General features: G+C 34.4%; 3 protein-coding genes across 3 annotated transcripts; 2 read left to right on the top strand and 1 right to left on the bottom strand.

The window, feature by feature from the left end:
- The first annotated feature begins 48,417 nt into the window (after positions 1-48,417).
- On the top strand, positions 48,418-51,139 carry LOC145603942 (uncharacterized). Its single transcript, XM_081659908.1, has 11 exons — positions 48,418-48,564; positions 49,099-49,366; positions 49,438-49,491; positions 49,573-49,666; positions 49,759-49,886; positions 49,962-50,040; positions 50,119-50,230; positions 50,344-50,522; positions 50,615-50,735; positions 50,855-50,861; positions 50,976-51,139. Exons 1-11 carry the CDS (start codon positions 48,418-48,420, stop codon positions 51,137-51,139), a joined length of 1,353 nt encoding a protein of 450 aa, XP_081516034.1.
- A 15,276-nt stretch (positions 51,140-66,415) lies between these two features.
- On the top strand, positions 66,416-71,663 carry LOC145605465 (uncharacterized). The gene is made up of 7 exons (XM_081661521.1): positions 66,416-66,763; positions 68,182-68,359; positions 69,321-69,418; positions 69,520-69,616; positions 70,106-70,191; positions 70,275-70,356; positions 71,331-71,663. Exons 1-6 carry the CDS (start codon positions 66,539-66,541, stop codon positions 70,326-70,328), a joined length of 738 nt encoding a protein of 245 aa, XP_081517647.1. The 5' UTR covers positions 66,416-66,538; the 3' UTR covers positions 70,329-70,356; positions 71,331-71,663.
- Positions 71,664-73,459: 1,796 nt separating this feature from the next.
- LOC145603551 (uncharacterized) lies at positions 73,460-105,882 on the bottom strand. Its single transcript, XM_081659475.1, has 32 exons — positions 105,765-105,882; positions 105,026-105,113; positions 102,563-102,671; positions 101,710-101,808; positions 98,952-98,994; positions 97,244-97,315; positions 97,030-97,125; positions 94,783-95,022; positions 94,064-94,247; positions 91,375-91,486; positions 91,110-91,196; positions 90,868-91,006; positions 89,451-89,547; positions 89,280-89,342; positions 89,048-89,157; positions 88,019-88,123; positions 86,323-86,396; positions 84,411-84,486; positions 82,669-82,890; positions 81,756-81,827; positions 80,671-80,742; positions 80,522-80,586; positions 80,226-80,328; positions 80,022-80,153; positions 78,903-79,046; positions 76,446-76,553; positions 76,312-76,362; positions 76,077-76,154; positions 75,879-75,992; positions 75,064-75,263; positions 74,864-74,933; positions 73,460-73,967 (listed from the first exon to the last, which is right to left on the bottom strand). The coding sequence occupies exons 1-32, from the start codon at positions 105,843-105,845 to the stop codon at positions 73,779-73,781; spliced, it is 3,495 nt and encodes a 1,164-aa protein (XP_081515601.1). The 5' UTR covers positions 105,846-105,882; the 3' UTR covers positions 73,460-73,778.
- Positions 105,883-114,952: the final 9,070 nt, after the last annotated feature.

Here is a 114,952-nt window from a genome sequence, read left to right as displayed (position 1 = left end):
ATTTCCAATACCATAATCCAAATCATGCTAAATTAACATTAACCCATAATCCATTACCATCAAGGCATTAGCAAATGAGCCACTAAGTACAATGTTCAAAGATAAACAATACTCCATAGTTCCTAAGACAATACGATCATAAACCATTACTAATTATAACAGTAATTAGAACCAATAGTTCAATAATCCAAACCCTAAATTAACTATACTGACAATTAAATTAAATTAACGATAAACCAACAATAGATTGTCAAAATTGATTACAAAATGTAACAGCTTACCTCAGAAGCTGCTTCAATGGAGGATAGAAATATTAGTTTTCGCCTCAATAGAGAAAGTTAAATAAGCTACAATGGGAAACTGAGAAATAGAGAAGGTGGTCTACGTTCATCCCATTTTTTTATTTTTTATTGGGCAAATTCATGAATACATGATGTGTTAATCTCGGGGGTAATTTAGGACTTCTGCCTACTTATCAATTTTTTTTGACCCACTGTCTACTTATCAAGTACTAAGGTAAAATCTAATTTCATTCTCTTATAAAATATTCATTTCAGTGTAGTTCAGTTCAGTTCAGTTCATTTCAGTTCAGTTCAGCTGAGTTCAGTCAATGATAACAGGCCCTTAGACTTTTTTTTTTTTTTAATCAATCAATCGCCAATCATCAATCATCAATCTAATCTAATCTAATCTAATATCTAATATATATAATAAAGTAGGCATTTTTCGAGAGTATTCGGCGCGCCACTTAAGAAAAGGTATTATTTTGACCAATAAAAAAATAGATTAACAATTTACTTTAGAATTAAAAAATTCACTCGCCACCTAAGAAAAAGTAACGAATAAGATTTAAGAATTTTGCTACATATGTAAAAACAGCGAACGGTGAATAATTAAAATTTGAATTATTTAAAAAACTAATAATTATCTCTTTTTACATATATGGATACAAATACCTTAATCCTTCCCTAATAATATTATAAAAAGTAGATTGAAATTTAGAAGATTTCCCCTAATTTTTAATAGTTAAAAAATTACATTAAAAAAAAAAAACACACATATGCAAAGGACTTATTTTAACCAATAAAAAATATTGTCATTTATTTTGAATTAAAATTTTAAATTTTCACCTAAGAAAATTAATGAATATGGTCTGGGATTGTAAATTCAAGCACCACATAAAATAAATAAAACAACGAACGATAACTATAGTGTAACATTTAAAAAATTATCTTATAATATTAAGAATTTTATTCAAACATCTGATGAATGATCTTATTAAATATACAAAATCTTATATTAAATAAAATGATATTCTAGAACCGTGCATCGCACAAGCATACATCTAATATATATATATATATAAAGGGGAGTTTTTTCCCGAGTTTTAAGAGAGCCACGTAGAAATATGATTTTGCGCTTGTAACACCCCAATAATTTTCTCTTTAAACTTGTGAAAAACCTGAACAATATCTAAAAGAAAAACTGGCGTGCTACCGCAACTTGTTCAAACGTTAAGGCTATTTTAGAAATTAGCAGCGGAGAAATTAAAACAGTTATAAATAAATTTCAAAACCAACGAATAAAACCAAATTAAGTTTTACAAGTTGGAACCATTATGACCCTTATTCAAAACCCAACAAAGTAGTTAGTAAATAAACCAGAGTTTAAATAAATTCAAACTTATGAAAAGAAATAAATTGCGAACAATAACCAACTCTCCACTCAAAATCCCACAACCTTGATGTGAATGCTGCATATTTAAGAACCTGTGGTTAATCTGCTCCCCAATATTACAAGAGTCAAAATTGGATCGTTACAAGGTCATTGAAAGGTGAAGGCCATAACCAAAGAAAGACACACACAAAACCACACAATCAGCAAAGCTGAGTACATACAAGCTGCGAAATATGATAAGAAATCCCTAGCATGCTACTAATAATCAATCATCACACATCATCAAATTATAAACTCAACACACGGCTCAACTACCAATTTTATTAGGACTTCACTAGTTGATAGTAGCTAACTCATTTATTTATTTCATTGGATTAAGCAATAGACAAGGTTGTCCAACCCATGCTCCATTTGGAACATCAATAAAAGAAAAACCCCATACCTCCTTTCGGAAACATCAATAAACATCCAACGACCACAGGCGTGACTCCGTGATCGTAGTTAGTATGAGATCTCACCTAACTCCTAGTTTTGAAAAATATTTGAAATAAGAGACTCGTAGATCAGACGGCCTCGAGAAAAGTGCACGGCTAATACCCCGTGCACCCCAACTCCTGATTATCATTACTCTAGATGTGCACCAATCCAGAGTTTTATTGCTTATCCATCTTGCACTTTACGTGATTTACAAGTTTAAACTTGGTGATGATTCATATGCAAACAACACAATCAATCCAATATCAATTCAATCAAGTAAACAAGTTTCCAATTTCATTTCTTGATTTATTAGTGACAAACAACATTTATTATTTATTCCTTTAACTACCTCGGTGTATAAACACCTTAAGTGCATAAGGCACCCCAAAATCTTAACCTCGTCTTATAAGACTTGAATTCTCCCTTTACTCATTCTATTTCAATAATCATGAACGAGTAATAAATAAATCATTCCACATAATCACATACCTCTGCCTCTAAGCGCATCTTGCAAGGTTAATGAATAAATAATATTTGCAAAGTAAAATAGTGCACAACATACGGAAATCACAATGCATAACAACCATACAATTATTCCCAGTCTTCTCTATACATGATACTAAGTTCTCGTTTCATTCCTAATCATGCTTCTAAGCTAAAGGTAAGGTTTCGTAACTCGTACGTACCTTGAGTAAACAAATTGGTTGGCCACTTAACCAACTAGAAATCACCTTCTATAAAGACCTCTCCTAAACCAAACAATAAGATTTCTATCAATACTCAAACTACCAAATTTACAGCAATACTAATTTACTTTAAAACCTTCAAAATCCAATTAAACAACACTTTAAAACCTTCTCTTTAATTGAAATCAAAAGTTTATTTATAGTTCTTTAAGTTTCCTTCATAAAAACCTTAAAATACACCCTTATATATGAAATTACAGCAAGTTTAGACCTTTATAAAAATCTGAAAATTAACTTTATGCATAAAATCTTGGAATTATAGTAATCTTTGAAACTATCAACATTATAGATTAAGTTAGTAAGCTTTAAACCCAAAAATACACCATTTCAATGCATTTAGAGGCTTCAAAAACAATCACCTAAAATCTGAAAATTAGATTTAATCACCAAAAAAATAATTTTAACATATTATAAACACTATATACTTAAGAAACTTGACTAACACGTTTTAAGTCCTAAAATCATAAAAAAAATCAAGTTTAAACCCTTAATTTTTAATTAAACCAAATCTGAAATTTTATTCAATATATTTAACTTAGTGATTCTCTAGTTCTAATAAGGCTAAAATTGTAGTATTCGGCTTAAAATGGGCAGTTATGCTTTTATAAATTTGCTATTGAAAAATAGGCCTTCAAATAGTAGGTTGATCGGAAGTTTTAAAAGCATTGATCAAAATATGAGTAAGAAAACAATATTGCTATTGAAATATATAAATCATTACTTTTATTTTTATAAATCATTCCAAAATGTTGTAAAAAAAATAAAGAAAAAATAAATATAATATAAATATAATTTACACGAAAGTTTGGGGGATTACAGCGCTATGTAGGTTTGATATATCTTAGGGAAAGTTTTGATTTTTATGATTTTTGGGGAAAGTTTTGATTTTTATGATGTTTTTTGGGGGAAGTTTTGGTTTTTATGATGATTTTTGGAGTAAGTTTCATGATTTAAGGAGAAAATTTTGATTTAAGGCGAAAAAACAGAGGAGAAAAGTGAGAAAGAGGAACCCCGAACCTCAACGGCAACACCCCACCCAACATCACGAACAACCGTCCACGGCAACACAAGAACCCCTCACTGAACCGAACCTTGCATACGCGAGGAAACCCTAACCCTAACTTCACCTTTACCGTCGGGAATTAATTAACGAAATTCCTTGACAACGGCGTTAAAGCTAGCCTTTGGTTCTTGATGTATAGAAGCAAGCCGCAAAACTCGACGAAGAACCACTTAAACGCAACCACGACCAACCGAAGAGGACCCCTAATTCTACACCAAACGACCCAAGAAACGAAAACTAAAGGCAAAAACTTTAAATTAAAAGCAGAAACTAAAAAGATGGAAGGTCTAGGCTCGCTGGCGACGGCTAGGCGAGGCACCCCAGTCGTCGGCGAGCAAGAGCTAAGAAAAAGGAGGGCGGTGGAGGTGGTGGAAGATAAGCTTGGGGGTTAGAGAGAGAAAGGGTTGAGAGCGTTTGCACTTCCCCACTCTCTAACCCTACTTTTGTTTCTTTCAAGTCCAACTCAAATGTGTTTTTTTTAACCAACATATTCTTGGCTACAACTTGTTATCTTCCTCAGATCAACAGCCTTGCTGAAATATTCATTCACCATATCAAATCTAAGAATGAAGAAATTTGAATCCGCGTTATTATGATGATCACCTGCCACTCCAAATCTTCATCTCCAATGATAGATCATTCACATAGTATTTTGCCATCTTCGTTAGCACTTACTTTGAGGTTTGGAGAACAACACCGCCATATTAATCATATTTTAAGAGACATGAAAGATGCACTTCAGTATGACTTCTTTGCGCTATACCTTTTGGTGCTCCTCTAGGATGAGTAAGACGTCCATCAAGGAAGCCTTTTCTCCCCCACGTGCGTGCACCTCAATTAGATCTCTCAATGTAGAGTATAATCGAGTTCACCTCAGCACCATGTTTGGTGCCGACTACCGAGAGACAGCCTCAATAGTAACACACACACCATCATCTGTTGCTTGGGAGGTATAAGTTGAACTCTGTCGCTATCACCGATCCTTGGGTAACATCATTTTCATTTCACAATTCTCCTCCTTGCATGAATTCAAGTGTTGAACAATACTCTGCGACCAATGCCATAAATAATGATTATGTTGATGTCTCAAGAAAAACGGACTTAGCTTATCAATTATGTAGAACAACAATGTCATGATTTGAATGTCCTTACATAGAATAAAGTCATAATTAAGCTATTAGTCGGTTGGTGGCTTCAACAATAGCAGTTTGTATCTTCATTTTCTATCAAATGAAAGAGAATGTTAATCCCCTTATCAATTATGTAGGACAATAGTGTCACGCTTTGAATGTGAACAAAGTAAATTATGAATCAGTTGGTGGCTTCAACAATAGCAATATGCTCCTCTTCCATCTAAGAAAAGAGAATGTTAATCCTCTTAATTAATAAGAACATCTAACTTTAATGTTAATTCTCACTTATACCACATTAAAGTTTCTCCAAACCAGTGATCAAAGTGAAAATAGGGAGGAATTAGTTGGCATAAGGTGCCGACGCTCGCCTCATGTCAAAGAGCAAAACTCGGAGCAAAACTCTCAACACCACTCGAGCTGAAATCTCCCCACTTGACTTGTAGTGTCAAAGGTGCACCAAGTTTAGTATCATTCAAATTTGATAACAAATTTTAGGCATCAACTTCGACAACATTCAATTCAAAACGCTAATCATTCTCCTATACATCATATAAGCACAATGCACATGTAGTACTTTTTTTACCTTCAATGGCGTAATAAGAATTTCTCTGAATAGATCCTCTCAACTATAAAGTTGAAACGCAAGAATTTTAAGATTAATCCATTACAAATTTGCAATTTTAGTAAAAAAAAAAGCAGCCTCGTTCCCAACCAGTTGGTGTAAATCTCATTTAACTCAACTATTCATAAATATTCAAGGATATAATTCAGGTGCGGGTCAATTGACCCCGCTTATTCTGTAAAAAAAAAAAATTTCTTGTTACAAATAATAAGTTATTAATTATAAGTAATATAATAAAAATCTAATTTCATGTAATTTGTTAATTTATTTAATTTTGATTTTATTTGAACTCACTTATAAGAGATGTCGTCCAATGTATTCCTAAGCCCTAAAACCAACTTATACAAAGAATTAGGTTTTAAGTCTAACTCAACCCCAATGTAAATGACTTCTTTGTCATGTTGTATATTGAACATTACCATAAGATCACTTATCTGTTAATAATTCACATTGCTTCATCTCAAATTCATATGCAAAATTTGGGTAATGATATGTCAATACAACCTCCATCTTCTTAGCTTCATCTTTAACTCCATCGATCATATTAATGTTATTAATGCTAAGTATGAATTTTATCTTATTAAATGTTAATGTCGTATGTGCTGCAGCAGCCTTTACAACATAATTATGCAATTCATAGGCAGTTTTATGCCTTGTCAAATTATAAATTGAGATGGGACATCGTGAATGGTGTGAGAGTCATACAACCACCAATAACACAAACACATAATAAATGTGCGTTGGCGGCTCTCTCCAAATTTGACTATTAACTAAGAGTTTTGTATGCAAAGTATAGCAATGAGGTTTTTTTAAAGCAACGCTTATGTTTATTTGATCACATTAAATGGGACGAAACTTCTAGATTGAAAAGTTCCAAGCATCAATCAAGATGGAAGCCTCATGAATTACTTTCGGAAGCTTATATTCATGATACTCCTTTATGGAATGGTGGTTTGCATGTCCTTTAGTTTATTAGATCTCTCTATTACAATTCTACTCCAAGGAAGGAGTTCTTCAATGAGTTGAAACACTTCTTGGAGTGGTTTCCAATTGTAGGAGTCATACATGTGCACACAAATTTTAGTGATGATGGGAGTGATGTTTACACAAGGATTAATGATGAGGTACGATATGAGCAGCTTATAAGGTTTTTTTATTCCTTATTCTTTGTAAGAATATTTATTTCTTAGTGCCCATGGGTGTTCATCAGCTACCCACCATCCAATTTTCTTACTCTTTCTTTTCTTTGCTACCCGTGGGCTTCATGCAATTTGGATTAATGTCTCATTTCTTTTCTGAGGGATTGTTTTTGGTTTTACCAAGCTAAGATTTCACCTTTTCCTTTTACTCCTTATTCTCTAAGTTCTTACTTCAACTCCTACTGTTCTTTATTCCTCGTTTTAACTCAATTCTCTATTAAATTCTATCATTTTCTATCTCTTTAATATGGCAAACTTCAATCATTGGGCGGTGTATCAAATGGGGGTTTATTTGAATGAACCTTTGGAGAATTATATTACTAATATCGATTGAACCAAAGCGGTTATTGGGCGATTCTTTAGGCCCAATCCTCTTAGCCGTTGTAAGGAGGGTGTTCCCATCGTAGGGGATCCTTCTCCTTAAATGCCCATGGCCCTAAAGCCTAGGACTTTACACTTATTAGGGTGTATTAGGATTTGAATTCATGACTGTTTGGGAGACCTTGAATTAGAGATGATTCTATCATACACGCTTTTTTGTAAGGAACAAGTAGGATTCGCCAATGAGTTTTAGGAAGACCCATAAATCTCGTTCATGCCTTTCTCCCAAGTAGAGTTCTAGGGATATTTAGCATGAATCATAAGTTTACCCATGCCCAAATTGGTCTAAAAACCAGAAATGAGTTCGGGAGCAAGGGTAATAAGATAACGTTCCCTTTAGAGGGGAATCGCGATCCTAGCCCTAGTGCGAACTCTACTAGCTCTTCCTTTGCACAATTTGATTACCAAACAATATATGCAGCGTGATACGTAAAACTATGTTAGTTGATTTTATTTATACACATCAATTCACATAGGAATTACATCGTGAAGTCGTTATTTTTATTTAATCAAATTCGTGAAAAGAACAAGAAAATAAACCATATTCGCCTTGACTTAAGTGATCAACCAACAATTATTTTATTCAATTCTAATCTTTATTTAACAAAAGATACTATGTGGAATTGATTAATTAATTATTTTAAAGGTGCTCAAACAACACTAATTGATTAATTAAAGTTCTTTTAAACAAGAAGATAAAGGTGATTTAACTAAGTGCTCGGGAATTTACCACTTCTTTTTGCTAGATCTCCATTTGGAACACTTATAGATTCCTTCTTGTTGGGGAGCCTCCACCGTAGTAACAAAGTATCGAAAAGGGCGAGTGTTTAGGACAAGAGGGTTAGGGAGCACAAGTTCACAAGTATTCTGCCAGAATTTTAGGTTATTTTCTGTGTGTTTAAGCCTCGGATTAGGGTCTTATTTATAGGGAATGATTAGGTTTAAGGTTTAGAGCATTCTGTCGCAGCAGATGTCGCGGGCAACTGAATGAGCTGTCGCGCGGCTGTCGCACGCGGTATACGCGCGAACTATTTGTCTTGCGCGCAGCTCTATAGTAAGATTCGATTTCCAATATTTTTGATATTCTGAATCTTTCGTGAGCGCATCTCCAGAAGTTGTGCGTGGTGCTGCGCGCAAATACATAAGTCGCGCGCGACTGCTGAGCGCAACTTTGTGAGATGCGTGCGACATTTTCCGCGGCAGCATAAATTTTAACCTAGACGCTCCTAATTTCGTCATTATTGGGTTTTAAGCTCGGGCTTAAGCCTAATTATGATCGAGTTTAGTTAATTGGACCTTGCATTGGCCTTGTTCTTTTATTCGGGCTAGTCTTTTGTATTTTGTGGCTTAACTAGTTATCCATAAGTATTCTTCACTTCAATCCAACATGAAGATGGCTTTATTTATCGTCATTGCACTTCTTGTCGGGACAGGAGGCCAAAAGTAGATGTCTACAGCCATACGATGGTTCAACAAATGATCGAGACTTAATGGCTCTCACAAGGTAATATTGTCGTTCATCGTACTGGTAATTACTTAATTTTTGCATGCTCGCATTTGTAATGTTAGAATTTAGGCTTTACTTGAGCAACACACCTTCGTTTTGGATGGTAGAATTTGTAATGTTCGTAGGTGTAACAGGTTCACTATGCCTGTCTCTGTTAATTTTGATATGACTAGATTGTGGGTTCGAGTTTATGGCCTTCCTCTTAGGTATCTTGATCCCAATTGGGCTATTAAAACCTTAGAACTTATAAGGCTTATTGAGACTGGTTGAATATGATCGAGATTGTAACACCCGAATAATTCTCTCTTAAAAACCTGTGAGAAACCTGTAAATAACCTGAACAAATCCAAGAGAATTACTGGTGTGCTACCGCCACGTGTTCAAACGTTAAGGCTATCTCAGAAGTTAGCAGCGGAAAACCAAAACAGTTTTAAATAAACCTCAAAGCAAAGTATTTAAATCAAAATAAGTATTACAAGGGCAGAATCATCTTATTTAAGCTAAACAAAGTCAAGACATGCCAAATATGACCTTCGATTAATGGAGGATCCACGAAGTTTCAAATGGGGTTTGAATTTAAAATCAAAACATTATTACTTGCATAAATAAATTTCTAATACCATACTCCAAATCATGCTAAATTAACATTAACCCATGATCCATTACCATCAAGGCATTAGCAAATGAGCCAATAAGTATAATGTTCAAAGATAAACAATACTCCATAGTTCCTAAGACAATACGATCATAAACCATTACTATTTAATGACAACTCTTTCCGGGTATCTTAAAATAGTATAAACTACTATTATTCCTTGACAAACAAGATCATTTGTTGGCCCGTCCCCGAGGCAGGGCAGGCAGAGTGGCCGCCTTGGTCCCCGGGATAAAAAAAAAGGTCCAATTTCATAGTTTAATCTTAACATTAAAGGGTTCTGAAACACATTAGCAACCAATTTTGATTCAATTATCAGATTAAGCTCCAAAAATCACAAATAATTTTGGAGAAAAAGCACATTTGATTAATTAACAAATTAAGCTCATAATTTTCTTCCCTAGCAATAAAATTAGTCATTATGATCTTTTATAACAGTAATTAGAACCAATAGTTCAATAATCCGAACCCTAAATTAGCTATACTGACAATTAAATCAACGATAAACCATAGATTGTGAAATTGATTACAAAATGAAACAACTTACCTAAGAAGCTGCTTCAATGGAGGATAGAAATTTTAGTTTTGGCCTCAATAGAGAAAGTTGTGTAATGAGAGACATAGAGGAGGTGGTGATCTGCGTTTATCCTATTTTTTTTCATTTATTTATTTATTTATTTTTATTATTACTACAATAAAAATATATTAAGCTCAATCAATATACTATGGAGTATATACTAATGTTTCAAAAAAAAAATATACTATGTTATACTAAAAGACACACCAACAACGACACATGTCATCTCCTGGTGAGTCCTTAACTATTTTTTGAATTAAAAAATTTTATTAGTTTAGGGAACAAATCATTTACAAAAATATAATATTATTTTTTACTATACATGTTCCATATTAATGTAGTAATTGTTATATCTAAAATAAAAGGATTTCACAACTCTTTCTAAAAAAAATTTTAGGACCTATAAACAAAAATTATATTCTTAAAACAATTTGTGACCTATTTTGCAATAAAAGATTGTTTTTTTTTTAATTTTTTATTTATTTATTTATTTTTTACTTTTTTAAGTTGTATATTAGATGTTTTAATTAAAAATGCAAATATCAAATCAACCTAGCACATACTTTGTTATTCATCGGCTAATTTGTAATAATACTTATCAATCAATAATCTAACCTAGTTCTACTCTGTTTTTAAACTTGCTCTATTTCTTCATGCGTTTAGTTTTATGAGAAATCGAAGAAAGTAATAAATTTAAAAAAAAAAAAGGAAAATTTGATTTTTACCACCTTCAAATCACGACTTTATTGAATTTACCACCTCAAAAAAAAAATACTTTACCACCTCATAATCAGTTTTACTACCTAATCCTAACTCCGGTGACTAAAAATGCCTGTGGGGCCCACCATAACGGCTAGTTTTTGAAATTATCCCCAAATTCTCTCGATTTCCCTTCTATTTAAACCAATCTTCTTCATTTCTACATCTAATTCTTGAAGATTTTTTTTGCGATTTTCTTCACAAATCCTTAATTTGGGTAATCCTTATCAATCCTACATCCTCAAATTATCAAATTATTCAAGATTGTACTCGGCCCTAAATCAATTGAACTATTCGACAACAAACAGCATAAAGGTAAGCAATTTTCATAAATTCTGTTGTAATTTTTTGCAATTCTTTGCGTGATTATGTTGCAATTGCTAAGTGTAATTGAAATTGCAAGTTTTGTGTTATTAATTCAACCCCAATTTCATTATAAATAATTAAGGTTCATGTAAGTGTAAATTAATTTGGGGGGTTTTTGATATTTCAATTGGCAGTAAAATTAGGGTTAGATTATGGTAATTGTGTTCAAATATAATTAATTTCAATGCTTTTGTTAATGAATTTCAGAAGGGAATATCTTCTTTTAGCATGTTACCTTCGAAGGAGAAAAAATGCCAATGTGGAGTTCCAATGGCAAGGCTTACTGCTTTGACTAGGGAGAATCCTGGACGCAAGTTTAGGTCTTGCGAATCCTATGATCCTGTGACAGAGACAAGGGGGTGTAAAGCTTTTGAGTGGGTGGATCAACCAGATGGAACACCTTGGCAAACAGAGGCGATTAACAACTTGCTGCTGGACAAGAAATTGATGAAGGGTGAGCTTAATGGCATGAAGAGGGAACTTGATGATGTTAGTGGACAGAGGAGGTGCTTGCTCAATGAGATTGACAGCTTGAAGATGAAATGCAAAGCTCTTAGTTCAGACAGGATGAAGATGAGCAAGGAGGTGCATGGAAGCAATGCAACAACAAAGAAAATGCTGACATTACATGCTTTTGTTGTGTTTTGTTGTTTTGGTTTGGTTTTGGCTATGTATTTTAGATCTTAGGTTTAGTTGGGAATGGTAAGAAACAAAAATCTCAACTTATGTTGTCTTTAATTTGTTAAGCTATTATGTGTGATTGTTGGGATGGCATTTCTTGTACATTTAATCAATCAAAAATGGAACTTTTGTTAGAAACTTAACATATTTCAAATTATTGCTTGCAACACAATGCATTTAACTATTTAACCTTGGTTATGACAAAAGTTATGGCACCATAGTACAAAAGGATTGTTCAACTACCAAATAAACTACCAACTATAAACATCATTAGTCAAAAAATTAGGCTGTCAAGTACAAAATACTACTCTACATCAGATCACAGTGCATTGAGATCTTTGAGCTTCTTGCTCCTCATTACATGAAGCTTGGACCTGGTCTGTATTACTTTGAAAGGGGTAGCTGCTGGCACTGGTGTGGGATGACTGAGGCTCTTCTTGCTTCTGGTGACAGGCTGACTTGGAAATGACTCTGCTCTTATAGGTTGACTTGACACAACTGCTTTTGTTGCAGCCTGACTTGACCCAGCCTGACTTGACCCATCTGCATTTGTTGCAGCCTGACTCTAGATTGCTGTAGTTGTTGTAGGTTGATATTGTGGCAACTTCAGTGCAGCCTGCAATCTCCGTATGATCAGAATTAAAATCAAAGCAACTAAATACAGATAAGTGCATGTGAAAATACCAATGAGCAAAAATATACCTATCCTGCTGCTCTCTCTTCACTTTTCTTCCTCTATTCCTTGAGCTAAGGAGTCTGCAGTTGTGGCCTACCACCCTTTGGGTTTTGTTGCAGGTGGGTTGGGCTATTCTGGTGCTGCTTGTTGCTTGCATGTTTTGGCAAAGTGGCCAAAACCACCACAGTTCTTGCACTGCTTCTTCACCTTTGGTTTCTTTCCCTCAGGTGGTGCAGAAGTCCCCTCCCCTGGTTTAAGCTTTCTTTTTTTGGCCTTAGGTCGTTGTAGACACCCATTTGTGTCTCCCCAAAACCAAACCCAGTGATGAATGCCTTTCACGTCGAACCATAATCGAATGAGGTGAAAGTGTGGAAAAGTCAAGTGTTGCGGTTTAGTTTTATTTAAAATTCTCTTCTCTATATTTTTGAAAATAACTCTATTTATTAAAAATAGTCAAACTAGTTTAGTTTGGTCCGTAATAAGAGTCCAATAAAAGTGTAGTTGGATGGGGTTCGAAGAGACCTTTCCAACGATATATTATAAGCCCAATTCCGATTAATATTGAGGAAGTTATGGCCAAAATACTAAACTAGGCCCGGTTAATTAATTAATTTACATACGGCCCAATGATCTAGAGGAGGGCCCAATGTTGATTATTATTCCTAAAATTATTAGGATTAATTATAACTTTCTAGAAATTTCTAGAAGGTTCTTTTAAATTCTAATATTATTAGATTTAATAATTATTTTAAGATGGACTTTTATTTGGAATTAAATATTATAATTTTATTATTACATTATTATTTTTAAAGATACGTTTTATCTTTTGTGCGGGTTCCGCAGATCAATTTGGTTAAAGATCGGATTCCGCGTGGAAAAGCGCGTGCAACTCCGACTGTCGCCAAACGACAAGTCTATCGCTTGGCGACAGACCTTGTCGCCTCACGACAGCGTGTATTTCTGGCGACATCATGTAGTTTTATTCCTAATCAAATTCTATACTTTTCCGGACTATTTTTCTTATAAATAGGGTCCTAAACCTCCGTTTTCATTCATTCACAATCACCCAATTCTTTCTATTCTCTCTTGAACAATATATGCTTTTTTTCTCTTTCTCTTTCTAAACTAGCTTTTTACAAACAATATTCCACATTCACAAGATCTAGAATCATCTAGCCAAGTTCGAAGTTGCCTTCGCCCTTGACGTGCAAGGTTTAATATTTTCTGAGGGTTTGGTCCAAATCTAGTCAAAACTTTATTTAATTTGATTTTGATTTAATTTCTTTAATTCTTTATTATTTTCATTGAAGTTTACTAACTTGTGTATTTTGTTATTAGAAAGAGGTACGACGCTTCAAAGTAAGTAGATTAACTTACTCCCTATTTTCTTTCACAATGTAGAAAGCACATTTATTATTTTTAATGCTTCCTAGTATCATGTTAGGATATTTTTAATGCTTTCTAGTATCATGTTTAGGGTGCCTTTTATTATTTCTAATATCATGTTAGTGTCATGTTAGGTTTAAAGCTTTGATCTTTATTGTTTAGTGATATGCTAGGATTTGTTATTAGTCTTGTTAGTATCATGCCTAGGATCTTGCTATTATCAAGCTTTATTATGCCTTATCATGATTTTGATTATTATCATGGTCTTTATTATTATTATGTTGCTTGATTTATTTTGTTGTTATTGCTTGATCACGCCTTTTATGCATGTTTAAAGGGAATTTGTACTTGAAATCACACTTAATAAGATAATTAATAATTTGGTTTAGGCTAATATGGTTTTAATTCAAGTGATCGCCAATAATAGTTTTATTTGTGCATTAATATTCAACCAACATAGATTAAACAGGTTTAGGGCTAAATCTAATGTTTGCATGTTTGTCAGAAAGCGCACATGAATACGAGTAGAACAAAGTAGAGGCCTATTTTATAGGGCGGGTCCTTTCTTTTGTAGATTGGATTTGTACCTTCATTCCCGAACCCTATTTGGTTCCTGACCTTATGGAGTTGATGATCTCCTGGATCGTTTTGGGTTTACAAGTTCCTAAAACTTGTTGGCGACTCTTTTGCTTAGAGCTGGCAATTTCACCCTGACTCGATGTATATCCGATCCACCCGACCCGAAAAAATGGATGAAAATCCGACAACTCACGGATTTCAATCGGGTGACGGGTGGATCGGGTGATGAATCGGGTCGGATTCGGGTTGGTGTACATCCAACCCACCACCCGACCCACCACCCGACCCACCCATCCACCCGAATAATTATAATAATATATATGTATATTTTAATATATCAAGTCTATTAATTTATTTTTTTTTTTAGAAAAAGCACAGCTAGTGTTTTATTTTTATCCCTATTCTAATCTGACTTCACTCTTTAGCCTCCACAAGACTTTCTCTCTCCTTCACTAAGACACTCCAACCCTTGCTGCAATTCCGGCGACGCTCTGAGCCTCCAACCGCCTCATCTCTGACCAGCTAGTGCAAAACTCTTACAGATCGGTGTCCTTGAAGGACTTACCACCATTTAATTATTCGACTCATTCATAATCTTGTAAGTATATGTTTCTTTTCTTTCATCTTCAACATTTATTTGGAAATGTGGAATGAAATTATATTTCTATCTAGTTTATCATCTAATTCTGATTTTTGTGATTGTACTACTTGTAAATATGCAAACTTTTTCAATTTTGATATGAGTATTGTATAATTTTGATATGCATGTAAATTTGTTCTGTTTTTTTCTTTGATTTTGTTAGTATCATAATTAGAGAATTTATATAATGTGAATATTTAACTTGCTTTTGTGATTAATTTTTTTTGTGAAATCTGAACCTTGTACTTTGTTCTTAGACGAAAATGTTGAATATTATTGATATTTACTACTACATATAAATTAAGCTAATTATGAATGTATAGTTCTTCAATTGATGCCGCCTCAACTATTATACATCTAATTTATTATTTTGTTGATGTATAACAGTCATGGACACAGGAGACAGTAGTGCAGGCTCTAAGTCTTTCTCCTTTTCCCCATCTCCGTCTCCTGATGAATTGCCACTTCCAAAGGCAATGTCTTCCAATCCTGAACAACAAAACCACAATATTGAGGACGAGGAGGGAAAAATGAATCAGCCACTACCTCCACATCCACCTAAGCGACTAAAATCAGAAGTGTGGAATCACTTTGAGAAGACTACTATCAATGGCGAAGCTAAGGCTAGATGTTTACATTGTAATCAACTATTTTCCGGCAATAGCAAGAATGGGACCTCTCATTTGAAAGACCATATTGAACTGAGATGCACTAAAAAACACATGAAGGTTGACATTCGTCAAAAAATCTTGTCTATTAATCGTAGACAAGATTCAAGTGTAAGGCTAGAAACCATGTGTTTAGTCAAGAAGAATCAAGAAGGGAGTTGTGTAATATGGTTATTCTTCACGAATACCCATTGTCAATTGTGGAGCATATTGGGTTTCGGAGATTTGTTCATAGCCTTAATCCAAATTTCAAAATAATAAGTCGTAACACTTTGAAAAGTGACATTATGAAGATGTTTTTTACTGAGAAAGAAAATCTCAAAAAGTTGTTTGATGGTCATGAGGGCAGAGTAGCCATTACAACTGATATGTGGACTGCTTCACACCAAAAGAAAGGATATATGGCTGTCACGTCTCATTTCATTGATGATCAATGGGTTTTAAGGAACAAAACCTTGAGGTATTAACATTTTAAGCTATTTTTATTAAAAATTTGATAATTAGTTTATTTTTATGCTTTTTTTTACAAGTTTTGATTGAATTTTTAATATGCATCTCTGTTATTGCAAAATAGGTTTGTTTATGTTCCTTGTCCACACACTGCCAACATGCTTGCTCAAGTTCTTGTGGATACCTTGAATGTGTACAACATAGCTGAGAAAATATCCTCTGTGGTTCTTGATAATTGTACAACTAATGATGCTCTAATTGATGTTTTGCAAGAAAAGTTTGACTATGATAGTTTACTTTGTTGTGGGGAATTTTTACATGTGCGTTGTAGTGCACATATACTTAATTTAATTGTTCAGGATGGTTTGGAGTTAATAGGGTTTGGAATTGAGAGGATTCGTAATTGTGTAGTTTTTTGGAGTTCAACTTAAAATAGACTTCAAAAGTTTGAGGATAAGGCTAGGTCTTCGAAAGTTGATTGTTCTAAAAAATTGTCTCTAGATTGTAAGACTAGGTGGAACTCGACATATTTAATGCTTCAAAGTGCCTTACCATATAAGAGTGTTTTTGCAAACTTGAAAACTCAAAATCCAAAGTTTAAATTTGTGGTTCCTTCTCAACGGGATTGGGAGTTGGCTGAAATTATATGTGATAAATTGAAAAGGTTTCATAGGGTGACTGAGTTCTGGTAGAAAATATCCTACTGCCAACTTGTTCTTTCGTCAAGTATGTGAGATTAAATTAGCTTTGCGTTCTTGGTCAACTAGTAATGAGCAAGTAATTAGGGATATGACAGAAAAAATGGTTGAAAAGTTTGACAAATATTGGTCGAATATCAATGGAATTTTGTCGGTTGCTGCAATTTTAGACCCTAGAAATAAGTTGGAATGTGTGGAGTTTTATTTTAATGAAATATATGGTGATGAAGATCATATTGAGGTGGATAAAATTAGAAGTTTGTTGTATGATTTACTGCAAGAGTACCATGGGAAATCTGAAACAGAGGATTTTGTGTCTCCTACTTCTAGTCGTACTGGAAAACGGCCTGCTGATTTTGTTACTTGTGATGGTGGTGATGATTTTGATAAATGGACTTTAATTAAGAAGAATAAGAAAAGAAAAGCCAATGTTTGATGTGAGTTAGACCACTACCTTGAAGATGATGCATTACCAAAGAGTAGTAACTTTGATGTCCTTAATTTTTGGAAAACTGATTTAAAGTATCCTACTTTGAGAAAAATTGCTAAGGATATTTTAGCAATACCCGCATCAACGATGGCTTCCGAGAGTGCTTTTAGCATGGGAGGTAGGGTAGTGAGTCCACAACGTTCGAAACTTCATGCTAATACTGTTGAAGCACTTATGTGCATGCAAAATTGGCTTCTTGGAGAGTATTCAGGTAATTAATTATGATTTTGTTTAATATCCCCTTTAAACTTTGCTCTTTAAATTGAAATGATCATTAGTAGAAAAAACTAAATGGGAAGCCCTTATTGGCAAGTGGTTTTTCAAATCCGCTTCGAAAGACCTAATTTTTTTTTAACAAAAAACACTTTTTTAGAATGGCAAGCGGTTTTGGCGCGAACCGCTTCCTATTTGTTATAATGGTAAGCGGTTCAACCCCGAACCGCTTGCCAATTCAAAAAAAAAATGCGGGAGATCGGGCTCCTGTACAACACTTATTCGAAATTTTCGGTGAAAATTTCAATCCCCCCCAATTGAAACATACAGTAGCTGCTCAACTCCTCTCTTTCACTCCCCTCTCTTTCTCAGCCATACTCCTCCACCACCACGCCGCCGCCACCACCACTCCTTTCACTCCCTTATCTTTTTTTTTTATTTTTTTATTTTCGTGGTTTTGTATGTAAGTAGCTGCGAATGGACTGTGGGAGTTGAGGGTTGCTGCGTTTGTGTGGGTTGTTGCGCTCATGGGGAGGTGTTGCTGGTGGTTGGTGGTGTTTTCGTGGGTGTGGGTGTCATCAATTCGTGGGTGGCTGGTGCCTGGTGGTGTGCGTTCTGATTTTTCACCCCACCACCACACCTCTCTCTCTCCCTGCCCTAATTGAAGCTACTACCTCTTTCAAAGGCACAACAATTAACTCTCACTCTCAAATTAGGGTGAGCTCTTGCTAAACTTTACTTCAATATGTATTAGTTGTTTGTTTATTCCAAACTTTAAAGTTAGGGTTTCAAATTTAGTGAACACATTTATCTTAATTGTTTTATTAATTGTGATTTTTTTTCCATAATGTATGTTAATTATTACTTTAATTGTTTAAATTATATATATATATATATAAGAATAATCCCACCTTTGAGCCATCCGCCCAAAATAATCCCACCTTTTGATTATTTTTAAATAATCCGACCTTTATAGTCAATCCGCCTGAAATAGTCCCAACCGGTCATGTAACTTGTTATAACAGGTTACCTAACACGTGGCGGCTTGTGATTGGTCCAAAAAATTTAATATAAACTAAAAATTTAAACAAAAAGTTAATTTTTTTTGTAAAGAAAAAATAAAAAAAAACAATTAATTATGTTAAAGCCACCCCACCAGCTGCCAAGCCACCCCACCACCACCTGAATCCCTGCCCCGACCACCCTAAGTCGGCGATGATGCTGACTCCGATCCGGCGCCGATTCCGACGCCGCGCCACGCCACCAGCAACCTGAATCCCAGTCCCGACCACCCAGCCTCACGCTCCTCCCCTAGAAGGCTAGAACCACCAGTTCCCACGCCAACCAGCCACAAAAACCACCAACCCCTGCCAGCGAGACCGAATCCCAACTCCAACTAGCGCCGGATCCCACGCCCAGCCCAGCCGTACCAGTGAGATCCCACGCCCAGCCCCCAACCCCTTACCCCACGAAACCCTAACCGACGACCGCATTATAGCCCTTAACCCTCGAAAATCCATTTCCCGGCCAATCCCAGCCCCTTCCCCGTCCACCGTCCCTTAACCAATTGCTCCGACCTCCCCAACCCCAATCCCGATCCCAGATTTCTCGATCTGCTGTGGGTGGGTTTTCGATTTTTCGAAAGGGGTTTTGGGGTGGGTTGGCTGGGGTGGGATGGGCTTCCGGTGAATGCGTCAGTGGAGGTGGTTTCGAGTTGGTGCTTCAGTGGTGGTGGTGGGGATGGCGGTGCTGATTTGTGATGGTTTTCATTTTTTAATTTTACTTTCATGTTTTTTTAAAATTGTTTTTGTTAATTTTAGACAAATCAAGTAGTGACACGTGTTAAATAAACTTAATTAAAAAAAAATTACCTCTTCAACCGGTTGCTGGTCACCCGGGACCATTTATATATATATATATATATATATATATATATATATATATATATATATATATATATATATATATATATATATATATATATATATATATATATATATATATATATATATATATATATATATATATATATATATATATATATATATGTTGTTTGAATATGAGTAGCTTTAAAGTTAATTTTTTGAAGAGAATAGTTACTAGTTAACATGTTAATTAGTTTGTTAAATTTGGTTAATAAATTATAATGTTTGAATGGATTGCTATGAATGAATGAATGGATTATTAAATAACCTTAGTTTGATTTTAGGTAATTTAATTAGCAATATATGAAATTATGAATGAATGAACTTGTGTGTTTTTGAATGTCATATAAATGCAAATTATTGAATGCTTGCATCATCATTTGCCTAGATACCCGTTCGAGTCTTTCTCATTAGGAGAAAGTCTTGAATAGTCCCCGGTTGGGACTGTTCTTGGGCGTTGAATATTCCCAACACGTTAGCATACTAACTCGTAAAACACCCATTACACTTGATTGGGCCGAGGTACCACCCGGGTTGCTTCAAACGGCTTGGGACGATACAATGGTAAGTCTTTTGAATTTGCTGTTTTATTTTGGCTTACAAGTCATGTAGTACAAGAAAGCGGCAAAACCCGCATTTCCCCTCGGAAATTTCCATGGCCTGCTGCTTCTGCCTACAAGCTGCCTTGGCTTCTGCAGCTACCTGGGCCTGCTGCAGCTGCCTGGGCCTGCTACAACTGCTTAGGCCTGCCAGGGCTGCTGCTGCTGCCTGGGCAGTTGCCTGGGCTTGCTGCAGCTGCTTGGGCCTGCAAGGGCTGCTGCTGCTGCCTGGGCAGTTGCCTGGGCCTGCTGCAGCTGCCTGGGCCTGCCAGGGCTGCTGCTGTTGCCTGGGCCTGCTGCAGCTGCCTGGGCATGCCAGGGCTGCTGCTGCTGCCTGGGCAGTTGCCTGGGCCTGCTACAGCTGCCTTGGCCTGCCAGGGCTGTTGCTGCCTGGGCTGCTGCTGCTGCTGCCTGGGCTGCGGCAGTTGCCTGGGCTGCTGGGCCTGCTTCTCCTTTTTTTTTTTTTTTTTTTTTATAAAAAACTATTAACGTTGACAGTTGTCATTCTTACAGAGTGTGTTTAACATTCCTGATGAGCCAGCCAAGAGAAAATCGTTTGAAGCTTTTGTACAAGAGAGATTCAAAAATTTCAAAAGTTGTTGCGTAATTGATAGTGAATTTGGTAATGAAGTCATACATGTCATATTTGGGCCATTTTGGGTAAATTGCATCCTAAAACTTAGTAAATTGTTATTTTGATGTGATTTCGAACCTTATACACCTAAGACTATGTAATAGTGACATGTTATGAGAAAGAAATAGTCCATTTGATAAAAAAATGTAGAAATTGGGCAAAGTAGTAGTCAAATAGGCCTTATTTGGGCCATTTTGGATGAAATCCGTCCTAAAACTTAGTAAAATGCATTTTGATGTGATTCCAAGCCTTAAACACCTAAGACTAGGTAATATTGACATGTTATGAGAAAGAATTAATTCATTTAATAAGAAATGTAGAAAATGGGCAAAGTAGAAAATAGGCCTTATTTGGTGCATCCTTGGATAAAATAGACCCTAAAACTTAGTAAAATGTTTTTTTGATGTGATTTCAAGTCTTAGACACCAAGTACTAGATAATATTGACATGTTATGATAAATAATTAGTGCATTTGATACAAAATGTAGAAAATGGGCAAAGTGGAAGTCATATAGGCCTTATTTGGGCCATCCTTGTATAAAATACATCCTAAAACTTAGTAAAATGTTCTTTTGATGTAATTTCAAGTCTTAGACACCAAATACTAGGTAATATTGACATGTTATGATAAAGAATTAGTGCATTTGATAAAAAAATGTAGAAAATGGGCATAGTAGAAGGCAATAAGTCATATAGGCCTTATTTAGGGCATCTTGTATAAAATGCATCCTAAAACTTAGTAAAATGTTCTTTTGATGTGATTTCAAGCCTTAGACACCTAAGACTAGGTAATATTGACATGTTATGAGAAAGAATTAGTGCATTTGACTAGAATAGTAGAAAATAGGCAAAGTAGAAGTCCAATAAGCCTTATTTGGGGCATCCTTAGATATAATAGGCCCTAAAACTTAGTAAAATGTTTTTTTAATGTGATTTCAAGTCTTAGACACCAAGTACTAGGTAATATTGACATGTTATGAAAAAGAATTAGTGCATTTGATAAAAAAATGTAGAAAATGGGCAAATTAGAACTCATATAAGCCTTATTTGGAGCATCTTGTATAAAATGCGTCCTAAAACTTAGTAAAATGTTCTTTTGATGTGATTTCAAGTCTTAGACACCAAATACTAGGTAATATTGACATGTTATGATAAATAATTAGTGCATTTGATAAAAAATGTAGAAAATGGGCAAAGTAGAAGTCATATAGGCCTTATTTGGGGCATCTTGTATAAAATGCGTCCTAAAACTTAGTAAAATGTTCTTTTGATGTGATTTCAAGCCTTAGACACCTAAGACTAGGTAATATTGACTTGTTTTGATAGAGAATTAGTGCATATGATATGAAATGTAGAAAATGGGAAAAGTACAAGTCATATAGGACTTATGTGGGGCATCAATGGGTAAAATGCGTAATTTTCTTTTGATGTGATTTGTAAATGGAATAATGCTCTGTTGATGTGATTTGTAAATGGCATAAATTAGTCCTAACTAGCTAATTATTTGAATTTTTTTTATAATAGTCAAGTGTTATATATATAATGTTTGTTTTTTTTTCCTAAAGGTTTGCGCGATTCAAAAGGAAGGCCCGTTAACAAGCAAAGAAATCGATGAAATTCGCGACATGTGGGCTTATTTCGTGACATTTGATGGCATCTATTAGTATTGTCAGAGTGGGTAGCTATGGATTAGTACGTAGCTATTGATGGTGTTATATATCTTTACACATTTTGGTGTACTTACATATTATTGTTAATTCAATATTACAATGATGTTACTTTTGATATGATATATATATGTAATTTTTATTTCATGTATGTTATTATTGTATTATTATTAATAATATTAATATTATTGTGACAGGTCCCTATTATAATTAAGACATGACTATTTATATTAAAACAGGTCACTAATTATATTATTACAAATTAATAATAATTTTGGCAAAAAAAAAAAAAAAGGAATGGCAAGCGATTTAGGTTCAGAACCGCTTCCCATTTGAAGAGAATGGCAAGCGGTTTGGCGCAAAAACCGCTTGCCATTACAATTGACATAAGAGTATGTCAAGTGCAATGGCAAGCGGTTTTGGCGCCAAACCGCTTGCCATTCTCATCAAAAGGCAAGCGGTTCTGAACCGCTTGCCATTTGAATGGCCATTGGCAAGCCCCCCATTAGGGAGCAGTTCAAAACCGCTTGCCATTGGGGGGTTTGAACCGCTTGCCAATTTGTTTTTTCTACTAGTGGATAAAGCTGAATTTCTGGTGAAATTATTAATATAGGTTCTTCCTTTGATAATGCACACACATATGCAACTATCTTGGACGATGTCGATGAGGGAGGCGAAGGAAGCTCTACAAGTGAAGTCATTGACCTGAACTCGGTAATTTTATCATTATGTTTTATTATTAAATTTATATTGTTTGTTCATATTTTATTGTAATTATATTTTTTATGGTTATAATTTTATTTTTTAGTGTTAATTTTTTTTCCTTCTTTATTATAGGATGGAGAGGACATGGATATGTGAAAGTGACTTGAAGAATTGATGAAGAGCTAGACTATAATTTCATGATGTGAATTGAAGACTAGATGGATGTTTTATCTTATTGTAGTTTTATATATTTTGTTGTTAGTAATTGCTGCTGCCAACATGGCCCAACAATTAATTTATGTATTATGTGTATGTTACTTGTTAACTTTATTCTGAACTCTAACTATTATTCTCTATTTCCCTTTAATGTGTGTCTAATTGATGCATGAAATATAATGGTGATGTTTAATTTGTACAGTTAATGTTAAAATATAAATTAGTTATAACCCGATTAGCACCCGATCCACCCGATTCAACCGCGGATGACGGATGGAGCGGATGTGGATGAAGAAAAAGTCGGGTGATGGATGGGTCGGGTGGCGGATGGGTAGTTAACGGATGGAGGCGGATTGAGCTCCACCCGATCCAGATCCGATCCATTGCCACCCCTACACATCACTGAACCTTTGACCCACTACAAACTTGACAGCCCTATCAAAGTTTGTCTCATGATTAAACCAAGTAACACTACCCCGATCATAATTATTTGAATCACCATCCAAACTCCTTCGCTCATCAGAATCACAATCTACCTCCTCTTCAACCCTCACTTCAATTGCTTTTAAATTTTTTTCTATTTCAAACCTTGTATCTTGATCCTCATCATCACTATGCTCCCCCTCCCTCACCAACCCCCCCTCAAACTACCCTTAACTTCACTATTGATATGCTCTAAGTTTTTCTTCAACCACTCCTCATCATCATCTGAGTATAAGTTCTCTTCTGCCTCATCGAATTCTAACTCAAAGTCACTCAACTCAGAATCAGAAGACTGTAATTCATCCTCAAACTCATCAGTACCATTCCTTAAGCTCCTCGCTCCTTCCTTCTTCTTACCTTCTACAACACCAGTTACAACAAATCTAACCTCCTCACTTACTTTTGCCTTACCCTTGTCTGCAACCTTTTTGTGTAGTAGCACTCAAATTCTCAACCCTAGGACTCCTCTCCTCTGTATCTTTGTCATGTATAACAATGTCCTTTAACTTAGGGCTTCTCCTAAATGACTATCCTTCAGTGGGATTACTCACTAATGGGCCGGTGTCAATAAGTTTAGGCCCACCCAACTCCTTTTTCAGTTTCTCCCTATGTGTAGGGATCAGATCATTCCCATCTATACATTTGAAGGGTGTTTTTTCAATCCCTTCAATTGATTCATGACTGGTGGCAAACATCTCAAGTGCCCCCTCTTTGCTCACAGACTCCAAGAAACCATTCACCTCACCATCAACTAGCTCCCTTTTACCATTCACCCAAGACTTCCCCTTTTGTTTATACCAACAACTAAACCCTTAGGAACCTTCACATTATCATACACAAAGCCATGTATATCTTAGACACTTCCACATCTTTCATCCAATAAACCCACCCAACATCCTAAGTTAACAGCCTCCTATTTTTACCAGCTATAGGTATAAAGGCACCCCCTAATGTAATTTTTAAGTTCACCCTATCCATTCTGTAACAACTCCAACATAAACATACACACCAATAAACAATTTTCAGTAATAATATTCCAAATCACCAATTTCAGCAACAAAGAGCAATTAACAATGATTGTGCACTAAATTAACAGTTATTAAGTACAACTAACCCTAATTAACTAATTATTTAACAAAAACACACTATAATAGTAAAAGATTTGCATAATTAAGGTTTACAATACTTTAATTCACAATATTCCCCTAAAAAAGCATGATTTACCCCAATTAACAACCCCAAATCCAACGACATGTACAAAAAAAAGGTTTAAAGTACCTCTTGTAGTCAGGAATCTCGATTTTGTCAGCAAATTACCAAGCTTTTGGTCCCCTCCCCTGTTGAAGATGACAACTGAAGCTGAGGTGTTGCGATTTTGTGGTTCTAGCTCGACTTCAACCACCCAAATTGATTTAGTGTTTCAGTTTTTTCAGAGAAAGAGGAAAAATCAAAGGAGAGAGAAGAAATTATAGATGAGAGAGAAGAAATTGATGAGGAGGAAGGTGAGAAATTAAATAGGGAAGGTGAGAAAAGGAGGAGGGAGAGAGAAATCGTGATTAAAGCAATTAAATTGGAGGCAAGTGACAGTTTGTGGGCCCCACTGGCGGTTTCCGTCACCGGAGTTAGCATTAGGCGGTAAAACTGATGTTTTATTTTTTATGAGGTGGTAAAGTAAATTTTTTTTTAGAGGTAGTATATTCAATAAAGTCATTATTTAAAAGTGGTAAAAATCAAAATTTCCTAAAAAAAAAAAGTGTAATTTGTGTAGGCAGATGCACGATCCGCTCCAAAACTAAAAAAAGTCGGAATGTACATGCAAGTATATTCTAATGTACATGGGCATATAAAAGAACATAGTATTCATTTATAATGTACATGGACATATATAATAGAGTGTTCATTTATAATGTACATGAGATTTTTGTGCAAAAATTTTGTATAATTTTTGTGAAAGAAATTTTGTATATAAAGAAATAGATAAATAGTACTGTAATTATTTATCTACCATACATTAATTACAAATCATTTCATTTTTATTATTTTTTTTAAGGAAAATTTGTCAAGAATAAGCCAACCTTTGTGCAGTTAGCTTAAAATAAGCCAACCTTTTAATTAACTCAGAATAAGTCGACTTTTCTTAGATATTTTCTCAAATGAGTTTAAACCTGCTAAATTAGAATGTAATCGGTTGTTAAGGTAAAGTATGACACGTGTCATTATATGGTTGGTCCTTTTTAAAAAAAAAAAAAATAATTAACATTTATTTTTTGATTTATTATTTTAAAAAAATCAATTTATAATTAAATAGTTATATCAAAATTAATGAAAAAAATTACGTATAAAAAAAGGAAAAATCCAAGCCACCAGCCCTCCACCCTATGCCGGCCCCCTCCTCCTTTTAGCGGCCGGCAACCACACCTCCCTCCTTCATGGTCGGTTGTGTTCCCTGGCGACCCCATCCCCTCCTTTCCCCATTCCCGCCTCTAAATCCAGCCCCAAACTCTAAACCCAATTCCCAATTCACAACGAGGAGAAGAGTGTTGGCGAGGTAGAGAAAGGGACGGCGGCGGCGGCGTTGGAGTGATTTGCGGCAAGAGACTGGACGAGGGTATTGGGGATGCAGAGGAGTAGTGAAACAGAGGAGTATGAGAAGGCTCGAATTAGGGGATTGGGTCTGGGTTAGAGCAGCGAAGCTTCTATTGCGGTTGACGGCGATATCGTCATGTTCAGGGGTAGCAGGAAGTGGGTGGATTGTTATGCCGAGAGCTGGGGTTGAGGTGGTGAGGGTGAAGGAAGTGATGGTGGTTAGGTAGAAGAGGAGAGAGAATTCGTGGGTTGAGAAGGTGAGTGGGGTGCCGACGTCGGGGTAGGGAGGCGATCGCTGACGCCGACAGCTTGCAAGGGCAGTGGGTAAGGGGTTGGCTGCGTTTTTCATTTTTAATTTTTATATTTTGTTTATTTTATATAACTATACTTAATTAAATTTAATATTATTAAAAAAAAATTAAATTTAATAAATTATTTTAAATTAAAAAAAATGACTTGTTTAGTAGGTTATAGGTCATTTAGCTTATTAAAAGAAAATACCCTTTAAAAGTCAGCTTATTTTGAGTTAATCGAAAAATTGACTTATTTTGAGATATCAACACAAAAGTTGGCTTATTTTTTTAATTAAAAGTTCACTTTCTCTCTCCAAACAAAACTTCAAACCCATTTAAATTTCTCAAACCTCAAGCAAAATTTCAAGAAATTCGAAATTTAGAGTCCAAAATTGTTCAAGATGATAGATAAAAACGAAAGGTAAGACCAGATTCAACATTCATACTTGTTTATTTTAAGTTCCAGTGTTTGTTTTTTATAAATTTGGTTGAAAATTGTAATTTTTGTTTTTATTTGGAATTAATTTATTTGCAATTTATGTGGTTTTGTTGTTGCAATGAGAAATAAAATGAAGTTCTTGAAGAAGATCGACCAATTAATACATTTTGGAAGAAGAAAGCAAGCAAATAGACAAATTTAGAATAAGTTGTAGATCCAAATAATACAATGTACATTAAAATACAATAAAATTAAATGTTTTTTTTTCATATACTTGCATGATCCAAATAATACAATGTACATTAAACCTCTAAGCAACATTATTATAACATATGTGTTCATTAGAATATAATACAATGTGCATTATAATACAGTGAAATGTTCTTTTTCATGTACTTACATGATCCTTTATACCAAATGTACATTTACTATATGAATAATGTTCATTAATATTATCATGTTTTTTTTTATAAATGTAATAGATGTTATTTAGATTTACCAAAAAAAAAAAAAAATCCTATCTATGTTACTTATTAAAGGGAACACCCTTTTTTGGTTGGGAATTTTCCCATTCCAAAAAATATCCTTCTAATCTAAAAAATATGAAACCATTTAAATAAAAAAAAGAAAAGAAAAAGAAAAAACTGCCATATTAAAAAAAAACTTTTTTTTTAATTACTTAACAGTTTTTCCCTAATTTTACTCCCTCTACCATCTTAAACTGATTATTTTTTTAAAAAAAAAAACCAACCTTAACAAAAAAATTAAAACCTGCGTCTTTTTTTTTTTTTTTTTTTGTAACTAATTTTTTTTTCCTAATTTTTCTCCCTCTACAATCCTAAACTGATTATTTGAAAGAAAAAAAAAACCCCAACCCTCCAACCTATAAAACAAAAAAAAAAGTAAAAATTGACTAAACATTACTATAAATCACCTTATATTTACTGTTATCCAATTGAAAAGGAGTAGTCAATTCCCTTGATTGTATATATATCGATAAGTTCCTATAATTTTTCTCAATAATTTATGTAGAAGAAAAATTATTCATCATGGGCTATGACTGCATCTAATATACCGTATCAAATTCGAAATCAGGTAAATGTTCATTATTTTATAATATTGAAAACAAATTAGCAATTAAAATTCCAACTTTTTTTTCCAACCTGGTGGAAGTTCGTAAAAATGATAATCCTTCGTATTATTGTGATATAATATGGCATTATGATAGCGGATTTGGGTGGGTGTGGGGCGGGTTTGAGGTGGGTATGGATATCCAAATGGATGGTGGGCAGGGATGAATATTAGCTTGCACCGGGTGGGGCGGGTATGGATGTAGGTATTATACCCGTCATGGGTGGTGGGGCGGGATGGGTATAAGATTTTTAGGTTGGGATGGGTATGGAGGTACCATCCTCCGCATCCAACCCGTCTCATTACCATCCCTACTTGGTGCAAACGCTAAACGCTACTGTCAAATTAGGCCATGTTTCGTAATTTTTTTATTGGTTTTGGCTTTTTCTTTTGGTCAAACAGTAAAAAAAAAAAAAAACATGTTTGGTAAACGGCTTTTCAGCTATAATACGTAATCCTATTTCCCAAAATACCCCTCTCATTTTTTTTCTAATTTTATTTTTAAAAAATAATCCTTTATAAAAAAGGAAAAATTAAAAAGAATAATTCCACCTTTGTCATTTCTGCTCAAAATAATCCCACCTTTGAATAATCTGAAAATAATCTCACCTTTGCCCCCTATCTGCTTAAAATAGTCCCTTAACCTGTTTGTTAATTTGCTAACCTGTTAAAGCATGTGTCACTATTTTATTGATTCAATTTTAATATTTTGTATAATAATAATAAAAAAACATTAAATAAAAAAAAGCAGACCCCCCCTTCTTGTTCCCCTTCCCTCTTCCCGATCCCCACCCAACGGAGCCAGCCCATCCATGACTACCCTTACCGGAGCAGCCTCACCCCCCTTCACCGACGCGCGTACAGCTAGGAGCATCATCCTTTCATTCTCAAGGTTTTTTTTTCCATTGTCAATCTTCAATTTTTCCAATTCTCTTTCCTTTTTGTTGCTGAATTTTATCCTTTTGAATATCTGTTATCTAATTTTAATGCTAGAATGTGAAGTTTTAATAGTTGTTCTTCCAATTTAACCAAATGGGTTTTCATTCATTGCTTACTCATCATTTCTCCATATGATTGTTGCAATATGCCTGTGAGGTGTTATGGGGAGAAGTTTCGGGGTTTTGATGAGAATGATTTGATGTTGTTGGTGGTGTAGTGGGGCGATAATAAGGGTGTTGGTGCGTGAGTAAAGAGGTTTCGGGGCTGGGATTGAGTGGGGAGGGAAGTGTGCCGGTCCGGCTAGAGTGGGGTCAGGTGGTGGTGTGGTGGTTATGGTTTGGTGGTGGATATCAAGAGGTGGTGGTCATGGTAGGCTGCCATGGAATAAGCCAATAAGGTGGGGAGGTGGGAGGAGAGAGATGGGAGGAAAAAAAACAATTACCTGATAAACAAGTTGTAGGTAAACATGATTGTTCCCTTAAAAAAAAAAGGTAAACATGATTGTTTTGAGCAGATGGGGGGAGGGGCAAAGGTGGGATTATTTCTAGATTATTCAAAGGTGGGATTATTTTGAGTAGAAGTGACAAAGGTGGAATTATTTGAGTAGAAGTGACAACTACTGTCTTGTTTTTTTCTTTTATTTTTTTATTTTTTATTATTATTATTATTATTATTATTATTATTATTATTATTATTACTTTTTATAACTGCCATATTTCCTTTTAATTTTTTTTGAGGAAAGTCAAATTTATTATTTAGCTTACATGACCTCATCAATATTTTTTTAATTATATTTTATCAACAATTCTTAAACCCACATATATTACCCACTAATATTTTTTAGTAATTAGAATTAGGCAGATAACATTGAGAAAAAACAGAGAATCGAGCTTACGCAAACTATTGGGTGCGGGCACATGTACCCAAGTGTTTGTGCGTCCAATCTTCGAAGACGACTATGACGATGAAGACGACGATCACGACAATGGCAATGGTGGATGACGATGAAGAAGATGATGACAATAATGACGGCGATTTAAACCATATATTTGATTTGAAGGTGCGATTTGGTGGAGGTTGCAGGCGGCCTTACCAGCGAATTTTCAGGGGACTTTTTCAGTCGGTGGATGTGTAATTTAGGCGGTTTTAGGTGCGTGGTGAGTGAGCGGGTTCGGTAGTAAGGGGGTTTGTTGATGGGTGAATGTGTTCGATGGTGAGGGGGGAGATGAGAAGGAGATGGCAGGGGAATTTGAATTGAGAAGGAGAAACCTTTAAAGGAAGCAGGAAGGTTTGGAGGAGAGAGAGATAGAGGAAAATGAGGAGAATGATGAATGAGAAGCAAGAGGAAAAATCTTTAATATTTTTGGCTGATATGATTTTGCCATTTTGTGATGCGGAGTAGTAGTTGGCTAATATATTTAAAATCTTGGCTGAAATGATTTCGCCATTTTGTGATGCGGAGTAGTAGTTGGCTAATATCTTTAAAATCTTGGTTGATATGATTTTTCCCATGACTTTAATTATATTTTATATTTAAATTATATAAGCCAATTAATGACATATATCAACCATTAAAATGAGCATATCAGCCAATTGATGTATGATATCAGTCAAAATTAGGGACATATCAAACATTAATAAAAATGTATCAGCCAACAAAAGGAATATATCAGCTAACAAAACGAATATGTCAGCCAACAAAAAGAACTTATCATCCAACAGAAGGAACTAGGGTTGTACACCGGTCCAAAACCGGACCGGACCTGTTGAGACCGGGACCTGAATCAGGATTTTTTTAGGACCGGAGACCGGACCTGATTTGACAGGTCCGGTTCCGGGTCAGACCTGAACAATCAGGTCAGGTCAGGTCAAATAACTTGGCTGCCCAAGTGATCAGGGATAAGTACTGTAGAAGAGAGCTTCCAACTCCTTTCAAATACGGATTACACATTTGGCAGTCCATGGGAAAGGGTTGGGGCCTATATTCCACTTTTACTTAGTGACTGATAAGTGAAGGGGACTCTTGCCTACTTTGGTTTGATAATTGGACAGGTAAGGGACCCTTAAAGGACATCATAGCTGGTCCTATTCCTAAATATGAATTGAATATGAAGCTGAGTGCAATTTTGGATAATAATGGATGAAATTTCTAGAATATTGATATCCTTCAATGGATTCATGTTATCCCTCTGTTTGCTGATAGGGAGTCCATTCTGCTCTATTGGTAAAGGCTCTTTTTTTTATTCACAAAAAACTTATGATTATGATTATCTATGGATGCAATGTTATCTCAATCCACCTCACTCTGATATGTGGAGCAAAATCTGGAACACCAATGTTTCTCCTGCAAATAAACTTTTACTATGGCAAGTTGCTTGGCATAGAATTCCCACAGCCAGTCTCCTCCACTCAAGACATGTTCCTATATCCCCATTTTGTTGTTTATGCCCCTCCCAACCTGAATCCCTCCTGCATGTCCTTAGGGACTGCCCAAGGGCTTCAAATATTTGGAACTCTCTTCCAGTTCCTACCCTTTTCTTCACTCATTCATCTATCCAATCTTAGCTAGCAGAAAACCTGGATGTGTCTGATGTCCTCGATCCTTTTCCTTGCTCTTGGAGCACCTGCTTTGCCATTTTTTATCTGGAAGATCTGGTATAGGAAAAATAGATGGATTTTTTTTGAAAAACCAATATTTCCTCTGAGTCCTGCATCAAACACTCTACCTAGCTTGCAAATGAAATGACCTTTCTGAGCCACATGAACACTACCTGCCCGGTAACAACTATCCTACCTATTCCAAGTCACTATTCTATTACCATCTCTGTAGATGCATCCTTTAGAGATAACTCTATGTCTGTTGGCATTGCTTGCATTTGTAAGCAACCTAATGGTGCATGGATAAAAGGAATTGCTACCCACAGTGCAGCCTATAGCCCTTTAATAGCCAAGTCCTTAGCTACCCTTACTGCTCTATATCTAACTAAGAGTAGAGGTTGGCTTGATGTTTGTATCTGGTCTGATTATGCAAGAGTTGTTTTGGGTATTAATGACCCCAAAACTCCTACTGATGAGGCTAGTCATTTGTATATGACATGCAGGGAGCTTCTGCAAGATCTTAATGGATGCAAATTGATCAAGGTTCCAAGGATGAGGTTGAAGGTAGTGGATGCTCAAGCCAAGGAAGCAACAAAGTGCCTGCCTAAGTTAGCTACTACAAAGCACCCTGATATGAATTGAATTGGCTGGGAAAATTTGTTGTATTATATTAGCAGCCTAATCTTTTGTCAAACTCTGAAACAGATGGTGCTAATTATGTACATTTTGGCCCTGCGTGGCATAACTCCTAGGTTGTAATGGCTTACATGCTAACTACTGATGTTGTTATGCTCTATACTAAACTTTGGTATGTTTTAATCTAATCTAGCTGCTTAGTTTAACCCAAAAAGTTGTTATGTCCATACTAAACTTTGGTATGTTTTAATCTAATCTAGCTGCTTAGTTTAACCCAAAAAAAAAAAATTCAAAGTACAAGATTTTCAAGAAGGCAATTTGATTCAGCTATTCATGGTTAAAAATTTGCCTATGTCTAATTGTCTAAGCATGACATATTGGATCTTCAAACCTTATCGGTGCTTGATTGGTGTGGACACACGTGTGGTAGACTAGTAGTGTAGCTTCCCCAAGACCAGATGACATGTAGTATACTAACAGGGCCGTTCAATTATATGTATCTCTAATTATTTATATAATAATTTTAGTACTTTTAGGTTGCTCTAAATTTGAAATTCTCAAATTCTATTTACTACCTCCGTTAGACCGTTACATATTAGTTGCAACTTTCACCTTGACACGGATTCTAAGACAAAATTTCATAACAATGGATTAGTGAACAAAAAAATAGTTAGTTAGGCAAGGTAGGAGAGAGAAAGTGAAGGTAATTAATAAATTACCCACCACCATCAACAACACCCACTCCACCACTGTCGGCTAGCAGGCAGCAGCATTCACCCCACCACCGTCGGCCAGCAGCAGCCACCCCAGTACCACCGTCGGCCAGCAGCAGCCACAAGCATCCCCGAACAACCCTTAAACCACCACCGCAGCCTGAACAACCTCATAACCAACCCAAAATCACCCACAATCAACCCAAACGACGACATCGAAACCACCATCGCAGCCCAAACAACCCCAAATACCACCCCCGCAGCCCAAACAGCCCTAAGATCACCACCTCTCAACCCAAACGACACCAAAACCAACTCCTTTCAGCCGCACCACCCTAAAACCACCCTTACCCACCTTGAACCACACCGAAACCACCCCTAACTAGCCCATTCACCCCTCAAACTAATAGATCTAAACAATTAAAAAAAAAGAAGAGAGAGAAAGGAACGATAAGGGGCGACTTTGAATATGGTGATGAGCAGCGTGACATTGATGGTGGCGGTAGATGCAGCGGCGACGTTGACGGTGGTGGTTAGATGCGGCGGCGATAACGACGTTGAGAATGGGGTGTTGGGTGTTCTGACAATTTTGTGGGAGTTACCCGATTGAAATCTTGAATGAATCTTTGGAATTGAATTGTTTTAATTTAGGTTATAAGTTAGATTAGGAGTTTAATGAAATCTGATTTAGTTAGTTAATAGAGTTTATGAATTTTTTAGTAAGGGTATTTTTGCACTTTCATTTGAAAAAACTTACTAAAATAGGAAAAAAATGGAAAGTTGCAACTAATGTGTAGCACCCCATTTTGGCAAAAGTTGCAACTAATATGTAACGGAGGTAATAATTTTTTTCTTAAAAAAGTAACCACTTCAACAACTATCCATTCCCAGTAACTTTCATATATAAGGAAAATAAGAAATTTAGAAAATCACTTATAAGCTGCCACGGGGTTTGCATATCTTGGGGTATGCATATAAGAAAAATAAGAAAATCACTTCAATAACCACTTACTTTTGTTGGGGTTGTTGTAAACAATGGTAAAAACAAAACAATAACTTTTGTATACATCCGGTGTACAGTAATTTACTGTATATCGGGGGTCACTTTTTATCACATTTAGGGTCACTTTTACAATTTTTTGGGTAACTTTTATCAATAAAGTATAAATACTTTGTAACATTTATTTATGTTAGGGTAACATTTATCCATATTAGGGTAACTTTTGCTTATTTTAGGAGTAACTTTATAACGGATGTACAATATTTATTGTACATCCGATTTATTTAAAAGTTTGTGAAAACAAAATAGGGGTCAATCTCTAAGAAATATTTCGTCAACCATAATCTATACCTCTTCGTTAAATATGAGGAATGTGCTACTGTAGCTTATGAACAGTGTTTTGGCTACTGTTGAAAATGAATAGTGTATTGCCAATACAGCCCTTCGTCTGTTGTGTTTATGTTTGTTTGTTCTTTGTCCACGTGTTTGTTTTTGTCCTTCTTTTGCGCCGTCTTTTTTTTTTTCTCTTTCTTTTACTCGGTTAAATTAAATTCAGTTAAATTAATGATATAAACTTTGTTTTCTGAGTACTCTTTTAATGTTGATAATGCCACTAATTAATTTGGGGAGTGGGCTAATGATTGTTTTTATTTGTCTTCTGACTAATTAATTTTAGTGGCTAATTAATTTTGGGTATTATTGTTTTTGTTAATTTTAGGGGCTAATTAATTTTGGGTATTAATGAATTTTAGGGGCTAATTAATTTAAAATTGTATTTATGTACGGCCCTTTTTGTTTTTTGTCCTTTTAATTTTGGGTATTATTGTTTTTGTTTTATTGTTTTTGTTTTAGGGGCTAATGAAATTTACTAATGCTGAAATTATTTTGTTTGAGGGTGGTGTGGATAGTTTCTAAGGTTTAGTATTAGATTTATTCCTTAGAGTTGTCATATCTCTGAAAAGTTACTTTTATGTTGCTTGTGGTTTTGGTTTTGGTTAAAGTACATGCATGGTTGGTTCTTGTCATATATAATCTTTTCAAATCAATGTAAGAGATTGTGTTTTTCTCATTTCTGAATATTCTGAAAATTTCTGAAGAGGTAGTCTTTCGTATTTTTAAAATTTGTTCTGTATTTCGTGTGCATTTTTCATAGTTCTTGTAATTGATCTTGATTGTTTCATTGATTTCCTTATCTTTGCTTTCTTGTGTTTGTAGGTTCGTTTACTTATTTAATGTTACTGTGATACTTTTTGAAGTTGAAGAAATTATTCTGGTTAGTTTTAGTTCTTTTATTGAGCATTGATATATTTTTTTTTTTTTGCTGTTTTCTGTTAAATTTCTGGTTTTAGCGAGTAGTGTAGTGGATGCCTTGTATTTAAATTCTAATAATAATGTTAAGAATCAATGATTATTGGTTATGAAGATTAGGAGGTAAAGTTTTTGTTTCAAGTAGTTTGATGTAAGCCAGTTATTTTTCTGAATCAATTGATGTTTCAGATTGATATAAGTATGTTTTTATAGCATGATGGCTTATTTCAATTTGTAGGAAAAAATAACTGCATGTGAATTTTAAAACTTGAATATTTTAAAACTTGAATTGGCCTTAGAGTCTCTAGATTCTATGGTTTATTATGTGGATTTCTAATGTTGACTTTTGCTACTCCATTATTCAGACTATTTGAACTCCTTTTGTTTTTTCAGTCTTACCAGTGTATCTATTTGATTATCCCTAATGATCAGTTATTGTCAAGCTAACAGTGACAAACTCTTTTGCCAGTTCACTCTAAGCTTTATACCGTTCTTTTGAATCAGAATTACTCCAGGGATTAGTAATCGGTTGTTTCAGACCTCATCCTTGGAATAGTTCTGGTTTGATAGAACTGTGTAAAGTTTTGAGTAAAGGAGCAAAAGAGGTTGTCATTGTTGTCTAGAGGATAAGTGCTCTGTAGGGAAAATTATTTAGGTGACTTGGTGTGAGTGGAAATAAGAGGGGTTTGAATAACTTGGGTTTTGGATTAGGAATTGATTTGCATTTAAGCAGGAAGAAATCCTAATATCAATCTGAATGAGTTCATGTTCTAGGTTGATATTAGAATGTGATATAGAACATGATGGTTTCTTTCAGGTTTGTAGAAATCCTGTGATAAAACAGCCGATGTATTAAAGTGAATAGGGGAGTGATTTTAGACAAACATTATTGGGAAAATAAGTTGGATGAAATCCTAATATCAGTCTGAATGTCTAATAAAAGGGGATTTGAATAAGTTTATATTCTTTTTATGATGTGATTTTTGTTTTTTGTTATGTAAACTTTCAAATAAGCTGGTATATTATTATTTTTGTTTGTGTTCCTATTATGAGGATTGTTTATATTTAAAAGATTAGTGTCTTTAATTATAGAATTGTGGCGCTTTCAGGTTATGGCCTCTTCGTCTTCATCGCGTGAAAAAATCTGTATTCCTTTTCAGCCACTATTGGTTCAGATCACTGATTGCCTTGACTTTCCTAAGCCTACTTATTCCGTGGATGATCCAGTTAAGTGTAGTTCGTGTGTATATATAAGAACTGAGGGTGAGCGGGGCATTTTTTGGTTTAATGGAGAAGCCATTACTATTGAGGAGTCTAAAGAAAATGCAGCTCACAGAGCCGTGAATTTTTTAATTAAGAAATATGGTGTGTGTGTTGGTGACTTCACAATGGATAGAATGCGAATGTATGATTTGTGTGGGAAGTTGTATAGGCTAAAACGCAAATCTTTAGAATCCCATGATGGAGCAAATACCTGTAAAAAGAAGATTGTTGGTGATGTTTTACATGTTGCGCTTGATTATGTAGCCTTTCTACCTAAAGTTATTAAGCAGACTGGTGTTATTGTAACTGGTTTGGAGACAGTGCATTCAGAAGGGCAGGGTTATGTATCTTGGCTTATAGTCACTTCTGATTATGCTAAGAGTGGGATGGAGTGTATATTCAGTGAATTGTGTGTGAATAGCAATGAGTCTGTTCAGATGGTTGCAAAGAAAACTATTTATTATATTATGCAGCTATATAATGTGGAAATTGTAGATGCAAACTATGGAGCTGCAAGTTTTAGAGGAGTTCTATGTTCTCTAGAGAGGGAGAGTTGTTTGGCAGTTGAGGAGCGAAAGAAGGGACATAAGGATACTTCGCAATTATTACCTTTCTTAGTTGGTGAGAGTCTCTCTGATTCATCTAGAGATAATTCTGATGCTGCTGTGATTGTTCCTGCTCCAAGCACTCCTGCTGTTTTAGCTTCAAAAAGATTATTGGGCACTCCGTATATATCCAGTTGTGAAGCTAGCACTTCCTCTGTAGTTGCAAAGAGATTAAGATTTGTATAAGTCTAGAATATTAGTTAGGGAAAGATATATTATATCTTTTGTGGTTGTTTGTAGCTGTCATGTATGTGGCTTTTTGGATTAAAGCTTTGTAATCTGTAGTCTAGATCGGTTAAATATGTATCAATTTTACTGATGTATCATAAATTATGTTTACACCTATTTGGTTATATAAAATATTTTGAATTGAATGTGTATTTCTAATCTTTGCGAATGAATTGCAAGTTTGTTATTATATTAGATGTACTTTAAAAGTATGTGGTTATTGTCAACATTTTTGAATACTGTTGTTGTTATTAATAGCTTCATATGTGATATCTTTAATAGGTTTTTGTGTGAGCATCATGTCAAAGTCTGTACCAAGCACAAGCATACGTCGGCGTGCAATAGCAGCCATGTCGCAGTCAAATATTGTGAGGTGGTTACTTATATGGTTTGTTTAATGGTTACATATTGTGATTAGTTAGTTGTTCAATGTGTAAATTTCTATGTTTGTATTTGTTTCAGCACACAAGTCAATAGGACTGGCAGAATACGTAGACCAAAGACTGCTGAAGACGTAGCAAATAACATTGGTAGTATAATAGTGTTGAAGAGTTTTGAATGTTTGAATTATTTCTACATGCTTTTATTTTTAATACAGATTGAAATACTAAATATATAGATATGAATGCAGCTGCAGCAATACTTGATTCTGGAATAGAGTTGTTAAATTCAGAGAATACTACTTTGAGGTGTATACGAAGTTTTCAACGGTCGTGGTTTATATTATAGATAGGCCTATAGTATAATATATACTCTTTTAACTTTCTTTCACTTGATGAGATAGGCATAATAAACGGAGGTGTTTAAATCTTTCACAACCGAATATATATTCTTTTAACTTTCTTTTACTTGATGAAATAGGCATAATAAACGGAGATGTTTAAATCTTTCACAACCGAATGCCTCAGGTAGTTTAAAGTTGCGAATTCATTAATAAAAAATGTGTTGAGATGGATATTGATTATTAATTTATTGATTTGTGTGATATAGGTGAACTCAATATGTCGGTAGAATCAGGATCTTCTATTGACAATGTTAGATTGACTAGGCTTACAACACGAATAAGCAAGTGTAGCAGAACAATTCAAATGGGGTCCCAAACACAACTTGTGAGGTATTTATGATATAATGTAGCAACAGGTAATTGTTGAAGTTATTCTTTTGTAGAGTAATCAAGTAATATTTATCTTTTTAAAATTCTGTTTTTAGGTCTAGAACAGTGAAGCAGACACAAAGTCGACATCCTGTTCAAAGTATTGGTAAGAATTGTCTGTGTTATATTAAATGTTTATAAAGTACATACAAAGTTTTATTGCATATTGCTGAATTTGTTTAGAATATGAATACACTATATGTTTTTGCAGAAATTCCATCAGCAACAATTGGATTGCTGCTGCCTACTGGTCCTGCAAAATTATCTCTGCCACATTATTGTTCTAAATGTGGTGCTAAAAAATTTGCGCATGAGACGTTGCATTTTTGTTGTGCTAATGGTGAAGTGCAAATTGCTAACAATGAGTACCCTTTAGAGCTAAAGAGGCTTTTTACAAGTGATGATGAAGATGCTCTTCATTTCAAGAGATATGCTCGTTTGTACAACAATTTATTTGCTTTCAGCTCATTAGGTGGTAGTTATAATGCTGATATTAAAAAAGGAATTTATGTGTTTAAGGGGCATGGTCAAATGTATCACTTTGTTCCAGATTTACTTCCTACTGATGGGAAAGCTAAGTATTTACAGCTTTATTTCTATGATGGTCAACATGAAAGCACTCATCGTACAAAGAGTTTCCCAGAAGTAAGGGAAGACATAGTATCTATATTGATGAATGTCACGAGGGATAATCCATATGCCAGATTTTTCAAATCTTTGCAAGAGATACCTATTGATGAGTCTACAACTATTGTTTTGAATAAAGACACAGTTTTAGATCAAAGAGTGTATAATGCTCCATCGATTGATGAAGTTGCTGGTATATGGCCAGATAATTCTGGTTCTAGCCATAGTAGTGGTCTTCATATTGTTGTTCAAGGTAGATCGTCAGAACCTCATCGCATTCAGCATTACTATGGGTGCTATGATCCATTGCAGTATCCAATTTTATTCCCGAGAGGTGAATGTGGATGGACTCAAGGGCTGAAGAAAACAACATGGGGAGGAAGGCAACAATCTGCTAAGCAAGTAGATCCCATTATGTCTTGTGCTGTTCATACTACAGATGAGCTACTCGCAGAAGAAGAATCACGTATGTTTGTTGCCTATTGATATATTCTGTATTTGAATAAAATATATTCTTAGTAGATATGTTGTATAATAATGTGTTCTTATTGAAATATAGGTTCTTCAAGACGGAATACAAAAGCAGACAAGCATGTGTCTGCCAGAGAATATTATGCTTACAAGCTGCAAATAAGACCTAATAATTTGTTACTTCGGGCAGGAAGATGTTTACAACAATATATAGTTGATATGTATGTGAAAATGGAAAACACTAGGCTGGATTACTTTCGTAAAAATCAAGATACGATTAGAGCAGATTTATATCAAGGTGTTCTTGATTCTTTGGATTGTGGTGAATCTATTGCAGCAAATGTTGGGCGTAGAGTTATACTACCGGCAACTTATATAGGAGGGCCCCGAGATATGAAAAGGAGATATTATAATGCAATGGCTTTGGTGCAAAGATTTGGGAAACCTGATCTTTTTGTAACAATGACTTGTAATGCAAACTGGCCTGAAATCAAAAATGAATTGGGTCCTAATGAACAGGCACAAGATCGCCCCGATTTAGTAGCACGAATTTTTCATGCTAAATTATTTTCGTTGAAAAAAGAAATCAAAGAAAATAAGTGCTTTGGTGAGGTTGCTGCTATGATATATGTGGTTGAGTTTCAGAAACGAGGGCTTCCACATGCTCACTTTCTAATTATTTTAAAACCAGAGTGGAGGCTAAAGTCTGTTGAAGATTATGATAAATTCGTATGTGTAGAAATACCATCTACCACATCTCCTGCACTTCGGAAAATAGTTCTACGACATATGATGCATGGTCCATGTGGAGCTTTGAATCCTAAGTGTTCGTGTATGCGCAAATTGAGAAATTCAGAATGTTGCAAGTCTGGTTACCCCAAGCTGTTCTCTGATGACACCATTGTAAACAAAGAAGGCTATCCTTTATACAGACGCAAAAATACAGGAGAACAGGTTAAAATAAGAGGTGCTCAGTTAGACAATCAGTGGGTCATACCATATAATCCATATTTGTCAATGCGATTCGATTGTCATATAAATGTTGAGGTTTGCTCGACTATTAGAGCTGTCAAATATTTGTATAAATATGTGTATAAAGGTCATGATAGAATTCAATATAACATTGTACCTGACAAAGATAATGTGATTGATGAGATTAAACAGTATCAATCTGGGAGATGGGTGTCATCATGTGAAGCTATATGGAGAATATTTGGTTTTGATCTATTTGAAATGTCTCCTTCAGTCTTTCCATTACCAGTTCATTTACCAAACATGCAGAATATTTTGCTCAGGCCACATGAACGATTACAGTCTGTTGTTGCTGATGGTATGCGACGTAGAACTCCTCTAACTGAGTTCTTTAAATTCAATTCTGCTATACCAGGTATTCCTACATTAGTGTTTATTTTGTATTGTTCTTATTTACAATATTAGATTAGATTAGATAATTTTATGAAATGTTGTTTTATTTTACTATACCAGGTGTTCCTACATTACTGTTTATTATGCAGAATATTAGTTTAGATAATTTCCTGATATTTTTGCTGTTACTGATAATTTTGTCCTGTCACTTATAAACTTAATCGGTTATCTGTTCATCTAAATTGTCTAATGCCAAGTTTTATGTAGCTAATCAATTCGATATAAGCAATTGAGCAATTACATGAATTGAATATGTTAAAAATAAGTTCATTTACAAATTTCTCTAACTATTTGTGTATAATGTTTAAACTCATCTCAAGGTGGTACGGGTTATCTATATGGAGAATTTTGTGAGCATTATCGATGGGATGCTTCTTGCAAAGAGTGGAAGCAGAGGAAGAATAACATAATAGCTGTTGGCAGGTTGGCATTTGTTTATCCAGCTGAAGGAGAGCGTTTCTTTCTAAGATTACTTCTATTAAATGTTAGAAGTCCAACATCTTTTGAAGACGTCAGAACTGTAGATGGACATTTATATTCTACATTTCAAGAAGCTGCTTTGAAATTAGGATTACTTCAGGAAGATGATATAGGAGATCTTTGTATGTCAGAAGCAGAGAAAACTGATTTACCTATGGCTTTACGTCGTTTATTTGCAACAATTCTGATATTCTGTCAACCAAAAGACCCTTATGGTTTATGGTGTAAATATTTTACCTCTTTATCTGAAGATTTCCAACATCTATATCAAGATAATGTGGTTAAGGTTAAACAGCTGACCATTAGGTCACTTGAGCAATATCTTGAAGCAATGGGCAAATCATTAAAAAGTGTAGGATTGTGTGAATTATGTTCTGGTGAAGAAGATGAGTTTCAGCGAACGAAGGATATAATTGATGCTTTAGAAGCTCCTATTCCTCAGTCATGTATTGATTGTATTGATCAACTTAATAGAGAGCAATCAGTTGTTTTTTCACAAATAATGCAACATGTAAAGCTAGGGAAATCTGGAGCATTCTTTATAGATGGACCTGGTGGTTCTGGTAAAACTTTTTTGTATAATGCTTTATATGCAAAAATAAGGTTGATGAATAAAATAGTGCTTCCAACAGCTACTTCTGGGTTTGCGGCGGCCAACATTCCTTCTGGCAGAACTGCTCATTCAAGGTTCAAAATTCCAATTGATATTGAAGCTTCGTTGGTATGTGATGTACCTAAACAAGGTAGTTTAGCAGCACTTTTGAAAGAAACAACATTAATTATTTGGGATGAAGCTTCTATGGCCAATAAAAGCAACATAGAATCGCTAGATTTATTGCTGCAAGATATATGTAGTAATGATGAGCTCTTTGGTGGGAAATTGGTTGTTTTTGGAGGGGATTTCCGTCAAGTATTACCTGTTGTTCCACTTAAGAATCAAAGGGAAGTTGTCCAATGCAGCATTGTTTCTTCGTATATTTGGCCTCGGCTCATCAAATTTAAACTGACAGGGAATCAGAGAGCCAAACAAGATCCAGAATTCTCTGCTTACTTGCTTGCTTTAGGAAATGGTGAATTACAGCAGTCTGAAAATACTTATGTGCAGTTGCCTGCAGGTATTATGAAACCTTTTGCAGATATTGTAGATCCTGTATCAGAAGTTATCTCTTCGGTCTTCCCAGAGATTTATGATGGAGATTTTGATGAAACTTGGTTCACAGAGAGAGCTATCTTAACTCCTTTAAATGATACTGTTGATTCTATTAACAACTCACTTATTCAGAAATTTCCAGGAAGTGCTGTTGTTTACAAAAGTTTTGACTCAATTCTAAGTGATACATGTGATGTGTATCCTATGGAATTTTTGAATAAACTATGTCCTGGTGGTTTGAGTCCTCATGAACTTGTTCTAAAACAAAATTGTCCTGTAATATTGCTTCGAAATCTACTTCCATCTGCTGGATTGTGTAATGGGACACGTCTCATTTGCAGAAAATTCTATGCTAATACTATTCTGTGTGTCATTGCGATTGGCCAATACAAAGGTACTGAAGTTTTTATTCCCCGAATCAATCTCCGACCTTCTGCTTCAGCTAGGTATCCTTTTCAATTTGAGAGAAAGCAGTTCCCTTTAAAATTGAGCTTTGCTATGACAATAAATAAATCACAAGGACAAACTCTAAACCGAGTTTCTGTTTATCTACCTCGTCCTTGTTTCTCTCATGGACAGTTATATGTTGCTCTCTCACGAGGAAAGAAAAAAGTTGATGTAACTGTCTTTTCTGCTATGCCTCCAAAAGAATTCCCTTCAAATTCTACTAAAAATGTTGTTTGTTATGAAGTCTTAAAATTAGCTAGCATTTGTTAGGAAATATCATTAGAATCAGCTCTCTTTTTGTATTTTGTCTTATGATATACAGTATGCACATCCTTTGTATGCACATCCTTTGTATGCAATATGTATTTAATTGTAAAAAATTCATTATTTTTGGTGTTAGTTATATATATAATGATATTTAGCTTTTACTTATTATTTTGTCTATATATATATATATATATATATATATATATATATATATATATATATATATATATATATATTGTGAAATTTAACATTCTATTGAAATATAATACTTGTCAAGATTTAGTATCTTTTATGAAAATAAGATAATGCAAGTTTAAAATATAAAAAAAAAACGGATATTTAGCTTTTACTTATTATTTTGTCTATATATATATATATATTGTGAAATTTAACATTCTATTGAAATATAATACTTGTCAAGATTTATTATCTTTTATGAAAATAAGATAATGCAAGTTTAAAATATAAAAAAAACCTAAAAAAAAAGGCAAATTGTAACTGAATAAAGCTTGTCAATAAAAGTACAAAGTTACTTGAAAATGTACATAAGATCTACTGAATCTTATAGTATATCATATATACCTTAAGTCTTAAGAAATATGACATAAGACAAAACTTTCAACTGAATATATACATGCAAACTACTGTTCACAACACATGTGTATTTTCTTGTCTTCATATGCTTTTATACAGCTTATATATATAAGAAGAGTCATTATCCATACTTAACACTTATTCTCTAAGCTACAATACTCTGTAACAGTCAACTACTACTCCATATTTAAGGTATTTCTCTTCCTTCTTTTTTATTTGATTTCATCTAGATTTGATATATTGTTTATTTTTATGCTTTGTTACTGTTGTTGTTCTTGTTTTTATAGTCTAACTATATGTATATATAGTTTCAAAAAGTATATGAAATTCAATCAATTATAATTATATGCACTAATTTAGTTCCTTCAATCAATTATACTTATATGCATTAATTTAGTTTAAATCAAAATCTAAGACTATTGTTAATTATGAATGCAATAGATTTCATTATGCCTTCTTGTTAATATTTTGTAGGCAAAAAAACATGGAACAAGGGTATGTATATCTAAATGAGTTAAACAGCAATAGCAAGAATTATAGTGTTAAAGTCAAGGTTGTAGAAAAATCTAGGGCAAGAACTTCTAAAAAAGGACTTCTGTTTCAGAATTTGGTTCTCAGTGATGAAAAGGTATGTTTCTGTATTCAGTTGACTATATGTTTTATTTACTAATATAAATATATATTAGACTTTAGATGATCAATTGTAATCAAATTTGCATGTGGAAATATTAGTAAGAGTTGCTCAACTGTAAATTGCAGGGAAATAATATGAAGGCTATATTGTTTGGGGAACAGGTAGATAGTTTCAATGAAGCAATAGTATATAATAGCCAATATATTATTTCAAATGCTCCTATCAAGATTATTGAAGAGCGATGGAGAAGCAATTCAGATGGACTTCCATTTCAGATGACTTTTGGAGGACAAACTGTGGTGCAAAAAGTTAATGATTCAGGGACAGTAGATGGACCATTGTTCCAGTCTTTACAATCGATTCCTCACGTTGTAATAGCAGGCACCAAATATGGTAACCAGTATCTAATCATTCGCTTTATATTCTATATATATACCCAAAAAAAAAAAACAACAGGAATAAGAGAAATGTTCATTGATTGGTCATTATTAGCATTGCATAATTTATAATACTATTTTTGTAGATGTTTTAGGAGTTGTTCTTTATGTAGAAGATAAAGTGCGAATTGTCAATGGTATTCACGGCCAAGAATATCATGTTAGAGAGATTGTTATAACTGATCAGACGTAAGTTTATACATAATCAGAGCTCTGTACAAAATCATCACAGAAAATTCTATTATATTATATTAAACATTGTGCTTAAATTTTCAGGATAGATCAGCCTGTTATCATAAGTGCATGGAATGATTTAGCTGATAAGGATTGTGATGCTATTAGTCTATATGCTAAAACCTTTGATGTAATTGGTTTCACTGCTCTAAGAGCATCTCTGCATAAAGGTATGCATGAATACAATAATGAATTTCAATTTATGCATTCATGAACAATAGTAGATATATATTTGTGATGACATATTTTAAAATGTTCTTTACAAGGATTTTCTTTGTCTACTGGTATGTCTACTGAGATCATATATGATCCTAAAGGAGAAAAAGCCAAAATTCTCACAGAATGGTATGTATGCAGTACCTTTAAATCATTTGATATGTAATAATCTATACATTATAGATAGTAATGAACTTCCTATGTAGGGCACGGTTTCACACTCAGCAGCTTTTAGATCTTCAGACAAAGGTGCTGCAAGTGCGCTCTGCATCTATGAAAACAGCAACTATAAATATTCACAGCCTCAAAACCAAAAAGGTTTGAAATATGTCGTCTTAAGGATTAAATATTAATTTAACTCCTTACAAATGAAACTAATAATTTGCTACATAACTATATCTATTTATGCTGCAGCCATGTGATGTACTTCAGGAAGAACGACATTGGTTACGAGTGACAATACCTGATGCTAATTTAAAGAATGTCGTTGCTTATATTGGATGTTCAGCCTGTGGGAAACACATAGATATTCCTGTTGGCACAGAATTCAGCTGTACATTCTGCAAAAAAAAAGATAGCATTTCTGCATATCGGTAAAAAATATGAACTTCAAACTTTTCAATGCAACAACATAACTATATATATTACTTATATGGTCAATTTATCTTGTGAATATTATAGAGCTACATTCAAATTTGAAGCCATAGATGACTCAGGTTCAATGATTTTCTCAACATTTACAAGTGACACAGAAAAATTGTTTGGAATATCTGCACATGAAATTCATTTGATAAAAGAATCTGTAAGTACTTTCTTCAGACTTAAATTAACTACTATGCCTTCATAATTTAACAAGGTTTAAATTGTTCCTATCAGATAATATAATTATTATGTTCATATTGTTAAAACAGGATAATGTTCAGATGTTTGATTCAATTCAGCAGCAACTTTGTGACTTCGATATTCTCGTACAAGTAGGTCCTACAACAGCTCTTTCAAGAAACAATGTCCTTCAATGGTGTTTGAAAGGCATAAAGGTGGAAGCGAATAATACAGCAGAAGACAGTAGGAACTTCAAGTCAGTGTCTACAACACTTGCAGACAATCACAATGCTAAAAAGACAGATGAAGAGAACTTGTCTTCTGGTCAGGATGAACTGAAACAACTGCCTAAATCACACATAGCAAATCCTGAAAATGTGAAAGAAACAATTGCAGAGGCAACTGATAATATGGATATAGCTAGGTCATTGTTGGAGTTATCACAACCTGCACCTAAGAAAAGATATACTGAAGCACATATGACCAAAATCAAGGGTGTTGGAAGAGATGATGATCTTGCTATGCTTGGTGATTTAGGTGCATCAAATCCTATTTTGCAAAAACAAGTACCTTCTGGATCTGTTCACACGATTAATGTATCTTCTGTGAACTCTGAAAGCATTCCCAAGAAATCAATAGCGAAAAAACGGTCTATGACTTCTCTGTATCCAATAGCTAAAACTATGGATATTGTACAGAAAAATGATTCTGAGATCAATATCCAGCTTCAGACTGGAGAGACAAAGAGTTCCTGCACAGCTGAAAATCAGATTGCTCGGACATTCTCTACTACAACATCAGAAGAGTAACATATGGAAATGTAATTAGTACTTTTGCAACATGGTGATTGCATCTTTTGTGCAGAAATGTATTTTGTCTTATGCATGATTTTATAGAAAAAACACTATAGGAATAGTGTCTATTCATGCATGTTACTAACTTAGCTAATTAAGTTAGATTTCATGTACTGAAAATTTTGGATAGATGAATATGTTGCTTTTGAATACTTATAAATATATATATATAAGTATGCTATATATGTTATTTATGAATCTAAATCTGATTACAATAGGTCATTTATATTTATGATATTATAATGCAAAACAAAAATTCATGAGTTTATACTAAACTAAATATCTAGAATAAACTGTCAACAAAAAACAATGATCTAAATTAATGACACAATTACATACCTAAGCAAACTCAACATTTCTTAAAAAATACAACAAAAACTTCATGAGTTTATACTGAACTAAATATCTAGAATAACCTGTCAACAAAAAACAATGATCTAAATTAATGACACAATTACATAGCTAAGCAAACTCAACATTTCTTTTTTAACTACAATATAACATGCAAACTCAAACAGTACAAAATATGAGTTATGAAAGTTTTATGCACATTTCAAAAGTTAACTAAAAAAAAGAACAAAATCTTTGCTGAAAATACTCTACCTTCAGAATATATTATAATTACCAATATAAAAAAAGAACATGCAATTAAGATCTACCATTGATTTCCTTCCACCAAATCTCAACCATCTATTCACATGCATTCTCTACTATAAATAACTTTTTTTTACAAAATCAGAACTCTACCTTAGCATTAGAGAAGAACATTAATAAAAACTCTTTGATTCAAGACAATTACTATACTCAAAATAACAGAAATCAGTGATCGGTTAACACATTCTTCAAGCCAAGGTAATGTGCTATTCTTCACGATCTAATACCATTATAAAAATTTATCATGTTTAGTTTACTTATGTTTACATTTCTTAACTATATTGCATGCATAAAAAAACACTAACTATAAACATTTTTCATCATTGAATACAGAGCTGAAAATGAAGCCAGAATTGCTATATATTGAAGAGCTGAATCCTGAAACTAAAGAATACAGGATTCATGTCAAATTAGTAGCTATTGGAAATCGACATCAATCTTTTACTGATGGAACTCTTTATGAAACATTCCTATTTGCTGATGAAAAGGTAGTTTTTTAGACCCCTTTTATCAAACAATCTTTAAAATTGATGAAAAAGGTAAATTTTGTAGTCTAATAGGATATGCATAGCTTCTGTTGTCCTTATTATAAACTAGATAGAATTGACTAAAACAATTGCAACATAAAATGATTAACATAATTTCTTTGAATATCAACAAAAACATCAGCATGCATAATTATATAGTTTTATCGATATAGGAATATAAAACAGATTCTGACAATAGAAGATATAGTTCAAGAAACAAAAGGAAATAAACATAGAATTCATAATTATGGCATTAAAAACTACAATTTCAAGTTACAATTAATCTATTCATTATGTTCTAAATGATTGCTATATAATCAAAAGTTTAATATGATATGATTTTATCATGCACAATCTAAAAACTTTTTCTATTTCAGCACTACTACTTTAACCCAAAAAAAAAGACAACAAACATAACAACATCACTAGATACTATTGATTTGATATAGAATGCATATTTTTATAACTTATTCACTTATATTATTTGTCAAATAGGGAACTTTGATACATGGTCGTTTGATAGAAGATGAAATACACACCATTGGACCTAAATTTTCAAGCAACCAGCATTATGAAATTATTAATGCTCCTGTGAAACTGATGCCAACACATTTTAAGATAGCTCCTACGATAATTCCATATGAATTATCTTTTGGAGCACCTGCAGTAATTCATCAATTATGTTCAACAACTGGTCATGCAAAACCTGATTTTGCAGAAATTTCTACAATTGCTACAGTTCATTTTCTTGATGAAATATGTGGTATGATAGACTACTTATTCAATTCACAACTGATTATACTTTATGAGTGATTTAACATGAGTTAATTGCAGAATTGAAACCAGCAACAAATTTTGTAGAAGACATCTGTGATGATTCCACATATGGTATAGTATAGCAAATAAATACAAAAGTTAAACCTGATAAAATATTCACTAACATTGACATCTTTTTTCTAGATGTATTAGGTGTTGTCCTATTTCTAGAAGAAAAGACTAGGCTTGTTGACTCGTACTATGGGCGACAGGACTATGTTAGAGAAGTTGTTATAACAGATCAAATGTAAGACTATCTTGAATCTCTATTATTTTAACATCATTAAACAACTCAATACTCTAAATATAAGAAATGTAACACATATCATATTGAAATAGGAATGCACAACCTGTGATTGTCAATTTGAGGAATCATCTAGCGGGAAATGCATGTGAGGCTTTGAATGTGTGGGCTGAAAAGTTCATAGTAGTTGGTTTCACATCTATTAAACCAAGTAGGTTACAAGGTCAGTATTAAGTTGTAAACAATACTTCTAATTTCTAGCAACAATAATACCATAATCATGAATTTTTTCTTATAGGGTTTTCACTGTCCACTGGAATGTCTACTAAGATTATCTATAATCCAGAAGGAGATAGAGCTAATGTTCTACGTGAATGGTACACTGATATTTATAAATTATGAAATACATATTTCATTGTAAATCACTTTTTTACACAAAAAAATGAATACTATAGGGTAAGGCTTTACACTCAACAACTGCTAGATCGACAAGACAGGATTTTACAAGTGCGTAATCCTCAGACAGAACAAGACATTGTCACAATACAATATCTGAAAGAAAAGAAGGTTTGTTGCTATAATCATACATTCTTAGACAGTGTGAAACTCTATAATCCATCTAATAGTATATGTCAAGTTTCCTATTAGTCATATCAAATTAACTATGATAAAATATACAGCCACAGAATGCATTACAAAATGAAAAGCATTGGGTATTTGCAACGATACAGTTTGCTACATTGGACCAACTTATACTATACTTAGGCTGTTTGCAATGTGGAAAGCCAACAAATTATCCAGAAGGAAGACATTTTGCATGTAGAAAATGCTACACAAGAGAGACAGTGTCATGTTTCAGGTATAAGATAAAATCAACTATAGCTACTTACACAAAAGTTTTATAATAATACATACTCTTCTTTAACTATGTGTTCAATTAATTTCATGCAGGGTTGGTTTCACTTTTTATGCTGCTGATACTACTGACAGCATATTCTTAACAGCACTGAACAATGAAACAGAGGAGATCTTTGGAATGAAAGCAAAACAGTTGCAGGTCATGAAAGAAAATGTAAGAAATATAACCTCATTGCAAATTAAGTATATCAAATGTGAAATACATTTCTTAAATAAGAAATAGATTACATATTTTATTGCAAATAATACTCACTACAACTGAAATCATTGCAGCAAGACAGTATGTCTTTCACCATTGAAGAACTGAAAATCAAGTCAAAGCTGTTCAATTTTAAAGTTTGACCAACAGCAGCACTAACTGCGAGCAATATACTGAAATGGTCGCTCGAATCAGTTACCCTGGCTCCATCAAATAGCAAAATGCCATTCTCTAGCTGGTCATTGCAAAAACAAATACGAACATCAATGAAAAATAAGCAGTCATTTCCTCAACAACAAACCAGCACAGCAGCTGCTGAAGTTTCGAGACAAGGAGACCATCGTGATGAAGACATGTGAAATACCAATACCATATCATCAGGTCTGGAAAGCAGCTGCTCTGAGATTGATAAGAATCTCCTTTTGCTAGAATATATATACAGCTACTAAACAACAACATATTTGTGTTGCATTTTGCTCACTTTGCAGCATCATAAGTGAAATAGCTACTATAAGTAATATATGTTGTAATTATGTTGTTAGTTTTGTATCCTACTAATCAATTTTATTATTAATACTTGGTTGGTATATTTTAGTAGGAAATGTGAAAGGCCTTACTAAGGCAAAATATCTCACACATCAACTTGATTGGCTTAGTTAGTGAAGCAATTAATCCCTTTAGAAGCGAGGGGAAAGGGTAAAGCACAGACTGAATTATAAAAGTGAGGTTTAGAATTTGGGATAAAAACATACTTTTTCAATTTCGCCTCACTATTACTCATAAAGACCTTTTGTTTTAGAAATAGATGATATATGATAGGATAAAATGAAATGGAGTTAACAAAAAACTCCTGCCTCTAAAGCTAAACAACAAAATAAATAATTATAACCGAGCAAATTCTTTAGAATGCATGAGGCCTTACATATGAGTTTATCACTTTGTGATTGTAGCTTACTTTGTCTTGTCTCTTCATTCTTAAAGACATAAGAAAAAGAGAAATCAGATCATATCATACAAGATCAAACTAGATATAATTTCATGCATTAATTTTGTGAGGCATTTATATTTGACAAGATCATTTAGTAATAATCGTACATGCAAAATGATCTATTATACGATATTTGTCTGTAGGCTTGAAGCTCTTTAGTTGACTTCCAATATATCTTAAGAATTTCTCGTAGTAGGTTGACTGGCATAACAACAAAGTACAGGAAATGTAGATTCAAGGAGTCGAACCAAACAACCACTTGACTTAGGTGGTCAAGACTCACTAATTGTAACAAAAATGAACTGTAGAAAATGTGATAGTCTTAAAAATACTACTATTGCTCAGGAAAACAAAATTGTTTCAATTGATTTGTTAAAATCTAAGATTTAAATAATATATTAAAAAACAACTATTATATTATACTAATGTATAAGATCAAATGACATGCATATAATAAAAAATAACAATTTAACAAACAATACTGTCAAATACATATAATCATAGTTATTTAACATATATAATCGGAACACAAATTCTAAACATAATTCAGAACATAATAATGTCAATTGATAAAAATTATTTAATATATTTGTTACAAAAACCCTAAATACCTAACAAATCTTAGAAAAATTGCTAGCAGTTCGTCGATATGCATCTGAATCAGTCGAGGCCTCTGATCCGGAATTATTCTCAGATGTCATACCATCTTCCTCTTCATCATTTTCAGAAAATTCAATATCTTGATTTACTCCTTCCATCGCTACATCATCACCAACAGCCTCTCCTTCACCATCATCATTTCCACCTACACCACTAGCACGGTCCTCTTCGATCACAGCCGTTTCCACATATCCAACAGCCCTTCCAATTCCTCCACGCGTAGCATACAACCGTTGGCGACTTTCACTTAATCTCGAAAAAAACCCAGACATTCTTTGTGCACGAATTGTTTGTACCTGATTATACGGAACCCTAGCTTCTTCAACTTTACTCTTATACGCTGCTCTAATAGCCGCTAATTCTTCTCTCTTAAGCCTCTCTTGCTCAGCAATTGCAGCCATTTCTGCATACAGTGTAGAGAGCTTTGCTTCAGCATCTCTCAATCCCGCATTATCTGCCATTTTCAACACACGCAAGTTTTCAAAACAACAAAAAAAAAACAGAGAGATTTCAGGATAAATTGTAAGAAAATGATGAAATACTTCGTATATATATATCTAAGACGCTTATTTTGCTTAGTCCCAAAAAAAAAAAAAAAAAAGAAGCCAATTTTTTCTGATTTTAAAAAAAAAAAAATAAAATAAATAATAATGAAAAGAAGTATTGCTCTATTCCAAAAAAAAAAAAAAAAAAAAAAGAAGTATTGCTATTCTTTATTTTAGACCAGTTAATAAAAAAGCCCAATCCACAAAATAATCTAATCAATAATCAACAACCCTTATGACATAATTGTTTTTTTAAATACATAATTCTACAATAATATTTAAATATATATATAAGAATAAGATTCACTAGCAATTTGTCATCGTGTACATGTTCTTACCTTTACATTACTAACAATATGTGAAAGTTGTTAGATATATTTCATAGATCGATAATCTTGTTCATTTGCATTATCATTAGTCCATCTATCCGGCCTTTCTTAATAACTATTTTTGCAAAATTATCATTGTCCTTCTCCCTAATAGGAATAATCTCATCAATTTAGCCTCACATAAACTCTTTCATTTTGACATTACTAGCAATATCCCAAACATATTCATTCTCATTAAGATTTGTTAGTAATTTGTCATCATTTACATTTTGTTACATTACATTCATTTAAGTGTTCAATAATCCTGTTCATTTGCATTATCATTAGTACATCAACAATCTCATCCATTTGCATTATCATTTTTTCATCAACAATCTTGTTCATTTGCATTATCATTAGTCTATCTACCTAAACTTCCGTGACAAATCTCCTTTCAAGAATTGTCACTAACTTAGCCTCACATAAACTTTTTAACGACTTCAACATTACTAACAATATCCCAAATTATTTAGAGAAAACTCTTGTATATAGTGGTCGCACCATGTGAACAATTATCATAAAAAATTACTTCGTTAGTGTTGTAAACTTGTAGAGGTTACTTCATTAGTGTTATAGGGGTTATTTGGTCAGTGTTTAGGGGCTACTTAGTTAGTTTTATAAGAGTTAATTACTCGGTTAGTATTAAGGGATTTACTTTGTCTCTATTATAAGATTACTTTATACTTTTATATGTGGTTACATGGTGTGACTAGCCGTACACAACACAACCTATCCAATTATAATACATACTAGCCAACCAATTATAATACATACTATGTAGTCCATAATACTCATATCTATTTTATCCTCATTTTTTTCTATCTAATTTATTTTCCTCTTATTCATTCTTTTATGCTTTCGATTGTTACAATTAATAAGAAGATAAAAAGGGAGTTGGGTAGGGGGTGGAATTGAGTATTTAACTTGTAAAAGACAATATTTTCCCAGTGGACTTTACTACGTTTAATTTAATTGATACATTTATAAAAATAATAAATTCTCTTTCAAACTAACTCATCTGTGTTAAATAGACCAGTTTCTCTTTTTAATTTTTTTTTTTTTTTTTGGAGTGTTAAATAGATCAAATTACTTGATATATTTCTGATGAACTTTGAATGAAACAATTAAACTGCACTATTTTATTGCTAAAAAAAATACAATATACAAGCAAATACATATATATATATATATATATATATATATATATATATATATATATATATATATATCCATTGAGAAGCTAATAATCGAATGGAAAAATATTTAATTTATTAAAGTTGATCGAGTGCCATGACCTCCATGAACGGACTATTTCTCATAAAGTTATAATTGTGAGCTTATGATGCAAAAACCCAAACGTTTTTTTAAAAAAGTTAATTATATTAGAGCCTAAGACCACTTTACATATCCTAAATAACATATAATAACTTCTTTATTGTAATGAAAAAGAGAAACCTTGGAGAAAATTGACTAAAAACAAATCAAATCCCAGAATAATAAGGCAAAGGCAATGGTAAAAGGCTATTCTCCACCAATTGAAATGAAAAATGATGTTTTAAATGTGGCGAGGGAAATTAAATTGCAGCATTGAATGTTGAGATTAATCTAATAAAGGCTGATTACTCAAAGAACCACCTAAATTGCAGTCACTGACCCAAAAATGTTATGTTATATTCTCCAATTCTGATTTAAGATGCTACTAAAGTCTTGAGGAGTTATGTACTTATGTTGTTCCTAATTTAACCTTATAGTAAAAACTAAAGAGTAATTCAAATATCATAAGCTAAAAAACTCAGTCAAAACGGTACAAAAATAATGTATTTATTGATCACATATCATGAAATAAGAAACAAAACAAACACATGTTTATAACTACTAGCAAAAACTAAAATGAAAGTTATACAATAAAACTATCAATTTGATATTTCATTATTTCAAATTAAAAATCTTAAAAATCAGTACTCGGTTGCAAATACACATATAAAGCAAGACGTTTGCTTCGACTAAGCTTCAAGACAGCGCCTTCACCTATTTGCACATCAATCTCATTGATCAATTTATCCACTCCTTTTCTAATAAAACACTTAACAATTCTATTTTCAGATTTGTGTATCTTCAATTCGCCTTCATATTTATGATCATAAATACGCAACAAAATATTGGTTGATTCTCCAAGATCTTGAAAATGCTCACGAGCAAAATCAACGGGAACATTCTACAACCAAAAAGACAAACAAAAAAATTAAGTCATTCGTCAACATCATGAGCTAATACCATTCGAGGACTCAGGAATAACATTCTACAACGGTTCGCAACTAGTATCCTAGATACACAAGAATATCTCTAATAGTCATTCGTCACCAACATGAGCTAATACCATTCGTCAACATCATTCGTCACCAACATGAGCTAATACCATTCGAGGACTCAGGAATATCGGCTACAGTAGAATATCTCTAATAGTACTGATGTTGACGAATAACGAAAAGGAAGCCCACCATGCTCACCGACATGTCGGCTAGATGGAGACTCATATTCATTATTGGAACCTCGTGTTTGCGAAGTCGTTGTAATACGACCAAGCTGCCTTTGAAATAGACCCACGCCCCTTGTCATCAAAACCATACGCACGCGCGCGTCTTCCGAAGTTTCACAATTCAACTAAAAATTAAGTGACGGCACTGACACTGGAGCACGGATATGCCAGAACCGACCTACTAGACACTGAGCAAGTGACAGTGAGAACTCCCTATCATCCCATATTCGTCCTATGACACAACAATCCCAGTTTATAGGAGCTTCATCTTGAAGTTGAGGAAGGGGTTCAAAGTTCTTGCCTATGTAGAGGATACACAAACGTAGAAGGGTGAATGTAACGAGACATACTTGAACTTGTACAGAAACTTAGAAACTTTGGGAATTTGAGAACTTTCTCTCACTAGAGTTTTTTTACCCACCTAGCTTTCATAATTATTTTCGTGTTTTTTCTATATTTTACTCCGTACAAAACTATAAAGAATTTGTTTTTTCTTTTGTTTCTTTAAGCCTCCAAGGTGTACTTTCCAATCAAACAAAATTCTATTTAGATCATTTTTATAACTTTGTGTACGTCGTGTTGTGTATATAAATACTATGAAATGATGAAAACATCTCCAAGCCTTATTTACCTTAATTAGATACGGAGTAAAAGGTACATACCCCTCCCATCAGGAGGCAAAATACAAAAATATATACTTTATGTGGCCGCAAGAACAAAAGGAACAAAATATTAAAGAGCGTATGTATCGTATTATACATTTACAGGCCGGAGTTATAAGACTAAACAAACTTTGAGTACCTCGTTCCAAAAAAAAAAAAAAAGAAACTTTGACAATTACCACCTTCTGTTATGGTCATTTTAGCAATTACCACCTTCTATTTTTTTTTTTGAAAATTACCACCTTCTATTTTCAAAAACATCAAAAGTTACCACCTTCTTGCCCCCCAACTATCACGTGACGTCGTTTTGGGCCCATTCTTTCCCTTTCCTCCCTATTTCCTTCACATTTCTCATTCCTATTTGGATTCTCATCTCCGCTTTCACTTTTTCTCCCCCAAACCACCAATAAGTGTTCGTCAATTTTGATTTGGAGGAGTGAATTGAAGTGTTTTTGATTGTTTGGGGGAAAAGAAGTGAAAGGGGGGGATGAAAATCGAGTTAGGAATGAGAAATATGAGGGAAATAGGGAGGAAAGGGAAAGAATGAACCCAAAATGACGTCACGTGGTAGTTGAGGGGCAAGAAGGTGGTAACTTTTGATATTTTTGAAAATAGAAGGTGGTAATTTTCAAAAAAAAAAATACAAGGTGGTAATTGCTAAAATAGACATAACAGAAGGTGGTAATTGTCAAATTTTCCAAAAAAAAAAAAAAAAAAAAAAAATTTAGGAAGTAAAGGATAGAGTTCATCAATGTAAAACCTTATTAATTAAGAGTCTTCAACACTACTAACAGCGGAAGAAAGATTGATTGCGGCAGTATCGTTGAGGAGAGTCGGCGCCACTGATGATGAAGTAGTACAAGTAGAATAGCAATTGTGACAACGGAGGTGTACGGTGATGGTGATGCTGATGCTAATAGAGGAAAGCACAACCAAAACTATCCAAGATATCCATTTCTTCAACAACATTTGAATACCACTAGTTTCACCATTTTGAAAGCCTGGAATAACGGACTTAGTAGGCGAGGGTGCTTTTATTCCATCTTTGTAGAATTCCGAAATCTGGGATCCGGCTGCTGCAGCTTTCAGCGTAACTTCAAGGTCATTGACTACAATCAATAACAAACCATGCAAACATAGTTAAATTACTAATATGAAGAAGAGATCATTATATTATTACATCTTAATTTGATAGGTTGACTAGCCAAATAAATATTAGATCAGTACAAGAAACAATGATGATCAACACTTAAGAGTATGAGATAACCTGAAGCAATACTGGAATTTGGAGCCGAGGCAGCCGATGTCAAGCTATCTTCTGGTGCTTTACGCCCGGATGCTACATGTGTAATGAACAACACGAGCATGCATGATTTTAATGACTTTTTAGCATCCATGGCTTCGTGAATTTGAAAAAAAAAAAATTATAAATAAAATTTGGAAACTTAATACAAGAAGAAGCTAGAAAGACCGATTTAGTGATTTAAAAATTCCCAAATGGAACGATTGTTTTAAAGGTCGGATACGCAAGGGAATTAGGGAAGGAAGACCTCAAACTAGAGATGGTAATGGTAATTGAAGTTATACTATTTAAAGGGGCTAAGTTTATTTAATTTACTTCTTGGAGAAGATAAGGTGAGCCGTTTTTGTTGACTTTTCCCTTATAAAATTTGGTTAAATATTGGCGCTTTCTGTTTGCAATGAATTTTTTTATCTTATAATTTTATTTTAGAGTTCGGAAAGTCTAAAAACCCTATTTTATAATCTTTATGTATTCTTATATAAGCAATTATGTGCCGCCGTGGGTGAAGAACTATGACGCAAGCCTCAATCATCAAATTCAACCTCTCAATTTCTTATATGTACAACACCTTTGCTAGAACTTATCTAACGTTCGTCAAATTGTGAGAAGAGCTCTGACACATTTAAACTCCTACCATATAATGATCCTCTTACTTTGCAACAATCAACCTTTTCTTGTGCGACTAGACTATATGTGTTAATTAATGTGCGATCTCGATTTTTCGGAAGGTAATCACACAGATTTATTTTAGAATTGTTTGTATAATTATTGCTTTATATTATTATTGTATAATTGGATATTCATATGCTTGAGTGTATATATATTTGATTGACGTATATAATTTTATGATATGATCTGTTTTAATTGTCTTGTTATTATTGGTATATTGATTGATTTGTGTTATATTTCTAGGGTTTTAATGTAGTTGCTATAGGGAGTATTGTTTTATTGAGGTTTTAGGGTTATTAATGCAGAGTATTATTTTGGGTTGAAAATTAATTAATTTTGGGTACTAGTATTAGCCATATAAGAGTTGAGATATTTTATGAATTGGGAACTTGTGCCAATATTGAGATATTATTTATTATCATGTGAAAGATTATTTGATCAAGTATGAGATCAAAAGGTTGAGAAATTATTATTTGTTCTTGGTTTGAGGCTCGGCGTTATAGACCTAGTCCTTGGCATGTTGGTAATGAGATAATGATCATGAGTTAAGAATGAGGTACAATCTTTATATTATTTATATTTTTCTATGGTCCCCTACAGTGGGAATTGGCCCGTATGTGGTCTGGTTCAAGGTGTTTTCTAATTATTGGGAGTATTCAAGTTTTTATACTTGTTGGTTTTATTCGAATTACCCATGTCCAAGGCTAGGTATAGAACAAAGAGCATGGCACACTTATTGGGTATGATCAGTTAATTGAGTAAAAGGGTTTGTATTATTATTCAAGGTTATTTTCAGAGTACAATGTGTAATGTAGTTTGAACTACATTGTTTAATTGAGCTAGTAATGTTGATTATTTTGCTATTCTTTGTATTCTGATATGTGGTGATTACTCAGCTTTTTGCTGACGTGTATGTTATTTTGTTGTGCTACTTGTGTTTGCGGCCATGTCTTTTTCTTATGGTGGCCCTGCGACGATCTATTTTGGAATTTGTCCTTAATGGTGAGCAGACAAGATTATTTAGCAGGTTGATCAAGTGATCGTAGCTAAAGGAGCTCAAGTGTTTCGATTAGTTTGTTATAACAAGTTTGTAAAGTTGTACAAATAGCTCACCTAGATTATTGGGTTGTAACTATTGGGATTTTGTAAGCCTTAGCACTTGACAGATTGTCGAGTGTGGCGGTAATACCTCCGATTTAGGTGTATGCTTCCGCAATTTTATTTAAAGGTTGTTTATTTTCCTTTATTTATTGTTTATTATTAGCTAGTAAATCGGGGGTGTTACAAGTTCAGTTCCAATCAGTTCAGTTCAGCTCTTAATTTCCCTCTCACATAAAATATTCATTTCAGCTCAATTCAGTTCAGTTCAGTAAATATGAACAGGCCCTTACACATTACAAAACTACTTTTTTTTTTAAAGACTTACTTACAACACTTAAAAACCATTGTACTTTTTATCAAGCCACATTTGGCGTACTTTTTATTTTATTTTATTTAAAAAAAAAGTTTTGTAGGAAAACCACGGACACCAGCAAAGGGCTGTAGCATGCAGAAGATTACGGACACCAGCAAAGGGCCGTGACAGAAGACTACGGACACCAGCAAAGGGCCATGGAAAAAAATTACGGACACCAGCAAAGGGCCGTAGTAGAAGACTACGGACACCAGGGTCGTGCCAACAAAAAACTTTATGTCAAATCTTTTAAATTATATATTAGATAACAAAAACATCTTGAAAACATGCTTCTTTCTAATCATACAAATTCTCATTCAATTCACTTGTGGGAGCGAGAAAATATAGTATTATTTTTTATTTTTTTGACAACGTATTTTCAAATCTTGTTGGTTTCTATGATTTTCCGCAACGTCAACATCTACCATTGTCAATGTCATTTGTCTCTCCACCACCGATTTTTTCCACGGTTATTTACCAGCGTAGTTTGATTTGTTTGAGGTTGACTTTGTGGATCTCTAATTTGTTTTTTTTTCCTAGTTAATTGAAGCAAACGGGTATATTTTGCTAGATTGATGTAGTCGACACCAGGGTTAATTGAATTTGAGAATCTTATTTAATTGAAGCTATATCAATATCATGTGATTGCATTCATGCATGTTTAAAAATTTATGCAAATTAGAATGGTTGATTGTTGATATAACTTTTTAATTTTAATTTATTTTATTATGCATATCAGCCAACAAAATACAAATACACCCAACTGATGTATGATATCATCCAACATTAGGAACATATCAAACATTAATAAAAACATAAAATATACATATCACTCAACAGATGGAACATATCAGCCAAAAAATGAAGCAAATAACAATAATAATTAGGAAAATTTGACTTTTGCTACCTCACAAACACATCAATTTCACTTTTGCTACCTCGGAAAAATTTTATTTTATTTTGCTACCTGACAGTTACTCTTTTTTTAAGTTTTGCTACCACTTAACGGAATCCGTTAAGGAATCCGTTAAGTGAATCCATAATAACACGTGTCGCGTTATTATTGGCCCAAAAAAATAAAAAAAAAAATAAAAAAAATAAAAAAAAAAATTTAAAAAAAAAGTTAAAAAAAATAAAAATAATAAAAAATAAAAAAAAAAACCTAAACTACCCAGCCACCACCCCCGCACCACCCCCGCTCCACCACCCCCTTCCCCCCACCTCACCTCACCCCTCCCCGAAACCACCAGCCACGTTGCACCACCACCCCCTACCCACCGGAACCCTTCCCCTCCCTTTCCCGCAGCCGCCTCGCCCCAAAAACCACCAAACCCAAAAACCCTAGATCCCGAAATGGCTCGAATTTGGCCACGAATTTGGCCACAAATGGCCGAAATTGGCCGATTTTGGGGCTCAGTGGCCTTGATCGGCCGATTTCGGCCTTTTAAGGCCAAATTCGTGGTCGTTTTTGGGTAGGGGTGGTGGTGCGTTTTTGGGTTTGGTGGTTTTTGGGGGCGAGGCGGTTGCGGGAAAGGGAGGGGAAGGGTTCCGGTGGATAGGGGGTGGTGGTGCGACGCGGCTGGTGGCTTCGGGGAGGGTTGCGGTGAGGTGGGGGGAAGGGGGTGGTGGCGCGGGGGTGGTGGCTGGGTAGTTTAGGTTTTTCCTTTTTTTTTTAATTTTTTTTTAATTTTTTTTTAATTTTTTTAATTTTTTTTAATTTTTTTTTAATTTTTTGGGCTAATAATAACACGACACGTGTCGTTATGGACCCACTTAACGGACTCCTTAACGGATTCCGTTCAGTGGTAGCAAAACTTAAAAAAAGTGTAACTGTCAGGTAGCAAAATAAAATAAAATTTTTCCGAGGTAGCAAAAGTGAAATTGATGTGTTTGTGAGGTAGCAAAAGTCAAATTTTCCTAATAATTACACAAATTTTTGTATGCGGCTGGCCACATGGTGCGGCAGGGGTTACTTGTATGGTGTTACTATAGGTGTTACTTGTTTCTGGGGGTTACTTGTATGGGTGTTACTGGTTTTGTCAGGGATTACTTGTAGGTGTTACCTGTATTCCGGGATTACTTGTATGGGTGTTACTGGTTTTGGTCAGAGGTTACTTGTAGGTATTACTTGTATTATGGGGTTACTTGTATTGGTGTTACTAGTTTTGGTTAGGGGTTACTTGTAGGGTGTTATTGGTTTGGTACGAGATTTTGGTCTGGGGCGGTTACTCAACCCATTCAAGTGTTCCATACAAGTAACCCCAGAATACAAGTAATATTCTACAAGTAACACCTACAAATAACTCTAGAAACAAGTAACCCAGAATACAATTTTTTTTTTCAAGAGTTACTTGTACGATGTTACTGGTTTTGGTCAGGGGTTACTTGTAGGGTGTTACTAATTTTGGTCGGGGTTACTTGTAGGGTGTTACTGGTTTGGTATAGGGCATACGTACAAGCAACCCTTGAACAAATAACTCATACAAGTAACCTTGAATAAGTAACTCATACAAGTAACCCATGCATACAAGTAACACTTATATAAGCTAGTAACGTAACTCATATAAGCAACCCTTGAATAATTAATCATACAAATAACCCCTGAATAAGTAATCCATACAAGTAACCCCTTTAACAAAAACAAGTAACCCCTAAAAAATACAAGTAATCAGTAACTCTTGAAAAAAATAAAACAAGTAACCCCTGAATGATACAAGTAACCCCTGAATAAGTAATTCATACAAGTAACTCTTGAAAAAAAAATATAAGTAACCCCTAAATAAATAATCATACAAGTAACTCCTAAAAAAAAAAACAAGTAACACCTGAAAAATACAAGTAACCCTGACAATACCAGTAACTCCCATAATTTTTGCTGACTTGGCAGCAGGCCACACCATGTGGCCTGCTGCACCAAAAAGGCACTGTAATAATTATAAAACTAAATTACTATCCTAATTTACTAGCAACTAATAATTAAGGTAAAACTATTTACTTACTCCCACATCACTTTATTAATTGGACAGAATATTAGACAGAATGAACGTCAATATTGGGTGTTTGTTTTGGTTATGGCCGTATTTGGTAAACAACTTATTCGAGCAAAATTAGCTTATTTGACTAATATTAGTTTATTGACTATTAAATAAGCTAATTCAAGGTGTTTGGTGGGAAGCTTATTCCAATAATACGCTATTTTTGAAAAAGCTCCTAAAAAGGAAATTTTCAATTAGCTTATTCATTAATTTATGGTGAAATGATACTTACACCCCCATTTAATTTAAAAACCTACCTAAAGTACCTACCCCACAATTAGCTTATTGGTCATTTCGCATACTCAATCAACTTTAAACTATCAGCTATTTACCAAATAGTTTTATACAATCAGCTACTCCCTCCGTGTATTTTAAATGATATATTTTCCATTTCCGGTCGTGTTTTTTTAAGTGATACATTTCCTTTTTTGGCAAAACAATACATTAAAGGAAAAATTGGCCGTAACAACACCCACTATGACAAAGGTGCGTGTAGCAGCACAACTTTTCGAGGGTGCACTCAACATCACAAACTATGCTCTTGGGTGCACATAACAACATAAATAACATTTGCAATATTTAGATTTGTTGTGAAAGTGAAATCTTAAATATTTTTAATGCTTTTTTTTTTAAAATATATTTTTGATTAATTCCATTCTACTTTATTTTCTATCTCATGTAATTAAGTACTAACTATTAAACTGAATTATTTTAAAAAGTTTTCGCCATTATTTTCAATCGTTTGTTTCTTCAATTACTTTTTTTTACATCTCATGTGATGATTGACTTAGTTTTCTTCCATTATAATTCACTTTTTCCCTTTAAGTTATTTTCTCACAACCTCCACAGTTTAAGTGTTGTACATCAAAAAACAAAAAAAATCAATTTGGCATATCCTAAAATCCAATTCTAAAATTATTTGTTGATTTAAGTACTTAAAATCATTTTGTGTGCCGGGGTTAGGTATTAGAAAGTTACCTTTGTATCCTAAAATCTTATAGAATAAAAACATTCAAATGATTTTTTTTATTTATCAATTTAGTATTTAACTAAGTGGAAAGGGAAAGGAAACTAAGTCAATATGTGAGATTGATATTAGAAATAGTCAAAAAGTAATTGGAGAAGCGAACAAAGAAAAATAATAGCACATATTTTTTTTTTTTTTTGAAGGAATCCGCTTAATAATATGGTGGAGGTTAAGAAATGCTTAAATGAAAAAAATAAATAGAAGGTAAGGCTAATTTAGTCACGCGTGATGGAAAATTATATAAGTTTAAATAATGTTTAAACAATTATATACAATAATAAAGATTTCACTTTTTTCCATGGAATTTTAGTTCATTAGTGTCATTTTATGCTAATATGTGCACCCAATTACATAGTTTGTGCCGTAAACTGCACCTTTAAAAGGTTGTGCTGCTACACGCACCTTTATCATAGTTGGTGTTGTTGCGGCCAATTTTTCCTACATTAAAATATTATATCTCTCTCCTCTCATGATCCCCACCCAAACTTATTGACTACATTTTTATTATATCTTTCCTCTCACATAAATTACTTTTCAATAAACTATTAACCCTACTATCTTTCTTTAACAATTTTTTAATACTCCACTACCCCACTTACCTCTTATTTTATTTAAGTCAAATAAATTGCCTAAAACTATGTACCAGTCAATATGGATCACTTAAAAAAACACGAAGGGAATAATAAAAATAAGTTAGTCAAATCAGTTAATACAATCAGCTAACATAATCAGCTTTCATCTTTAAGTTATTCACCAAACACGACCTATATGTAGTACTTGGTAGTGGCGCACAAGACATTGGTTGCTCACGATACGCTATCGTAGGATATGGGACGTTTATAATCTACCATTATCAATAAATTTTGATTGAATTTGGTTCTTTTAAAGAGAGAAAGTTAATATGGATTAAATTTGCTAATTTTACCTATCTCATGCAAAAGCAAGTACATGTAGACATTTTGATCCGATCCCAAGTTTTGAGTATCATGCTTCAATTAACTAAGTTCTAGTATAATCTGATTTGAACGTCTAATTTGACTAAACTTTGACCTTAATCGTACAATAATCTAAAAAGAAATAAAAAATATCAAATGGGAACTTTTTTTTTGGAAATAATATTGATTCATAAATAAGTCATATGATATCTACAAAGATATTTAGATCATGATAATTGAATCAAATAAAAACATTCCGTAAGCAAAACTACGACCGTTGTTGCAAATCATACATTCTTCATACCCTCTTCCATATCGCTGTAATTTACAGCCTTCTTCGGCGAGGGGGTCTATCGATCTGTTGTAGCCGTGCAGAAAATTACTCCCTAGATTGTTGTCGAGATATTAACCTCTTTTTCAATCCCGCACAAAAATTTACCCATGAATCAACTCTATAGCAATCCATGGAAAAAAAAAAAGCAAATCCTCCTTCAAAAGAGAGAAGAAAAACCCGGTCTTTCGAAGAAGCCAAATCCCCCTAAACAAGAAGAAAAAGCCTGTCTTTCGAGGGAGAAATATTCCTCTTAGAAGAGGAAGAGTTATTATAAACCTAAAACAAGAGAAAAAAAAAACAACGATTGGGATCTATTTAAACTTATTTTTTCTGAAATAAGTTTAAATAAATTGAATTAAACAAGACCTAAATGTAAATTTTCTCAAAAAAAAAAAAAAACCCTAAATGTAAATTGACGTCAGAATCAAGGTTAGTCAACTCAGTTTTCACGGTTCCACCTAGGGGTGAGCAAAAATTCAGGGTACCCTGATATGGAACCGAAACCTGTTCGGAACCGCAGGTTCGGAACCTGTTGATCAGGTTCCGGTTCCGGGTAATAAAATTAGGAACCTGTTGCAACAGGTTCCGGATCCGGGTAATAAAATTTTGGACCTAGAACCTGTAGGGTACCCTGTTAATACAGGTTCCCTATAGGGTACATGAAACCGGAACCTATATGGTATTAAATATTCTAGACAATTAGTGTTGGTTTGTTATATTTGAAGTACTATACTAAGTCGTAAGCTTTTATTGTGATCATCTATTTTTAAAAAAAAATAAATTTGTCACAATTTATCAAGTAACTATCAAGCTTACTTTGACAGACAGGGTACCCTATTTAGGAACCGAAACCTGCATTTTTAGGAGCATGTTGCAACAGGTTCCAGTTCCTTTTTTAAGGAACCTGTTGCAACAGGTTCCGGTTCCAGGTCCTGATACAGATTCCGGTTCCGAGTCCTAATATTTTTACAGGATACCCTGCTACGCTCACCCCTAGTTCCACCTATCAAAGTCAAAACGTTTTTAAACAACAACTTCTTGGAGTACGTAGTATATGGTTAACTTTTCCCGGAGAAATCTAGAATAATCCCCAATTTTCCCATCTTCCTCCTTACACTACCAATCATTCTCTCCCCCCTTCAAATTATCCCTAATTTCACAAACCCTAATTTCACAAACCCTAAATCAATCCCACACTTATTCTTAATCAAATTTAATAGTTCCTGCAATTCAAATTCAGGCGATGTCGACGGTACCTTCATCGTCATCTGCGTCAATTTCTTCGCAGTTTACATACTCAAACGGATCGTATTTTCCGACGCCGTTTCATCTCCAACAAACTCAATACGCTGCGCCGCCGCAACCGCCGCTTCCTGCCGCCATCCCCGTCATTCCTACCGCCGCCCCCATCGCCCCTTCAGCGTATCCTACCTTACCAGGGGTTTATACTCTCCCCCAATTTCAGCAGGTTGTTAAAGATTTTGATTTCAATAATCTTTTCTTGTGAATTTTTGATGATTTTGCGTTGGTTTTGTTGTTAGTTTTAAATGTTATGCTAAATTGATAGGTTTTTAAGCTCTATTGTTGTTTAAAAATTGAAATTTGATGAATTGTTCGGTGTTGAATGTTGTGGGTAGTTGATATTTTATGGAACTGGAATTGATTAGGGTTAGGATTCAATGTTAGGTTGTTTCGGGTGGTGGTTTTATTGTGAACTGCGTAATTGATGGATTACTAAGTTTTTTTCCAAGTAACTGTTGATTTCTTAGTTGAGGCGGATGGAAGAATGAATAGATGCTAGAAAAGATTGAATATTTGAGGAAAGAAAAGGAGTTACACTTCGGTCACACCATCTTTTCCAAGGACTACATTTACATTAGGAAGTGATCCTGTATGGATTTGCTGTAATTAACTATGAGGGCGTGCTTGAAGTGATTTGTGTTATGGAAAGTCTTTAATTGTTATCAGGTTACGTTTGTCTCCGGTCAACAGACGTGGGTTTTGTAGATTCCAAATATATAAGGCTATTTCTGATTCTTGCTTTTTTTAACCAAATGCCGCAACAACTATTTCCTAATCCATTGTCAAACCATTGCTGAAACCAATTTATTGAGTAATTTAGTTTACACTCCTTGGGTTAGGCAGCTTTGCTGCATCCAAATTATCCAACCTTCCCACTGACACAACAAAGATACATAGGTTTTAGGGGCCGAGGGGGGTGGATTGCTGTATTGTTTCCCATCATTATGTTTGGCTTTAACAATGGATGTAAGCTAACATCTTATTATGAGGTTATAATCAGTCTGGTCACAATAGAGTTGTTTGGCTGTTATATGAACTCATAAATTTGGGTTAATTAATATTAAAGAAATGTAGGGATTATGATTTTTTTTTTTTTTTTTTTAATAATAATTATGGTGGAATGAAGAGCTGAACCTTATTGGAAATGAGTTACCTTTTTAGAGAGAGAGAGAGAGAGGGAGAGAGAGAGAGAGAGAGAGAGAGAGAGAGAGAGAGAGAGAGAGAGAGAGAGAGAGAGAGAGAGGGAGGGAGGTTATGAAATGGTGGATTGGAAAGCCAACCTTTCCTTTTTTAACGGTAAGATAAGATAGATTAAAAAGTTTTGTATGTGTGGGTGGTTCAATCACTCCATTTGGCAAATTTGTTAGCCATGTGTTACGATCCTTTCTGCCTGGTACATTATTTTTGTGGAGCGTTGTGAAAGGAAATCAATACCTCATTCTGGTTTTATTATTTTAAACTTAAAGCAAACAAACCATGGTTGTCTTTAGCTGCACTGGTGGAGAATCATTGGGATATTATGTTTATAGTATCATTACTTTTGTCACTGTACTTTATTGATAATGTTATTGTTTTCTATTGCAGGCACAACAACTATTTCAAAAGGATGCACAAACTATCACTCCTGAAGCTCTAGAGAGTGTCAAAGCAGCTCTTGCAAGCAGTGACATTGAACATAAAGCGGAAACAAAGAAGAAAGCAGTACCTCGTAGAGCTGCTGGTCAGGCATGGGAGGATCCAACACTTGCCGAGTGGCCAGAAAGTATGTTTATTCTTTTCCTTTTCTGATATATACCCTGTATTGGTATAGTTGTATGTTTCTTGGAATCTTGTTTTGGCGCTACCAAACTATGAATACTTTAATCTCTTTTGATTTTAATAACATAGAATTATTGTTACTATGTCATAAAGAAGTATTTTCTCCAACTTTGCATCAGTGCCTCACCCTCAGACTATTAACCCTCTGATTTTTGGCAGTCCTTGCATTCTGATCTGGACCTGTACACTAATGAATCTTATGCTTATTTGGTTTCTGACGTGTGCATATTTTGGATGTGTTGTCCACAAAATATTACAACTAAAGAGTATTGTCAGCTCGGGAACAGCCAAATCTTTTGAATAAATGTTCAGACCATCTTGTATGCTGAATTGTTGTCACAATTGTAATTGCATGTAGCTAGTATGTAATTTTTACTCACATTGTTTTCACCAACTTGCCTACATCTCTTTCTTTTGATGTTTTTCTGTATCCTTAATGGTAAGGATTCATTGTACTTTAGTACCTTTTCTTGCTTAGATTATCATCTATTAGAATCTTTTAAGAGCTGTATATTGGTGTGTTAACCAGGCAACAGCTGGGAATTAAACATGGTAGTCTGAAGCTGAGTGATGGTGAGTAAATTCCTGTAAATGCTACAGAGTTCTTGATGTAGCCAGTTCGATTGATGTCCAAAAAATTGGTTCTTTTTATTTCTTCTTCCACAGGAAATTTAGGTTCAGTCATTGGTGTCACAAGACTATCTTTTGCAGTTTTGCTTGATTGGGTAAATGTGATATTTCAGACTTCTTTGGTAATAGAGTAATCGTGCAAGGTCTGTGTATTCCAAGAAATCCAGAATTTTGAGTTCTTGTATTGCTAATTTGTCTTTGTGCCTCATGTATGCATTTATGTTCCTCATGCTGCTGTATTTGAGTTTTGGTGCTGACTGATTTGTATTTTCCAGATGACTATCGCCTATTTTGTGGTGACCTTGGAAATGAGGTGAATGATGACGTCTTATCGAAAGCATTTTCACGCTTTCCTTCCTTTAACATGGCCAAAGTAAGTTACTATGTTTTGTGGATTGTCTGATTTTCCCCATTCCCTTGTTTGTGGAAATTTAACTGGGTTATTGTTATTATTATTATTATTTTTTTTAATAGGTGGTCAGAGATAAACGGACTGGTAAGACTAAGGGATATGGATTTGTGAGCTTTGCCAACCCTACGGATCTTGCTGCCGCTCTAAAAGAAATGAATGGTATGTATATCTTTATCTTAAATGATGATGTGGTGTTCACTGTCTTTCACTCTTTATATATCTTAACCTATTCATAGAACACCTAGTCAATTGCGTGATTGCCTGTTTTAAGTTTTTCATCAGTTACATGCAATTACTTTGTCAAATAATTTTCTCATTACTTCCCGTTCTTTGCCACCCACCATGCCTGTTGCTAGAAGTTATGGCCTTGCTGTCAACTTACAATGGGTTTATTTGAAACCACTACTTGTTTTGTTTGGCCAAATTGCATAATTGTGTATTGCATTTGATTTCCAGATATGCCGTGGGTTTGATCAGGTAGTAACATATTGTCTATACAGAGCGATTCACTCTGCTTCTTGCCAATAATAGAATTGTATTAGTTGGAAGTAGTTTGATAAATTCTTAGCTCTCCCTTGCCAGTTTGTACATTGTTTATAGAATTTGTGCCACATGTTTATTTATTTTTATAAAATCCCTCTTTGGCAGGTAAATATGTTGGAAATCGGCCAATTAAACTACGCAAAAGCAACTGGAAGGAGAGAATAGATCAGGAGGCTTTGGAAAGGCAAAAGGTAGTGTTTAATACCTAAATGTTGAGCATTCTGCATTTGGCATTATTTACTATTACTAACTTTAACTATAATTTATGTTACAGCACCAATCCTACAAGAAGCCTAAGCTGGCTAAGAAGAGTGTATTGCACAAGTGACTACAACTACAATCAGTATTTTGATGTAGTAAGTTGCTTCTTTTTACTGTTTGGGATATCTTACCAAGCAACTAGTATTTGAACAAAATAAATATTGTTACATTGCTTATTTTATTATAATATGAACTACTTTGTAAGTTCAAAGTTCTTTGGTCTCTCCATGTTCTGTAGTCTACTTCATTTCTATACCAGATCTTGTCATGTTTATAACTAATTTAAATTGAATGCCATCATGTAAATTTCAGATTTTAACATCCATTGAAGTACTAAGTGGTTGTGTGTAAGCTTTCTCGGTAGGTTAATACTCTTAATAGACAAGATTGTTGTCCTTGATTATTAATTTTTTGTTACTGATGATCCTAAGCCAAATTTTAAGCTAAAATGATAAGCAAAATCAGTATGATTAGTATTGGTTAGATCTAAACTCGTAGGGCCGAAAGTAGTACTTACGTTTTTAAATAGAAGTTTCAATTTACCCAAAAAACTTGTCCTTCAATTCATTTTTTTTTTTTTTTTTTTCTTCCACCCCAGAACCTCTTGTTTTTCATATTCACCTTTGTTCTATTAAACTAATAAACTTTTAGGGAAGTTTCACAAATATTGCACCTTGCCCATTTTAGGAAAACAAGTACCCAATTTACCTTTACTTCAGAGTAATACTTGTTGCTTTAGTTTATGATTGCAATCAAACAGGCAAGTTTTTGTTCTCTCTCTTCAACATGTGCAAAAGACAAACAAGACTTTAATTTGGGGATGGGAGAGAGTAATCAGAGTATGAACAATTTTGATTAATAAATACTAAGCCAACTTGCTATGACAATTTCATGACTTAGGGTGTGTTCTTTTGACTTTAATATCATAAGTTTTATGCCCAAAAAGTTTAAATAAGTTCCAATCAGTTTCTTCATGAGGTATAATAAAGTACCAATTAAGTCTGATGTGTAGTTTATGTTTGAATACACTTTGCCTGCATACTTATGTGCATTCTTTCTTGCTTTGCAGACAACTGGTGTCGATTGAAATTTGAGGAACCCTGATGTTCCTATGATTGGTTGGATATGATAATAACAGCTGGTCTATGGATACCAAAAGAAGAGCAAGAGTCCTGTATTTTATATCCTGGTTTATTTGAATATATATATTATGGTTCTTGCATTTGAAATGATATAGAAATTACCTGTTACAGTGATTGTCTGATTGACTCCTACAATTCAGTCTGAACTTTAAAGCTCTAATTTTCAATGCCAATACTATGCTTGAATATTGTAGGATATCATTTTCTTGTCTGCCATTCAATAGTAATTACATTTACAATATTGAAAGACCATTTTAACAGATTTGTTTATCTACTACTCCGAACGTATTTAGTGTTGGAAAAGGGTTTGTTGTTGTTGTGTGCGTGTGAACGTGTTTGCTTGTGTGTGCAAGGATTATTGCTTGCTTTTAAAAGACGCAGAGGAAGTGTATTAGGAAGCTGGTTTTAAATTGCATCAAATAATTGCTGGTCCAATTTTAAAAAAATTCTGGTCACTGTCTCATGACAAGGCAAATCATCATCTATTTGTCCTTAGTAATTTTTTTGGTCAGTGATTCTATCGTGAATTGTCAAGTCCACTTAACAATTTGAGGAAAAACTATTCATCTATGAAGGCTGTTCTTAAGAGTAGTTGACAATGTGACTTGTTTGAATATGTCCCTTGTACACAGCCCTATTGCTATTGTTTAAGTCGAATTTTCAAAATTTGACCAAGATTTTTCGTAAGAGTCATAGTAGATTGCAAATGGAATTTTCCTTCTCTAATCCACAAATATTGCAATATTTACCATTAAAAAGTTTCACAAATATTTCAACATTATTTTATTTGTATATGTTTTTTTCTTCTCTCTTTTCATCACATGTGTCTCTATCCTTATTCCTATCTATCTTTATTTGTAATATTTTGGAAAACAAAGGAACTACGAAGTATTATTTTAAGGAAAGATATACAAAGTATATACTTCATTTTTTTTTTATTGCACCTCCATTTTTTTTTTTATTGCACCATAAGGGGTTTCATGCTTGCCAATGTATTACTTTTCCTATTAATATCTTTAATTATACTCTTGTAAAAATTATAAAAAAGTTGATATTTACAAAGTAGATTTCGAGAAGAATCTAACTAGATCCCACATGATTATGTTTTTCCTAGTGGATTAATCACAAAAGATGGTCAAAAAAGATTAAACGAATAGTGTAAAAGTCCTTATGGTGCAATAAAAGAAAAACGGAGGAAGTATATACTTTAAACACAACGTGAATGTGGTTAGTTTTGCCTATATTATTAAACAGCTAACAAAAGATTGATGGGTAATACCAGTTTCTCAAGAGGGTAAATTTTTAATTTTGACATATAAGTTAGGTTAATATTGTAACTTTATAGAAGAATGAGAGAAAAAGGTAGAACTTCAATGGAGAAAATCACAGTTTCAATGGAGGAGGAAGCAGATTATGTGAAGTGATCGAAGCTTGGTAAATTGTTTCAATGGAGGATGACAGTAACATTTTCCGTTTGGGGTTACCATGCCCTAATTTCTCTATTTTTCTTAGGGTTTTCGTTCAATTCGGCAGCCGGAAATTCAGTGGTGGAGATGGTGATTGTGCAGCTTTAATGTAGGAGGAAATCCTGAGTAGGAGGAGGAAACTACTTATAATGGTGATTTCGCGAATTACGTTGATGGAGGTAGACAACGATCCCGCGAAGAAGATGGAGTACATCAAAAAAATCATTTCAAAAAAAAAAAAAAAAAAACACAGTAGAAAAAATATAAAATATTAAAATTATTGATGTTATTTACCATTGTGCCTTCTCAAGAAGAGAAACTGGGGCAGCCCCTTTGACAGCAAGATTCAATTTTAATTTTAATCTACTTTAATTTCATATTTTCTTTTTTTAGAGAGAGAACTCAACTTTGCTCGAAGATACGAATGTGATCATTGCATGAACAATTTGATGGTTTCCAACTCTTCTACTCTTTTTATTTCGAAACAATCCAACGTTTAAGACTTAAAAAATTGTTATAACGGAAAATTAAATGTAAAACCATTTTGTGGTCTACTAATTACAGGGTAAATTAATCAGCCAAACAAACAGTTATTAAGCAACTCGAAAACTGTTTACAATGCTAAATCTGGCTCCACCCTCAAGGCCTCAATGAAAGAAAAAGAAAACAAAGGGCCTTCATCTATATAGAATGGACAATATTTAATATAAATTTTCTAAATAAATTTCCTAATCACTATATTTAAAACTAGTAATATTTAACCAACCTGTGTTAATGGGTGAAGATGATAGGCATATATACAACAGCTATTAAAGGGACCAAAAAAATGTAGTCTTCCACCTTATGGATGCTTCTCAACTATCCCCCCTCCGAAAAATCAAAAAGATTGTGCTTCCTTGAAAATTTATGTCATACCATTCGCAGAAAGCCACGGACTTCAACCAAGAATTCAAGAAGATTTTTTCTGAACCTTTGGTGATTAATACGATCCAGTGTTGAAGAAAGCTGGTTAGAGCTTGTAAGAGCATGTAATGCATTTGCTAGTCTGGTCTGGAATGCTGGATTTGTTTGTTTCTCGATCAGCTCACTGCATAGCCGCTGAAATAGCATAAAGTTTTGAAGATCAGTAACAGCAAAGTAGGTCAAAAAGGATTTAGAAGTGTAGCTTTGCCTCAAATCAGAGCAGGTAGCATAATAGCACAAGCTTTTGAGCACTGAAACTGAGAAAATTCTGCAAGTGATGGGGGTAGAAAAACCATGTTCCCATCATGCAAAATTTAGTCCAAGCTGATTAATCACAATTTTCTTTGTCCTCGCTCATTTTATCCTCACCTAATTTTCTTTTTGGAGTCAAATATACCACAAAAACCACTTATTAATCATAATCTATACTCCTATTTGTTGTTTCTATGTGGAATATGGGTACAAACCTAGGAAGAGTGGATAAAGATTATATAGATTGTGTGCTAGTAGAATGGATGGAGTATCAAAATAATGTAAAGTTAGTATATTTGTGTCAAAAGTAACTAGTAATTAGCACCATCGGCATCATTTAATATTTGTTTTCACATATCATAAGCCATTAAACCGGGTCATCATTTGGTTTTTGAGAATGCAAAATTTTTCTGATAGTTCAATATATCAATAGAAATCGAAGACAAAGCCCAGCCAGCAACTGGAATTATGCTTGTAGCAAGACAAGAGGTCTGTATAGTGTATACCCTTATGACCACATGAGACCCAGACATAGAATATATAAACTTCTTTAGTACACAGCCAAAACAAACAGGCACCCTAAATTTCAATACCTTAAATGGATGAAATGAATTGATGCCAAATTCAATCTCAAAAGAGGTTCCAAATCCTTCAATAGTAATTTTAAAGTCTAAAGTCTAATTCATATTTCAAACTTGGCCTCAACTTTGAGTGATTTATGACAACCATAAAATCTGCAGACATGCCAAGTTCAATGTGCTATAAGATGAGATGGTTACCTGATATAGACTTGGCTCACAAAGAATTAAAGGAAAGAGAGCATCTGCTGCTGCACTCACCAAGTCAGTGCTAAAGTCCCCAAAAAAGGGGAAAGAAAAGAAAAGAAGGTGAAGTTAGAAAGTCAATGGAACCTGATGCAAATATAAGTATAAAAAAAATAAAAAAAACAAAGAAGTAAAAATTATCAACAAACTTATACCTGTAATCCTCAAACAGAAGTAACTGCAGCAGGGAAGGGAGAAAGCGACTCAAAATTCCTTCCTGAACATTCTCCCCCTTATCCTTGACACCACTAGCAGCATGTGAGCCTAGACCCACTTTTCCAGCAATTGTTTCTTTATAATGAAATGAAGCAAGGGCTTTCAAAGCTCTCAGGCACTTGTAAAAAATTTCGGAATCCTGCACCACAACAAGGTAGAGGAACAGACGCATCAATGCCTGGTATATTAATAAGAAAACAGAACTTTATCGGTGGTTCTCCAACTATAGTGAAGCTAAAAATGGCAGCCCCACTAACAAAGTTAAATCCAGTGGATATCTGATTCACCCAAAACTAATTGAACTGGAAGTCAATAATCCTTGATGGTTTTCTTAATATTTTTTTTTTTATTGTATGAATCTATTGTTTTTTCTTTTGAAGACTGGGTAGAAAACAGATGTATATTTAGAACATAAATGAAGCTCCATCATTCATTCATTTATTCATTCAATGTCGAATTTATTTTTTGTTCTGCAGTCAATTGTGTTGTAAATTGTAACTTGATTATAAATTAAAGATACTTATGGTACATTTAAATGTAAACATATAAGTAGAAGGCTAGGATCAACATCATCTTTATATTCCTTTTTTCTTACTCCCTACGTTTCATATTGTTCTTCTCACTTAGAAACTTCTGTGAGACAAATTTGGTCAAAGTAGGAAGAACAATATGAAACAGAGGGAGTATTATTCAACCCTGAGATAAATAAGATGCACTTCCCTGACTATACTTTCAAGAAAATAAAAACCATTACCTGATGGCGAATGCCAAAGTCCAAGGTTCCAATTATATGTGCCAAAGCTTCTGCATTAAGTTGACCAACCATTTCTGGATAAACCTCCAACATGTGTGACATCAATGAGAAGTACTGCACAAGAGATCACTGATATATCAAATTCCACAAGTAAATTCTAAAGCTTGCAATGTACACATGCAGAGTAAACAAACTTACATCATGACATAATTTAGGGTACTTCAAAAGGTCAATAGATATCAAAGGAGTGATTATGTGGAGACCAACAAATACAACCTGCATTAATTTAGACACAAAAGTCGTTAATATCATCACAATTGTCAGTATGCTCATCCACTTTATGAAGTGTCCAGTTCTATTTTCAGTTAATTGACAATTGTCACAGCCAGTAAGGAGTAATAATAGCTGAAGTTTACTGGAGGTGAAAATAAACCTGAGCAATGCTTATAGCCTCTGACTGGACAGAGTCAGTTGAGAAGTCAATCTGTAAATTATACATACTCCGTCACAACTTGTGTAGAATGGTTGGTAATAAGATTAATTTTTGACGTACAGAAGCAATCATACCAGATCTTTTGTGCAGAGGCTTGCAAGTAGCTGAATTAAAGCACGCAGATCCTTATATTTCTCAGTACTTGCTTCGCTGGCTAAGGTCTTTGAATGACTAATGGAAATCTAAATCAACAGAAGGAAAAGTATTTTGTGTTTTTAATACCAAGACAACAATAAAGCACAATTATTAAATATACATTGGGAGACCACAATAGGATCCTAGTGAGCATAATAAATTGTTAGCTTATCAAAAACATAAGAAACAGGAAAGCCAGTAGGTTTCTATTTCTTTCTAAGTTACGAATCAACATAATGATCGAACAAGAAGCAACCAAAACACTTTTGGATTGGAAATGACTAAAGAGGAGGAAGGACTCAATTTTTGGCCTTTCTGACTAGTTTCATCTGTTTTTAAAAAACACATGTTAACAATTCAGACAGGCTCTGTAGAGTCATGGGAATAATAGGACGTGCATCTATGAATATGGCTAACTTTGGCATGACTTCAGCAACTGCTGAACTATAAATCTCACAACTTAATACAATGATAAGAGACTACAGTTAATATCTTTGTAGTTGGATGTAGAATATACATAAACACTCTCCAAAATAATTTGGTCCAGCCCCTTTTAAAATATACTAGCCCTTAATAAAATGATTGGTTCCAACAACCACTCACTTGTGGTTTTAACAAATATTTATAATATTTCTATCCAAAGGCATTGTCCATACAACAAGCCTTCAGCTCACACTCAAGTTTTTTTTTTTAACAAAACAAAAATTTGGACCATTTCTCAAGTTTATAACCTTTGATTTACAATCACCACTTCCCCACCCCCACCCCCCACCCCCCCCCGGGCCAAAAAAAAACAAATCCCAGAAGACTCCCTTGAGGCCTTGACAACATCCATCCTAACACTTGTGAAAAAAGCTTATGCCAAATCCAACAAGCCATCATCGCAGGTCATTGTGGATGTGGACATGTGGTACAACAGCAGATTCCAAGAATCAGGTTTTCAACCCTTTGATTTAACTATTCATACCTAGGGCATCCTTAAGGATCCAAGAGTATTACTTCCTTGCACCATTTCAGGCTCACATTCTCACCTTTACCTCATGGCCTCATCCTTTCACCCAAAATTAATCGTCTAAGTCGATTGCTAAATGAATCACTCCACTTTGCAGGCTTTACGAAATACACTGATTTTTATGAATCTCTCATTTCTAGGCGCCAATGTCGCAAAAACTTCTAGTTCATATTCTCATCTCTCCTATAATTAAACAATTTGGTTTGTACCGGAGGCAATGCAACTGACTAATGAGCAGCTCACCAACATTAAATAAAAGGGTGTTAGTACGTCAGGGGTGTTTTATGCTCGTTGTGGATTTTGAACACTGGTTGTATGTCTTTGGTATTTGCGGCTTGCGTCACAAAATTGTGAGTTTTCCAAGAAAAGAGGATCAATTTAATGATCCAGCTACACCAATACGCAATATGAGTTCAATGTCCCTTTTCAATGTACATTTGTAAAGATAATAACAAAATATACTCCCTCCGTCCCCTTTTGATAGTCCCTTATGGGCATTTTTCACGGGAATTAATAAATACAAATAAGAATAGTAAAAGTACATTGAAAAAGTAATTTGACATTGGGTATGCAAAAAAGTAGAGAGAGAAAGTAATAAAAGTACATGGGAAAACAAAATTTACATAGGAAATTTAAATTTGCACAAATATTGTTGCAAATTGGAGAGAATTTTGGTAAAAAATTAATATTAATGGTTGTTGGAAAAAGCAAATGGGGTGAACATTTTGGGACTAAAATTTGTCCATAAGGGACTATCAGAAGGGGACGGAGGGAGTAATAAATATACAAAAGGAAGAGGTATGGATAAAGTGTTTATAATTCACAATAGTTTAAACACAGATATATGTTTAGGCAAAAAAACTTGGATAATCTTTAATTAGATTCTAAGAGTTAAAACACTGAACATACAAAAAAAAATAAAAAAATAAAAAATAGTTTCAAAGGGTAACACAAGTACAAAAATATCATGAAGGGGAGCATAAACAGTTGCATCTATCTTTGCCACATGTCTTCCTCAATTTTATTTTGGCAATGTCAAAATATTAAATCATATATTAGGACATGAACAATACTTACAGCGATATAATCCATTTGTAATGAATTAATTTCTATTGCATTTTTCAACATCTAACAAAACATTTAGGACGGATCATTGCTGAATTAGATTAGATTGCAGAAAGATAATATTAAGTGTCATCCCATTTTCTTTATAACTAATTTCCATAATGCCAATAATTTCATCTACTCTTCAGCGCAGTGCCCCCCATGAAAGTGAAGAGGAGTTTTAAATCTTTAATTACCCACAAGAATCTTGTTTATCATTCCTAAAACCAGGTTAATGCATTCATAAAGCCAAGGACAAACACAAGCTTTAGAAATTTACCCTGCCAATGTTGTGGGAGGAGTATATCTGAAGCAAACGCATACAGAAGTTGATGAGAGTAGCAGTTTCTTGAGCCTCCAGGTAACTAATTTGGCCACTTACCCACTGGACAACAAATTTGAGCAGCAAATAGACAACTGCAGGCTAAAGAACATATTAACATTAGCTCTGATAATGGAGCATGTAAAATATTCTTATACAAAAAAGTCAAATCTTAATAAGTGATTAATCTTAAACCAGTAGAGAGAGTTTCCTTTAAATGATGCAACCAACACAAATACTAATGTCTCCTAACAAAGATTCACCAAATCCTTTCACAGTTCCACCTTATTCATGCATCATATATTCCATTAGCATCATTATTATTAAACAGCAAGTTCCATCAGCTAAAAATAATTACCACCTCAAGCTTTCTATTTTGTCAAAGCTCGGCCAAGTACTACCAAAGAAAAAGAAAATTAAGAGCCTTTGTAATTTAATGCTCAAATTTTTCACATTATGATTTTGACTGAGGGTTTAGATGGCAGTTTATAAAGTAATGTGATATAACAGGAGATCAATACCAAAACTGTAACAGGGATTAAACAGTGCAGAAGGAGGCTGGCTATCAAACCAGATCATAAGGATCACAAATCAATCAAGGTCCAATTAAGATAAATCCTAGGATATAGTAAGCAATTTTAATAAAATTAAAAGGTCCAATTACACAAAGAATAGATTGAGGGAAATGATTGTAAGGTTATCACAGAACTTTTTATTAACATTGCCTCTGTTATACACTATTATCCTTCTGCATATTTCTATATTCTAATCTGATTCGTCCTAAATGATCACTACCAATCTATATCTTTAATTCATTGGCCCGCCAAGCAATTCCATCCCGAAATAAAGAAAAAATTTACTATTGGCATGGGAATTAAGAGTGCTCATGTGACTAGAACTCTTTCCCTTCACTTACATTAATCCAAACCTTTTTAAATTGGAGGGGAATAGTGAGAACTTGAGAAAACATAACTTTACCAACCTTGAAAAAGAAAGTGAAGGAAGTAATACTATTCTTTCACCCTTAATTTGGATAAAAAGCTAACCAAATTATTACTGGATGAATATGAGCATTACCTCATTCTTGTAAACTTCAAGAAGTTTTATAATAGAATCCATTACAGAAACTCCCATCTCATAAATTGCCCTTTGTGTCCGAGGTTCTGAGGCACTAGCAGATCCACGTAGCCGCTCTAGTAAGCAACACACCTGTGAATCCGAAAACAACATCAAAATCTTTACAAATCAGGAGAGTTCTCTTTCTCATAGGTGGTCACTTACCACCATGATAGTCTCTGGTTGCTGAGAGACATTCTTGATATCATGTTTTCCTGACAAATCCAGAAGATAAGCCGTCATATGATTCATGAGATCTCGAACATACCTTCAATATACCATACCATGTTATCACTATATGTCCAATTAATCATCCATCAGAATTTAGAGTAAAAGTTGTCTTTTGAACCAAGGGCCTGAATTTTTAGTTCTTGTAACCCAAGTTCTCCTTTGGATACAGACATCCCATGTGTGTCTTTCTAAATAAATATATTCATTGCTTCAAAGAAAAGGAGTCTTACTGATTCGATGTCTCAAGATCTCTCAGTGCAGAAGCCGAAAGAACAAGAGTTCGTGCAAGGGATCGCTGCATAGATAATGTGGATATTACAATAATAGTCAGTATTCTTCAACATTCTGATAATAAGAAGCCCGTAAGTGGGAAACTTACTTGGTGAGGAGCACTCAGTGAGAACAAATTTCTTTCATTGACAAAACATTTTGCCAACTCACGCCATGAATCCTACAGCATACAAAATTAAAACTTAATTCCAGTTCTGTGTTTTGCCTCCAGAGAACAACAAAGGTAATCTATCTTCCTTTAAGTAAATCAGCCAACTTCCCAAAGAGCTTAGAAGCTAATTTCAACAAGCAAGAACTTCAATGTAAAAGATGTAGGGATCTACTTTTCAGATATAAATTTGCACAAGTTGAAGCAGCCTTTAGTAAGTGAGATTATTTAAATTTTGCCATCTCATTTCAACACAACAGAGCTATGTTGGAGCATATCAAATTTTACACCAGGCACCGAAAAATTAAACAGAAAACGGCATCATGATATCTAAGCCACCACAACACTCTTTCCAATGAAACCTCCAGTGTTAAAAATTAATCTTCATCCAATCCTAATAATATACTGTGCTACATATATTTTTACTTACATACATTTATTCACTAGTAAGACACTTAGAGCAATATTTAAGAAAATACATTAGTAAAAGAGAAGATAAAAAGAGAAGAGGAGAAGAAAAAGTATATTAATAGTTAGAATTTCCAAATTCCCTAGTACACCCAGACATACAACAGACAAAAATGATTTTCTCATAACACCTGCAGCAGAAATGTTTATCCATACAAACCACTATGTGCATTTCTACGAATCTATCCTCCTTGCACCACCCACTCCATGCCCCTCTCATAAAAAGAGAAGAAAATTCACTCTGCCCTTATTACTTGAGAAAAGAGGGGGTAGCAATACCATATATACATGCACGAACTCTATGAATCAGGCACTAAGTGAATTTGATATCACAAAAAAAAAAAATCAAATTTAGGTGGTCAATTGTAGCATAGCAGCAAAGTAATAGACAGCACAACAGTTAGAACTAGAAACTACCAGAATATCTTGATTCCCAGCAAACTCAAATCTTAGTCAATGCATGACAAAATCATCAAACGTAATAAATAGTCAAAGGGGTGCAAAGTAAAAAAATTTGAGTTATGTAAATATAGAGTAAAGTGCAGCATATTACTCACCAAATAAACAAGGTGGGCACCAATATCCCGATATCCAACTAGTCCATTGAGTAGATGGCGACAAGTAAGCTCCTGAAAGTCAATGTGACATCAGATGTAAGATATGGTTGAATAATAGCAATGAGAAATTATATTTTGAATATTTGTATGCACAATGATTCGATAGTGAACCCTTAAGTATTCTAGGAAGGTGAATCAGATAATAAGATCATCTATTAGCAAGGAAATTCAAACTTCCTCACCACTACAAGCAAAAGAAGGATATAAAGAATTTGATTTGAAAGTCATAGAGAAATATGGAAATAGACACCAAAAAGGTGTCACTCACATACAAAAGGAGAACTAAGGATCACCCTCCCCACCCCCTACCCCCACCTAAAAATAATAAAAATTAAAAGATTCCGGAACAGTCATGATTGCCAGATCAAGAAGCATCAAGAATCAACATTAACTTGTCTTCAAAAATAAAAAATAAAAAAGAGTCAACATTAACTCCCAGGCAAAAGGCTTCACAACTTGCATACTGCTAATTTCCACATTTATTAATAAATCAGCAGCAAATCATTTGTCAATACTTATCCTAAAAATAAGTTCATAAATCATTGAGGATTTCCAATGTTAGTACAAATAACATAAAAAATAATAAATCCAAAAACTACAACTCAAGAAGGGTGAACAATTCAAAATTGAATAAATGGTTTTTGCTACAAAAACGCACTGAAATACAATCAGGCAGTATTTTTCCAGGGCTATGGATAAATGATATCCAGAGAGGAATCTAGATGCAACACTTGAGGACGCCTAGAAATGCAATTAGATATAACTAGTGTACACTGTACAGAGGATATTATTCATTCAAACGAAAAGGCCACAGTTAAGACAATTGTAAGGCAGTTAGCAGCTCCCTCAATACCTGCAAATCCTTCTCCCCTGGATAAGAAATCAATGTTGTCATGGATATTCGAACAACAAGATCAATGACAAGTTTTCCTTGATTAAGTTCTCCAAAAAAGTCCATCAATACTTTTTTAGAATGCTGAAGCTGCTCCGGAACATGACAATTAGCATTATTCCCACAACCTTCAGGTGACATCAGATACGTACGAGACCATCGGGCAAGGAACCATATTACTGCCTGAAAATACCGTCTGTTACTGCTCAAATAAACACTGACAGACTTTACACGTATACAGCAAGAGAGACCTTGTATTAAGCACATCCACGAGAAGTTGACAACTACATGGATAATTTCCATAGATCAAGGACATACATGCCATCACACTCAATTTATAAATGAAATTTCCAGTAATGAAGTTGCCCCTCTCCCTCTTCTTTCTCTTGAATTTACCATCAATTCCAGGCCAATCATTGATCATTAATAGCTAAAACTGAATAAAAAAGGAACATGTATGTGTGTGCATCATTTTATGCGTAGATGCACCTGGACGTGTGTGAACAAATACTATAATATTGGATTGTGACCTGTACACTATTTATTATTTTGGACCAAAAAAACATGGATAATTATCATATAATTGCTGGGTCCGACACTAAGCAAAATTCCCATGTAGTACAAAGGTATACACAATTTAAATAGAATAAATACACATAAAAGCAATTATGTATGTATAAATCTATATTTGTAGTGATTTAGAGATTAGATTTTTCAGGACAAATCATCAGGCAACATTCAAACAACATACTTCGTAAGATACAAGCTGGGTTTATTTTGATATGGCAGAGATTAGCTGTTCTACTAAGGAGAGGTTATATAAAATTAGGGTTATCCAGATGATATTTGCCTCATTTGTGGGAATGCAACTGAAACTCAGAGCCAAATGCTTTTTGATTGTCAGTGCAGCAAGAATTGCCCCATTAAGTATTGCCATGGTATGGCTGAATGTTAGACAACAATTTAAGAACTTCACTGGCCTTGTCAGATGGATCAGAAGGAAGAAGAAAGGGAATAAAATAATCTTGAAAAGGGGTGATTTTCACTGGAATGCTAGCCATTGATTATTTTTTTGTGGGCTTCTGGAATCCCAAAATTCATAGAGGATATACTAGTAAAGCACAAGATACATGATAATAAAAATAGGATACACAGTATTATTAATCAGAAAATCAATCCTAGTGACAAAGCTTGATTTGCATTATGTATTGTAAATAATTTGTACATGCTTTTTAGCCAGGTGGTTTTGTCCTGTATCCCGGTCCTATCTAGAAAGTTTGAAAGGTTGTGAGGAATATAAAAGCTAAAGCTTTCTTGACAGGGAACTCGAGGAACATGCCAATGAAGGCAAAATCATAAAAGCTAGTATTTTAGGATTAAGTCAGAAGCTCTAGACACCATAATACTGAACTGACTACCTACATACACTTTGGTGCTCACCAGTGTAATACATCAGCAGTAAACTATTGTAGCAGGATGAACAAAAGGAAATAGCACATCATGACATCATTATTAGCAACTGCACATTAGTGTTAGAAGACAGACAGGCAAACAGGACCGATTATAATAGCAAAGTCTCAACACTAATAATTGCAGAAAAATTGTATCCTATAGGCCACAACAAAGAAAACAGTAAGGAAATTTTTTAAAACTCACAGCACATAAATTGTTGGCATATGAAAGTTTTGTCATCAAGGCTGTACCTCCATAAGACGAGGGCTAAAAATCGATGCTCTAATTGCTGGATCAATACTCTGCTCAGCAAAACGTAAAATGGAACTGCATCAAGCAACAAAGTCAACGTGGATATATGATACACAAATAAAGACTAAAACCAATGTCAAGCACATGTGACTCATCAGTTATCACAAAGCATAAAATTAATTAGAATGGTCTCTAGTCTGAAGAATGTGGCACTAGAAGGCCGAAATAGTGCAAAAAAGCACAAATGAACTCTGCATGCTTTGGCCTTGGCATAACAAAAGAGGAAGGAGTCAGCAAAAGCAAGAATAAGCAATCCATCAAAGACACTATTGTCATCTTTCAAATTGAGGGTTCAAGGAAATCATCAGTTTCTTGGCAATTGTAGCTGTTAGGTGTAACACCCTTCCACATTGAGACTAAGAACAGAATATATATGATCCATCCAACATCCAGCAAAAGTCCATAAGAGTTGCCTTTTCGAGAAAGTAGTCCTTTTCTAAAGCATCTAATGTTGCAGGGGACTGATCTTCCCAGTTCTCGCCAGTGAGATGTGTTGCTGAAGGGTAGTGTTTAATTATAACTAATACTGCCTCTTTAAAGGTTGGAGAAGATTTTGATGCTTTAGAACTAATCCCCAATAATAAATTAAGCATGGAAATTAGTTCAACGAATAAAATTCGTCAAATATCCAAGTCTAACATGAGAAGTCACTAAAGAGACAGCCACCATCAATTAAATTCATGTGCAGTATAGGTTATATTATTTGGCTAATTAATGATCTCATATTACAATTCATAGCAATTCAAGCTCCAACGAATTTCAAAAATAGGATAGTAAGAATGAGTATAGCATATCTCAATATTAAAAATATAAAAAACTGACAAGTTCCAGAGCATTATTTCCAAAGGACTTCTATAGTTAATCACCAACTAAATCTACCCTAGCAATCTCTTTTTCTCTTTATCCTCCATTTTTCTTTCCACAGCCCCTGATTGACTCTTTTTTTTTTCTTTTTTTTTTTTTTAATGAGCTCATTATGTACTTTGGTTTCAGCCAACCATCATTACGACTTTCCTCAAATGCCTTTCAGGATCACATGATCAAAACCAATTATCCAGCAAGAAAAAATCTAGCACCATTTAAACAGCTGCTTACTTATTAACAATATAAACATCTTCATCAACCAATGTTGTCTAGACTGTCTACCTAATACCTACCAACTTCATAGATAGCCATTACCAGTCCCTCACCGTTTGGATAAAACAAACACAATGTTCAGAGGTCAAAAGTTGAAAAGTTGAAAAAGATACATATTTACATAGATGTTCTTCTCTAACACTTCCTATTCCTACTTCCTAGCCAAGAAGATAACTATTAACAGAAGAGAAACAAAGGTAATGAATGAGGCTGGTTATTTATATGGCTTGACAAAAAGAAGGATAAGTTAAAATTGCTATGTTGACTGGAGACTGCAGAAGCAGGATGGAGGAAAGCAAGCAGCTGGAAAAATTAACCTATAGGGAAGGCAGAGCTGAAGCTTGGTTCTGCTACATGTATGAGGAATTGAGCACCAAAGATTTCAGAAGTTTATGCATGATAGAGGCAAGAGGATGTGGATAGACCTTGAGTTAAACACAAACTTTCATGTATAAGAGGATGACCACATTGCACATTTTGTCATAATTGCAAAAGGTGGATAAAACTTGAATGCACTAGCTTTTATGTCATAATAGGTTATATAGGAATGATCACATTGTACATTATATTCCTATTCCAGTAAAGATATCATCTACAACCATCTTCCAATCCACCAGCTAATTTCAGTAATTGTAATGACAAGCAGAATTTTAACCATCATGTGTAAAAAGATGGAAGCACCACAAAAAAGCTGCAAGAATTTTACGCGTTTACCTGGAAAGTATGACTACTGGATGCTTGTCACCTTCTACGCTATCCAAAAAGTGTGTTTGTATGGCCTCTGGAACCTAATCACAACAAAGATTATGTGAAACAAACACAGAAAAATAGACAACATACCCTAATAACTTTGAAGGAATAGCTCCTAGCACTGTTATTTTACTCAAAATTTCTTCAGTATTTTTTTGATGCATTTATGAAACAAAGTACAACATATAACTCAGATTAAAAGCTGCCCTCTCATTTTCATTTAAATTTGGGAAAGGAAGGTGGCCACTCTGATTCAGTGGAACAATCCAATATGGTATTGTGACGGCAACTACAAGCAACCATTTCAGCCCATTGACAATATAACTATAGGCTGAAATATAACAACCCAATGCTTAAGAGCTGCCTCTCTTTTTCATTAAAATTTTGGGAAGGGTAGGTGGCCACTGTGAGTTCAGTGGAACAATCCAATATGGTAACTAAAAGCAACCATTTCAGCCCATTGAAAATACTACAGGCTGAATACAACAATCCAATGCTTACTCATCACAAAACACTAAATCCTCTCTGGAAGACAAAAATAGTTTCCCAAAACTAGACAAAAGTCTGTGCATACATAAATGTCGCCTCAATTCTGTACTCTTATATCTCTAACTACCTCAGGCATTGAACACCTTAAACTTTTCCTCGGATAATTTCAGTAATTTCACATAGCATCAAGCTTCCAAGAATCTACACGGACTGATATCCATCAATCCCTCACTAATTTAACAAAGTTCTCACAAGAGATATTCAAGAATGAAGAGAAATGAGAAACAATTTCAACAAAGAATGTCTATATAAAAAAATAATAATAAAAAAAAAGGCAACAGCTCGCCTTGACAGAATGATGACCCTTATACTCTATTTCAATGACACATTCAAAATTCATACTCATCCTGACCACTGCAATCTCAAAAAAAACCTTGAAAGGGTTTGGGGAGTAAAATGAAAAGGGGGTAAAAGGATTTAAAAATTTACCAATCAAAGAGAATTTAAAGGAATAAGGGGTATGCTTTCTCTTATCCTGTGTTAAAAACCCACAACTAAACAGCACCTAGATTATTAATTTTTAGAAATAGAAAAGGATCTGATCCCAAAAGGACCAAAACTATACTGATTGCTCCTGAGTTAGTAAATCATATTTACACTTCTCCCCTTGGGTTCTTTCTCTTGAGCTCTTATGATTAATAATTTGTTTAGGATGAGCTGTTGAGTCGTGTCGAACATCATCCATATGGCAACCGTCTATTAAATATTTTCAAGAAATGTTGTTCAAAATTTCAAATAGGCTTGGTTAACATGATTAGCCTCTCCTTCCTCCCTCATTGACCAGCCACAAAATCTTATTAGGCAACAGAAGATCGATAATAAAAAGATAAAGGCAACTTTTTAACTGGTGGCACATAAAATAATTTTTTTTTGAAACCAATTAGCTACTTTATATCCCCTTGTGGTGGTCATTGACAAAAGGCATTGGATAAGTATAACTGACAAATATAAGCCAATTTTTAGCAAAACGTGAACGGGAAGATCACCATGTAAATAATTGACATACAAATAGATTAAAAGTGTCTACCATGAAAATGTCAAAAACACAAGGTCGCCATGTAGAATTTTCCAAAAGGAAGATAAAAACAAGAGAAGAAAAACAGGAAACTACCAAAGGTAACTCTCCTTCTCCCTCGTCGGCTAGAACATGTCCAGTTATGAGTAAAAGAGAGTAAATTTCTTCCAAGATTGCAGTTGGATCAGATCTGCCTCTGACCTGAAACAAAAAGTTTAAAGTAAAAGGAATGGGAAGTTCAATAAGTAAATACACTGTAGAGCTAATTTCATAAAAGTACTTAGCTTGTTTCCAGAATAAGACAATACATGCCAAATGCATACTACATAACTGTTCATTTGGAAGGATTATTTTTTAAATTTAACCTGTTCTTAAAACAGAAACATAAGGATTGGGTTATACGACCATGTATTACTTATGTTGCTTCTATAAATCTGATTATATATTATTTAAGTCCGCTGGCAATAAATATACCTTAACTCTATTGTCCTACTATTGTAGATAAATGTTACATCAAAAACTAGACAAAGTCCATTAAAATAGGAAAAAGGGGGATTGGTAGGGTACATAATTGCAACATATTGCAACAAACCACCAAGATGGCGGAGAAGTATATAAAAAGAAAAAATATGTAGATGCTTCCCACAAAAACTTTCACACAGTGATTGAATGCAGGAAAAAAACAAATAAAAATACAAATAAAAAAGAAGAGTTATGTAAGCTGTTCAAAGGTAATTATGGAATAAGATGATTCAACACTGACTAACAATACAAATTGCAATACAAGCCAAGCAACTATTAAAAATTCAGGGTATAATAAAATAAGAAAATATTATTCAATGATTAAGAACGTACCTTATAGAATTATAAATAAAAAAACAAACATATAGAAAATATATATAGAACACACAGGGGTAATTAAAATCATATGCATTAAAATAACAAATAAACAAAAGGATATATCCTTTAAAGGATATAAACGTATATTATGAAGGTAAGGTAGATGAATGTGGAAAAATTAAGCAAAGAACATGTAGGCATAATGAAACAAATATGCAATGGACAAGAAGGGTCCAGAACACAGATCAGCCCCCCTGGTCTATTATAACCAAGTAAGTCAACTACCTGTTGAAGTTGAGCAAGGCGTTCCAAAAAGACTTTTGTAAGAAAAGGAACTGAATACTCAATTGATGCCCTTGCAATAAGACCATATGAATTCAACCTTTCATCCATACCTGCAAAAGAAGTAAATTGACAGAAACTAAGCTGGAAATGATGAAGATGACAGCAAGACAACATCAAACACCTGAGGAAGGCAAATGCAATAATGCTGAGAATTAACAGCTATCATATGTACCAAAAATTGAAGCCTGCAGATAGTCATTGCTATCATCATCATTGAATGCTGTTGCAGAGGCAGCTACATCAAATATAGAACAGATATTAAACATAAAAACATTACAGACAACAGATATCAAGGGAAACAAACCAAAACATGATATTCTTGACATCACAGTATCATACTTACTCTTCAATTCAGACTCCACAATCAATGCAAACAGAGAGGCAGCCGCACTAATTCCTTCTAATGGGATCGATGGAGTCCCATTACTACTCCCAGAAGGCTGCAAATGCAAAACAAAAAAAATTAACAAAGTAAAATGCATAACAACAGTGAAAGTAGTGGTCACCAAGAAAAAAGAATAATGCAATAAAATCATACATACACAATCTTTGAAATTGAGAAGTGCAGCAGAAATGCTGAAGTTACAAACAAACACACAGCAGTATAAACAAACTGAACTTTGAAAGGTCTAAAATCTAAATACAATGATAGGCGATTCGTTTGAATTTGCAATCAATATATTCAGGCAAAGCAGAACATTACAAGCCAAAAGCCTTAAACCAATGGTATAAATTTGATTCTGAAGGGAAAAATCCTATCCTTATGGAAAGACATCAGAACTGCAAGAGCCCCTAGAAGACTAGGAGTGAAAATTCCAGTTATAAACTGAGATAACCAATGTGGTATATGTGTTTTACTGAACAAAAGAACCTCTAGATGATAAAGAACTTGATTGTAAGGTGCTTATCTTTTTTGATCAAGAAACCATCGTACCTTGCTTAAGAGAGGTAGATTAAGTCTCTAACTTTATAACTAAAATTGAGCTTGACAAAAGAATTAACACATAACCCCAACTATAATATCAACACAACACCTAGAAATTTCTTAAACAATCAAGTAGGAAAAAAGAATCAGGGGGCGTTTGGTTCACATAGTGTCTAGAGTTAAAATCATAAATGAAACTATGATGCATGGGTTTGGAACTTAATTCTTGATACCATGTGTTTGGTTGAAATGGCTCATCTCTAGAATGACCTTTTAGCCTTTTATGTGATTCTTAATACCATGTGTTTGGTTCATTGAAGGATTTTTTTTTTTAATTTTATTTAATACCTAAAGTATTGGTATGACCGTATGAGCCATACCCACCTCCCTCCAAGGTTCCTAAACTCCATAGGTTGGGGGTTTGAGGTATGGGTTTAAAAGTTTTAAATCATCAAGCAAACACATGGTATGAGTTTAGACCATTCTAAACCCACAACTCGTACCTAGGTTTCATAAACCAAACACCCCCCTAAAAGAGTTATTGGATAAGCTATCAGGTACCAGAACTTTTAAATTGATAACTATAACCGTACCGACAGCTTAATTTTCGGATTGGGTACCGATATGATATTTATAATGGTTCGAGTACCTTATTTTTTTATTGAATATCAGATCAATTGGATTTTCTGATACTATTGCAAGAGCCAGAATTTATCCCCATTTATAGGTTTGATTTGACAGCATTATTGCTAGCCTTTCTAATCTTAATATAATAGCGGATCAACCTAATCGAGAGGGGAGGAACCACATTACAAAGAAAGATACAGATTCATACCGTAAGAATTGCAGTCCAAGTATCTAACAAGATATCACGTGCTACCCAACTCCAAGTTTCCTCATCAGTCCCAGTCGCCATAAGTACTTTAACAACTTCACTCATCAAGCCAGATAACAGATTTATTGTTCCAAAAGAGCTAAAAAAAAAAAAAGCGAAGATATTACGTATAAAATAATAAATGTAAAGCTAAACCCTTTCCTAGCAAAGTAAACAAAACACAGTCAAGATCAGGAACTAACCATATGGATTTCAAGAGTTGATCATACATAAATGGGGATGTTACAGTTGCTACAGCCAATAATGCTCGGCATCCATCAAGAAACTCACTGAACAAACAACACAATAAGAAAATTCTATCTGAGATTTACATGCATCATATGATTACCTGTGACCAAATTTCAAAGATAACAATTGTACAAAAAACAACTGTTACAGGTCAACAAATACTAGGAGTCTAGGATAAAAATAACCAAGGAAGGGGTTTAAAAAACATGTCCTTTAGACCTTTCACTTTTCCCAGATTCAATTGCCCTTGATATAACATCTGGGGGATGAATCCATTGTATGATTCCAGATAGCAATTGTACTAGGTGGTGTTCTCGCATTTGAACATTATCTGCGCAGCATAAAATGTAGATGAAAAGGACAAGTCAGCAAGCCATGAATAGATGCTTGTGAATCAAATAATAGATTCCGTACAATATGCAATTCCCTAATGGGCTAAAAAATTGCCACATTTTGCAGTATAATTTGCCTTTGTCAATTAACAGTATGCGGAGAGTGTAGACTATAGAGTATTAGCCCTTTAGATAACTAAACAAAACCATAATGGTAAGTTGGAGTGAACAGCAGAGGTTGCTTATGCCAAATTGCCATATCATGACCAGCAGACCGGCATGCTTTTAGTAATTCTGTTCTTTATTAATTATTAGAGGCTTCCTTGTCCTCTAGTGGTAATTGTGTTATATTGTTACTTCTAAGTATATTGGTTACTATCTAACAAAATAAACTTTCTTTGGGGAGGTACAGTGAACTGAATTATCTATCTTAATAATACATTTTCATTCGTGGTGCATTTGCCACCAAAGAAAACATATAGGTTAATTATAGGTAAAAGGTAATTTCTAAGAATATCATCAAGACAGCAAGTAAGAGTTTCCCATATGATTACAGAATAAAATAGAATATAAAAAGAATATAGAGGTAGGTACTGTCCATATATAATAAGGGCTAGGAGGAAAAACATTCCCACCATCAGATTAAAAAAACAGCAAAATACCAACACCCACCAATCAAAGAAGATGACAAGTGACTCACACAATTAATTACATTGCACCAAAAATAGCCTCAAGGAAGGGTATATACTTCGTATATTCCTATTGTTACCTCATTGAGCCTTCTAAATAAATATGGGAAGCCCAAGAAATAGGCAGTTTTAGGCACTTTTCTATAGAGAAGTTAGTAATGCAATTGAAATGCAAATGATGCAAAAATAATATGAAGCATATGAAAGGATTGACAGAATAGCAGTAACAAACAAAAACATAAACAATAACAGTAGTAGTAAAACTGGTATTTGTAGTTGTAATAATGATAATAGTACTAGTAGAAGTAATAGTAGTAGTGACAAAAGTATGACACATGAAGGGTAGAATTCATAGTAGAAGCTTGGCTGTGAAGGTTAATTATCATAATTATTATTGGGTTTTTTCCTTCTAGCCAGCAATTTTTAAGAGCTTCAAGACCACAGTTTATAAAGTGCACCTGAGACAGGCACCTAAGCAAGAGGCAAAGCACACAAACCTTATGGGCTATGGGTGAAGTTAAATAGGCACGGAAAAGTGCACCCTTCCAGCCACCTTCAACCAGGTGCAGCACCTTGGGCCCTATTTGTCCAGTGAAACATGAGCCATGAGAGAGGAAGAGTGAGCTAGCAAAAGCTCTGGGTTAATTGTGAAGAAATTGCTTCAATTTGAACCCAATATCAAAAGCACTGATCACTGAAAACTCTTCTTTGTGAGTTAACTAGAAAGAATAAATATTGGCTGACAGCAGAGCTCTTTGATTTTATCTGTCTTTAACATTCTCCGTTACTCTCTCTTAACTCTTTCAATCTGTTTCTTCTGTGTCAATCATCGTTTTCATTCTTCCCTTTTCGTCCTTTCTCATCCTCTTTGATCTGCTATTAGCTCAAAAGCCCCCTGCTTGTGATGTGAAAATGCCAGGCGACAATTATTACATTTAGTTCTTACTTTTTCCTCCCTTTTTCTCTTCTTGTGTGCTAGCCTGCTAGGTAGGTAAGATCCCAGCTCCCCACCCTCCTTGTCATTGAAACAGTCACAAAAAACCCTTTCTCTTTTTTTCATTTTTCCAATTTGTAATTCATCATGGTTATATGTTTGTATTTGGGTGGCTCTTCTTCAGAGATTTGATGCCATAATAGCCAGAAATATTAAACTGCACCCCCATGCAAGAGGTACTTGCCTTTTTTCTTTCACCTAGACTCCAGGGAATGCAGTCATACAATTTAATTTTATTTTTAATTTTAATTAAGGACAGGCCATAATTCAAAATACACGATTTTTGTCACAACTACGGGAACGGCATGCTGTCCGGTAACGAATTTGATATGTTAATCACAAATCATGTCATGGTTGTGGCGATGCGAATTTGAATTCAAAGGTTTTATGATCGATGTAATTTGGGGAGAAATGAGGAATCTTTCACTGTATCTCCAAATAGCAAGTAACTTTTTGGTGAAACAAGGGATATAACGTTCAATGCAGCCAATGCAGGGTGATTTGGGGTTGAAAATTTGATACAGACAAGATCTTGGGTTTTAGAAAAACATCGTGATCGATTTCGGTTTGGTTAATTGAAAATCCTTTACAATATGGCCCTGCCGAAACAATGTGGCCGTATTTTTGCATCATGAGAACAACGCATCTTTGATCTGGCCATCCATATGAAAAATGATAAAACTGGTAAATTCAGGCTCTCCATTCTTATAATGATCAAGTTTTTATGGCAGTTGTACAAATATAATTTCCAGTTCATACACCATAGCAGAAAATTACTCCTTCAAACTTTGACCACAATCCTCAAATCAACAAAATAGAGAACAGATAACACTATTATAAATGTGCTATGTTAACTGCCTATAAAATTATAGCCTAAAAGCTTCGAAACATACCTGATGGAAATATATTTCCAGTTAAAGAGCAAAGTTGCACAATAAGCTTCCGAGCAGAAACTGCAATTGGACAGTCAAGCCAGTAGCCTTTGAGTGAGAACTTATGCCTCAAAGCTCCATAGAGATTCAAAACCCAGCTAACATGCCCGCTTGAAAGCAAGATCTGCTGCCATGAAGGACCAGGCTACAGGAAGAATAAATGTAAACAATATGAGACAAGAGCCAAGCCATGGTTATCAGCTTATTGAATTCTTCTCAATTAACACCAATTCATAATCTAGTCAGCAGCATACACAACCCTGTTTAAGATCTTACTATGATAAAGGTTGATGAGAAAGTAGTATCCACAAAAGCAAAGAAACGGATAAGCATACTACAATACAAGAGCCAGCAACAGATATCAGCAGAGTTATCCTTTTATGCAAAACAAATAAGGCACATACCAACATACACAACCCTAGTAAACATGATCTTAGACTATGGGTTCCTTTTTTAATATGCTGTTTGGAATATGCTGTGCTAACAAGAAACAAAATGCATAGAAGTGCACAAAATCAAGTTCCTTTCTAACAGTGCTGAAAAAAAGTATGTCAAAAGATGTTCAGTTATGATTATGAGAAAAAAAATACTGCATAAAAAAAATTAAAAACAAAGTTTACAAAAGTGACAAATGAACTTCATCATATAAAAATAAAATTTATGAGGACAAACAGCATTACCTGCACTATAACACATTCAGACCGCCAAGAAAAGACAGCATCATTTCTAGCTTTTACAGAAAAGACATCTACATTTGTTTTAGCAGTATCAACGGAGCTGTAACGGAAGTCCCAATTCAAAATTTGAAGCATTAGACGCATGGAAGCTGTGCAAACTTTAACTTCAGGGACCTCGGAATCAGATTCCACTATTCTGCTTGTAACACTTGCAGCAGCTTCCTGTGCCCAACTATAGAAAATCTAAGTTTAAAAAAAAAAAAAAAAAAGAATAAAAGATCAGAAGAGAATAATAATGTGCAAATTTAGACATAAACAAACATGGGATCAAATTAGATGTAGCGTTTGAAGTGAAGACTGCAAGGGATTTCCAACCATTGATTGATTAAATATATGGCTAAATCACTGAAGAGAACCATGTGTGAGAAAGAAAACATATACAATACGTAAATAATATGTTTTTAAGTGTTTTTTGTTTATATGTATCAAGGCATATGAGTTAAAAATTCCATATAACATGCATATTCTTGGTCCAACATGAAAGAGTCCACAAACATGTTGGTATACTGAAAATCAGACTCTGGGAGTTGAAAGGAAATGTAGAATCTAAGTAATATTACAGCAAGTATGAATGTGTGTATAGGTGACCCAACATGTGTGAAGGAAATAAGTTGATAAGGATCTCAAGCCATCAGATCTGAAATATTCAGTAGCTTGGATAATTGGATTATACGAAGTATTTGTACAGTCCTCGGCATTTCCACCCAAATAATTTCAATGCACATATTTTCACCAATTTAAGTCTACAATTTCAGACTTCTTCCTATCAAATAAAATTCAAACCATCAACACATTCAATCTTCCTCGTACATTGACACATTCCTTCCATTTCACAATAACTGCTATAGTTTCAAAATAATTACACTTTACTTTTTTCCCTATTTTAGATGTATAGCCTACATTATAATATTCATTTTGTTTCTAATTTTATCCCAGTTCTCTACCGCTCAACATTTTCATTGTACTTTTCCCACTTCTCTCTCACTTGGCAATCTTTTTCTTGGTTCTTGTGGAAAGTGAGCTATAAATATTTAATTGAAAAGGAGGGCGTAAATGATTTTTATTGATTAATTGTCAAATTTCCAGCAAATTAAGTTGCTTCACATTTGCACATCCTGATGTCCTTCGCAACTCGAACTAAAAGCCCCATTTCCTCTTTTTATTATATCTCTCCTCTCCTTCCTCTCCATTATTTTAGTTGGCAAGTAATCCGTCAATCTAAAGTTAAGCTAGATAATCCATAGCGCCTGTCCAGCCATACCCTCCATTAACAACGGTGACTGTACCAAATGACAGAGGCAAGTATAGGGCAGCAACTATAATTATAATATTCTATTGGTGTCTTATCGTCATAAAACTCCTAATATTTTTATATAATTTTGTTTATTGAAATTCCTGTAATTAACAGCAATTATAATGTAGATTTCATACTTAATCAGAGTTTGTAAGATATTGCCAAGTTTAATGTTATTAAGGATTATGCTGTATTGAATTATGGACTTCTCCTATGCCTGCTTCTCTATCTTATGAAATGGTCCCCAATTAGATCAGAGCTTAGGCTCTCTGCTCTTCATTTTTGTAAATGTAGACTAAAGCCTTTTCATGAAAACTTTCTAACAACTTTGCTACCTGAATTAAGTCAATTTACAAAAGACCATAGCTAGACTTTAAAATAAGAGGAGATTTGGTGGGTAATAAACTCCGATGAAAAAGGAGAAAATTGATGCAGAAAAGGTTGAAAATTCTGAAAAAATAGAAGAATTATGGAAAAACTAACACCAGACAGGTGGTAAAAAAGTTGCTCAGCTGCCAAGTCTCGGCAGCCTCCAAGGCTCAACTGGTCAAGTTTGGTGATGAAGACTTAATAGCTTTAGGGTAACCATATCCCATTGGAAGAAGTGAAAGGTGGAAGAGAGGGTTTTGCATACTTTTACCGTCCCCAAATGAGGGGAAACAAGCACTCATACCTCTTATAAGACAAATTGTTCTGTTAACAAAATATTCCACTAGTGAGACTCTTATCTCAGCCATCAGATTAACATATTAGCTCTTCTCAGTTTATCTTACATGCATATATTAGTGTGCATATGTTTGTATACTCATGCGCGGATGTTTGTAGAGTGTGCACATCTGTGTGTAATCACTATAATGTAAGAAAAGACAAGAATTTTCAAATAATAAGATGATAACCTTCAGGTAGTCCAGCTCCAGTGACATCCTGCACTGCTCATGGAACTCTCTAGGAAGGCCCATGGCAGTTGAAGTGGAAGGAGAAAATTCAGATACCTGAAAAGAAAATGTAATTTCATATTATATGCTCATCAATAGTTCCTTTCTTCAGAAGAAGGCCAAGGGGAAATTAAGAAAAGCGTCAGAATATAATAGATAGAATATCAAGGATTACCAGAGATTCAAGGAAATTTATACCAGTGAATTGAACATCCACACCATGACAGCCAGTAATTGCCTGCTTTATCTGCAAAATCAACGTAAAACGTGACATTAGTTTGTTTATGACCATTGACTAGGGCATAAAACTTAATAAAAAGGGTGGCAATTGGGGATAGGATAGAGAACAATGGAAGGGGGGATGGACACTAGTGGTAGCAAGGGAGGGTGATAAGTAACCCAAAAAAAAATTGCCCGGATATCAAGTTATAGTTCATAAGGACAAACATGAGAAGACACTCCCCATTCTTGGGATTTTTCCTAGCTAAAAAATGGACTATTCAAAGAAGGGGATAAAAAATAAATATTGGACTTCTCTGCAAAACTGCAAGTGCTAGCCAAAAGCTTTAAACAGATATATTATACTAACTCTGTTTCATAATATTCTAAATACATTCCTTATAGTCCATTTCAAATAGTTCTTAACACTTTCACTTTGTTCCATTTTTGGCAAACTCCTTTTACTACCATCCTCTCTTACCTCACATTACTTACACACTTCCACTCACCTTCTCTCTTTTTTTTTTTTTTTCCTTACACCCACCATCACTTTTACACTACCTCTCTTACTTATAATTTATACACCATTTCTAACACCACCCACATTTTTACCGACTTATTTTTAATTTTTTTTATATATGTACAAACAAGAAATGTTAAGAACATTATGAAACAGAGTTAGTAGAACTCAAACGGATTCATAACACGACAATTATAAGAAAATAAAAAAGGGACAAAAAATGAGTACAAAAATCAAAAATACTTAATAAAGATAGCATATGTTAGCATCCGTTGCCATCTCAGAGTCAATGAAAAAGGAGTTTGTATCAATCTTTTTTTTTTTTTAAATTACATTGTACTAAAATAAGCAGGAGCAACATGTGAGCATAATATTATTTGCTAATAAAAACCTTCCAACATCTCAAAAGAGCTCAATGAGAGCAAATAAAAAAAACCACTAACAAGCAAACCACTCAATGACTCGAACAATGAAGACACTCGAGACAGCTTCGCCATACTTCTTCAAGAAGCAACATGTCAATCTAAGAGTTATCATATGTTTCTATGTTTCCAAGAGACTTCATAGAGAGCATTTTATTGGTCAGCAGCTCACACATGTGGTAAGGGACCTATGTCATCTAACAACTAAAAAAGAAGTTTTAAATAAATCCCAACTAACTTCTAGCAAAGTGGAAACAGCTTCACTGAACACCAAACAATAATGGTATACAGGATATGTTTGAACCCCCTCTTTCCCTCTCACTCCGATGATAGGCATACCTTGAATCATACTAACTTCAACACAAGAAAAACAAGTTTAGAATAATACAAGTCTTAAGTAAAACCATTAATCATGTATAACCCAAATAAAAATGCATTTACAGTGATCAAACTAATCGGCACTAGTCTTAAAAAAAAAAACTAATCGGCATTATATATCTTCTGCATATGACAAACAAAGAAAAAAGGTAAAACATGTGTACAGGGCTAAAACAGATAAAAGCTTGGACATTTCATAAAGTAAACATTCAACCAAAGCTAATATTGATGAGTCGGTATCCAGAAAAAAAAAGGATGATGAAATCCAGATCCATTTTAGAAATAGAGAAGCTTTTAGCTGTACAAGACAAAAGTGTAAGTTCAGTGGAAACATTCTTTTGTACCTGAAATAGAAATGCCTCCTTCTCAGAAGCCACAAACTCTAACCTGCACACAGAGTAATTTTCTTTGAGTTTGATCCAAATGAATATTGATTCAACTTAGCAAACACACAAAATAACTTAAGTCAAGCAATTTGGTCCCTTAGAAAAAGTTCATACCTCACATATGGCCAAATAAAAATAAAAAAAAAAAAAATAAAAAAAAATAAAAAGAAAAAAAAAAAAGGAAGCATAAGCTTCTGCAAAAGTATTGTTTAACTTAATAGCATGCACTCTGCTCTCTACATCTCTCAAAAGGTTTCTTAAACTAAACAGTCCACATCCCTATTTTATGGCGCCAGTCCGCCAGATGCCTTTGCACAACCTGCATTTTTCCTCAGGCTTGAATGTTTTGAAGGTCCAGTTTATCTTCTTATGCTGGCAAATTCATATTCATGGTATTTTCTATTGCTGACCCATTTTCACCAATTTCTGCTGTGCAAAAATTCTAATGTCAGGAAACTTGAGATTTTCTTTCTGTTGCTTAATGCATTAAGGGCCAAAGGGGCCATCTGTCCCAGTGTGTTAATAGAACTGTATGTTCCATCAAATGCTCTGCTTCCATTACAATATTCAAAGCTCTCCCCTGTTTCCTCTATATGACCCTTGCCTAGTGGCACTAAACTAAGTACATTCTTGCTGCCAGCATCCCTGGTAACCCCTGCTAGTTTGTTGATAAGAGAAAGAGCAACATACTTTTCAAGGTTGATGCAGCATTTTCAATGGAATAGGAACAATAGTCGAGAACATCTATCTTGATAGCAGGAATGGTTCTCTATATAATCTTTTAGAAAATAGAATTGAGGGTATCTACAGATATAATTATAAGCAAGTGATATTGGGTTAAAGCCTGGGTAAGCTTGGGATAGTATTAAGATAAGATCAAAGACAAAAGGTAGTAGAATATTTGCTATCTGGTGATGTTACAAGACCCACACTGAGGGTTGAAGACTAATAAACTCCTCATGGTCTGTCCTCAAATAAGGTTAGTTTAGACTTAAAAGGTCAAGGTTATGTAGATGGCATCAATAGTGGCAAATATGACCTAAAAGACCATAAGAAATAAAAATCTTAGACCAATATTATGTCATAAGACTTTTTTGTAAAAAAAAAAAAATCTATGTTTTGAACATGGCCCCTATAATGATTTATCCCGCCCTAAAAATCTTTAAAAATTTTTAATAAAAAACGTAAATAAAAATCAAGGTTCCAACCGCAATTGCAGCAATGTAGGGCCTGATCTATTCACCTTATTTTTACTTATCTCAAGAAAATAAGTTTAAATAAGATAATTTCAAGAAAAATAAGTTTAAATAAGATAAGTTCAAGAAGAATAAGTTCTAATTAGGGTTGACAAGAGTTACCCAAATTCAAATTACAACTAATAAGGTCTAATAAGGATAATAAAAGGGGTCATTGGGTTTGTACAGAGTAAACAGAATGGAATGAACAAAGGAAAAGAAAGAGAATGGAATGAAAATCCCTCAAATTTACTAGGTTGTTTGTTTTTAAAAACAAAGAGAAACCAGGCTCCAGTCCCACCACCACCACACAACATCCTATCTCCTTCACTTCCCACCATTTCCAGCCACCCCACCATTCGCCGCACCTCCCCCATTCCTAATAAAAAGCACAACCACTAAACAAAACATTTGCCTCATTACAGGTTTTGCTAAGTAGTAGATCTAGTAGCTTTGTTCCCAACCTTACAATTAACCTTTCAAATAAAGACAGAAAGTCACTAACATAATTTTGGTGCGAAAAACTGGACGATCCAGCTCGCATACCATGATAATTTGGAATGGGTAAAAACCACAATCCAAGTGCAAAAGCAGGTAAAATTAGCAAGGGATGGAGAAAATTAGGTAAATATGATATAGACAAGCCTATATGTAATGAACCACTCTTCATTAACAAAACCATGGATGATTACTTAACTGGTTTTTTTAGAAAAAATAATACTCCTTCCTTGGTATGAGAGACACTTCCCTTGGTGCCATTGAAGTGGAAATCTTTATTACTCCCTTGTTCTAAATTTAATCGTCACACTTCCCATTTATGTTCATCGGTTCATCCCAATTTAATTACAGGAGTTATAGATACTGCTATATAAACAACAAGCTAGTCCTCCTTTTATGAAATATACCCACAGCCCACTAATAAATTATCACTTCTCTTCCCACCAAAAGTTAGTGTCCCACACCATCTCTTATTCAATTACAAAATTTATATTTCAATCGCATTTACATTTCAATTATTATTATATAATAGCCAAGCCAACATGAACTTATAGCATAAAACAATGGGCAAAGCTTGGAAGACAATTAAATTGGGACAGAAGGAGTTCAAAGCAAAAAATAAATTTATAAAACCAGTGTAGTTAAATAATAACTGCAAATGTGCTAAGTGAGTTACACAGCAGGAGGACCCTTTTCCTCATCATCCAACGAATCTCATTTTACCCCTTAATGCATTACTAGACACTAGCAAGCAAACCCTTGCACGACAGAGCATATATAAAGAAGGAACGAAAAAAAGTAATATAAGACAAACACTAAATGGTTAGCACTTAGCAATATTAGCATACATAATGACCAGGTACTTACATAGTCAGCTGCTAGGATGATATGAAAATCATATCATAATCATATCATATATTATCAGCATGTGCACAACAAGAACAATTTTCCCGCCATCAGAAATCATAGATCTTAAAACTCACCAGCCTCTTTTTAATAACTGAGCAGCCACAGAAGAAATCTTTGTTTGAACATAACCTTCAGATGAACTTGCATGCTGCATGACAAAGCACAAACAGAAACTGGAAGAAGGAAGAGAAAAGTAAGTAAAACAAAGGCCAAATTGTTCATCTGAACAAGATACATCAAGGTTAAGCAAAATTTCGATGTTTCAAAGAGGAAGTACAATCAACAGTTTTGATGATCAACAAGGTCTATTCAAGATGTTTCCTCACAATAAAGCTGTTTAATGATTGAATAATTCATTATAAAAATTAAATTAAACTAAATTAAAAGCAATGACATATTCTTTACATATTAAACAAATTTGATAGAATGTTCAGACTTGGTAGTGACATGTCAATGTGTACAGAAATGAATTAAGTTAACTTCAACCCATAAACTCAGACAACTGAACCTGATGCCGTTTATGTTTTTTAAGTATCATGCTTATGTATTTATTAAAAAAAAAAAAGTTGATTGTCATGGACTCAGTTTCCCACCCTAACTGAAAGTTCAAAGTAGCATAATCCAAATTTTAGAGGTTTAAAACATATAAAACCATCCTTGGTCGGAGAAAATTGTGAATGAAAGATTATACAGTAGCATATTGTCTCACTTTGCTGGTGTCTACCTCAGACAATTTATAAAAAATTTGCATGTTCAAAAGTGTCAGGTAACCACGGAAGTCACAATACAAGAACTTTAGACAAAATTCAAAGTTTCTAACATAAGTCAAAATGTTTACAAAAAGCACAAAAACACGACTGGAAAAATGTTTTCGAACTCTAGCACAATCAAAAGTCATCAAATTGCTAATTCAACAAATAAACTCACTTAATCAAGCTTCCTTTATCCACAGATGTGAGAATCCCCCACTCTCTAAGAGCTGCATCTCGGATTGCAGCAGCAGCCTGAAACCTTGCATTTGCCACTTGAGAGTTCTCTGGTGCAAAGTAAAAAAAAAAAAAAAAAAAAGGGAAGTTTAGTAATAGACAAAAAAAAAAAAAGAAAAACTGACAAAAAGCAAGAATACAGCCATTGCCAAAGCCCATCCAAGGCTATAAAATATATTTAGTTTTTGGTTTCAAACAACATCGAATAAGTAAAGTTGGCTGCCAATTCATAGGTGTCTCCAGCTAAACAAAAAGAGTGAACACGTTTGATTAATTAATACTAGGTGCAGGTAATCCAACCACCCAATCAGCCTTCTTCCATCCATACAATATCCCCCAACTCCCCAAGGCTTTCACAATCACAAGTTCCCAAACATTCTCCCAGTTTATATTTCCTCTAAAGGGTACACCAAAGTAATCAAGGGAAAGGATTTTAAAATCCCACTTTAACAGCAAGCTCTCCAACAAGTAGAAAACTAGAAATAAGATATCAACATTTGATCTTGAAATCGACTCAATTCCGCAAATTCATGAACACCTTATAGTCTCATCATATACATTCTTCTGAAAAATAATTAGGTTTCCTCTTACTCCCTAAAGTTTTAAATCCTTCCATTGTACTCTTTAAGTCACTCTTTTGCATCCTGTCAAGGTGGCATAACAACCTAGACCTGGCAGGCTGACAATTCTAACCCAGACCCAACCCAAATGAACCGACCCGTGACCCGAAATTAACCCAAAAACATCTACCCAAAATTAACCCGGATCTACTCGATCCGTACCCGACCCGAAAATGATCTTGACCCAACCCGAAGTCCCAATACCCAAAATGATCCGACCTGAAATTGACCTGACCCGAATAGACCCGATACCCGAAATGTCCCGAACTAAAACTACCTTAAATGACTCAAATTGTTCATCTCCAACCGTAACCAAGCTCATAAACGGAATTGATATTTCTTATTATAACAATAATAAAATATAAAATTATCGATTTGAGCTTGATCCATAAATAGAACAACCCGAACATGACCCGACACGAACATGACCCGAACATACCTGACCCCCGTAATTGAACAGACCCGAACTTGACCCGATACCTAATTCGATTCACCCGAAACCTGAAGTGACTCGATCCAACCCGAATGACTTGTTTGCTAGGTCAATACTACCACAATGGAAATAAAATATGTGACAATGGACTCATGCATCTAAAAACATCAATCATCATCACCAAATATTAGCAAGAATCCAACCACTATCACCCACAAGGCTACAAGCCCTTAACTCTCAAGCACACCCAAGTCACCTTATTATAAGGCTTCTTAATATTTCTACTCATCAACCGTCTCTTTAATACTTTATTTTGCCTAGTAAACCACAAAAGCACATTGGCATTGCAAAATGGTGTTAAATCTCAAAAGAACATCTCCTAACGGGTTATTTAGCACTTTGGCAACTTCATGGTATAAACTGTGGTGAGCAAAATGGCCCCTAAACTTACTTAGCAAATCCTTTTCAAGAAAAGACCAATAAAATTGTAGTGAAGATTTTCCCAATAGCAACAATCTAAGCTAACTCAACTAAAATTGCCACTAAAGCATCACATCCCAACCACCTCTAGGCCAATGATATCCCAACTATCCTCCCATTAACTCTTCATATCTAGGCCAATATCAAAATCTTATACAATGACCAGATTTTTCCAATAACGGCATCATTATTTCATAATAGGTGAGACAATGACGACCTCTTAAAAAAATAAAAAAAAATAAAAAACTCCCTAACTCCTTGAGAACTCATGTGGACACTTTTCAGCCAAGGACAATCACAGTTCCTACTTTTCCTCCAAATTACTACAAATAAGTATACCCCTCTCTCGCCCATCAACCATTTAACATTTCACATCTTCGAAGTTCTACTATGTTTTTCCCTCAAAACCACCTCCTCCACCTCATTATTAAGATCCATGGTATTAAACTTGTCTTCCTCAAAACATTATTGATCAACCAGTGCAATCTCCCTCAAAAGTTAAACCCTTCATTCCAGAGATCCCAAAAACCCTCCTTAATTCACACCTTTAAAAATTCATTCTCTCATAATCATAAACCTTACTCAACCTAGCCTCCTCCAAGAATCCAAATTAGAAGCCCGCATTTTGATGAATAGCCTCTTTGATATCATGTAAAACTATTAACTTGCCCAGTCAACAAAATGGTTGGAAATGATACTTCAATAAGATGCAATACAATCGTCAAGACACTGACATTCAATGCCATCGCCAACGAGCATCACAAGCATGCTCCTCCATCAAGAAATAAATATTATTTCTTTCTACCAAAGAGCTAAACTGGACAGCGGCCAAAACCCAAATATAAATAAATCAACAAAAACTTATGCTCACCAAGAATAAATTTGCAAGCTTGATATGGCTGAGGAGATTGACTGAGTGACAAAATAGTAGCCTCGGCAGCAGCAGGATTTACATGCATCTGAAAGAGATGCGAGGAAAGTGGCAACTATGATCATGTTCTATAGAATGAAAAAGCGAGAGGAGATAGTAGAAACAAATTTTAACATGTGAGTCATGTACATTTCAGTTCAATCAAACAGCATTGCATTAGAGAATCGAAACAAAGAGGGGAAATGTACAATTGCATGTACAATTCAAGATTCTAATCGAACAAAAAAGGGCATAAGCTTAGGCACTCAATGCATAGTCGGAAGACCAAAAAATACGCTATTACAAACCACACATAGCTGCCAGCTACATCAACACCCATGACAATTAGTACACGAAACTTATACACAAACAAAATGAGGGTAAATGCACCCGAAACAATTGGTACTCCAATGTCCACGCATAAAAAACAAAATGGGGGTGACAAAAATTAGGCGAAAACAGAATCGCAAACTACACTAACAATTAGTACTCCAAACAAATACACAAAAAAAATGGGATGACAAAAATCAGGCGAAAACAATGTTACAGATCAAATCCCAATAACAATTATTACTCCAAATACATACAAAAACAAAATGGGGGTGGCAAAATTTAATCGAAACCCGATATTACATATTAAACAGAGCTCCAAATTTCAAACTAAACTATAAATTGACAAAAACAGCAATAGAAGAAGAACCTGAATTGAACTGCAAGCAAGTTCAATTGTACGCATTATAGATTGAAGACGACCCAAATCATTGCCATGATCTCCTTGCATACTTCGAAATTTATATACCTTAACAAAAAATATCAATGAAGTTTCAAATTCGATAAATTATAGGAATGAATAAATAAAAATGGTAGATGAACTAACCAGTGATTGCAAGGAAATTGAATAAAGTAAAGATGAAGAGTGAGCCGCTTCTAACGGCCGTGCAGCGGTCCTAAGTTGAATCGGCAGGCCGTGTTTGAAGGTGTAAGTGTTGAGACGCCGATTTCCGGCGAGTGTTGGTTGCGTCTTTGACGGATGGTTTTTTCAGTGTTTTGGGATTTGAGCTGGTGGTCATATTTAGAAAGTGTGTTTTTTTTTTCTTTTAAATATAAGATTACAAAGTTAAATGAATTGGAAATTTTGTTAATTACAATATAGAGGCTTTGTAAATTACTACCTAAAAAAAAATGTTTTTAATTATTAGGAAAATTTGCCAAGAATAATACCACCTTTCACCGGTCTTCCAATAATGGAACCACCTTTAGATTATCTCAAAATAACACGACCTTTGACACACATCTTCTATAAATAGAACGTGACCTGTTGGTAACCTGTTTAATAGGTTATTTGTGACACGTGTCACAATGTGATTAGTCTATTTTTTTTTATCAATTTTCATTTTTTTTAAAAAGCCCCCTAATCGGAAACCACCAGCGTGGGGCCCCTCTCTTCCCCCGTCTCGTCCTCATTCGCGTTTTTTGGCCCCCCTCCCCGTCCTCGATTCCGGTCTCCCTACACCGTCCCCGATTTCGGTCCCCCTTCCCTACCCCGTCCCCGATTCTGAACCCCCTCCCTTCCCTACCCAGATTTCGACACCCCCTCCCCTTCACGCAAGATTTCTCTTTCTTTTTCAGTTGGTAGGGGATAGGGTTTTGATCTCTCTCTCTTTTCCGGCGGGTGGGGGAAAAGTTTTTGATCTCTCTCAATTTTCCAGCAAGTGAGGGAAATGGTTTTGGAGGCGATTTCAAGGGCAGAGCGGTGGTTTTGAGGCGTTTTCAAGGGCAGGTCGGTGATTTTGAGGTGGTTTTAAGGGCGAAGCGGTGGCTTTGAGGCGGTTTCGAGGGCGTGGGTGGGGATACGTGGTTGTTCGAGTGTGGGGGTGGAAGGGAGGGCAGTTTTGAGGGTGAGGCTGTGGAGGGGGTCGGGGTTGTTCTCGGTGAATGGTAGGCTGACAGGGGAGGGTTTGAACGGGGAGGCCAGGGAGGGGGAAGGGGAAGTGGAGGTGGGGGGGCTGCTGAACAGGAAGATGTTTTTTTTTTAATTTAAATTTTAGGTTTTTTTATTAAAAAAAATTAACAAATTACAACGCGACACGTGTCCAATGTAACCTATAAAACAGGTTACCGGTTTTTTGTTCTATTTATAGAAGATGTATGTCAAAGGTCGTGTTATTTTGAGATAATCCAAAGGTGGTTCTATTATTGGAAGACCGGTGAAAGGTGGTATTATTCATGGCAAATTTTCCTAATTATTATTCCTAGAACGGATTAATTCAAGTGATCGTTTTTCCTATTTAGCCCCTAATAAGGCGATTTAAGCTTTTAATGATATCATTATCCAGCAACATTTTAAGTAGTTTTTGTCAAAAAAAACATTTTAAGTAGTTGTTTTTAAGCCATGATTGATTAAATAAACCCTAACACCACATCTAAACCACTACTGCACCACCTCCGCCACCCTGCTCCCCACCTCAGCCACTACGCGTCGGCGAATACTACCACTAAAACCGCGTGCCGGCGGCGACCCCTAAACCACCACTATGCTTCCCACCTAGCTCGAATGTGACCCTTGAACCGTCACTTTGCTCCCCTCCCTAAAACTCCCTTCCCTCGAATAACTCTCCCTCCCCACCAACCAACGCCAAAACCTCCTCCCCGGAGCCGACGAACATGATTCGCCCCAACACCTGCCGTCTCCTTTTTGTTCCTCCCCTTAACCACCAGTCGAAATCCTTAAACCCCCAAATTAAAAATCTAGGGTTTCGATTGAGCACACAACATGATTGAAAATCGCAATTGAGCAATCCATGGAAGAATTGGAAGATAGATGAAGATTTTTGGAGGACTTTTACAATGAAATTTAATGTGTTGCAACTTGCAATGAATTTGGAAGAAAGAGAGGGGAGATAAGGGTTAGGGTTTATAAATTAGGGATGAATGAAGAGAAAGAAGAGTGTTGGTTCGGACGGCGTCGAGGTCGAGGTAAGGTGCCTCCGGGCTCGAGGTATATATGGTGTCGGCGTGCAGTGGTCGAGGTTTGGTAGTGGGTGGAGGGTGGCCGCTGGTGGTGCATGGTGGTGTGGAGGTGGTTCTAGGGTTTAATTAGTTGATTAAGATTTAAAAGTAACTAATTATAAATTAATCGGATAATGATATCATTAAGAGCTTAAATCGCCTAATTAGGGGCTGATTAGGGAAAAGGGTAGCAATCAATTGAATTAATCAGTTTTAGGGGGTAATAATTAAAAAAAAATTTAGGGGTAGTAATTTACAAAGCCTCTGTATTTGAGGTAATAATTAACAAAATAATAAAAAATAATAATACGGAGTAATAAATTTTGTGTGTGGTTAGTCACATTACGTCATTGTGCGGCCATATTTGTTTATAAAAAATAATAAAGTTAGTTCCCGTGCCATGCACGGTATATAGACTAACTATATACTAAAGCGAAACCAAAGATGACACATGTCAACTTTTGGTTAAAAATTTTCCCGCCAAAAGTTTTTTTTTTATTTTCATTTTTATTTTATATTTTTGCTTTTTGGTTTTTTGTCAAAAAAATCTTCTTAGATTAGATTTATATACGTAATACAAAGTATAATATTTTCATTCCTTTCTTACAAAAATAACATATTTTTTCCTTCCAAAATAATTATTATGTTTCTTCCTTATATATTATACTCAAATATTATATAAAATAGACTTATCAAGAGTATTTTACATCTCAACCAAACAATACCTTATTAATTTTACTTCGTATTTATTTATCACTCCCCTCCGTTTTTAAATTTGCTCCACTTTCTGTTTCAGACCGTTTTTAAAATACTTGCTCCATTTCCTTATTTGGAAAACTTTTACAATATTTGATTCATTTCTCTCAAATAGGGGACCCAACATAAATTATGTTTTACTAAGGGCCTGTTCTGATTGACTGGACTGAAAAAAACTAAATATTTTATGAGAGAAGGAAATCAAGATAAGAACTGAATTGAACTGAACTTATTGGAGGTGAACTGAACTGAACTGTTGAATTGAAAATAATCCGAAGAGAACATATCCTAATTTCATATCCTCTCTCCTCCAATCTATTAACTAATACTAAAACAAAACATGCTGACATCATTTTTCTCCAAAATTGTACACATGTCGTTTTCTCATAAAAAATTTCCCGCCTAAATGCTTTATGACATCATCTTTAATTTTTATTTTTTTTAAAGCAAAACTATTCTATTATTGCTTTGAAAATTGTTTTATGAATTATGACTAAAAAAAATCATATAGATGCTTTTAACTACTATACAAACCTGTTAGGGGGCGTTTGGTTCACGAAATATAGGTATGAGGTATGGGTTTAGAATGACTAAAACCCATACCATATGTTTGGTTGACAAAAATATGAATTTCAAACCCATACCTCAAACCCATGAGGTATGGGGTTTAGAAACCTTGGAGGGGAGGTGGGTTTGGCTCATTCCATTCCCTTAGGTATCAAATAAAAAGAGAGAATAGTGAGATATTTCATTCCAGAATTACACCAAACACATGGTATTAAGTATCAAGTTCCAACCCGATACCACCTTAACCCCATTCCTGATTTCAACCCCATACCACTTTGTGAACCAAACGCCCCCTTAATTGTTGGAAGCTAAAATAATAATTTTGATGACATTGGTTCTAATTGTACATTGTGTAATTTTTTCTTCATATTTCATTAATATGCATCCTTAAATAACTTTCTTTCAGCTATTTCAATTATTAGTTGTAAATAATGTAGTTCATATGTATTTTATTAAAAAAAAATGTGGTTCATATGTATTCTTAATTTTAAATTGTTTTCATATATGATTCTAATTTTTATATACAATGTAATGCAAAAGAACATAAGTTACAAAAAACATTAATTTCTAATCGTGCATCACACGGGGATAACCACATGAAAAATAATTAGGTTAAGTCCCATGCCATGCACGGTCATAATTAGACTTTACAACAAAAAATAATAAAGAATGGTGTTAATTCAACAATATTTTAATCAAAAAAAATATATTTAACAAAATAGTAGTGTCTAATTAAAGATATTGATGGTCAAAGTTGTGTCTCGACAAATGTCCAAATCCAACGAACTACTCTTATAACTTATAAGATTTATACAAAGTATGCTATCAAAGTAATTTTTTCTATTTTTAATGAAAATAAATTTTAAGTTGGAGGAAAAAAAATTGATAATATTATAATAATCTTGGATAATGATATATTTCAATACCTTAATTATATTCTTAGTTAGTATATTTGTAACTAAAAGATTTCTAGTATGTAAAGTATATGTTAAAATAATAATAAAAAAATTAATTGAGTATAATTGGATTATATGTTGTCAAAATGGAAATAAGTATTATTATATAGGATATATAATGAAATTCATTAAAATTTGGCAAAAAAAAAGGCGGGAAAAATTATAATGACATCGTGACAAGTGTTACTTTAGGTTCGCTTTTAGTATAGGTTAATTGATTATAGGAAAGAGTTAAGACGTACTCATACATCATCAGTTAAATACTCGTGGCTCATAAATGTTATCTCCTCCATTATATGGTCCAAAGACTATCTAATTGCAGGGAAATATAGTATGTAGCCTTTGTGCTAGGGTGTTCAATGAGGGTTTTGTCCTCTCCATAACACTCCTATTGTAGTTATAGAATGATGCAATAGCTTTGATTGCCTTTTTTTTTATATAGTAATGCGTACATTGGCGAGTTATAATATATATGATCATTTTTAAAATAAATAAATATCACAAATCATTTTTCAACAATTAAATAAATTAAGATAAAATCTTTTATTGATCGTCCTAAGACAAGTATAATTCAACAGCAACTCAAAGTACGTAAACTTTGAGGTTCGAATTTATAACTCCCCTACGATGGCTAGCTGTATCGCGCGCATCGCGCGCGTAGGCTTCCCTAGTCTAAAGAAAAATATAAATTTCTCACGTGATGAGTGTGATCTGGTTATATTCCCTTTAGTTAATTTGTTGTTAACCTAAAGTCACGACACACATTGTTGGAAACGTCACTAATGGAGAATTTTAATTTTTTTTTTTTTTGAAGGGAAGATTAATTCATTAATAAGAAGTCATACGGCATCTACAAAGAGATCAAAAACAATAAATACAATGAAAATTGAATCAAATAAGTAAATAACAATTCCAATTCTGTAAAACTACGATCGCGAGTGAGATTTGACATAGATGAATACCCTCGTCTCTTAAATCGCTGTGCTCTGTAGTCGTTGATCTAACAACTGATTCAACATCGCACGAACCACCACCAAAAAGTAAAACTTCTGATAACAAAAGAGAAATCATCTACACAGATCAAGACCATCGTAAGGATGTGATCTATTATTATAAGCGATCAAAAATGGATTTTAGGGCTTACCACTAATCAAGAAACCAGTGATAGCCCCAACCAATAATCACAATGGAGATCAAGGAGCAAAGGATGAAGGAGGAAAAACGGAGAAGGGAGAAGATCGAAGGAAACAAAAAAAAAAACGAAAAAATCCTAGTAAAAAACTAGGAAAAATACACATCTAAGGAAAAACCTAGAGGGAATACCATAGAAAAAAAAAGTAGGAAGTTAATGGAGAAATTTCATAAGAGCAAGTACCACCAATTTTTCATTGATTTTTCTTGCTTGCTTCACCATTAATGGAGAAATCTCACAAGCAAAGGAAATTTTCGCAAGTTAATGGTCGACGTTGGTGCAAACCCACCCCCCTCCCTTTCCCCCACCCTACGCCGCAACCCCCCTTCCCTTTCCCCGACGTTCTCGCTGCCACGACCCCCTACCCTAAACTAAAACCACCCCCATTTCCCCTCCCCCACCGGAATACACCCCTCAGCCCCGTTCCCCTACCGAAATCGACCCCCGTTCAAAACGAAACTTCAAAAGGAGAGGGGGGTCGATTTCGATGAGGGAAACAGGGCTGGGGGGGGGGAAGGGGAAAGGGGTGGTGGTTTTGGTTCAGGGTGAGGGTGAGGGTCGGGACAGCGAGTACTGATAGGCTAAAGTCGTATCACCTAATCAAAAGAATTACCTAAATCCTCTAACTAAAGTAGATAGGGAAGTAGGGTCGAATCCACAGGGAAACTGGTATTTCTACTCCTAATTAATTGTTATAATCTAAATTATTAAAGTAACCAATTTGTTGTTATAATATGAAACTATGCTATGGAGATCAAGTTTAGGGAGAAAATCAATAATAAGAAGGCCTAGGGTCATAGGTTCACCAATAATTAATATTCCGGGATAAAACATAACAATCAATAATCAACATTGCACAAATAACATGATTAACAGACTCTCGCAATTTATTAATCAACATAGATCTAACAGGCTCTCGCTATTTACTAGATCTAAGTTCCTATTGAAAATAGCCTTTAATATTAAATTAACATCTGCTCGATTCATCAATTTAATATTGCTAAACATTCACAACTAAATCACATCTGCTCGATTCATAATCTAATTGTAAAGAATTAAAACAATTCAATAAGAAATTATCATGCAATATCAATAATCAATAATAACAAATCATCCCTTTATATTAATTATGGATCCCCGTAAACCCTAGAATTAAACTACTCGGACATAATTAAATCTAAAACAAGCATAGTAATAAAGTAAGTCATAAGGGAATTGAAAGGAAGAAAATACTGAAATTAATTGAAATAGAAATCGTACCAAGACGGCGAAATTACAAAGTAGTCAGATCAAAAATAAAGTAGAGAGAAAAGTCTAGAGAGAGAAAAATATTAAGTAGAGAGAGAAAGTGAAAAGGGAAGAATAATCCAAAAATTACAATCCTAAACGTACTTAAACAAAAATAATTAACAACTCCTAATAGAACTAAGTGCCTCGACAAACAAGGCATCCCAGAAACACGCGCCCGATCGGGCGCGCCTTTTTCCTCGTGCTCCCATGCAACAGCCTTGCCCGATCGTGCTAGGTGCTCGCACGATCGGGCGCGGCCTAGCAAGCCTCCCTTGCTGCGCACATCGCCCGATCGGGCCTAAGCTAGCTCGATCGGGCGCGTCTTCACTCCGAGGCTTGAAACTTCGATTGGGCTCGACTTCACGGCCCGATCCGGATTTCCTCTTCGGATCTTGATTGCTCGGTCCAAACCTCGGTATTCCAAATACCGAGCCCTTAATCACCGGCTTGATGACTTCTAGCCGGCCTTGGGCTTCAATGTCGGTCAACCTCCTCCAATGCTCGTAGTAACTTCATAAAATCCCGGGAAAGTGCTCCAAAGGTGCAATTCCCTACAAAACTCAACAAACACTACGAAAACACTAGAAAACGAATATTAGTAACAAAAATGGCTCTAAGGAGCCAAAAAACACTACTAATTATGACCAAGGGACGGGGGTAAAACACTATATAATATGAACATATCAAGTACGTCGAGGAAAGGGAAGGGGGGCTGCGTAGGGTAGGGAAAAGGGAGGGGGGGTGGGTTCGCACCGACGCCGGTCGTAGCTCTGGGCACCGGCAAGGGGGGTAGGGGGGGTGGCAGTTGAGGGGAGGGGTCGCTGGTTTTTTTTTTTAAAAAAATATATTATTATTTAAAAAAAAAATAAGCTTAACGAAACCCTAACCGATTCCATTAACGGGTAGCAAAATTTAAAAAAAAAAGGAGCATATATTAGGTAGTAAAATAAAATAAAAGTTTTCATAGGTAGTAAAAGTGAATTTGATGTGTTTGACTGGTAGCAGAAGTCAAAATCTCCTATTTAATACTCCCTTCGTTTTTAAATACTAGCTCCATTTCTTTGTGCGCGGAGTTTTAGGAGAAATTGGCAAAAGTAATAATATATGGACCGGAGGTAGTGGGTAGGTGGAAGAATATAAAATTGTAAAAAGCAAAAGTAGTGGAGAAGACTAGGGTTGTCGAAAGCTAACACGACACGACAACCCGACACGAACCTGACATGAAATAAGCGGGTTTGGGTCAAGAATTCTCGACTCGTTTAAATAATTGGGTCGACACAAACCCGACACGTATTAAACGGGTTAGGTTTGGGTTGAAATTTTCAACCCGAAACCGACACGCATAACCCGATTATGTAAATGGGTTGAACGAAAACTCGTTAACACGAACCCGACACGCTTAACCAGCTTATTAAGTAGTAAAAGATAGCTGAATTTTTTTATTTCTAACTTACTGGTTTTGTAGAAAACATTGGCGCTATTCTTAACTTTTGGTAATTGTTTAACGGTTAATTTTTAACTTTTTTTACATTTCCCTATTCCACTTTAGAGGATTCAAGATAGGCTTACCCCTACTCAGTTGAGCAGCAAGCACAGTTAAACAAACTTAATCATATATGTAATCCATGAAATCAAGTACTAATGCATGTTTTAGAAGTTGTCATTTGGTCATTTTGAAGGTTAGGACTTGGGATAACTCTTATGTATTGGTTGGGTTGCTAAAATCACTGGCTTTATATTCTTGTAGTATCTTTTGCCAAAATCAGTAACTTTAAGCTCTTGTAGTATCGTTAATGATGTATGTCTATTTAATTATCATGTTGAATATTAATTAGTTTATTATATATTATGTGGATTAAAAGGTTACCTAAGTAGCCCGTTTAATAAATAGGTTAGGTTTGAGTCAAGGGTTTTCAACCCGTTTAATAAATGGGTTAGGTTTGGGTCAAGAGTTTTTCAACACGTTTAATATTAACACGAACACGACACGACACGTTTGACAACATCTCAGGAGGATGGAGAATATGAAATTAATAAAATATGATCATAGTGCCATAGTGGGTCGACTAGATTGAGAGAAATTAGTTAAATATTGTAAAAACTTTCTAAATATGATAA

Source organism: Chenopodium album, chromosome 22, assembly GCF_948465745.1.
Source record: "Chenopodium album chromosome 22, dcCheAlbu1.1, whole genome shotgun sequence".
Lineage (NCBI taxonomy): Eukaryota > Viridiplantae > Streptophyta > Magnoliopsida > Caryophyllales > Amaranthaceae > Chenopodium > Chenopodium album.
This window is presented reverse-complemented; position numbering and strand designations above follow the sequence as displayed.

Excerpts from the sequence above, each read along its gene's own strand:
- LOC145605465 (XM_081661521.1), top strand. The coding sequence starts at position 66,539 with ATGTCGACGGTACCTTCATCGTCATCTGCGTCAATTTCTTCGCAGTTT. Across the intron at positions 69,419-69,519 it reads CTTCCTTTAACATGGCCAAA|GTGGTCAGAGATAAACGGAC; the intron begins GTAAGTTACTAT and ends TTTTTTTAATAG. Across the intron at positions 69,617-70,105 it reads CGCTCTAAAAGAAATGAATG|GTAAATATGTTGGAAATCGG; the intron begins GTATGTATATCT and ends CCTCTTTGGCAG.
- LOC145603551 (XM_081659475.1), bottom strand. The coding sequence starts at position 105,845 with ATGCAAGGAGATCATGGCAATGATTTGGGTCGTCTTCAATCTATAATG. Across the intron at positions 80,587-80,670 it reads CACTGAGTGCTCCTCACCAA|CGATCCCTTGCACGAACTCT; the intron begins GTAAGTTTCCCA and ends TTATCTATGCAG. Across the intron at positions 76,363-76,445 it reads GCCTCTGCACAAAAGATCTG|ATTGACTTCTCAACTGACTC; the intron begins GTATGATTGCTT and ends TATAATTTACAG.
- LOC145603942 (XM_081659908.1), top strand. The coding sequence starts at position 48,418 with ATGAAGCCAGAATTGCTATATATTGAAGAGCTGAATCCTGAAACTAAA. Across the intron at positions 48,565-49,098 it reads TCCTATTTGCTGATGAAAAG|GGAACTTTGATACATGGTCG; the intron begins GTAGTTTTTTAG and ends TTTGTCAAATAG. Across the intron at positions 50,231-50,343 it reads AATATCTGAAAGAAAAGAAG|CCACAGAATGCATTACAAAA; the intron begins GTTTGTTGCTAT and ends TAAAATATACAG.